The 144,179-nt window shown below is 32.5% G+C and overlaps 7 protein-coding genes and 1 long non-coding RNA gene across 12 annotated transcripts in view; 3 read left to right on the forward strand and 5 right to left on the reverse strand.

Annotated features, from left to right (window-relative positions):
• Window positions 1-1,739: 1,739 nt before the first annotated feature.
• On the reverse strand, window positions 1,740-13,422 carry LOC134724594 (uncharacterized). 2 transcript variants are annotated; one of them, XM_063587709.1, is made up of 6 exons: window positions 12,589-13,422; window positions 8,958-9,138; window positions 8,115-8,200; window positions 7,168-7,368; window positions 4,151-4,290; window positions 3,491-3,509 (listed from the first exon to the last, which is right to left on the reverse strand). In XM_063587709.1, exons 1-5 carry the CDS (start codon window positions 13,040-13,042, stop codon window positions 4,283-4,285), a joined length of 930 nt encoding a protein of 309 aa, XP_063443779.1. In that variant the 5' UTR covers window positions 13,043-13,422; the 3' UTR covers window positions 3,491-3,509; window positions 4,151-4,282. The 2 variants fall into 2 exon arrangements, with proteins under 2 accessions (XP_063443777.1, XP_063443779.1); XM_063587707.1 differs by lacking the exons at window positions 7,168-7,368; window positions 8,115-8,200; window positions 8,958-9,138; window positions 12,589-13,422 and adding an exon at window positions 1,740-2,763 and having other exon boundaries at window positions 3,319-3,509; window positions 4,151-5,447.
• A 3,525-nt stretch (window positions 13,423-16,947) lies between these two features.
• On the reverse strand, window positions 16,948-38,960 carry LOC134724595 (BTB/POZ domain-containing protein KCTD5-like). The gene is made up of 6 exons (XM_063587710.1): window positions 38,568-38,960; window positions 34,819-34,927; window positions 31,334-31,425; window positions 29,898-29,993; window positions 22,528-22,653; window positions 16,948-21,779 (listed from the first exon to the last, which is right to left on the reverse strand). The coding sequence occupies exons 1-6, from the start codon at window positions 38,760-38,762 to the stop codon at window positions 21,750-21,752; spliced, it is 648 nt and encodes a 215-aa protein (XP_063443780.1). The 5' UTR covers window positions 38,763-38,960; the 3' UTR covers window positions 16,948-21,749.
• Window positions 38,961-42,268: 3,308 nt separating this feature from the next.
• LOC134724596 (large ribosomal subunit protein eL38) lies at window positions 42,269-52,964 on the forward strand. The gene is made up of 5 exons (XM_063587711.1): window positions 42,269-42,320; window positions 44,093-44,121; window positions 50,818-50,878; window positions 52,394-52,516; window positions 52,914-52,964. The coding sequence occupies exons 1-5, from the start codon at window positions 42,284-42,286 to the stop codon at window positions 52,937-52,939; spliced, it is 276 nt and encodes a 91-aa protein (XP_063443781.1). The 5' UTR covers window positions 42,269-42,283; the 3' UTR covers window positions 52,940-52,964.
• A 5,748-nt stretch (window positions 52,965-58,712) lies between these two features.
• LOC134726809 (uncharacterized) lies at window positions 58,713-60,154 on the reverse strand. Its single transcript, XR_010108646.1, has 3 exons — window positions 60,063-60,154; window positions 59,606-59,724; window positions 58,713-59,090 (listed from the first exon to the last, which is right to left on the reverse strand). It is a non-coding gene; the product is annotated as an uncharacterized LOC134726809 (long non-coding RNA).
• A 4,282-nt stretch (window positions 60,155-64,436) lies between these two features.
• Window positions 64,437-66,346, forward strand: LOC134726810 (P2X purinoceptor 7-like). The gene is made up of 2 exons (XM_063591221.1): window positions 64,437-65,023; window positions 66,040-66,346. Exons 1-2 carry the CDS (start codon window positions 64,662-64,664, stop codon window positions 66,224-66,226), a joined length of 549 nt encoding a protein of 182 aa, XP_063447291.1. The 5' UTR covers window positions 64,437-64,661; the 3' UTR covers window positions 66,227-66,346.
• Window positions 66,347-68,087: 1,741 nt separating this feature from the next.
• On the reverse strand, window positions 68,088-75,298 carry LOC134724597 (uncharacterized). The gene is made up of 3 exons (XM_063587712.1): window positions 74,687-75,298; window positions 72,926-73,081; window positions 68,088-70,017 (listed from the first exon to the last, which is right to left on the reverse strand). The coding sequence occupies exons 1-3, from the start codon at window positions 75,059-75,061 to the stop codon at window positions 68,122-68,124; spliced, it is 2,427 nt and encodes an 808-aa protein (XP_063443782.1). The 5' UTR covers window positions 75,062-75,298; the 3' UTR covers window positions 68,088-68,121.
• Window positions 75,299-91,278: 15,980 nt separating this feature from the next.
• Window positions 91,279-136,081, reverse strand: LOC134724598 (folliculin-interacting protein 2-like). 4 transcript variants are annotated; one of them, XM_063587713.1, is made up of 19 exons: window positions 135,912-136,055; window positions 134,450-134,509; window positions 128,347-128,464; window positions 126,319-126,417; window positions 124,935-125,038; window positions 122,742-122,813; window positions 120,612-120,715; window positions 117,618-117,701; window positions 114,161-114,422; window positions 112,461-112,581; window positions 109,904-110,076; window positions 107,761-107,931; window positions 101,492-102,835; window positions 101,069-101,179; window positions 99,017-99,185; window positions 98,731-98,792; window positions 97,019-97,145; window positions 96,574-96,704; window positions 91,279-92,858 (listed from the first exon to the last, which is right to left on the reverse strand). In XM_063587713.1, exons 1-19 carry the CDS (start codon window positions 135,989-135,991, stop codon window positions 92,786-92,788), a joined length of 3,465 nt encoding a protein of 1,154 aa, XP_063443783.1. In that variant the 5' UTR covers window positions 135,992-136,055; the 3' UTR covers window positions 91,279-92,785. The 4 variants fall into 4 exon arrangements, with proteins under 4 accessions (XP_063443783.1, XP_063443784.1, XP_063443785.1 ...); XM_063587714.1 differs by lacking the exon at window positions 135,912-136,055 and adding an exon at window positions 135,396-135,581; XM_063587715.1 differs by lacking the exon at window positions 134,450-134,509 and having other exon boundaries at window positions 135,912-136,081.
• Window positions 136,082-140,702: 4,621 nt separating this feature from the next.
• Window positions 140,703-144,179, forward strand: part of LOC134724599 (UBA-like domain-containing protein 2-B) — a 5,885-nt gene continuing 2,408 nt past the window's right edge. The window contains exons 1-2 of the mRNA XM_063587718.1: window positions 140,703-140,940; window positions 141,094-141,180. Of these exons, the coding sequence (XP_063443788.1) occupies window positions 140,833-140,940; window positions 141,094-141,180 (195 nt within the window). The 5' untranslated portion in view covers window positions 140,703-140,832. The remainder of the gene's footprint in view (window positions 140,941-141,093; window positions 141,181-144,179) is intronic.

The following is a 144,179-nucleotide window of genomic DNA, read 5'->3' on the forward strand; positions in this document are numbered from 1 at the left end:
AAATTTATCAGTTGGTAGTAAAAAGTGAATATACATTGTATATTGTATATAACAAAGATTTAAGTTGATTCTGGACAAAGAAAGATAACTCCAATTAAAAAAAATTCTTGCAGATATTTCTTGCTTACTTTACTGGACAAAGAAAGATAACTCTTAATTAAAAAAAAATTTGCTATTTCACAATATCGTGAAATTAGATATTTCTTGCCATTGCACAATACTGTGCAATTGAAAAGACTTGCTATTGCACAATACTTAATATAATAATTTTAGATCCTGATTTGGACCAACTTGAAAACTGGGCCCATAATCAAAAATCTAAGTACATGTTTAGATTCAGCATATCAAAGAGGCCCAAGAATTTGATTTTTGTTAAAATCAAACTTAGTTTAATTTTGGACCCTTTGCACTTTAATTTAGACCAATTTTAAAACTGGACCAAAAATTAAGAATCTACATACACAGTTAGATTTGGCATATCAAAGAACCCCAATTATTCAATTTTTGATGAAATCAAACAATGTTTAATTTTGGACCTCGATTTGGGCCAACTTGAAAACTGGACCAATAATCAAAAATCTAAGTACATTTTTAGATTCAGCATATCAAAGAACCCCAAGGTTTCAATTTTTGTTAAAATCAAACTAAGTTTAATTTTGGACCCTTTGGACCTTAATGTAGACCAATTTGAAAACGGGACCAAAAATGAAGAATCTACATACACAGTTAGATTCGGCATATTAAAGAACCCCAATTATTCAATTTTGATGAAATCAAACAAAGTTTAATTTTGGAACCTTTGGGCCCCTTTTTCCTTAACTGTTGGGACCAAAACTCCCAAAATCAATACCAACCTTCCTTTTATAGTCATAAACCTTGTGTTTAAATTTCATAGATTTCTATTTACTTATACTAACGCTATGGTGCGAAAACCAAGAAAAATGCTTATTTGGGTCCCTTTTTTGGCCCCTAATTCCTAAACTGTTGGGACCGAAACTCCCAAAATCAATACCAACCTTCCTTTTGTGGTCATAAACATTGTGTTTAAATTTTATTGATTTCTATTTACTTTAACTAAAGTTATTGTGCGAAAACCAAGAATAATGCTTATTTGGGCCCTTTTTTGGCCCCTAATTCCTAAACTGTTGAAACCAAAACTCCCAAAATCAATCCCAACCTTTCTTTTGTGGTCATAAACCTTGTGTCAAAATTTCAAAGATTTCTATTAGCTTAAGGAGGTTCGCTACTGAAATTCAAAATAACAAGAAAGTTTTCCTGTTGTGTTTTTTTATAACTCCTTTCATATGGGAGTGGAAAAATGAAAAAAAAAATATAGGTCAATGCGCTATATTTTTCGTAAGGATGGCATTTATGGTCACTCATAATGTCAGTATTGAAAAATCCGTTATTTTCAAAGAATTGGAACATCTGCATTGAAGTTTCAATTATAACAACAATTCATACAAATATAAATATATTTTATTCTAATATCAATAAAAATATACCTTTATTTCAATTTCTACAAAAATTGTGCATTCAAGGCATATAGTCAATGTGTTTTTCCCGTAATAAAAAAATAAACAAAAAAGTACAGGAAAGAGAATGACATCAAAATGAAACCTTTGATTTAACCTTTATAAAATAACAAGAAATTTTCAAAACAATTCAGAAATAATTCACAAGACTTTATTTTAAGATATTATTAATAGAAAAGTATAGGTCAATTTGCAAAATTTTGAATTAGAGCTGAAAAAAAATCAAAATTCCATGAAAAACTACGGGAAATTTAAATTTAGACATTTTTCATAACATATATGTCAATTTATCAAATACTGTTATCTTTTTTAACCAAACAATTTGTTTTAAATCTAGATCACTGTATACTAGGTACAACAAAGACCTTTTTTCATAAAAAATATATAACTAAGGACTGAAAAACATTCAAAACAACATCAAAAAGTTCATGAAAATGACATCATTCTTTCAAAAAATCTGAAACCTGTCTTATGATCTTTTCTGATTTTGTGACACGTACACCTGAACCACTCTTTTCTGTGAAAAGATCTTTTATACCTTTACAACCATTCCTAGAAAAGGCCAACTTCAAGTGCTCTAAGCACAGTCCACTACTGGCAATAATACGTGCCATTCCTAATGAAAGTATCTTACGATCAATCAACAGCTTCAAAGAAGGCAAATTTTTATGCAATTCTTTCATAGAATTGAATTTGTCTGATATGACACATTCTGGTATATATACTTTTTCAAAATGAACATTTAACTCAATTTTCTTATTGACAAGTGTGCATAGTGCATCAACATCTTCATCAGCCCTGTGGGCTTCATATGATTTGCTCATAAATGTTTCAAACAAATTTGTCTGTGAATAAGAATTCAGACCTGGATGAGAAAGTTTAAATAATGGCAATGTGTCAATAAAGCCTATCACAGTTGACTTGAATTTATCAAGCAAATTACATTTTTGTAGTGAAGTGTACAATAACACACAGTCATATGTTTGAACATTATGGCCAATTAAAACATTGTTCTTAGTTTTTTCAAGAAAAGAAATAAAGTCATTGAGGCACTTTTTGATATGGACAGCAGGCAACACATTTCCATTTGATAATAACTGCCCATTCTCAAATGTCAATCCAGTAATCTCTGCCGCCTTTGGTGTTATTTGGTGCTGGGGTAGGACAAATCTGGAAAAAGATTCTGCTGCACTCTTTGCTGCTAATTGTGTGATATGGGATGATCTACCTAAAAAGCAATATAAATACAACTTATTCCAGTTCCTAGATGTTCACATAAGAATTACATGTATCAGTAGTTGTAAAGGTTCTGTATTAAAATAAGTTTACCAATTTCTCCACAAAATGTATAGCAATGAGTAGTGATAACATTTAGTTCATATAATGTACAAGTTTTTACACAAGAAATCCACATATTTCTTTTATTTCAAGGTACATGGCAGACTTTGTATTCATATATAGTGTAGATCTTGAAAGCTAAAAAAAATCAAGTTCCATAACTCTCTGAGGAGTTGGATTTAAAAAGTGTTAGTATAGTGTCGAATTGTCAAAAACATCAGCGTCTAATATCTCCAATAAGTTGTGTTAAATTATTATTATAAATGGCAGTTGTAAAAAGATCGAGTACATATGGTGACTAACTGCTTTGCAAGATTTGAATGACCTAATAAAGTAACTGACTGACCGACAAACAGACAAGGAGCATCACTTTAAAGGTCTCTCCATCACGTTGTGGCGTGGACAATAAATGTATTGAAAAAAATGTTTTTTTATTATAACATACTTAGTCCTGTAGCTTCTATGTCAAAGAAAATTTCTGTAACAGAATCATGCTTTGGTGAGGCTTCTATTCTTGAAGTTCTAGGAGGGGGTATTTCTGTTATGTTTTCAGGATCCAATCTAGATTCTTCCATATCTATGCCTGACTGGTAACTGATTCCTTCCCTCACTTCACAGCTTGATATATCTTGATTACTGAAAAAAACATTTTCAACAATGAATATGAAACTCTTCATTTTTCTCAATTATACATTGATCTTAAAGAATGCCAGGTTGTTTGGAAGTTTGATTTATTGCAATAAAATATGAGGATTTAATAAATAGGTAGTATAGGATGCGAGAAAATTTTCAGTCAGACTTAATTTAGATAGTCAACTTTCAAATTTGTTTACTATTTTTTTCAAATTAACTTGGATTTTCATAAAATTATACTGCTATTTCAGTTATATATGGATCTTACTGAATCCTAGCTTGTTATGAAGTTAAGACTATTGGCTGAGTATTGCTGTGAAGTTTAAGGATTTAATTAATCTATAGGTAAAAATTAAATAGAATGTGCAGTTCCCACAAAAGTCTTTAAAAAAATTATAACTATTTCAAAGCAACTAGGATTTTCATCAAATTTACAGATATCTTCATTATATAATTATCTTACAAAATACCCTTCTTGGGGGTAATTTGGTTTATTAAAGTTATCTATCTGATGGCTGATTTGCACTCCTTTTGTTTTTGGGATTTAGGTCTCATAAACATCTATATCAATATCTTTTTAAAATGAAACATTGAACAGGCTCTTTATATTTTAATCTATTATGTAAATGCATCTTTCAAATTACCGTTCTGTCTTCAACTCTAATCTTCTCAGTTTAGCCTTCTTTGTAATCGCTATTGCCTTTCTCTTTTTGTACTGGAGATCTCTCAGCGCGCTAACTTTGGATGTGTGAACACCAGGTGAAAGACCAGCTGTTCTATTTGCCTGTAATGTATTTATATATATAAATAAATATTTGTTCATTCATTAGTATGAGTAAGTAAATTCCTTCCAACTTTATATGAAAGGTGAAATATTTATATTTTTTGCTGAATTTAATATACTAAGTTAACCTGGCATGAAAAGAGTTATCACCCATTGATTTGTGAACTGAAAAACTATTTTATTCTAGTGTGAAAATATTGCTATCCATTACAAAGCAATATATATATACTGATTTTAATGACATTACAATTATTTTAATAAAAATATATGTTTTTCTGTTACGTGTTATGTAATTTATTCTCCATTGCCATTGGCCTGATATGAGTAATTTGAACTTATAGTAATCTAATATCATAAGAAATAACAAGAACAAAAGTATGAATATATAATCAAAAATGCAATGTGGCAATCAATATATAAATTGTCAATTTGTTTTATTTTGTCAAAGGAAAGGAATAAAAATTGGAGCAAAATGTAATTCCTTTTATCATGTTTATTTGGTTGGTAAACATTCTATCAAACTTTTAAATAAGTTATATAGTGTTCAAGACAATGTGCCAGCATTCATCAAATTCTTTAGAAAAACTAAAAGTAGAAAAAATATTGCTTTCCTATTTCTCTCTAACTTTCCTTTGACAGGTGAACAATTAATGAAAGAAAAAACATTAAATAATGTTAAAATGTCATAATCATAATAAACAGATTGGCCAGAAGCAAATATGGTACCCCATTATTCATGAAATGATTTATTTTTGTGGTTTTATAGGAGAAATTTTTGTTTCAGTTAGTATTAATTCTCATTCTAGTTCCAAAACAATTCTGCAATTCAAACTGAGTTTACAAAGACAGACAGAAATGTATACCATAGTATGTCCTGTCAAAAGTTAGGAAAATAAAGAGTCTCCCAAACAAACATGAATTGTGATGATTTTGTTTTCTATGTCAAACTTGAAGTAGCAGACCCATCTAAGAATCATGCAATTTGGAAAATAAGTTGTTTTATATACCCATTTATTCATACAGTATATAGATATGTTATAGCTCTATATATAGAATTAAACTAAAATAATTAAATGTAGTCTAAAGTGGCAGTTTTACTTGATTACAGGACATATATGACCTTTAAATGTGAACTATAAATATTCTGTTTGTACATTATTACAAATTTGAGAGTTATCTCCCTTTGTCCAAGTTATTGCGAACCCAATTGAACCTTTCTATAGATTCACCTGCAAGTTACCTGTCCATTTAAACTTTTGTAAGTTCTATTGTCCCATCTAACAAATACAACAGGTATTGTTCTCTGTTTAGTTTATTCACTCAGACCTTTAAATTTCTTCTAAGAGAAATCTATCACTCATTGATTAATCTACCAGAGTAAAAAATGTATCTGCTAAATTGATAGAAATAACACTTTTACTATGTATAAAAAACTGTGTATGAGTTTGAATGTATTATATTAACAATCTGTTGAATGTAAACACTAATTCAAACATTAATAAAAGTTGATTTCTGAAAAAAATCAACATTGTTCCTATTTCTAAAAAAAAAATTGATATAAAACCCCTAAAAATGTTGATGTTTATATATTAAGGCCTTCTTAAAAGTATTCTATAACTTAACAAAAACTGAAAGATGCAAATTTTCATAAGAACAATACTTTTTTTTTTAAAAACAAACTTTTTATGATTAAATTATTAAGTATTTTGAACAGATTGAAAAAAGTATTATAAAATAAACACAAAATCACAGGCATTTATTTTTATGTGAAACATGTAATTTCTATTAATTTAGCAGATAAACTTTTTACTCTGGTAGATTAATCAATGAGTGATAGATTTCTCTTAGAAGAAATTTAAAGGTCCTGGTGAATAAACTATACAGAGCACAATACCTGTTGTATTTGTTCAATGGGACAATAGAACTGCCAAAAGTTTAAATGGACAGGTAACTTGCAGGTGAATCTATAGAAAGGTTCAATTGGGTTCGCTATAATTGAAATTTTATGTAGACTATAAATCAATGTATCTCCTATTGCACAATTCTAAGCTGGAGAGATACTTAATTTTGTGTTCAATATTTAGACAAATTACTTTTCAAATATGAAAACTATTATTACTAAAAAGTTTGCTACAACTGGTTTATGTATAAATCTAGTTTCAGTGGATCCAAATGGCTACAATGTACATGTATTCATATGATTTTAGAAGAAACATATGAAATTCAGTGTTCAAGCTTGTTGAGGAGACTAACAATAATTCAAATATGCTTTCAATTTTGTGCTTACATCTACGAGGTACTTGTGACCTTTATTTTTTTGAATGACACTTGCAGCAACCCTATAGCCAAGACTTCCAGAACTACCATAATGTCTGTTTTTTGGTGCTTTTGAAGCCACTGTATTATTAAAGCTTTCATTGCCTTGTGTACTCTCAAGTTTAGCTAGCTTTTCAGACTGTGTTATGTAATTACTGAATAATGTGCTCAATGAGGCCTGCAGTTGCTTGTCTTTTAGAGGTTTACCATATGGTAAAGAGCGAAATTTCATACTAGAGTCTTCAAAAGACTGGCACCAACTGGGATCGCAACTGGTGTGGTCACCAAAGGGGTGTTTAGATAGTGCAGGTAAATTCTTTGATATTTCTTCTGGTCTTCCTCTAGCTTGTGCAACCAAGAAATTAAAACATTTCATAAAATAGTAAATGATCTTTGTAGTAAGGCGAGAATGTTTATTTCTCAGAGCAAAAAGACTCTTTCCTAGGGTTTTCTTGACATGATTACTATCCGAAAGCTATCTTATTGACTTGTCTACTTTATTTCTCAGTCTGGCTATGGTTGTAGCATCCTCATCTCCAACTATCGTCATAATGTTCGTACCTTTTATTCTTGCATCAGCTACCATTTGTACTACCATGTCAGCTTCCATTGCTTTGGAACTCCCACTATAATTCTTTCTGCAAGTATGTACTTTAGGTATCTTTTTCATCCTTCTAGCTGTCACACATACTCTGCATGTTCTTGATCTTAAACTATAATCTAATATCATGCCTGTTCTTGTTCCAATCATTGAGCAATGACCTGTACAATAATTCATACAATAAATCAATTCATTCAAATTGGAGAATACATTTACATTTTATAAAAATAAAAGAAGACTGTATCAAGGACATAAAGGCTCCTGTTTAAAAACCCTACAGGGTATCAGACTGAAAATCAAACTTAAAGTGTATGTATTATAATCATAATAATTGTTTTCAAATTTGAAAACATTTGATTTATATAAAAAAAGAAGATGTGGTATGATTGCCAATTACACAACTATCCACAAAAGACCAAAATGACAGAGACATTAACAACTATAGGTCACTGTACGGCCTTCAACAATGGGACCCATACCGCATAGTCAGCTATAAAAGGCCCTGATAAGACAATATAAAACGAATAAGTAAATATAAATAGACTGACAATGTAACAGACAGACTGATGTCTACAGTACAGCCGACTCTTACCAAAGGACAAGGATATACATGTATAACACTAAATACCCCCTAAGCTGTCAGACACCGGACATAACTATTTGTATGAAAATTTTCATGTGGAGTAGTATTAAGAAAAAATTCCCCGGTGTATGTTTAATTGGTTATATGTGTATCGCTTGAAAATCTATGTCTATATAAAAAGGAAGATGTGGTATGATTGCCAATGAGACAACTATCCACAAAAGACCAAAATGACATAAACATTAACAACTATAGGTCTAGTTTTCTTTTTGTAAAGTTTTGTCGTTCAAAGTAATAAAACACATAAAAATTTCTTTAACTTACCTGTGAGACTATCATACGATCTGCCACTACCTCTTTTTTGCCACCCTGCATCAACTGCTACGGTTATGTCGTCGTTTCCACTACATCTTTAAGTAAAAAAAATGGAAATTAGTAACACATGGATACCTGTATATCATTTTATAGCAGCTGGGATAAACTGTTAATACATGTAATACTTTTTAATAATTTCTAAACATTATGTTATTTTATTTGTACACCATTTTTAAAGTAATGTTAAAAAATGCCTTTTTATCAAATTCTAAATTGACTATAAACATTGATTTATACCTGAAATTTGGATGTATTGTAATTTGTATAACTTGCTCTTGTCCTGATTGAGCATGCAGGAAACAATTAAAATTGAGAATGGAAATGGGGAATGTGTCAAAGCGACATCAACCCTACTATAGAGCACACAACAGCCGAATTAAGGCCACCAATGGGTCTTCAATGAAGCGTGAAACCTGCATGAACGACAAGATATTAAGAACCACTAATCAATATGAATTTCAATCAATATTTATAAGAAGACTAAATAATTTCTTTCATTAAAATTGAAGTACTATAGCTATACTGCTATTTCTGAAATTATTGCATTAATTGTTTTTATTATTGCGAAAAAATTGCGACAGGTTTAGTAATACATGTATATGGCAATAATTCAAATTCACATTTTGAAGTTTATTATAATTTATTTCTATGTAAAAAGGATTTTTATCAACATTGCAAAAATTTAAATCACATTTTAGTTTAAAATAATGAAATCGCAATAATAGATAAATGCACTCAATAATTTCTAAATTTACTATTCCTCAAACTCCAAAATCATTTCTATTAACTTACTCTTTCGTCATACTCTTTTCTTTCTCTGTCCATTCATTCATCGATTTCTCTGCAATTTCTTCAAGAATTGTTCCAATTTCATTTTGTCGTTGGTCAAACATTCTGTGGCTAACTGGAGGTATATTTAATGTGGATAGAAAACCATTTACTTGCCTTTCACCAAGACCAGTATGAATTGATGCTAAAATAATAGAAAACAAAATTTATTAAATCTGGAGGTTGATTTTTGTTATAAATCTAGCCCCCTAAGGGATGACTAACCGCCTACCCTGAAGTTGGGCCTTAGTTTTACCCTATATAATCTTTTCACTTTTTCATATCTAACATGTCTAACCGCACCACATATTTTGTATGTACATGTAATAGTACATTTTTTACATGTATGTGCCTGTCCCAAGTAATTAGGAGCCTGTTATTCAGTGGTTGTCGTTTGTTGATATGTGCTTCATCATAAATTTGTTTTCCGTTCATTTTTTTCTGCATGAATTCGGACATTAGTTTCTCTTTGTAATTTCAGGGTCTGTTATAGTTTATAATGAGGTACCGGCTTTGCTTATTGTTGAAGGACGTACAGTGACCTGAAGTTGTTAATTTCTTTGTCATTTTGTCTCTTGTGGAGAGTTGTCCCATTTGCAATCATACCACTCATTACCCAATTTTTTTTTATATAAAAGGGGAAGGTTTAAATCTAACAGTTAAAACTCTGACCGCAATTATTTGTGTGTGTGACTTCAGTCAGAAGTGGTGTGGTTATAAGTGTCTTTGTATTATTAAACCTTTTAGATTTAAAATTAGATGTTTTTGGAAGGATGAAAATATCTGGAATTCCCAACAATGGTCCATCAGTGGAGTAGCTTGGTCATTTTTACGTGTACGCCCGAACCTTGGCGAGGGATATGAGGGGTGCTAACCGCTCAATGTTAAAGCACCTGCTGGTAGTGGTTTCGAAAGAGACGAAGCCCCCGAAAGATATCGTGAATGAGATACCTAAATGATTCCTGTCAGTAAAAAATCATTGATAGCAACATACTAGCTATGATACTTTTGAGTCTAAATGGTTTGTTTGTTTTGGTTGAATTTTCTAATATGTTAACTTATTCATCGTGTTAAACTGGAAGCTAGTATAATGGTCATTGGTTTTAGAGAAAACTTCCAAACCAATATTACTTTTAAATAAGATTAAAGGGTGCCGTGAGTGAGCATACAATCGACAAAAGCACCTTTTAATGAACACGGGGAAAAAATATTTCTAAGAGGTGTAATATAAAAAAAACTCAGGAACACCTAGGATTTCTTCCAACAAAAAGTGAATCAATTTATCATTCCTTTAAAGGGATTTAAAAAAAAAACTAAAATTTTCTTTAAATACTTTTTTCTTGATTTGGAATATTTCATGACAATCTATGAAGGTTTATAAATTGATCATGTAAAACAATTAATTGCGTCTATCTGTCTATCAGAAAAGAACAAAAAAAATGAACGAAAACAAATGCTTTTTAAATTTAAGCTATAGGCATTAGTCAACATTATTCAAAATTCGATGAAGGTTCGACAAGTAGTCAATGTAATTGAGAAATAACAAAATGTAAGCCCAAACTGCGACCACTCATTAAGTGAAAAATAATATACATTTTGTCCTCAAAATGCGGGAAAATCAAAGATATAATTGCATTAATACATTGCTCTGAATACTCTTTTGATCATAAACAGTCAAACTTTCGTAAAATTTCACGGTCATTCAAAAGATTAACCCACATTCGGAACCTAAATATTATCGCCCCTTTGTCTGGCTTTTGGGACATGAATCACAGGCTCGACAAAAATACAAACAGCATACCTAATCTGAGCAGATAGAAAATTGCTTTAAATTTAAAAAAAAAGTACGTAGAATTCATAGTATATTCAGACTTTTACAAAAAATTCAAACAAATATATATTAAATGATCTACATGTTGTATTTGATTAAATTTAGTCCCTTTTTATTAAAAATTACAATCTATTGAAAAAAGAAGCACAATGCTGGTGTGCTTTTGACCAGTTTTTTTTATTCTATGTCTATTATTTGTTTTATTTTCAAAATTCAAGTGTACGCCCGGGCGTTTTGACGTAAACGTAGCTACGCGCATGTCCATACATACATGTAGTTACTATTGCAATTAAAATTATGATTCATATAAATGTACATGTCACTTGTGCATGGACATTTATATAGAACTTATAAAGAGTTAGACAGAACCAATAGCAAATATGAAGCTTTCATAAATGGTTAACTTGCCTTCTTTTTACATCATATCTACATTTTGTACATGTACATGATTGTCTGACTAAACCCCCAAGGTTGGTCAACCGTTGTACTACATGTAGTAAATCTGCTTGCTTGATACTAAGTCTTATCAAGTAAATTTTAATCAAAATTTCAGCTAAATGTAGCAAAATTATAATCTGTTCTCTCAGAGACTGAAGGCCAATATTTATGTATGTATAAGTACATGTATAGATCTGAAGTCATTTTATTGTGTGAAATGTACTTATCCTTTAGACTAAAGTTTTAAATAATTAAAACTACTGTAAATTCAGAAATTACTTTGAAGTTTGAACATTCATTATTGCAATTTTGTTATTTTAGATTTTCAGTATTTAAATTTTCATGATTTTGAGAAAAATTCATGTAAAATATTCATGATATTTCAAAATTCAAGTTTAAATTATTTACAACTCAGTCACATTTTTTCACAATAATTTCTGAATTTACAGTATAAACTTTTCTAGGGAAGAAACCAATTTAATTCACTTCAAAGGGGGTTACATGGTTGTGGCTGTTTGTTCTAGTCAGATTTTTTTCCACACAATTTGTTAACATAATTTTTTATTTGTAAGTTTTTCATCAAATTATTTTTATCAAAGTTTAACACTTCACACTCACAGGCTCGGATCCAGGGGGGTTCTGGGGTTGGAACCCCCCTTTTTTGGATGATCAATGCATTGGAATGGGGACATGTACATGGGAACACACACCCCCTTTTTTCTCTTGGGTTAGGAACACCTCCTGTTTAAAATGGTTGGATTCGCCCCTGCTATATGTTACCTGTATAAGGTTTTAATATAGGGGAAAGCAAGATTCTGAATATTTTTTTTGTCATCTTCTTGACCACAATATTTTATTCATCAAATATGGCATGACTTTATGGGATCAAAATATTTTTTTAAGGAAGAAAAAAACATGATTGAGAAAATTAGGATGAGATATCAGATATGAAGTTTAACAGCCACTACATGCTTAGTGTAAAATATCCATAATATATTATATGTTTAATACACATATTTGAGAGATAAAAAATAGAGGATTGCACATGCATGTACATTATTGCTACAGGTGAACAAGAAAACCACATATTTTTTTTTTCAGCCTTATTATCAATTTATAGACTTGTTTGTTATTTAACTTATAAAGAATTTATAAAGTTAAGACATCTTTGAATGAATGCAGAGGCGGCTTTAGGGAAAAAATTTGGTTGCTTATATAGGGAAATACTGAAGCATGACTGGAGTGGGCCCCCTCTTATGTCAGTCAGTGGGCCACCATCTATGAAAAAATCTGGATCCGCCACTGGGATGCGATGATTACATTTACCTGTTGCTAACTTTGTATTTACATCCCATATTCTGTTGTGCTGTTTTCCTGTTGGTATGGCATTGATGTTTTTACAACTTTGGTTGACACATAAAACTTTCAAGACAGCAGCCAGGCCACATGTTGTTATGTTTAAACAGTTTTGTAAAGAGAGTGGAAGACCACATTGTTTGCACGCAGCGAGATGATCTGCCAAAACCCCAAGTTCTACGACCCTTCTTCCATTTCTCCAGCTGTCGTCTGATGTTATGTTAACATTGTTTTCATCTATGACTTCCTCATTTATAAAATTTGACAGGTCTGGTTGTTTATATGAAGACGATGGATATGAAGTTGTATATGCATGATCTAGTAATACTGTTCGAGCCGTTTGTCTGATGTTCTGACCCTTCCTAATTGACGCAATTTTCTGTTTTTGTTTACAAGACAAAAATCCGTGTCTAAACCTCCCCATTGAATAATGATCTTATAAAAATAGCATCGATGTATATTAAAAGTAAATAAGATATAAAAGTTTGATGTAAAATGGTTAAAAAATGTTCAAATATACTGGTAAACGATCTGTTGACGGGTCTTCTGATGTCGTCTGGTGTCAATGTAAACAATGCCGGAAATAGGCGAAATACCGCGTAAATATTATTGTCGTATATTCTGGATTAATTTGACATTTAAAATTGATTTAAAATCAAAATTTCACTAAAAATAAGGTAAGATATAATATTTGATAACTTTGAGTCAAATACATTGTTTTAAATTTATAAAAAATAAAAAATATATTACGGCATTCGTTCTCAACTACGGTGCGCAAACGGTGTCAAAATAATGAGTAGCGAACATCCTTAAACTAAAGTTATAGTGCGAAAACCAAGAAAATGCTTATTTGGGCCCTTTTTGGCCCCTAATTCCTAAAATATTGGGACCAAAACTCCCAAAATCAATCCCAGCCTTCCTTTTATGGTCATAAACCTTGTGTTAAAATTTCATAGATTTCTATTCACTTTTACTAAAGTTAGAGTGCGAAAACTAAAAGTATTCGGACGACGACGACGACGACGACGACGCCAACGTGATAGCAATATACGACGAAATTTTTTTCAAAATTTGCGGTCGTATAAAAACGTCACTTTTCAGATGGTTTTTGTCAAAAATGAAAGTGGCCGCATCCGGGTTCGTCAACAACCTTTATATATGTTATGTATTATTATAAAATACAACTTACATTTCAATATTAAGGATGAACACGAATGCGGCCACTTTCTTTTTACAAGGAAACCGTCTAAAATTTAACTAAAATCATGATAGAATTTTGAAGATTTCAGTAATTTATCAAGACTTAATGGTGCTACAACCCGATATAAGTGCATTGTATTGTCAAAAGCAGCCCATATTTATGTAGTAGAAGCATTCAACTGTCCAATAAATAACTAAAAGATTACATTTTTACAATTTTGTAAAACTGCCATATTTTGGGGCCAAAAAGTGGTCTTACCGGACCTACTCCTTTGATGTGCTGGAACTGTTGGTTTTTTTTTCTAGTATATCATGTCTCTCCGATTTATTAGTTGAATACAAAGTTAACATTTGTGCTATTTCCGAACACTGGTTACGTACATACTGGTCAGCTTCATGTACTTAACACTATAGATAATAACTTTGTCTCCATAGCAAAATGGTGTGGACATACATAATCCTGAATCAATGTCATGCAATAGTCGGTGTGGGGTAGCCTTCTTAGTGTCAAAAGACATTGTTTCATGTGTTACTGAAATAGACATTGACAGGTACAGAATCATAGGCATCCAAGTTAACTTACCTAATGTACAAACTTTTGTTATTCTATCAATTTATTTGCCAGCTACAACTCAACCTCATCAATTGTACCAGTATAATGTCGAACTTTTGCATGAAATTTGTTCTATATATAAAGATATGGGATCTGTCATACTAATGGGCGACTTCTGTTCAATACAATGATTCAAGGCCTGCGTTATAAATTTAATCCCGATGAAAGAAGTAGGCTTATGTATTCCTTGATACAAGAGTACGAATTGTTTTCCGTAAATACGCAGATGTTTTGCCATGGACCAGTAACAACGTTTCAACCATACGACAATGGTCCGTCTACTGGTATCGATCATATTCCTTTGCCACTATCAGAAATTCGAAAGGTATTAAATGCAAAAGTTATAGACAATCAACCTTTTTCAGTATCTGACCATCGACCAATATTATGTTTAATATCATTAGAAAACTCAGTTCTCACTTATACTGAAGGTAAACAATCAACTCGTTCCGTTTCGTGGGATCGTGCACGCAAGTATGGTTACATAAATGATTATTCGTTTGCATTATCACAACACTGGTGGACGGTCGAATTTCCAAGACACGAAATAAATCAACTAAACATTGAGGAGTACTACAACAAGATAGTGTCTGCAATTAAGCAAGCCGAACAAGAGACATTGCCGTACTCTATATTCAAACCTATTCAAAAGCCATATTGCAATATAAGTCTAACTCATTTGCGCGACATGATGCGTTGAAACAGAATCGAATGGTTAAACAACTGTATAACTGCCATGATATATAATGCGACGCGTTTAATCATTACAAGCAGGCGAAAAGGGCTTTTCGTGACGCTCAAAGATTCGCAATTGACGAATATGAAAGTGCTATTGCGCAGAAAATTGAAAATGGCATTGAAGTTGACCAAAAATCCGTATGGATCATTCTTAATAAGCGAAAACAGAAGCCACACACCTGTTCAGCCTTTAAGAAAGATGGCACTTTATTTACGGATAGTAACGATCTAATGAGTATATGGTATGACCATTTTCAAAACGTTTTTTCGCAATCAGTGTACAGTGAACCAGACCGTGAAACCTACATATCAGACCGCGTATCAACCATTCGTGAAATAATAGAACACTCAACGAGAAGGACGATGTACAATTTAGTTACTCTGTTGTCATTAACATTTGTTCGCATTTGAAAAACAACAAAGCATGTGGTCATGATCGTATCGCCGTACGAGCTGATCAAATATGGAGAAAAACTACTACTGAGACATTTACATCACTTGTCCAACATGATAATACAATGCGGATATATACCTGGTGAGTGCCGAAAAAGCATTATTTTCCTTCTTTTTAAAGGTGTGAAAAAAACCTCGCACTGATACAAATTCTTATCGTTATTTTGTGCATTTTTTCTTTGATCTTTTTTGTGATAATTTTCATATCATGCTTCTGGCTTGAGATAGAAAAAATATCACTAGAAACTAAGGAGGCCACGTGGCGTTGCTAACGAAATTGACATTGAAATTGACACCGTCGTCATAGGTAAAATAGCGATAAACAGATTATCATTGGTCAACTCAACTCGATTGCTTTTCTCACTTTCGGCTCAAGCGAGAAAATCAATCTCGTTGAGATAATCAACGATAATCTATAAATATCGTATGATATCTCTAGTGTGAAGTATTGCTAAAATATTTGAAAAAGTTAAACTGCTTGAGAACGAACTTACAAAATTGAGACCCGATTTTTCCGAATCACCAACAAGTTGCTTACCAAAAACAATTAAGTAGCATAAATGCTAAAAGCACAAATTATACGGATATGGCATTTGCTAAGGTGATTTTTTCTGACTGGACGAATCCCATCTTTTTAGCACTTCTATGCATTCAATATTGCCAACATTGTCACTTCTATGTATGCAGATGCAATAGTATTTGGTGGGAAACTTTTATGTGTGCAAAGGAGTTGAGTTGGGTACCGACCATTCAGATTCAAATATTGAACACACCTGCATGCCATTATGATTAACCACCTTGTTGTTTTAACTAACAACCAGTGCTATAAAAATAATGCATGATTTTAACCAATGTTTTCTTTTCAGTGTTTTTTTTTCTCCATTTATTATTTTTTTTGTGGCAGCTCGCAATAGGAGGCAACTGCCTACATGCCTCTATGCAATTTACGGCCCTGTTTACACATTGTGCTTGATATTACAATAAAACCTTATGGCATGCAGGACATCCATGACATTGGTGCCATCAATTTGATTTGTTTGTCTATTGCATTTATAATTGTTCAAGTCATAAAACAACTGAAATAATTCATGTCAAAGAAAATTCAAATACTCAAGACGTCAAGTAGTTTTGCTATTACTTAAATTTAATACAAGAAACTAATAAAATCTACATGTAATAAAATAAACATTTTTTTCACTATTTAAATATATGATAAATATGATGTGTTAAGGTACAATAAATGGGCTGTCACAGAATTCATTTAGTGATATTTCAGAAAATAAAAGAGATAAATGCATTATACTTTTTTTTTGGAATTTCAGTTAAAGTTCAATGAGTAAAAGTTGTATTCAATATTATACCAAGTTCTGTGATGTAGCTCATTTACTGTACCTACTTTAATATACAATTAATATATCATGAAAAATTGCACTAACCGATTTGTTGACATTAGAATATTTTTTTTCAATTATTGTATATCAAGCGATAAAAAGTTGATGAAATAATTGATGTTGACACAGAGATATGTCTTGTCTCTGTTATTTTGATAGAAAAATGCAAAAGTATAAATTCAAATACTTTTAATACTTTAACATGTAAAATTTATGCCAAATTTTCGCAAAGTCAATGAACCATGACTGAAGGTTATTTCCCTAGAAGAAAGTTATGTCAATGCTGATACAACTGCTGACACAGTTTCATTGACTTATCTTATTCTTCATTTTCTGACTAAATTACAAACATGTTAACTATGCAAAGTTTCTAAGTCAATAGACCACAAATGAGGGAGCAGGGCCAAATAATTTCCATGGAATGAGATGTGATAATATTTTAACACCTGAATACTAAAAAGACATTTAATAAGTGGTTTCCTTCAAACTGACCTAATAAAACTTGAATTTAATTAACAAGTAAACTATTTAAAATTTTAAAAGTCAATAGACCATGAATGAGGAGTTTGAGCTGCCTTATCTCCATGAGAATGAATCTGCGTTCCAAATATAGAATTATCATAATTCCCCTTAAAATAACTGGTATCCTAATCTGTAACAGGGTGTGATGGAAATCCCTTACAGCAATTAATGAAAAGTTTGCACCAGTGTGCATGTAACATCTGCATCTGAAGAATTATGCTCTGTGAGATTTCACTTCCCCCACTGTTATAAACTTTACATTAATTGCTACTTGGGATTTAGATCCCTCTGGGGATATTGTACAGGGATGCAGTGTGCTTAAATTACCATATAAAAATCTTACAAGATGTATACTATGTAAAAAATTTCAGTCAGATGTGCCAATACTAGACTAGTCTAATAAACTTAGCATCAGTGGCTCCTCTTACGGTAACTGATCTTATCACAAACTTTACCATGTAAACTTTGCAAAAGTTTTAAAGCCATGGAACTGAGATGTGCCATATATCATTGATTTACCTAAAGTGGTTCCCCATGAACTGACATAAGCAAATAAACTGCTGGGCCATGAGAAATAAAGTTCAATAACTTCTCAATGTCATATCAGAAATTCATGAAAAACTAAAGGGAGGTTATCTAAATAGTTATAAACCAGTCACAAAAGTTTCATGATAACTACTCTAAGCATTGACAGATAACTGAAAAATACCCCTTTTTATGAATACAATCACATAACTCTGAAACGTAAAATCTAAAATTGATCAAATGGAAAGGGAGCTTACACCAATTGATATAAACAATTCACCAAAGTTTCATGAAAACTGCTGAAATCAATCAAGTTATTGTCTGAAAACTGGAACACCCCCTTTTTTTAATGAATGAAACCCCATAACTCGGAAACATAAAATCTAAAACTTATAAAATATGAAAGGGAACTCACTTCAATAGGTATAAACAATTCACCAAAGTTTCATGAAAAACTGCTGAAATCACTCGAGTTTTTATCCAAAAACTAGACCCCCCTTTTTTAATAAATTAAACCCCATAACTCGAAAACATATAATCTAAAATTTATAAAATATGAAAGGGAGCTCAAGTCAATAGATATGAACAATTCACCAAAGTTTTATGCCAATTGGTTGAAATGTTTGTCAATGAGTTATTTGTTCCGACATGTTGATGACAGATGGACAGACGGATACCATAATATGTAAATGGTGTATGAAAATTTATCAAATTGTTGACACTGTCCCATTGAAACTGCATACCTTCATCTTGCATTTTGATTCAGTCTATGCAAGACAAAAATTGCAATAAAAAGTTCCTCATATATATGTGCTCGAAAAAAAAACCAAGATATTTTAGCTACTGGGATTTAGTTCATATTACCAAGATATCTTTAATTTTTAATTGATAACAAGATACCTCCATCATGTGGCCAGCAGCCAGGAATTTCAAAGATATGAGTGGGGCATGGAAACTGTCACTAAAAATCTGTACCGCTAAATGCAATCCATGATAAATTCTTCATTATGTCAATTGGTCAACAGTAAAGTTCCAACAACATATTGCATTTAATAGCATGTACTGGTTTTTAAGGGGATAAGGGTCATATGAAAACCTTGAACCCCATAGCTACAGCATAATTTTGAAAGGAAAAACAATATTACCTTCTCAATTTCACTGAATCAATTACATAGATATTGAAACTGAAGACTTTTTATGTTAATATAGAAAATGATGTGTTTTATCATATTTTTAAGGGCAGATAACTCATTATAATATATTAGGGGAGATAACTCAAGTAATTTTTATACTAGAATGTGTTGTGTATATACCTTTTTGAGAATAAAGATAAATTGCTTGGCTGAGCACAGCTTGATACGACCGCAGATGTCCAACCCTAAAAGTTGGGGCAAAAATGGACAAAATATTCACACTTGATACAGGTCTGAATTTGGATTGTAAATGAATTTTTGACACATAACAGGTTTCTGACACAACTTTAGTAAAGAACTTCAAATTAGTTATATGATTCGAATTTATATTTAAATTTTTGCTTTTGTGCAATCCACAATGCTGTTGCGAATTGATTTGGATCCTCTCCCTTACAATGCTTTTAAATTGTCTCAATTGTCCTTAAACCAGAAAAACCCTTTTTTTAATTTTTTGCCCCTAATTCCTAAATGGTTTGAGCCACAAACCCCGAAAGTCAATCCTAACCATTCCTTTGTAGTATGGAAACTTGTGGTATAATTTTAGAGATTCATATACAAGTTTTTGTCTGGAAATATAAAAATGCTTATTTGGGCCCCTTTTTTGGCCCCTAATTCCTAAACAGTTAGGACCATAACTCCCAAAATCAATCCCAAACCTTCCTTTAGTGGTTATAAACCTTGTGTTATTATTTTTTCGATTTCTATAACTTATTCTTACGCTATTATCCGAAAAAACATCTGTCTACAGAGTTCAGACCACGCTGACGACTTGATAGCAATATACAAACAAACAAAAAATAATTCTGAGACCCACACTTTTTAAATACTTATTATATTGTGGTAAATTTGGAATCTTAAGTGCAGAGATGTAACTTGTGATGTCACTATGACTGTTTTGAAATGGATATATTTGACCTAAAATGGCCACTTTGTACATAGTTTTGGAAAAAAAAGATATGAATGAAGGTCTTAATCAAAAAGATAATTCATACATGTTGACATCTTTTAATATATATTGTAGCAAAATATATATAATTTTTGGGTAAAACCTTGGCTCATTTCTAAATATTAAAGACTAACTCTGAAAATGAAGCGATTTTAGATTTTGCAGTTAAGCAAACAACTCAAGTACACTAAAGGATTGATTTAGATGAAACCTAAAAATATGAGTTCTTATATCTGACAGAATAATGTCTGATGAACAACTGATTATTTGATAGATTTATAATAAATGTTATCATTTGCATTAAGAAAAGGATTAATCTGTGAGCTATTGCTTACTCCCTACATAATTATTCTGTAAAGGAAAGTGATAAGAGATGGTCATAAAAATGCATCACAGTATAGCATGCTTCCATGAAGTTTGATACCATTAAATTTCAGAAGCTATGATATATATTTCCAGATAAAAACACAACTTGAATTTCAAACATAGCTATTGTTTGAATGAAAATATAAGTTTTTAAATAAGGCCAATTAAAATTAATTGATAGATTTTCATCCCCTCCTGCCCCTCTGAAATTGTCCCGCCCTGATTTTTTTTATTTAAATTTTTGTTCATGTCTATTACTGGTAACCATTTATAATTTCGTAAATACATGTATAACAGTGGTTGCCAATCAGAGATATTCATTCAAGTGTTTGAACAATTATGTACATGACATAACCTTATTTTACACTTGCCTATATGGCCTGTGGTATGAAGAACTTGAAACGAGTGTTATGTATGAAATAAAATTTAAAAATTAAAATCCTTCCACCCGCCCCAGTTTTTTTAAAAAATTGGATGAAAATCTACTAATTAATTTTAGTTGGCCTAAACATGAAATGAATGATGAAGGAATCTGAATATGCATCACACTGTAACGCATGCTTGAGTGAAGCTTGATAACCAAATTTCAGGAAGCTGATTTGTAGTTCCTGATAGAAAAGTGATCAAACTCTAATTGCATGGATTGACAGACATACAGACAGACATTAGTCAACCAGGATAACCCATGGGGGAGCTGGGTACCATTATTAATCAAAACACCTGTCCAGTTTCAAACTTTTAAGCAAAATGGGTTTTTTAATGTTATTTGGTTATTTGGAGAAAAACATATATTACTGGGTTTTAATTTCTAAAAGTCAGTGAATGGAAAAGTTCAAAAAGGATTTAAGAATCATTGTTAACCTATAGAAAATTAGTATAATTGAAATAATGAAAATCTCTTAGTTTTATAATGAACATGATTAAAGCACCAACATTTATTAGAAAAAAAGGGCTTGCTTACAAAACATTGACAGACATAAATAAACTAAATCATTTCTAAAATGTCTAACATTTACAAGAATGACGTATTTAATTAAAAGAAAAGCTTCTTTTTTTTTACAGTACATACACTAAAATGACAATTAATAGTTAACAATAAAATCAATATCAAAATATCAGTCTTTAGCCTAAAAAATTCTAGTCACAAAAAGGTGTGGTCATTATATTATAAACAATGGCATTCTTCACATTCTTGATCCTTTCTGCTGCAAGACCTGGAAAAAACAAGATAACTTTTAAAAGCAGGAGGTTAATTATTTGTGGTATGGGTCAACTGTAACAGATCGAAGTGAGTCAAAACTTTAATTTGGCATTAAAACTAGAAAGATCATATCATAGGGAACATGTGTACTAAGTTTCAAGTTAATTGGACTTCAACTTTATTTAAAACTACCTTGACCAAAAACTTTAACCTGGAGCGGGAAAGACAGACAGACGAAGGAAGGGACACAAAGACCAAAAAAATAATGCCCCTCTACTAGAGCTATTGTAGGTGGGGCATAAAAATATTGCAGATTCCCATTAAACCTGGGACCAATGGATAAAGAGACATGGAACTAAATTGATGCCACCAAAATTCAAACTTAATCTGTGTTTTGTAGTAATAAGCATTGTGTATAAGTTTCATAACATTTGATTGAAACAAACTATAGTTAGAGAACTGAAACCAACTTTGGGACATATAGACTGATGTACATACAGACAGACAAAGGTAAAATTTAATGCCCCCTCTGATGTGGCGGGGGCTTCCTCTGATGTGGCAGGGGCTTTCAAAAGAATGAGATCATCACAAACTTTAAATCATACATCAGGACCACCACTGCACTTGAAATTGGTTGACCTGTCTGGAAGGATCACCAGATTCCGAGATAACTGGCTCTTTGGAAACATTTGACTATTTGTAAATAATTGGACCAATAATGCCACAATTTACAGTAATCAGAAAAGCCCTTTATATCTCACCTTAACCTTATCTGTAGACTCAGACTCTGTTCCATTTATGTTATTAGGACATTCTTTTGACACAACACATAAAAATTCTGCATGATCTTCACTGCCATAGTTATATTGTGATCCTATATTAACCAGCTACAAAACATTAAAAAAAGTCATTAAAAAATATATATACAGTCAAACCTGATTAGGTTTCCTGTCAATTCCAGCAGAAACTAAAAGTCCTGTTTTTTCCCTTCAAAGTCTTTGTTAAAATACCCTTTGTATACCAGACCCTGTGTATTCCAAATTCTGGTCTTATGATGCAGTCCCAATACTCTTAATTACATCAATTATTACCTGTCAAAATCGGTTTGTCAAATTAATTGTTAATGATAACAGTATTGATCGATATTCAATCAAAACATATTTGTTGATACAAGATGGCTTTTCAGAATAATCAATTAGCCAGGTGTTAAACCGTGAACTTACCATGGTACAATAGTGGGCTATATTATAACCAGATGCTTCGCAGGGCGTAGCTTTATACGACCGCAGAGGTTGAACCCTGAACGGTTGGGGCAAGTATGGACACAACATTCAAGCTGGATTCAGCTCTAAATTTGGATTGTGATTAAATAGTTGACACAGCATAGGTTTCTGACACAGAATGCATGTGTTCTAATGAACTTAAAATTTTGTTTTCTCTTAGAGCAATTCACTATGCTGTTCAATATTAATCCTTTCAAAAAAATGTTTGAAGAAATTTTCTTTTTATTTATGAAATTTCAAAGTATAAAAATTGAACCCAATGTTTTAATCACATCCCCCTTTCCCTTATTCCAAAACTAATCTCAATTAAAATATTCTAATGGAGTTTGCAACAATAACTACTCATTTAAATACATCATAAAATATTAAGATGTAAAAAAACTGCTTGTTATCACTGAATGGTAAAGATTATTTAAATTTATCAGTTGGTAGTAAAAAGTGAATATACATTGTATATTGTATATAACAAAGATTTAGGTTGATTCTGGACAAAGAAAGATAACTCCAATTAAAAAAAATTCTTGCAATAAGATATTTCTTGCTTACTATTTTGGACAAAGAAAGATAACTCTAATTAAAAAAAAAATTGCTATTTCACAATATTGTGAAATTAGATATTTCTTGCCATTGCACAATACTGTGCAATTGAAAAGACTTGCTATTCCACAATACTTAATATAATAATTTAAGATCCTGATTTGGACCAACTTGAAAACTGGACCCATAATCAACCAGATGCTCCGCAGGGCGTAGCTTTATACGACCGCAGAGGTTGAACCCTGAACAGTTGGGGCAAGTATGGACATAACATTCAAGCTGGATTCAGCTCTAATTTTGGATTGTGATTAAATAGTTGACACAGCATAGGTTTCTGACACAGAACGAATGTGTTCTAATGAAATTATTTTTTTTGTTTTCTCTTAAAGCAATTCACTATGCTGTTGAATATTATTCCTCTCAAAAAAATGTTTGAAGAAATTTTCTTTTTATTTATGAAATTTCAAATGAGAAAATTGAACCCATTTTTTTTAATCACATCCCCCTTTCCCTTATTCCAAAACTAATCTCAATTAAAATTTCTAATGGAGTTTGCAACAATTACTACTCATTTAAATACATCATAAAATATTAAGATGTAAAAAAACTGCTTGTTATCACTGAATGGTAAAGATTATTTTAATTTATCAGTTGGTAGTAAAAAGTGAATATACATTGTATATTGTATATATAACAAAGATTTAAGTTGATTTTGGACAAAGAAAGATAACTCCAAATAAAAATAATTCTTACAATTAGATATTTCTTGCTTACTATTCTGGACAAAGAAAGATAACTCTAATTAAAAACAAAATTGCTATTTCACAATATTTTGCAATAAGATATTTCTTGCCATTGCGCAATACTGTGCAATTGAAAAGACTTGCTATTGCACAAAACTTAATATAATAATTTTAGATCCTGATTTGGACCAACTTGAAAACTGGGCCCATAATCAAAAATCTAAGTACATGTTTGGATTCAGCATATCAAAGAACCCCAAGATTTCAATTTTTGTTAAAATCAAACTAAGTTTAATTTTGGACCCTTTGGACTTTAATGTAGACCAATTTGAAAGCAAGTCCAAAAATGAGGAATCTACATACACAGTTAGATTTGGCATATCAAAGAACCCCATTTATTCAATTTTTGATGAAATCAAACAAAGTTTAATTTTGGACCCCGATTTGGACCAACTTGAAAACTGGGCCGATAATCAAGAATCTAAGTACATTTTTAGATTGAGCATATCAAAGAACCCAACCGATTAACTTTTTGTCAAAATCAAACGAAGTTTAATTTTGGACCCTTTGGACCTTAATGAAGACCAATTTGAAAACGGGACCAAAAGTTAAAAATCTACATACACAGTTAGATTCGGCATATCATAGAACCCCAATTATTCAATTTTGATGAAATCAAACAAAGTTTAATTTTGGACCGTTTGGGCCCCTTATTCCTAAACTGTTGGGACCAAAACTCCCAAAATCATTACCAACCTTCCTTTTATGGTCATAAACCTTGTGTTTAAATTTCATAGATTTCTATTTACTTATACTAAAGTTATTGTGCGAAAACCAAGAAAATGTTTATTTGGGTCCCTTTTTGGCCCCTAATTCCTAAACTGTTGGGACCTAAACTCCCAAAATCAATACCAACCTTCTTTTGGTGGTCATAAACATTGTGTTTAAATTTCATTATTTTCTATTTACTTAAACTAAAGTTATTGTGCGAAAACCAAGAATAATGCTTATTTGGGACCTTTTTTGGCCCCTAATTCCTACACTGTTGAAACCCAAAACTTCCAAAATCAATCCCAACCTTTCTTTTGTAGTCATAAACCTTGTGTTAAAATTTCATAGATTTCTATTAACTTAAACTAAAGTTATAGTGCGAAAACCAAGAAAATGCTTATTTGGGCCCTTTTTGGCCCCTAATTCCTAAAATGTTGGGACCAAAACTCCCAAAATCAATACCAACCTTCCTTTTGTGGTCATAAACCTTGTGATAAAATTTTATAGATTTATATTCACTTTTACTAAAGTTAGAGTGCGAAAACTAAAAGTATTCGGACGACGACGACGACGACGACGACGACGACGACGACGCCAACGTGATAGCAATATACGACGAAAATTTTTTCAAAATTTGCGGTCGTATAAAAATCTAAGTACATGTTTAGATTCAGCATATCAAAGAGGCCCAAGAATTTAATTTTTGTTAAAATCAAACTTAGTCTAATTTTGGACTCTTTGGACCTTAATGTAGGCCAATTTGAAAACGGGACCAAAAATGAAGAATCTACATACACAGATAGATTTGGCATATCAAAGAACCCCATTTATTCAATTTTTGATGAAATCAAAAAAGTTTAATTTTGGACCCCGATTTGGGCCAACTTGAAAATTGGGCCAATAATAAAAAATCTAAGTTCATTTTTAGATTCAGCATATCAAAGAGGCCCAAGAATTCAATTTTTGTTAAAATCAAACTAAGTTTAATTTTGGACCCTTTGGACCTTAATGTAGACCAATTTGAAAATGGGACCAAAAGTTAAGAATCTACATACACAGTTAGATTCGGCATATCAAAGAACCCCAATTGTTCAATTTTGATGAAATCAAACAAAGTTTAATTTTGGACCCTTTGGGCCCCTTTTTCCTAAACTGTTGGGACCAAAACTCCCCAAATCAATACCAACTTTCCTTTTATGGTCATTAACCTTGTGTTTAAATTTCATAGATTTCTATTTACTTATACTAACGTTATGGTGTGAAAACCAAGAAAAATGCTTATTTGGGTCCCTTTTTGGCCCCTAATTCCTAAACTGTTGGGACCTAAACTCCCAAAATCAATACCAATCTTCCTTTTGTGGTCATACACATTATGTTTAAATTTCATTGATTTCTATTTACTTAAACTAAAGTTATTGTGCGAAAACCCAGAATAATGCTTATTTGGGCCCTTTTTTGGCCCCTAATTCCTAAACTGTTGAAACCAAAACTCCCAAAATCAATCCCAACCTTTCTTTTGTGGTCATCAACCTTGTGTCAAAATTTCATAGATTTCTATTAACTTAAACTAAAGTTATAGTGCGAAAACCAAGAAAATGCTTATTTGGGCCCTTTTTGGCCCCTAATTCCTAAAATGTTGGGACCAAAACTCCCAAAATCAATACCAACCTTCCTTTTATGGTCATAAACCTTGTGTTTAAATTTCATAGATTTCTATTCACTTTTACTAAAGTTAGAGTGCGAAAACTAAAAGTATTCGGACGACGACGACGACGACGACGCCAACGTGATAGCAATATACGACGAAATTTTTTCAAAATTTGCGGTCGTATAAAAACACTATAAAAGTGTAAAAAGTAAAATCACAAAAATAATGAACTATGAGGAAAATTAAAAACGGAAAGTCCCTAATCAAATGGCAAAACCAAAAGCTCAAACGCATCAAATGAATGGATAACAACTGTCATACTCATGACTTGGTACAGGCATTTTCTTATATAGAAAATGGTGGATTAAACCTGGTTTTAAAGCGCTAAACCTCTCACTAGTATGACAGTCCTAAATTAAACAAAAAGACACACCAAATATATCTCGGATAGACCTTAGTTTTTAACTTGGATAAAAAATTTTAATCTCAGAATCGTGTTTTTCGAAATCCTATTGTGAACCCCTTTAAACAATGACCCTGATAATGAGTAACACTCGGATGACAACAATCAATGAGTATCATAAACTGTACGACAATGTGTCGATCATAATTAAATTTCTTTGATAAAATTCTGCTTTATTTATACGCTATACCAACAACGGAAATAAACAATGGAAGTAAAACAAAACCTTGTGTTACAATTCAAACAACCCAAGGATAAACAATTAACACAAAGTGAAAGTGAAAGTGAAACTGACAAGTCAGACCAAATGTAAGATAAGTTTTAAAAAGTTACTGGGAAGGAAGTTAATGAGTAATGGAACAGAAAATGCACGATGAAAAAAATTGTGGAAAACACTTGAACATTAGATATGATTAATAGTTCTCTTAAATTACATATAATATAATACAATGTATATCTATTTTCAAATTATAAACAAATATGATTAAAAGTTCCAAATATTTTTTCAAAACTCATAAATCTAAAATAAACTGACAACGCCATGGCTAAAAATGAAAAAGACAAAAATTAGTACACATGATATAACATAGAAAACTAAAGAATAAACAACCAAAAACTAGGGGTGATCTCAGGTGTTCCGGAAGGGTAAGCAGATCCTGCTCCACATGCGGCACCCGTCGTGTTGCTTATGTGATAACAAATCGGGTAAATAGTCTAACTCGGTAGATCACATTCATGAAAGGGAAGGGGATTGTAGTTACGACGTTAGGAACATATCTGATATCATTTGTGAAAAGGTTATTCTGTAATTGTCAACCAACTGGTGATGGCATCCGTAAAATTTACGAAGGGATGATTTCAACTTCACCATTTGGAACTCTTGGTTTAATAGCTTCCTTGTGAGCAGCAACCCTCTATCAAGCAATTCATGATAGGAAATGCAAGCACGGGAATATCGTATCAATTGGGAGATATATACCCCGTATGCAAGTCATGCTGGAATGTTGCTACTTAGAAATGGAAAGTTCACAATTGGAAAGCTGAAATCATCTCTTTTGTCCTAAAGTTTTGTTTTCAACCAACCCTCATTGTCAATTTCTAGATGTGAGTCAAGATATGAGGCCGACTCAACTGTATCTGTAGTATCCTTTATCTCTAGTTCGATGGGATAGATGCGTTCCACATAGTCACCAAATTTTGAATTATTTAGTGAAAGAACATAATCTATATAGCGGAAAGTAGAGTTAAAGGATATTGCTAACTTCTTATCTTTCTTCCTAAGAAGTTCCTGCCAAAACTTAACCTTGTTCACTGATCCATGAAATGAGGTCTAGGTCAAGTGAAAACTGTCTGACGGGCATGAGGACCTTGCAAGGTGCACACATACAAAATATGGTTATCCTACATCTTATAATAAGAGAGAATTTAACATTACAAAACATATGGAGGGTTGAGATCTCACAAACATGTTTAACCCCGCCGCATTTTTGAGCCTGTCCCAAGTCAGGAGCCTCTGGCCTTTGTTAGTCTTGTATTATTTTAATTTTAGTTTCTTGTGTACAATTTGGAAATTAGTATGGCAGTCATTATCACTGAACTAGTATATATTTGTTTAGGGGCCAGCTGAAGGACACCTCCGGGTGCGGGAATTTCTCGCTACATTGAAGACCTGTTGGTGACCTTCTGCTGTTGTTGTTTTTTTTTTGTTTTTTTTTATTTAGTCGGGTTGTTGTCTCTTTTACACATTCCTTATTTCCATTCTCAATTTTATCTTAACTTTTTTTTCAAGTAGTCACTGAACCATGAAAATGAGGTCAAGGACATTGCACATGTGACTGACGGAAACTTCATAACATAAGGCATCTAAATACAAATATCACTATCCCTATGTCCAGCTTTCTGCAACAAAAGTTGCAGACTCGACAAAAATAGATTAGTATCTAATTAAAGGATTTCACTTATTTTTATTTTTTTTATATATATGTATATATATTGCATTCAGAAAATTAGTCTTTACAAAATAACAAAAAAAAACTGCAACAAACTTCTTCAAACAATTTACCAGAATATCTTTTAAAAATGAGTTATCTCCCTTTGTACAGAAATATGGTTTAACATAGTACTCTTATATTATATATATGGTGTTTTTTATGGACCATATCTCTGGACTAAATCATTAGACTGGAACAAAATTCGAACTTGATCTTAACTTGTCATGATAAAACTATATACCAAATAAAAAATCAGTATCTTCAAGAACAAAGAAAAAAAGTGTGGAAAACTTATTTGCCAGACTGATGGGTGGACAGACAGACAGACAGATGGACAGAGTGCAAACCTAAAGTCCTCTTTGACTTCTTCAGTAAGGAACTAAATAAGTTAAAGGTGACGTTATCAAACCATATTTAGCAACATAAATATCAAATTAGTTCTAAATATAGAAACAATATTAATAGTCCTTTGAAATAATTGAATTTACTTTGCTATAAACATGTTTATGTAAAAATGTATGATGTCAAATACTATTTTCAAAATGAGCTGAAAGGAAGTTAATTGGTAAGTCAAAACCATACAGCTAGATCAAGAAAACCCAAAGATTGTTTAATTACTTACCTGTTCAAATTTCCACCCATCTGACATGGCAGACACAAGATCAAGAAGACCCAAAGATTGTTTAATTACTAACCTGTTCAAATTTCCACCCATCTGACATGGCAGACACAATCTGTGTTAATTCTTCTTCCGAACATTGAAGTACTCTATATACACTTTTCGTAAAATTCTACAAAAGGCAAAACATTTATACTGGATATCCTGTTTGACATTTGAAATTCTATTATGTTAGATATTCATGTTTACTGTTTAAAAATTCAAAAACATTTTTTGGCAGGCCTGTTAAAACTTTTAAACTATAGGCTCTGAATAGCTTGTATCATTAAAGTCATTATGCTCTTCCAAATCTTGAACCAATGCATACAAACATCATAAACTTAGTCTTCTGTGCACGAATTTATCATTTTTCGTGTAAATTTCGTATAATCGTCAATTTTTTTTTCAATCAGTCAGTGTTGTTGTGAAAATATGGCAGGTAATTAAAGTTCGTGTTTTGAAGCCGAAGTTTAACGATGGTCACCTGTTTGTCAACAATCGACAAAAAAATAAACAAAAAAGCATGGAAAGAGAGCACGTGTTTAACATGTAAATTCAGATAATAGTTTATTTTAAGGACATCCATGCGTATTGCGATTTTTACGAGATGGGTCACACTGAGGTCACTTTGCATACAGAAAATATGTCGGGAGAATTGGTTGCTGGAAGCAAGCAATTAAAATAAAGTAAACTTCTTCTAAATATGAATAAATTAAAGAATTTTCTTTAGAAAAAAGTATATGTACATAAATTTTATAATGAAAACTATCCATTAAGTTATAAAAAACATATGCATTATTTTTTTTGATTTGAGGTTTCTTATGACTTTAAATAACAACCCTGGCATAGCAAAAGTAACCACTTAAGGAACAAGTGAAACTGCTAGCTACCGCTCACTGATGATACCCCCGCCCACATACTTGACGGTTAACAGGAAGTTGTTGAGTGAGGAATCTGAAAACACATCACAAGGTATAGCTTACTCATGTAAACCTTGACACTAAATTTCAGAAATCCTTGTAATGTAAGTCCTAAGAAAGATGCGACGAAAAATATTCAGGGGACGGACAGATATGGACTGACTGAGGGATCGATGAAGGAAGGATGGACAGACAGAGGTAAAACATTATACCCCTCTTTAAAAGCGGGGTATAATTATATAGTATTAAATATTTACCAAAAATTGACTCACTGTTGTCCTTAATAATATAGTTAGTATCCTTATAACTAAGATACAAAATATTGATAATGATTTTTGAGATTTTAAGGGTTTATATAATCTGCTTCAACCTTGAAACTATTTTCTACCTAAAAAGAGGCATCCAAGCTGTTACAATATATATCATTAAAGCAGTTTTGAGCACTGGTATTAAACATGTTCATTTCTGTTTTCTCATATCAATAAAAGGAAATGTGGCATATATGGTCAATGAGATGATAACCGAAAAAAAAACAGCAATATATCATATTTACCTGGTTTTGCTTTGCATCTCTCTCTTTTAACTTTTCCTTGACTAGTTTTATCAGCTCTGTTATATTGTAGAATTCTGCTTCTTCCAGCACACCTATAAAGAATCAACTCATTTACTCAAATCATCTGCCAATACACATTTTTTTATTTTCATCAGGGTTCTCACTAGGAATTTTTACTTTTCAATTTGATAAATGGGTCATGATCGTTCATTGGCTTGTTCAACCATGCAGACAATGTAAATTATAAATCTATCAGCTGTCAAAGATATTGATCTACGCATCACATAGATTTTTTGACATCGACTTCCGGTTTAGTTTCTTGTAAAAACAACCCCTCAAAACAATGTTGAATCATAAATCTTCTAGGCAAAACGATGTATTTGGGACTCAGGGGTTACAATCAGGACGCGTCCTAGGTACTCAAAAAATGATGTGTCCAGCTCGATCTTCATGCGTCCAGGACGTGTATACATTTCTTAACAAGAACCCTGTTTCATTTATATTAGTGCCCTCTTTTAACCTTTAAGTTATCAGTTCTTAAAAGTTTCTTTCTGTTCCTCAAAATATTGTGAATTAAGAAATCTGATGTTATTCAATTGTGCGAATGTTGAATGTAGCAATATTCAAAACTTTCAATTCTGGTTTTTGCTATCAATAATATACATTGTACTTTGAAAGGTATAGGAGATGCTACGCCATCATTCAATATTGCGTAGTCAATTGTCATGGTTAGCAATACATAAAAGGGGAATGTGTCCATATGGACACAGATGATGGCCCCCCTAGCATATAACATTATAAAGGGACATAACTTAAAAACTCTAAAAGTGAAGCTGCCAAAATTTGAACTGATTTTAGTGGTAATAAGCATTATCATGATTATATATACATTGCATTAAATTTTGTTGTGACAAACTTAAATTAGGTGAACAGAAACAAAAAGTTCATCAATTTTTCCACTTGTGAAGGGGCATAATCATGAAATAGTAATCAAAGTGCTTGAAAGCACTGAATGGTAAAGATTGCTTTAATTTATCAGTTGGTAGTAAAGTTGAATATTACATTGCATAAAGCATTGGTTTTAGTTGATTCAACTACTATTCTGGACAAAGAAAGATAACTCCAATTTTCAAAGAAGATTTTTTAAAAACTACACTCAGGGACAAAGGAAGATAACTCCAATTTAAAAAAAATACTTGATTGATATTTTTGAAATTTTTCAGCAATTTTTTAATTTGTAAGTAAAGAGCATATCTCTAAAACAGTTAAAGTGATGGCAACAAAATTCAAACTTGATCTGACTATTGTAGTAATAAGCATTGTGTTATAGTTTCATAACATTTGGTTGAGGCAAACTGAAGTTAGAGAACCGAAATAAAAAAAATAGCTTTTTTTTTGTTTGTAAAGGGGCATAACTCTAGAACAGTAAAAGTGACGCCACCAAAATTCAAGCCTGATCTGTATTTAGTGATAATAAGCATTATGTATAAGTTTCATAACATTTGGTTGAGGCAAACTAAAGTTAGAGAACAGAAACCAACTTTGGGATGTACATAAGTACGTACAGACAGACAAGGGTAAAACTTAATGCCCCCTCCATTACGGTTGGGGCATAAAAATACACACATTTAATGATAAAATAACAGGAAGGACTCCAAAAAAGAAGTTGCATGGGTTATTGTGATAAGCATAGCCCATCTATGAAAATAGGTAATAGATGTTATTTTTGACATAATATCGGTTTCTTACACAAAATAAATGTGATGATCTTAAAAATTTGAAATGGGTTGAAATATTTGTATTAATTACTGCGAAATACTGTGCAATTGAAGATTTCTGGTCATTGAGTAATTGATGATTTCTTGCTATTGCGCAATATTTTATAGAACTGAATATTTCTTGCTATTGCGCAATACTGTGCAATTGAAGATTTCTTGCAATTGTGCAATACTGTAAATTGAAGATTTCTTGCTATTGCAAGATACAATATATTAATATATTAGTATTAATGCAACTGAAGATTTCTCGATATTGGTCGGTATTGTGCTATTGCGCAGTACTGTACCATGCAATATTTCTTGCTTTTGCGCAATACTGTGCAGTAGCAGATTTCTTGCTAAAAAGCAACTATTGCGCAAAACTGTGCATTTGACGATCTCTTGCTATTGCACATTCCTTGCTATTGTGTAATACTGTGCAATTGAAGATTTCTAGATATTGCCCAATACTGTGCAATAGAAGATTTCTTGCTATTGCACAATATTTTGCAATTGCAGATTTTTGCTATTGGGCAATACCATGCTGTCACTCAATACTTAGTAAATCTGTTATATATAATCATTTACACATCCTGTTTGATGAGTTTCTCTTGCCATATAAGTATTTGTTGCTTTTGTATTAAATTCAGAAATAATCAATGGAAAAATGGGAAAAAATTATGAAAAACAAGAATGTGTCCATAGTACACGGATGCCCCATCATTTTCATTTTCTATCCTTTTCAATGTTTAGTGGACCCTGAATGGGGTAAAAACTCTAATTTGGCATTAAAATTAGAAAGATCATATCAGAGGGAACGTGTGTACTAAGTTTCAAGATGATTGGACTTCAACTTCATCAATAAAGGGCTGTGCTTTAGCGCATAATACGCCCGTTGCTCTTTTAACTTGTCTTTTATGCTTTAAATGAATTTATATGATCAACAAGAAATAGTGTCAGCTCTGTCAAATACCCCCCCCCCCCCCCCAATAATAAATAAAAATGCACAAAAAAATTGGCACTATTAAGGTGGTTCCATAACACCCAAAATCAATCCCAACCTTCCTTTTAGTGGTATTCAACTATTGAACCTTGACAAAAATTTCATAGAGATCCATTCACTCAAACTTAAGACATTGTCAAGAAATGCGTCTTTGGACAAAGCTGACGATGACATCATATATAGCATTATATAAACGGACAAAATATTCGCGGTCTTATAAAAATTTAACAACAACAATGAGGGATGACGACGCCAAGTGATGAAGAAAAATTAATTTTGCCTTTTAGGCCGGGCCAGCTTAAAAAGGGTTAATGCTGATTGTCTAACTTGTCCAAGACATTACTGATATATAACTACATGTATAAGTAACTTTTTTTTTGTTCATTATTTTTTTAAATATCTTAAAGAAATAATGAAGGCTTGAGAGCAAATGCAATGCAATTTTCAATATAATTAATTTTTCCGTGGGGCTTTACTCTTATAAAAATAATTTATGGGCACTGGTTTTCAAACTTGTCAAGAGACACTGATGAGTGAGTGATTGTTGATGTAAACCAATCATTACCAATAAATTAAGTTTTATAAAAAATCTAGCAAAAAATGTACAAGTGCGAGTCATAACACATCAATGCTTGTTGTATTATGCCTTTATTCTGCCTGGACATTGAATCCAAATAAACTTAAAAATTTGTAAACAGGAAACATTCAAAGGCTTACTAACTTACCCTCTTCTGCTAAGTCTTTGTTTATCACCAACTTTCCATGTCGTAAATAATTTAAAACAGGTCCAAAGTAAGTGGGATCTCTGTCTATCAAAAAGGCTCCATTTTCATCCTACAAAATATGAACTAAGTTAATTTCAATTAACATTGTCTTATTTGAGACATACTATTAGGCCATAATAAATAATAGGTTTGTTTGCCCAAAGCTACCTACCCAGAAAAAAGCTGCCTACTCAAATTCTTTTATTGTCCTGATTTGAAGAAGTTTTTTTTTTAATTTAAATCAAATAGGCATGATCATGAAGACTAATACGCACCTGATACCTTAATTTCTTTTTAAAAAAAATAAAGAAAATGCCTACCTACCTACCTACATGTACCCACTGTCTCAAACCAAAATATTTTTAAGTGTGGCCTTACCGATTAGACTTATATCCTAAATGTGTTATAAGATCTGCATTTTTCATAAATATATGCCATGTGTCAAATGCGGATTCATAATTATTGATATTAACCCAAACAAATATCTCTCTCATTTGAAGGGTAGTTCATTTGTCTGCAAACTATTCAATGCTGGTTTAACATTCTTCTTCTTCTACTTCTTCCAAATATATATACTGCCCACATTGATGAATATTTTGGCAAGTTGCGCATGATTAAATAACAGGTTAAGAACAATTGTTTTGCTGATTTAGTTTGAGATTTTGGTTACTTTAGACTGGAATATCTCAAGAGACTTAAGCTGTGTGAATTTGGTGTGTTTCTTTATTCTTCATTGGCTAGAGGTATACAGTAGAGGGAGGGTTGATGTTGTCAAAACATTTTTAACACTGCCACATTATTGCACCATTTATTATCCCTAGTCAGGAGCCCCTGGCCTTTGTTAATCTTGTATGTTTTCTTAATTTTAGTTCATTTATAAACATGTTAAAGGGGCACTAGCTGTCTAATTCATGGTCACCGATTTGACTTAAATTCTCATATTTGATTTATAACCATGTAAAATATTCATCCACGCTATTAAAAGTCTAAAATAAACAGTTTACAGAGCATGGGGTAGATAAAATATAGGTTCGTTTCGTATGTATTTTAGTCCAGGCGCCATCTAATTAACTATCTATTTGACCTCAGATGACCATATAAGCGATGTAAACATAAATAAAGATATGAATAGATGAAACCAACAAGTGCAATTGGATTTTTATAGGTCTGTTTGATTTTATTTTATAGATTAAACATAGATAATTCTCATTGCTTTTAACCGTATAAGAATGATTTTATGTGCATCCAATTAGTAATCAAATGATTTTACGTAGTTTAACTTTCATTGTTGACATTCTTTTTCTTTAAATAACCAGTTTAGGTACAATGCATGCGTTGTCAATCTCTAGCTAGGAGTTAAATTGAACTTCACATGAATACGGATTTAAAGAGGTTGACTCATTCACTTGCAAGTGAAAAACTAATTATCAATGTTTCTTAGCGTAAGGCCTAAATTAAAATATTGTTTGTTTCCCCAATCCCGACCCTGCCAAGCCAGGTGTGGGTAGGTAGGTAGGGAAATAATTTAATTTTTCCAAAAAAACTTGAACATTATCGCACGATCCTGCAAGCCTGAAATTCAAAATGAATAAAATAATATTCGACTTAGTTTTGACAACAAACCATATTTTATATTAGGCCTAATTTGACAAAATTGAATCTTTTTTGCTGCAAAAAGTGAATTGTTATTTCACTATTTCATGTTCATTATTGATTGAACAAAAAAAAATCAAATCTTAGATTTTTTATACATCTTGTAGCTAGTGCCCCTTTAAGAAGTTTAGTATGTCTATTTTTACTGGACTAATACACATTTTATTTAAGGGGCCAGCTTGATAACTTAAGGTGAGCAAGTTCTTCTTCTTCTTCTGATCATGGATATACAGTTTCAGCTTCATTTATATTGAAGATTACGAAATGTTGCATGTGCATTAAAATTATAATTGATCAAAAATTTATTTTTAAATTTGTAGAATACTTGAATATTTTGAATGGTGATATTTACATAAAGAAAGACAACAATTGATTAAAAAATAAGTACATTGGTATACATACATTTATATAAATTTAATCTATGTTGTGGAGAACAGTTGGTGTGAAATGATCTCTAAATGTCTGATATGCTACCAGGCGCGTAGCAACCCGTACGCAAAAACGCAGTTGCGTACACATCGAAAATTTCACAAAAATAAAAATATGGTAAATCTAGTAAGAATAAAACTAAAGTAATGAAGTTAATAAAAAATATATATACAAATATGTTAATGATCACTTTGTAGCTATATTCCGTTCCAAAAACAGTCTTCCCTTTCATTTACGAAACCAGCATTGTGATTCTGTTTCTGATGTTAACAAGTTAAAGTGGCTGAGTCCTCCGGGTGTCAAAACCCAATTGTCACGTCTTCTATGCCTCCTTAACCCTGACATCTTTTCTGAAGATGCCTAAATAACTGATGAAATAAAATTTATACCCGGGAATCTTTCAGATATTTAATGTATTTGCATGTATGCCGGTCTCGACGGCAACGGCAGAGCGGTCTCTTAATATCACGAGAAGAGTGAAGACCTACTTGAGAAATACATGTACAATTAAAACGAATCGTTTATCTGGACTCGGTCTTTTACACATATACCGAGAAAAAATTAAAGCAGACACGGTTTTGGATATCTTTAGTAGAAAGAAAAGAAAGAATTTGGGATTAATATTTCAGAATTAACTTTGAGAGAGAGAAAAAAAAAGCTGAAAAACACTGCTTGTTCAATCATACAATAAAAGATAAAGATATTCGATTTTTAATTTTTTTATTTATGTATTTTCTCAATAAAAAAATACCATTTAAGTTACACAGTGTTGGCTTAGAAATTGGTTTGTTTTCTAATGTAAAGTGGGTTCAGCATGATTAGGTAAAAATAGAATATACCTAATCAAGCCATTTTAACTCACTACACATAAGAAAAGAAAAAAAATAAGCCAACGGTACGGGTTACTTTGTTCATTTATTTCCAAGTTTGACTTGTTTCTCCTGAAAGTGAGATTTCTGTGGGGTAATTTTAAGTCCTCGGTTATTTCGAGAATGCAAGATTTTGCACCATTTACCCGCAGAGCTTCTGGGGGCCTTCAGCGGACCCCAAACCCCCTGTCGTTTGACTTCCTTCTCCGGCATTGCGTACACATCAAAATTGCCTTGCTACGCCCCTGGCTACCACTGCTACCACAAATTGTGGTAACATGTTACATTGATTTAATGTTTGTGTAAACAATGACCGTTTGTATCTGTCTTAGAGATGGATATTTGCCGGAATGATTGGGTATGTACTTTTCTTATTCCATTATTGTAGAATAATCAATCTGGTTTTGAGGCAGCGCACAACAAGCGAGGGCCATCAATGGCATGATTGGAGATAATTTAACATGGATGTTACACTACTGGTGTTGTGGTAGTTGTTACATACATTTACATAACAAGCCACATGCCTCTGTACCATTTCTAGTTAATGTTTAGTTGATAAAAAATAAATTCAAAGACATTTTTTGTTGTTGGGGTAAGTTTGTCAGGGGGTAAATTGTTTTTGGCAGAGATGTCATGGATTCAAATGCACTAACTTGGAATAAATAAATTTAAAATTCTTGATTGTCTAGAACCGTCTACTGTGGCAATGGGTTTATTTAGAAGTCCCCCCCCCCCCACTCTTTTCAATGCAATATAAACCTTGTCCGTATTTAAATCTGGTTCCTCCTGTACAAGTCTATACAGGAATGACTTAGGGTCTCTACACAATGTCGTTCTCGTTGACATAAAAGTTGTACCGCCAACGTTTAACTTCACCCATTCGCTAATTCTGCCTTGGCCTGATCCAGAATTTTGTGGTACGGTGCTGCATGATTGAGGCCCATTTTCGGCCATGGTCCATCAATTAATTATTTCATCGATATGCAACCCCAATGAACCCCAATAAGTACTATTGTTTGATTTTTTTTAGCTTGTACTAGATTTGTTTGGTGCTATATTTGACACGAACAGAATGAAACAGTTTCCATATTTTCATTATAATAAAATCTCGTCAAATTCGCGTGCATCATTGTTAAACTGGTGCTTGATTTACCTGCCTGTACACAGCGGAATCAAGACAACTCGTCCCACAACCAAATTGCGACACTATCCACCAACTCGCCCCACTTTCTACTAACTTGCCCCACTCTTGTTAAAAACTCGCCCTTATTATGAAATAAGATAAAATCTCATTCAAATCAGTCATAGCAACTTGCCCCATTTATGAAAAAGGATAAAATCTTAATGAATATAGGCATTTCAACTCAACTGACAGAGACATAGCGGTTCAAAGTAGTCCAAGTATGAGAAACGTCACCTGGTCCGACACAGTACCCAAATTGCACCGTGTACCCATCTTTTAAAAATGAGCAAATTAAATATGTTGCAAGCATCCATTTCTAGAAAAATCAATAGTACTGAAGCATGGACTAATGTCAAGTTGTTCTAGATATTTAAACAAATGGAACAAAACATATTTTTTTCAAGTTTTAAGGATGTGAATATTGAAGCATAGATATGCAATTTGGGTACTTCTCATTACGTAATACTGGAGGTCAGTTTAAATCCATTTTTCTATGACTTAATCATATATCATGCTTAGATTCAAAATTAAATTTGTGTATTAAACCAGTTTATAGTAAATAAGACTGGATACATCTTCAAAATAAACACAGAATGGAAACTTTTCTAGTGTCAGGATCATAAAAAATCGTAGAGGAAAAAACTGTCAAAATAGGTGTAATTTGGGTTCTCTCACGCAGAGACATATACACATACATATGTCTCTGGGGTCCGTGTATCACGTATCAATTCAAAGTTTTAAAAAGTTTTCAAATTTTATTTTTTTTGGAATTTTGGGCAAAGTTTTAAAATATCAAAATTCCAAATTGTGTAAAAGTTTTGAAATTTTGAAATTTTAACCAAATAATTAAAATATTAAAATTCTAAATATCGTTTATAAATTTGATAGTTTAGAAATTTGATCAAACTTTAAAAATACTAAACCTTACGTGCAATTTTGATTATTTCACTTTTTGTGAAAGTTTTTATTTTTTATTTTTTATTAAGATATCAAAACTAGAAAAGGGGCGAAAAGAGGGGTACCTGTAACACGGCTCTGATCATAATCATTCTTAGTTAGCAATAAATAGCACGGAATATATCGAATCATTTTTAATTACAAAATGAATTATTAAAAGAAGAAGTCAAAACATATTAGACATCACATGGGATAACAGTATCCTGAAATTAAGGTTGTGCATTAATCTAATTAGATTGGGTTGTGCATCTATCAAACAATATTTAAACCTATTTAAACCGGCATCAAATAAGTTGATTTAAATCTCTTATATAAGGCTATCGTTTGAGATATATAATTCAGAGCTATTTGGTGCTCAACATTTAGAAGTAAAAGTGAAAACTTACCAATTCGCAGTAGGCCAAATGTGTATTATTCGCCTTTTTGACGTTCCTGGTGAAGGTAGATCCGGAAAAAGCGTAAATAAATGTCAATAACTCGACAAAAATGCAAACCACATTTCGAATCTCAGCACATAATGAATTGCTTAAAAAAATAAGGAAAGTGAGAATATAGAATTCACTGTAGATTTAGACTTTGACAGAAAATGAACAAATATATAATATGATACTAATTTTCGTCACTTTTATTTGCAATTACCAATCCATTCGGAAGAAAGACTTAGAAGATTGATGTACTGTTAACCAATTCTTTCATTTTTATTTAGAAGAAAATATATTTCTACCCAATTCAAGTGTACGCTCGGGCGTTTTGACGTAAACGTAGCTACGCGCATGCCCACTCTATTTCCACAGGCACTTGTCTCAGAAACAAAAATCCTATAAACCTTTAATATTCTTCAGCGGTTTGCAAAATTATAACGATTGACATACTTTGGTAGGATTGCTACGGATGATTCCGACAATAAATGTAAGCATGTTATACACCATTGTAAAGAAAAATCAATTTAGATTTACGTTAAAACAAGCTTTAGTGGGATTAACAGCCTATAAAGCGGCATATAACGGAACTTCATCACCAACCAACATTTTTCTAAAATGCAAGTTAAGTACCTTGTGTTATAATAAGGTATATAGGAATTTTTTTTCTGAGACCGTTGAAGTGCCTGTGTCTATTTCCAAGAAATGGTCACTTACTCGCATTTTACATAATAATTTTCAACTTTCAAAACTATTTTAAAAAATGTATTTGTCTATTTCATATTTTGTCTTTATTTTACTGTACAAGAACATTTTACTGGATCCATAAGTTAATTTTATTTTTTCAAATAAACTATTTTCACTTGAAAGCTATCTTTTAGTTCTTTTTTAATATTTTTTTAGAACTAACTCTTCTCTTGTTTAAAGTTTATATCCTGTAGTTTATGTATGTCTAATTTATTTGTATGGGCTATAATTTCTACATATGAGAACCAAGAAAATGTACCGTTTGTTCTAAGCCATTTAGATAAACAAAGATCAACAAACATATGATAAAAGGTTATTTTCATCACTGTAAATTATTGCTAAGTACTTCAATGATTGTACTTTAATAAAGACATCTATAAATGTTCATGTATGGGATACTGAGCTAGTTCTGCTCTTGTAGCTATATTGACAGATTATTTACTGAATAATGAAAAGATTTTTTATAAAAAAATGTATTCCGAGTCTTGGAACAGATCGTAACTTTAATATCTATGAATTTATGCAATTTTATACAGAATGAACATAATATCAATTTTTGATTTTTTTGCGAAGTTTCCCTTTAATATTTAGCAACTTTGTTTTTTGTGCAATAATTTTCAGTATATTTTTGTACATACATGAGAACAATTGATTATTAGACTAAATCATAAATAATAAGTCTTGTGTAAGTCAGGGCATTGGTCACGATACTAGTGTGACCCTTTTCCATGATGCAAGAATTGTCTCCCTTTATCAACCTTTTCCACTTCCCGTCCAAATGTAAGGCATACGAAAAACAAATTTCTTCTTAAAATCTATGTCAATCTGCTATTTTTTGTGATCATGATGTGTGTTAAACCTAAGTTAATTGTATAAAGACTGACTAACTATCAAGTAGATGTATACATATGAATTCACAAGGATTTTAATAAACTTGTGTCTTGAAGTTGTGAGAGGCAAATGTCAAACGCTGAGATATATTTGGTAACCGTGAAGGGTTATGCTGAAAAATGATTGGGTTTCCAGTTTTATAAGTCATTTTCCCTCTGTGACTGATGGCTTCTCTTAATATATATAGTAGATACTTTACCAGCCGTAAGTTACGAAGTGGTTGAGCTCTCGGAAGTATTGCTCCCAATTCTGGGGTTGTATCAGCACCGTCACTCGTTATGTGTCAAAGCAGAACTAAATTCTTACAATTCACCGGTAAGGGATATCCAATTTGCAGGTATACTATCCCGATTAATTTCGAGCTGGTTTCCATTCCTTTTAAATATACACAACCCAGTCTTCTTTGTTTTTATAGACTTACAGTGGAGTACCCGGTGTCCGCGCGGCCGTTGATACCGCGCATTAGCTGATTTCGTCATATCAAAACAGTAGCACTAATAAAATCGTTCTTGTTATGGTTTTAGCCTTCCGAAGGGATGAATAAGAATAAAATTGATAAGTTCAAGAGTTCAATAATAACTGTAATCCCGTGATTTACAATATTTGGCCAATTTCCATTAAAAAAATTACATCATCAGATAAAATTAGTTTTATTTTAGTCAAATTTAAATCAGATTGAAATATTTTTTGCTCTGCATCCTTGGCAGTGTGCTTGGTTCAAATTCAGCTTTATTTCGTAGTAAAAAATCTTTCCATTATTCATAATAAGCTATTTTTGGAAGGCATGCGCGAAATCACCGGACATTGGAGGAACTCTCAGAACAGGGGTTTCCCTAATTTTGGAAACACATTACACAAAATCTTGAGAGTGAAAGCATACAAACGGAAGATTTTATGAAATAAAAGTATGTTATGAATGTGTTAACACAATATTATCCAATTGTTTGTTATATCAGTTGAATGAAGTGAAGTGATATGTCTTAGGTGCGCGGATACACCGGACTGCACCGTACATTTACACGAAGTACTTTGTGATGTGTGTTTTTGAATAAACGTGCTGTCTAGTTGTACGTATATCCTATAATTTGAAAAAAAAAATGGGACCATTTTTTGCAGAAACTGATAATTTTTCAACATTTTCCCTTGTATGCATGTGTACTATGTTAGTCCAAGATTACTCTGACGTCCGACAGCTGTTTTGCCAGACAAGCTGGGGCAGTGGGACGTCAGAGCTTGTCCCATATCAAAAAGTGGATATTTGCCCATCCAAAATAGATGCGCTGCATCCTCGCTTCTGGAGCCGACTGAGGCCCTTGAAATTATATAAATCAGCCTTTGAAAATCTCGGATGACGGAAGCGACTGAAAGCGAGTATCCTAAACAACAGGGCGACTTGTTTTCGCTTTTGGGGGTCCGTGAAAGCGAAGTGGCGATCGGAAAAGTTACTTCTTCGCCCAAGTCGCCTGGTAGCCTGAGCCCTGTTGTACCTTCGATATTTATTCACTTACATTGTAGATACATGAAATTAACTGAAATCAATACATTTTCTTTAGAAACAATAGCTTGTGCTGCATTACAACTTGCATTATTTGTTCATACCAATTTCAAATAAATTAAGTCGTCTAGCAGGCCTGAAAATTTTATGAAAACTTCACCCCAAGGCCAAGAACTGGTTTGGCCAGAACTTAACAATTTCAAGTTTATTTACAACAGACTTAAATTTTGTACACAGTATGTTTATATATGTTAAGTATGTTTATATGAACATATGTTCCCATAGTTCGGGACAATATTTATTTTAGGTTGAAAATACATCTTCGAATTTCAAATGTTTGCTTTGAGCGTTCCTGATGAAGGTAAATGCAGAAAAGCGCTTCCAATGCAATAAAATATTAAACATGTTGCCAGACAAGCTGGGGCTGTGGGACTTAGAAGTTACAAGTCTATGAAAACTTTGAAAAATTGACAATTTTTCAAGGCCACTTTCAGTGTAAAAACCCATATTAAAAATAAGATTCTGAAGAGTAAGTTGATTTATAATATGAAGTAATCTTCTTAAACATCTCTCTCAACTTTGTATTTTGTAGAGATCAGAAAGGGGAAGATCATCAAAATGGTAAGTATCTAATACTTAAAGGCATTGTCTATTGTCATGAGCTCCCTTTTGATTTTAAAATTTAAGATTTTACTTTTCCAAGTTGAATTTTTATGCTCCCGCCATAGCAGAGGGGGCATGAAGTTTTACTCTTGTCCGTCTGTACGTCCCAAAGTTGGTTTCTGTTCTCTAACTTTAGTTTGCCTCACCAAATGTTATGCAACTACTACACAATGCTCATTATCACTAAATACAGGTTATGTTTGAATTTATGTGTAGTCACTTTTACTGTTTTAGAGTTATGTCCCTTTACAAATTGAAAAATTAAGCGTTTCTGTTCTTTAACTAAAGTTTCCCTCAACCAAATGTTATGAAACTTGTACACAATGTGTATTAATACAATATACAGATTAAGTTTGAATTTTGGTGCTGTCACTTGTACTGTTTTAGAGTTATATAAAAAAGATGTGGTATGACTGCCAATGAGACAACAGTCCACAAGAGATCAAAATGACAGACATTAACAATTATAGGTCACCGTACAGCCTTCAACAAAGTGCAAAGCCCATACTGCATAGTCAGCTATAAAAGGCCCCGATATGACAATATAAAACAATTCAAACGAGAAAACTAACGGCCTTACTTATTAAACAAACGACAACCACTGAATTACAGGCTCCTGACTTGGGACAGGCACATACATAGATAATGTGGCAGGGTTAAACATGTTAGCGGGATCCAAACCCTCCCCCTAACCCGAGACAGTGGTATAACAGTACAACATAAGAATGAACTATAAAAATCAGTTAAAAATTAACTCATCAGATGGACAAAAATACAAGTGGACATGGCTGGGTACTTGTACATCCCGACAACAAAAAGACACAATGAACAGATCTGAGAGTACTCACAGTTATCTGACAGCTAGTTCAAAGCCACTAACAACTCATTAAAAAATCATGCATCTAAGACTAAATTATGTCCTTTTCAAATGAAAAAATTTCAAACACATGTATCAATCAAGAATAAAGAAAAAAATTGGAGTTATCTTCCTTTGTCCATTATTATAGTTGATTCAACTGCAATCAATACTTTTTAGCTCTTTGCAATTGGGGCCAAGTGAGCTTTTCTCATCACTTGGCGTCCATCATCATTAACTTTGAGAAAAATCTTCTCCTGAAACTACTGGGCCAAATTAATCCAAACTTGGCCACAATTATCATTGGGGTATATTGTTTAAAAAATGTGTCCGGTGACCCGGCCATCCAACCGAGATGGCCGCAATGGCTAAAAATAGAACATAGGGGTAAAATGCAGTTTTTGGCTTAAAACTCAAAATCAAAGTATTCAGAGCAAATCTGTTTATCAGATCAAGATCTATCTGCCCTGAAATTTTCAGATGAATCGAACAACCCATTGTTAGGTTGCTGCCCCTGAATTGGTAATTTTACGGAAATTTTTCAGTTTTTGGTTATTATCTTGAATATTATTATAGATAGAGAATAGATAAACTGTCAAAAGCAATTATGAACAGTAAAGTAAGACCTTAAAATCAGTCAAACATGACCAAAATGGTCAATTTTCCAATGAAACTACTGGGCCAAGTTAATTATAGATAGAGATAATTGTAAGCAGCAAGAATGTTTAGTAAAGTAAGATGTACAAACACATCACCATCACCATAACACAATTTTGTCATGAATCCATCTGCTTCCAAATGTTTAATATTCACATAGACCAAGGTGAGCGACACAGGCTCTAAAGAGCCTCTAATCTAAGTTTCTGAACAATTACTTATGTTTAACTGTATGGATCTCTCTGACATTTTACCATAAGGTTTCATAATGAAGGGAAGGCTTGGTGTTAGTTTGGGGTTAATATCCCTGAACATTTAGGAAAAAATGCCAAAAAGAAGCTTTTTGTAGTTTTCAGTCAATAACTTGTGTTTAAGTGTATAATTCTCTGAAATTATACCACAAGTTTCCTTACTACCAAGGGATGGTTATAGGGGGTAATGGATCAAATCATTAAGCAATTAGGGGCAAACAAGGAGTTTTCTGGTTACAGAACAATTTAAAAGCAGTGCAAGGGAGGTAATCCAATTCCAATTAAAATTTGAAGAATACTGTTATATAATTCGTCGCTGTTATGCAAAAACCTCGTATCTCAATTTTTTGCGGAAATCTTTTTATCGATTATTTAGGATTAAATATGTATGATCCACTGTATGCGAAAATATCTGATCTTCTAACCAATCATTAACTTGAGTTCTGACATGTGACGAAAAAGTGAAGTCGGATTGGTGAGACATTTTCTTGTGCGAAAATATCGTATCTCAAAAGAAAAACACATGGCACGGCAGCTGACATTATAACAGGTACAATTTTAGGTTCTCAAAGCTAATATAGCTTTGAAATAATGAAAAGCTTTGAAAAAACAACATAGGTGCAGAAATATTTGCTTGTCTTGGTAATTGATTGGTTAGAAGATCAGTTATTGTCGCATACAGTGGAACATACATATTTAATTCTAAAAAATCGATTAAAAGATTTCAGTTTTTACTGCCTGGTGTAAAATTATCAAAACCTTAGATACGAGGTTTTTGCATAACAGCGACGATATGTTTGATTACCTGATTACCTCTCCCTTACCTGCTTGAAAATTATGTTAAAGGAAGTGATAATTGTCTTGAGATGTGTAGCTGGAAATTTATTTTTTGAAGCTACAATTAATTAATATTAATTTTAACCATGAGGCCATCAAAAAGAAAAGGTTTGTTCGCCGGAACCCTACCTACCCAGAAAATAGCTGCCTACTCAAAATCTTTTATGGCTTTGATTAGGCCACTTTTTTTTTATTAGTTGGTTTACGGGGATTCTTCTTAAGGCCACTTTTTTTTTATTAGTTGGTTTACGGATCCGCCGACCCTGTTTTTCATGATATTGAAATAAAAATAAAAACGATTTTGAAGATTTTTTTTAATTCCGCCGACCTTTTTCTGTTTGAAGAAGTACAAATAAAAATAAAAACATGATTAAAAAAAATCAGTCTTTCTTCTTCCAGTCGGAATACCCTCGGAAATCCTGTGCGGTTCCCTGTTCAGTGAACGTTTCATGATGATCTAATGTGGTGAAAAGGAACCAGTTGAAAGGCGGTTCCCTGTTCAGTCAACGTTTCATCATGATTTAATGCGGTGAAAAGGAACCAGTTGAAAATGGAGGCAACTTCCAAGCAAGGACCAAAGCTCATAAACTCGGCAATCAATGTTACACGCAGGACTTCGGGAAAGTTCGGATAGCCAACAACCTTGCTTCAGAAGTTGAAATGGAGGACCAGATACGATTTTAATATTGTTGCCTTGGAGATTTTCGGTGTAAATCTTAACGGTTGAACAAAATAAACATCGCAGTCATGAATAATAAAAATGAAAATTATTTTTGAGATGGTTTGGGAAGTTTGGTTTAAAAGGTCAAACAACCGCTAATTTGAAACCCTGTTTTAGACTGTCAGTGAGGTTGACGGCGGGTCAACTGGTTTAAGTGTTGATCAGAAAGTCTGAAACCCGTCGAAAGGGGTTGTTTTAGTTTCTTGAGGATTGAGCTGCATTTGTCATTACATATATGAGGTACAAATAATTATGACGTCTGGCAAGGCTTTCTGGCATCCAAGATTTGTTTTAAATAGCCTTGCCAGACGTCACTTAATTAAGGGAAGAATCTTTTAACTTGCTGCCAGGGATGGGTGTCTGATTAATTGGCCTTATTATATAAATACCTAAATACCATCCCACCGTACCCATTAAGATTTAATGGAACAGAGATGGGAAATGGTGGACAAGATCCCAACACAAAATCAGAAGATGTATTACTGTAATAGAATGCCTGACAATTAAAATCACTTCAACATTTATAAAAAGGGACAATCCCAGAACACTTCGAGATATAAGTTTATACTTTATAAATAGCAGTGTAAAATAGCATAAAAAACCTAAGAAGGACATGTTTTAATGTACCACATATGAAGGTATATGACATGCAGAGCGCATATGGTATTTCCTCAATAAGATTGTATTTTGTTATGAGGAATTTTGTCACTCCCTGATCTAAATTTGATAAATAAATACACAGAACAAAGAGAAATGCAATTGGTAGAGACACTTCCCTTTCATCAGGGACATGGTTTCATCAATCTACATTGACATTGGACTCCTTGTAACACATTAAATTTAAATTGAAACAGCAAGAATCAATACCAAATTATGAAACGATCTGCATACATGTTAAGTACAAAATGCATAATACTATCATATCTATCTATCGAGTGGACTCATTTTTGAGTGTATATACTCCAGCGATTATATTACTATTATATAGAGTAATGTCATTGTTTGTTTCTCTCCATTTTTGGTTAAAAAAAACAGTATTAATTCCAATTTTTATTTTTATTTATTTTTCGACCTCCTACCCTACATTTTTTCATTGTTTTTATTTTATTTATTTTTTTCGACCTCCTACCCTTCCTTTTTTAAGAAGAATCCTGTAAACCAACTAATAAAAAAAAAGTGGCCTAAAAAAGGAAGGGTAGGAGGTCGGAAAAAAAAATAAAATAAAAACAAATACCATGTCATATACCTTCATATGTGGTACATTAAAACATGTCCTTCTTAGGCTTTTTATGCTATTTTACACTGCTATTTATAAAGTATAAGCTTATATCTCGAAGTGTTCTGGGATTGTCCCTTTTTATAAATGTTGAAGTGATTTTAATTGTCAGGCATTCTATTACAGTAATACATCTTCTGATTTTGTGTTGGGATCTTGTCCACCATTTCCCATCTCTGTTCCATTAAATCTTAATGGGTACGGTGGAATGGTATTTAGGTATTTATATATTAAGGCCAATTAATCAGACACCCATCCATGGCAGCAAGTTAAAAGATTCTTCCCTTAATAAAGTGACGTCTGGCAAGGCTATTTAAAACAAATCTTGGATGCCAGAAAGCCTTGCCAGACGTCATAATTATTTGTACCTCATATATGTAATGACAAATGCAGCTCAATCCTCAAGAAACTAAAACAACCCCTTTCGACGGGTTTCAGACTTTCTGATCAACACTTAACCAAGGTTGACCCGCCGTCAACCTCACTGACAGTCTAAAACAGGGTTTCAAATTAGCGGTTGTTCGACTTTTTAAACCAAACTTCCCAAACCATCTCAAAAATAATTTTCATTTTTATTATTCATGACTGCGATGTTTATTTTGTTCAACCGTTAAGATTTACACCGAAAATCTCCAAGGCAACAATATTAAAATCGTATCTGGTCCTCCATTTCAACTTCTGAAGCAAGGTTGTCGGCTATCCGAACTTTCCTGAAGTCCTGCGTGTAACATTGATTGCCGAGTTTATGAGCTTCGGTCCTTGCTTGGAAGTTGCCTCCATTTTCAACTGGTTCCTTTTCACCGCATTAAATCATGATGAAACGTTGACTGAACAGGGAACCGCCTTTCAACTGGTTCCTTTTCACCACATTAGATCATCATGAAACGTTCACTGAACAGGTAACCGCACGGGATTTCCGAGGGTATTCCGACTGGAAGAAGAAAGACCGATCTTTTTTAATCATGTTTTTATTTTTATTTGTACTTCTTCAAACAGAAAAAGGTCGGCGGAATTAAAAAAAATCTTCAAAATCGTTTTATTTTTATTTCAATATCGTGAAAAACAGGGTCGGCGGATCCGTAAACCAACTAATAAAAAAAAAGTGGCCTTAGAAAACTTTTTTTTTTAATCAGATCTGCATGACAAAAAATAACATCCAACACTTCCATTTCTCTTTTTCCAAATAAAAAAAAAGAAATTGCCTACCTACCTACCCACTCTCTATGCCTTTGGGTAGGGTTTGGGGAAACCAAAATATTTTTAATTGTGGCCTGACTATGTCATTTTATATTTTAATATTTTATGATGAATTTAAATGAGTGGTCATTGTTGCAAACTCCATTAGAAATTTGAATTGAGATTAATTTTGAAATAAGGGAAAGGGGTAGATGAAAAAAAGGGGGGTAAAATTGTTCTCATTTCAGATTTTAGAAAATTTCTTCAAATATTTGTTTTGAGGCGACTAATATTCGACAGCATAGTGTATTGCTCAAAAGCAAAAAAAGATGTTAAGCTTATTAGACCACATTCATTGTGTGTCAGAAACCTATGCTGTGTCAACTATTTAACCACAATCCAACTTCAGATCTATATCAAGCTTGAATGTACGTAGTGTCCATACTTGCCCAAATGGAGGTTTGACCTCTGCAGCCGTATAAAGCTGCGCCCTGCAGAGCATCTAGTTCTTCGTCTGTAATCACACTGATGCAGCCTACATTTTTTAATGCATAATCGAGAAATCTTTAGTATCTTAAACTACTGGATTCTGAATATTTTTTTTAATTATCTGTATGACCAGAATATTTTTTAAATCAAATTGGGGATCTTTTTTTGATCAATCAACTAAAGACTTATAAATATCATAAACAGTTTGAACCATTTGTTTAACTTAAATCAACAAGAGTAACATTCATAGTCTGTGGAGGAAAATATAAAACTGTTGCAAATTGATCATTAGATCAAAGGAATCCAGAACAAGATGTTTCCTATGATCAGTGAACCATAACAGAAAGCAATAAAGGTTTTACTCTGTTTAAAGATTTAATTTTATTTGTAGCCTAAGCAGATTATGGAAATCAAAGACTTCCTGCTAACAGCCAGGAGAAAGGATGCTAAATGTAAGTTAATCGGGGTTGTTATAGAAGTGGAAGATTAAACATTAGCAAAGCTAGTTTCTATTCTGTACACAGGTGGTTTTGGCACTTACCGGTAAATCATTTTGGGGCCCTTTATAGCTTGCTGGTCACTGAGCCAATGCTTTGTGTTTAAGGCTTAACCTGCCTTTAACATTTAGATTTTCACACATTGTGATGTGGATGTAGAGTTGTCTCATTGGCCCGCATACCACATCTTATTTATTTAAACAAATTTATTGGATTATTCGCCAGAGGGTTGCTTATTTTTAATCAGATTTTGATTTAGGTATGAACAGTAGCACACAAGTTGAATATCAGTGTGGCAATGGGGTCCGTTATTGCTTGCAATGGCAAATCTAGTTATTCTTTTTATAACATTGTCAAATGGCTGTTGTTGTCAATTTGTCATCATCCGAAGACATTTAGTTTCCAGACAATAATATGGTATAAGTAAATAGAAACTCGAGGATTTTGACCACAAATGGAAGGTTTGGATTACTTTTGGCGGTTATGGTCCCAACAGTTTAGGAATAAGGGCCCTAAATAAGCAAGTTTTTAGTTGCCTGACAATAACTTGTGGAATGGTGTAAGGATCTCTCTGAAATTATACCACAAAGGTTGGATAGAATTGGCTTTATACTACAAGGTTCCATACTACTAAGGAAAGGCTGGGATAGAGTATGGAGGTAATTGCTTAAAGGTGGCAAATAGAAACTTAGGGGGTTCCAATTTTTTTAAGGAGTTCAAATTTTTGAAAAGTTACAAGAAAAAAATCTTTAATTGCACAGTATTACGCAATAGATTTGTAAGATCTTGACATTTGTTTTGTGTCAAAAACCTATACTATGTCAAAAACTTGATCACAATCCAAATTCAGACAGTGTCAAGCTTGAATATTGTGTCCAAATTTGCTTAAACTGTACATGTTCCGGTATCTACCTCTGGTCGTATCAGGCTGTGCTCAGCGAAGCATTTTATTCATTGTTAAGTTTGTTTCTTAGCACCTATAAGTAATAGGTCAACTATATTTAGTGTATTGAATGATTATAAGGTGTACATGTATTTCTGGCATGGTTCATCTGACCATGACCTCATTTTGTATGGATCATGTTGAGTTTATGTGATAGTTGTAGTAAAGCTTTATATTTAGGACTTTCAACATAATATCAATGCTAAGTAATTTCAGCATGTCCACTTTTGTTTGCTTTTGCCAAAAGTTGTAGAAGATGGAAATGAGCCAATCTTGATCATGAACATTGCCAAAGCTCAGCCATATATCTTCCTGTAAGGCCATAATAAATAATAGGTTTGTTTGCCCAAATGCTACCTACATTTTTGTACATCTGATACTTCAATTTCTTTTTTTTGAAGAAAAAAAAAAGAAAATGCCTACATTGTACCTACAATTTTTTTATTCTTGCAATTTCTAACCAAGTATCAGAATACATGTAGATGCACATTGCAACTCTATTATACTGTCAGGTTTACATTTTTCAGCTGTTAAAATCAAGAAGAACAAGGAGAATGTAAAATTCAAGGTCAGATGTAGCCGATATTTGTATACACTTGTCATCCAGGATAGAGAAAAGGCAGAAAAATTGAGACAGTCTTTACCTCCAGGTAATAAGGCATTTTACTATATAGAAACAGAATAGGCATAAGTATCCTGTATCCTAGTTCTATTGGATGTGAACAGATACACTTGAATAATTGTTTATGTTGCAGTTAACTTTGCAGTTCCGTTAAAGTATTTTTGATTTTATTGAAAAGTAGCAGAAAACTTTTTTTGGGTTTCAGTTCTCTTACTTTAGTTTGCCTCAACCAAATGATATAAAACTTATACACAATGCTAATAGATCAAGTTTGCAATACTGTTAAAATCAGGATAGCTGGCAGGTATGTTTTAAAGTGTATTAACAGCTTTGTGAAATTAGCAAGTATTTAATTCAACAGATATTTTCAAGCTGCATTTCTCCATATTTTATAAATAATATTTGATTTTCTATTTCTATTGTAGGTTTGGCTGTAAAAGATTTAAAGTGATTCAATAAAGGCGATGAAAAAAAGATGTCTTGTGCAAATTGTTTCATAATTTTCTAGAAAATGAACTCTATAATAATTTAGATAATTGCATCCAAACGGCAAATTCTGCTTTTGGGACAAATGCAACTTCTTTCCCAAATTTGGTATGATAATGGTATAAGTATGAAGAAGACTTCTATTGATCTTTAGGTCACTTTGTCAAAGTTAAGATCACAGCAGCTATTAAAATTTGTCAAATTTTGGTTTCAGATGCCATATCTTCACTAAACTTGAGTTTGAAAAATATTGGGTTAGTAGGTTAAAATTCAAGGTCACAGTGCCAATATGAAGTTTGAAGGACCGCAAAAAAAATAGGGTCGTATATGGCTATCACATTGTGGTCTGAATACTGGTTTCTGGACAATAACTTAAGTTTAAGTGTATGGATCTCAATGAAATTTAGACTAAAGGGCCAATACCACAAAAGGAAGGTTCAGATTGTTTTTTAGGGGTAATGATTACTTGTATAGGAATATGGAGCCAAAGGGGCCCATAGCAAGCATTTTTTCTAGTTTCAGGACAATAAATTGCTCAATCCATTCAGAAGGTAATACACATTGCTGATTACTAAAATAAAATTGAGAATGGAAATGGGGAATGTGTCAAAGAGACAACCCAAATAAAAAAAAAAACAGCAGAAGGTCACCAACAGGTCTTCGATGTAGCTAGAAATTCCCACACCCGGAGGCGTCCTTCAGCTGGCCCCTAAACAAATATATACTAGTTCAGTGATAATGAACGCCATACTAATTTCCAAATTGTACACAAGAAACTAAAATTAAAATAATACAAGACTAACACAGGACAGAGGCTCTCGACTTGGGACAGGCGCAAAAATGCGGCAGGGTTAAACATGTTTGTGAGATCTCAACCCTCCCCCTATACATCTAACCAATGTAGAAAAGTAAACACATAACAATACGCAGATAAAAATTCAGTTCAAGAGTAGTCCGAGTCTGATGTCAGAAGATGTAACCAAAGAAAATAAACAAAATGACAATAATACATAAATAACAACAGACTACTAGCAGTTAACTGACATGCCAGCTCCAGACTTCAATTAAACTGACTGAAAGATTATTATTTCATCATATGAATATCGGGCACAATCCTTCCCCTTAGGGGTTTAGTATCATAACATATATGAGAAGAACATAACCCGTGTCATGCCAACAACTGTTTTTTTAATAAATGGGTTTAGTTCCGATGCAAAGACCTTATCAGTGAATCAATATTAACGCAAAATATGCAATCTTTAATGACCTGACAACAGTATCATAACTATATCCCTTCTTAATAAGTCTATTCAAAGGTTTTGTTAGTTTCTGAGGTGAATACTGACACCTTTGTGCTTTATAAAGAATATTTCCATAAAAAATTGGATGTGAAATACCTGAACGTATAAGAAGTCTGCATGTTGAGCTATATTTACGAATGATGTCTTTATACTGATGATAAAATTTAGTAAATGTTTTGACTAGTTTGTGATATTGAAAACCCTGGTGTAATAATTTTTCAGTAATACATAAATTTCTCTCGTTAAAATCTAAAACATTGTTACATACACGAGCGAATCCTACAAGTTGAGATATATATACACCGTAAGATGGTGACAAGGGAACGTCACCATCTAAAAACGGATACTAAGTAATTAATGATAGGAAATGAAAAATCATCCCTTTTATCATAAATCTTAATATTCAGCTTTCCTTTAGTGATATAGATATCAAGATTGAGGAAAGGGCAGTGGTCATTGTTGGTATTAGCTTTATTTAAAGTAAGTTCAGCAGGATAAATTTCATTAATATACATACTGAAGTCGTCTTATTGAGAGCCAAAATATCGAACAAATATCTAAAAGTATTATTAAATTTGTTTATCAGATGTTGTTTTGATGGGTCTTTGCTTATTTTTGTCATAAATTGTAACTCATAACAATACAAGAGGTCCGCAATAAGTGGTACAGAATCCCCAAAGCGAACAATAGTGTTATCTAGTAAAAATTCAAGGGCATATATAGTATCAAAGCATGTGCAATTAACATAGTTTTTTAGTTTAATTGCTACTAAAAAATGACCTAAAAGAGTTTGAACATATATATTCACATTCTGATTTTTTGAATGCACATTTAATTAGGTGTGTGATTTTTTTCTTAATGAGAATGTGAGGCAATGTGGTATACAGGGTAGAAAAATCAAAACTTTGAACAGATTCAAAATCACCAATATAAGCATGCAATTTATCAAGTACTTCCAACGAGTTCTTGACACTCCAAAAGTAATTTATTCCACTATTTTTGAAGGCCTTATTTGAACAATTTATTATAAGGTTTTTAATTGTACCAAGTGTGCTGGTAAGAAGAATAGACAATTTAGTAGTTGAACAATGGCTTGAAGACGAAATAAATCTATATTTGTAAGGTGTTTTGTGTAGCTTCGGAAGCCAATACATAGTTGGGACTTTCATTGTATTTGACTCTGCTTGTAAAGCGGTGGCTAAAAGTTTGTTCGCCACAGATTTCGTTTTTGTCGAGCCTGCAACTTTTGTTGCAGAAAGCTCAACATAGGGATAGTGATCCGGCGGCGGTGTTAGCTCACTTCTTAAAAGCTTTATATTTTAGAAGGTAGAAGACCTGGATGCTTCATACTTTGTATATAGATGCCTCATGTTACGAACTTTCCGTCAGTCACATGTCCAATGTTCTTGACCTCATTTTCATGGTTCAGTGACTACTTGAAAAAAAAGTTAAGATGTTTTGTGATTATAAATTCTATCTTATTATAAGTAATTAGATAACTATATTTGGTATGCGCGTACCTTGCAAGGTCCTCATGCCTGTCTGACAGTTTTCACTTGACCTCGACCTCATTTCATGGATCTGAACAAGGTTAAGTTTTGGTGGTCAAGTCCATATTTCTGATACAATAAGTAATAGGTCTAGTATATTCGGTGTATGGAAGGACTGAGGTATACATGTCCAACTGACAGGTGTCATCTGACCTTGACCTCATTTTCATGGTTCAGTGGTTATAGTTAAGATTTTGTGTTTTGGTCTGTTTTTCTTATACTATACGCAATAGGTCTACTATAATTGGTGTATGGAATGATTGTAAGGTGTTCATGTCTAGCTGACAGGTGTCCTCTGACCTTGACCTCATTTCCATGGTTCAGTGGTCAAAGTTAAGTTTTTTGGTTTTGGTTTATTTTTCTAATACTTTATGCATTAGATCAACTTTATTTGGTGTATGGAAATATTTTATTATCAATTTGTCCGTTACGCAGGTTTTATTTGACCTTGACCACATTTTCACGGTCCATTGCTAAGTTTTTAAAAGTGTTTGTGTTTTGGTCTGTTTTTCTTTTTTTATAAGCAATAAGTCAACTATATTTGTTGTATTGAAGAATTGTTAGCTGTACATGTCTGCCTTGCATGGTTCATCTGACCTTGACCTCATTTTCATGGTTCATTGATCAATGTTTCATTTTCTTGGTTAATGTTGAGTTTATGTGACAGTTGTAATAAAGCTTTATATTTAGGTCTATCAATGATTAGTAAAGAAGGCGAGACATTTCAGTGTGTGCACTCTTGTCTGAAAATGGAGTCGGTTGGAATGTTGATGAATTGGTGATTTCCTTTTTCAGAACCTCAATGTAAAATTTACGTCAAACAATAATAATATTAGCAGCTTTATCGGCCGGGACAAAAACAAATTCCTTGGCTAGTTCTTTTAGTTTATATTTGATACGAGAAATAGGTTTATTGTGGTTATTGTTAATAGTAAAATGTTCTTTAAAATGTTGAATACGTATATCAACTATCTCCATTACTGAATTAAAAAAAAAGAGTCCAAAGATTTTTTGTCAGCTTTTTCCCGTTTTATCCATTTCATACAGTAAGTATGGAGTGAGTCGTGGATGATATTACGACACTCATTCCAATTAATAATTGACGGGGGACGATATTTAGGTCCTTTACTGAGGAATGATTTTAACTCTAGGTCTTGAACGATGTTAAGATCTCCTGTTATAACATGGGAAATTGGTCCATAAATATATTCGGAATTACTGCAATTACATGAAGTAGGTGTATTTTCACTGATATCAACATCTTTACCTATTGACTATAATTAAACACAAATTTCCGGGTAGATTTCTTGTAAATATAACAAATAAGAGGTAGCTCAGTATTGTCAAAATATCCAGGAATTTGTTCTTTAACAGAATGGTCGAAATATTCCGGCAATATTTACAAAATCAAAGCCTTTATTGACATACTTAATTTTAATAAAATGTTTTTTATGATCTTCAGGGCGATCAATTTTGGGAAATAAAAAACACAGACCTAGTTTGAAATGTGGCATCACTTTTGCCGTTCTAGAGTTATGACCCTTTACAAATTAAAAAAATGCTGATTTTTTTCTGTTTCCTTTCTTCAGTTTGCCTCAACCAAATGTTATGAAACTTGTACAGTTTCAGGACAATAAATTGCTCAATCCATTCAGAAGTTTATACAAATTGCTGATTACTAAAAACACAGACCTACTTTGAAATGTGGCATTACTTTTGCCGTTTTAGAGTTATAACCCTTTACAAATTAAAAAAAAATGCGGATTTTTTTTTCTGTTTCCTTTCTTTAGTTTGCCTCAACCAAATGTTATGAAACTTATACACACTATTTATTTCAACGAAACAGAGATCAAGGTGGCGTCACTTTTACGGTTCTTGTGTAATGTCCCTTTATAACATAATATGCAAGCAGTGACATCATGTGTCCCATGAACACATTCTGCATTTATTATAAACCAGATTATCAAACAAAAGCATCTGGTGACCTTCTGCTCTTGTCTGTTCTATGGTAGAGTTTTTGGAAGTGACTTTACAGTCAGGAGTCTACTTCGTCAAAATTATCTCCCCATTACGCCAGTTCATTTTCACAATCGTAAAAATGAAATCCATTGTAGGGATGACGCGCTTCCAATTTTGCTGTTGGAAACCGATGAATTTATCCACATTGCACCATTATGATCCTTATACACTGTAAATAAAAGTGTTAAGAATCTGAACACTTTTTGAACACCCTTTTGTAACACTTCTGGAACGCGTAACAGTGTTCTAAATATTAACATTGGTGTTCCAGTTTTTAATAGTATGTGTGCATCTTTCGAACGCTATGTGTGTTATTCTTGAACGGATAGTGTGTACTCCTTGATCGTCGAGTGTTTGAATCCGGAACGCGTAACAGTGTTCTAAATATTAACTTTGGTGTTCCAGTTTTTAACATCATGTGTGCATCCTTCGAACGCTATGTGTGTTATTCTTGATCGGATAGTGTGTACTCCTTGAACGCCTAGTGTTTGAATCTGGAACATGACCTTGTGAGCAAATTTGTATGCCGTTACGCGTTCCAAGCCTTGTAACACTTCTGGAACGCTCGGACTGTGTTCCAGAAGTATGTGTTAATATCCGAACACATAGTGTATATTAGTGGAACACAATTTTACATGTTCCAGAAAAAAGTGTTCTATTATCTGAAACATTATTGTGGTCTTGTAAAACAAATAATTAAATTGATTAAAAACATCTTTAATTGATTAAAAGAGGCAAAATTTAAAAAAAAAAAAGTACAATACAATGTGAAATATTGAAGCAACTTTAAAATGACAAGTTAGACAAGTTAAAAATATAACATTTGTAATTTGCAAAAATTAATGTGTCCAAATCTTTAACCATAAACAAAATGTTCGTCATATTTAAAATTAGTATGTAACAACAAAGTTTAGTGACTTATGAACACAGTTTAACTCATTGTTTGCAACTTCTCAAGTCAAGCACTGTCCTGAATTACAAAATACTTATGTCAATGACTCGTTTATCACCAATATTTTCGATGATCCACAGCTTTCATAGCACTCAGATAGTCAATATCAAACATAAAATACCCTGGGTATATGCTGCTACTAGTCGAGTCGGTTTTCATGTAACACTGCTACCTTAGGTACTTTTTAACATGATTTAAGTCGTCTACAACTGATTTTGAGCTGCCATTTTTTAGAACATTCGTCTCCTTGGGTTATAACTACTCTTTAACCTTGTTATCCATCAACTGTGAGTTCTAAAATATAAAATATAAAGTGTATGAGTAAACAAATTATGGATCATGTCGATATTCCTTAAGAATTAGAATTAAACTCTTATTTCGATTTTGCAATTCCATTATACTTGTCAGCATTATTAGATAAGATACATTTGTTAAAGAGTGGTATACATGTATTTTCAAGTATATGGGCTCTCGTGTTCTATAGCTTTTAAAAAAAGATGGTAGGAAGTGTCCAGCAAATGCTCATAGGTGTTTTAGGTAAAACTTTGTCGTTAGACTTGTCACTAAACTAACTGCTCACATTTCTAGAAACTACCTTTTGCCTCTTTTTTTTTTGAAGATATGTAGTAATTTCACTTATGATCTGTATACGATAATTCCAATTTAAATTGATGTTATTATATTGAACTTAGCTTAAATAGTTTTCGGATTATAATGTACTCCAGTGAATGGTGCACATTTTATTGATAAATCTGCAATAACAAAACTTGTAAGAAGTCAATGGGCACTCCTAAAATTCTTAAACTTACATAAAGTACTTTTATGGTGCAGGATAAGTAGTCATCTCTTGAACTGCGAAATTTTCTTTGCATTCTCGGCGAGGTATGCACGAACAATTACCGCTCAGTACTGTAGTTGTGTTTGTACCCTATAAAAGTAACATAAGAATACATAACAATACATGTATGAACGGTGGACATTTGCTAAAATGAAATACTAAGATTTAAGTATTTAAGAATGAGAAAGCTATTAATATAACATATACATAAGAAATTTAAAATTAGTGTTGCAGTATGCCTTTTTACAAACTTCTGTCTTGACATTGGAACACATGGTGTTCAGAGAAAACGATTAGCTGGAACGTTTCATGTTCGAGACTAGAACACATTTACAATAGCAACGATATCATTAAACATTTACGTATAAATTTACATTGGTTATTTTTTTTTTGTAGCATAATCATCTAAATATATTCTCTCAACGAACCTCCTACTTTTTAAATCGAATTATGGCATAACAGCACCGTTATGTGTTGACACAAAATGTTCTACTTCCATTTATACTTCAGTGTGTCCTGACTCCTGTGAAAGTAGAAATTTGTTGATTTGATACTAAAAAAAAATGTGTGATAAATATAGATAATTAAACATACCTATTAAATCAAGTTTTGCTGTAATTTTCTTCAGTGAAGCTTCTTCAATCACGATCAAAAACCAAACTTCCGGTACATTAAATACGTCACGCGCTGTTATGTACGCGGGCATGTTTGGAACACATGGCGTTCGGGGGGAAATGGTAAATTTGAACGCATCATGTTCGACGCCAGAACGCTTTTACAATAGCAACGTTTTCATGAGCATTTACACATTTACATTGTAAAAAAATATACCCAAAGAACTTAAATCCTTTAGAAAGAAGATTTATACTAAAAATCAATCATTTGCACGCTTATATAAATACGCTCTTTCATTTTTTTTTACCAAACTATAATTTGCTTATGTTGATACAGCTAAAATACATTTATCGTCAAATTATAGTGCGAATCAACCTTATTCATCGTCTGTTTGACTCTGAAGCGATGAAATATTTTTTCACTCCCCATTACAATATTAGAACATTTCTAGTGTTCAATTTAGAACACTTGTCTTGAACATGTGCGTTCAAAGACTGAACACAATGTGTTATATTCTTTAACGCTGGCGTTCAATGTGGAACACGAATGTTAATAACTGAACATATTGTGTTTAAAAATGGAACGCGTCTAGACGCGTCAGGCGTCCGCAATATTTGCAGTGTATGTCAGTTATATTTTAAAAGACAAATGTATCAAGTCAGTTAATGATCTTGTCTGCATTTATTCAACTTAAAACCATTGTCTGATCGGGTGTCAGGTGGAATTTTCGAAAATTCAAACATTTAAAAAAAAATCTAATTAAATATTTCGTGGAAGGGCAGACTAGATTTTTTAGTGTATGAAGACTATAAACCCTAGTTATCACACACACACAAAATAGAATTTTTCGAAGATATGCATTTTCATCATCCAACTTGTAAGACTGTCGTCAAGTACTTTCAGTAAAAAAAATAGCTATTCGAACACACCTTCTCTGTTTTTATGGCTCATTAGATAGGTATTTCACTTGACCCATATATTTCATCTTTTAGTACTGTTATTTTTTTGTGTTATAAAGTCAACCTGTAGCTTTAATATATAAAAATTTGTAAGGGTTCCGCGGAACCCAGTGTCTCGCCTATTTTTGCTGTAAATCGCAGGCTCAACAATAATGAGGAAAAAAATCAATAAAAATATTCCTCTTGTTACTATTTTATGATTGTAAGAAAATCTAAGTCCATTTAAAAGTAAATTACAGAAAAAACAGAGTAATCTTTTAACAAACTTTACTTCTGGATACAATCTTATGATCATAAATAAGCTTCTGTCCAAGTTTGGTACAAACCCAGGATAGTTTAAGAAAGTTATTAAAATTTTAAAAACTTTAACCACAGAGTGAATGTAATGTTTCCCCGCAGAAAAACTAAGTCCATTTATAAGTAAAATATGGAAAATATGGATTTATTTATTTACAAAATTTACTTCTGGATACTATCTTATGATCATAAACAAGCTTCTGTCCAAGTTTGGTACAAACCCAGGATAGTTTAAGAAAGTTATTAAAATTCTAAATACTTTAACCACAGAGTGAATGTAATGTTTCCCCACAGAAAAAAACTAAGTCCATTTGTAAGTAAAATACGGAAAAAATGGAATTTTAATTTTACAAAATTTACTTCTGGATATTATCTTATGATCATAAACAAGCTTCTGTCCAAGTTTGGTACAAACCCAGGATAGTTGGCGAAAGTTATTAAGATTCTAAAAACTTTAACCACAGAGTGAATGTTTTGTTTCCCCGCAGAAAAAACTATAAAGTCCATTTATAGTAAAATATGGAAAAAATGGAATTTTATTTTTACAAAATTTACTTCTGGATACTATCTTATTATCATAAACAAGCTTCTGTCAAAGTTTGGTAGAAATCCAGTATAGTTTAAGAAAGTTATTAAAATTTCAAAAACTTTAACCACAGAGTGAATATTTGTTGACGCCGCCGACGACGCCGACGACGACGGAATGTAGGATCGTTTAGTCTCGCTTTTTCGACTAAAGTCGAAGGCTCGACAAAAATTATAGAATCTGAAGCGAGACGATGTATGAAATATTCTTACTTTGTACGATATCAAGACAAAATACTCAACTCAAACACACCCTAACATAAAAAGGTGCACTCTTTTTTCTTTTTCGATACAATTGTTACCTATTTTTTGGAAAGATTAGAACTTGTTTTAAATCTTTACTTAGGCACCACCCTCCCTAACATAAGGACAGGTTAACTACTGTTACTAAATGTATTCACACTCAAAATATAGTTCCCTATAGTTCTCATGTATGTGCACATAATACACAAATAAACTGAAAAAAACTGGGTATATTATTGGAGCAGTTCATTCTAGAATTATGTCATTAATGTGTGTTGATGTGCAAACATTTTGATTAGGTAAGTGGGTATTGATTCAACTAGTATGATTGACAACTGTCATTATCACTAAACAATCAGAGACCAGGTGGACCTTTAATTACAATGCCCCACCTCCTAAACTGCCAATCAAATTGACCACATTACCTGTCTACATCAGTCTTACATAATTGTACAAACCACTGCAATATGCATCTAATTCTTAATACACAAGTATTTGACCTCATAATTGATTACACAAATGTGTGAATTATTTGTTTGATAGTTATAAGTATGATAGATTTATTTATTGCCAATTACTTTTGATCTACATTACATAAAGTAATTCTGTAAATTATATCTGAAAGATAAATGATTAATGGATTAGCAAGATCTTAAAAAAATGAAATATGAATATAAATATGAATATATAAAAGGTATTCAAGTATGGCCTATTATTTACTTGATAAATTTCCAATAATCATCTGTAATTAATCAACAATTTAGATTAGTTCACTTTTTATCAGGAATTGGCTTGAAACAGTTTTTAAATTTATAAACTTTTAATTATAAAAAATCATTGTTTATTAGTTTATTTCCCATCAATCATTATGTCTATTTTAGTGATTTGAACTTTTATTAGAAGTAAATATATATTTTTGCAATCAAGAAAGAATCCACATTTCAATAACATTAGTTTTTTAATTAGTTTACGTTAAAAAATAAAATTGAAAATGCTCTGTGTTGAAAAATACATTAAAATTTGATCAAAAGGCACTCTAAAACTTTTAATTTTCAATGCCATTTAACCTCTGTTTCAACTTACAAAATGCCCCAAAACAACATTTTTAGATTATTTTTGTTGGCACTTTAAAGCTTTTAGCTGTTGGTCTAAATGTATGTCTTACAAGGATATTTGGTAACATTTACCAGAAGAATTTTTGCATATTTTTTTTTGAAACATGTTCAGTACCGGCTACATAATTTCGATTAGATATAAACTGCAGTTTAAATAAAATTGTGCAAATTTAGAGACCCATATTAATTTGAGCACCTTTATCCTCATACTGGAAAAGCATGTTTCCTTCTTAAGACCTGCTGTAAATGCAATTTTCCGCACTAGTGCTTTATAAATGTTCATTTTTCCCCACCATACCTTAATATGAAAAAATTCAAACTACTGTTCTAATCTTTCCATGAGTGACATCCATCACTTTGATTTCTTCAATCACATAATGGAAGGGCAGACACGAAAATTACTGAACTAATAGATTGATATGTTTTCCGTTCGTTGTATTTTTTTCAAAAAAATCGGAGGTTATGCATGATTTTCGTCATCCAACTTGAAAGATACTCATGTCGTCGACTTGATATATAATTGTTCTGCTTAACTATGTACTAGATAAATTGAAAACTTATGCAAATGGTGTTTTTGAAATAAAACACTCGTTATTGAGAAGACAATTGCAATTTTGTTTTTTTCTATTAACTTTTGAAAAAAATTGTCACTATAATAAACAATACAGTAAACATTTATCGCCTTCTCTAAAAAAGAGCTTTGATTCTTTTGTTCTATTTCAAGCTGGTTTCCGACTGACTTTAGGTTTGCACTGTCTGTCCATCCCTCAGTTTGGCGAATCAGTTTTCCACACTTTTTTTCATCATTCTTGAAGATATTGATTTAATATTTGTTATATACTTTTATCATGACAAGTTATTGATCAAGTTCAAATTTTATTCAGGTCTGATGATTTAGTCCAGAGATTATTGTTCCATAAAAAAAAATCCACATCTAATGTTAAAGAACTGTTAAAGGAGAAGGAAACCAAAAAAAAAAATTTGGATAAATTAATAGAAAATTATTATATAAATATATTTTTAACAACGTTTGTATTAAAAAAGTGTACCGTTATGAAATAAATCAATATTTTACAATTATCAATTTTGAAATTCCCGCCTCCATGTAGGCAGCCATTATTGTTTTAGCCCTGACGTCACTCCTACGGTTCCGGTTTACCTGTTCCAGCATCTGAAACTTTGCAAAACTAATTCTATTTACACACGTACCGCGATGGAAAACGGAAATATCCAAAATCAGATGGGTCTTGTTGCTTACAACTTCGAACCTGAGCTCACTGTTCAAGAACTTGAAGATCGAAATAGAGCTGCATTAGCATCTTCTGAAGCTGTAGTTCAGACATTGGATGAATGGTGCGAGTGTGGGAACTGTCAGGAAATGCCGTCCCTTGAAGAAAATGTTTGTTGTAGGGTATCAGATTTGGTGCTACCGAACTTGGAAGACCACAACTGCATTACCATGCACCATAGTTATGACACCTTAATTTTAAATTCCGATGTATTAGCACTGGCTTACATTCAGATGATGATGTACAAGGGACAGCAAGGCCGAGCGCCGGAAGAATTGAGCAACAGGTGAATTTTTGGACATTTTAAAAGTTTTATTAACCAGAATTAAATAAAAAGGTTTCCTTTCAAACTAACTTATATCTGGTTGTCTGCACAAATAATAGACACAGAGACAATTTATTTAAAAAAATATTGGGGGGGGGGGGGGGTAGGGTGAGGTGGTCCTTCAAAAATTTTAATATTGTCATTTCCCATTAAGTACACGTCGATTAATAATGAGTTTGAACACTGCCTACTATAAATTGAAATTGTTCTCTCACTATGAGACAAAAAAAAAAGTGAATTACAAAAAAATCTATTTTTTTTTCATTTTTTTTTCAAAGTTTTCACCAACAAATGCAAACTTTAACAGGAACCATGAGTCAGAGTGGGTCAACTGAACTTGGAACTGTATACACCGAATGTGACTATTATTAATGTCAGCATAACTTTCATTCTATTGAAAAGAAAATATAATATTTGCTCCGATTTTTCGAGTGTCTTTAAGTGGAATGATACTATATAAAAAAGATGCTGTATGACTGCCATGAGACAACTCTCCACAAGAGACCAAAATGACACAGAAATTAATAAAATGTATTTTTGAATGTCATAACCACAATCCCTTTCTATTCTTCTTTGAATATGACTTCCTGAAATCAACAAATTTGTACTAATATATAAGACATATATCAAGCACCACCTCTTGAGCAGAATCAGCCTGCCTTTCCCCGAGTTAAGTGGTTTCTGGTTGCAGTCTTGTTTTCAATGTTTTATTTTGAGGACTGCTGTTTGCCTAGTCGTCAAATGCTCAATGTTGGGAGACTTTTTCATAATTAATGCCCAATGTCTTTTGGACAGATAGAATGACAGATGGAGTAAAGTGGTTACTATATATATCTTTTCTCATCTTTGGTGACTATGTGAAATAAATTAAACTACATGCATTATTGTCAGTTCTGTTGAAATTTGGATAAATCCATTTTTTCCAAAATCTATCATATATTTGATGCTTTCATTTTCATTTGTATATTTTATTACAGACAATCCCGTCTTGTTGCTTACAGACAATTCATTTGTTGGATGCTTAAAGGAGAAAAACTTGGAAAAGGAAGAAGGGTGGTAATTCCTTCTTGTGTTGTCAAAGACATTAGAGATTCCTTCCCAGAGAACAACAATGATTATACAGGATTTCAAGCTGCTATAGATGTGAGAGAACTGTTTTGTTGAAATGTTTTAAAATCATAATGACAAAGGATTTGCAAAGAAACACAAAAATTATACATGAATGTGATAGTTTTGTATGAAGCTAATAATATATTGTTAATTATATAAACTTGTATAAACTGTTGCCTTTGAATAATTATTAAAAACTACTGCATTTATATATGCACCTGTCCGGAGCCTGTTGTTTAGTGGTAGTCTTTTGTTGGTGTAGTTCATATGTGTTTTTTTACTTTTAGTGGTCTAAAACCAATGTCTCTATTCATACAAGAGTGCACACGCTGAAATGTCTCGCCTTCTTTACTTATCATTGATATTATGTTGAGTCCTAAAGATAAAGCTTTATTACTCTGAGCAATGACAATGAGGTCAAGGTCAAATAAAACCTGCATGACTGACATATAGATCATAAAATATTTCCATACACCGAATATAGTTGACCTATTGCATATAGTATTAGAAAAAAAGACCAAAAACTCAAAAACTTAACTTTGACCCCTGAACCATAAAAATGAGGTCAAGGTCAGATGACACCTGTCAGCTAGACATGTACACCTTACAATCATTCCATTCACCAAATATAGTAGACCTATTGCATATAGTACAAATGTAGTATAAGAAAAACCGACCAAAACACAAAAACTTAACTATAACCACTGAACCATGAAAATGAGGTCAAGGTCAGATGACACCTGCCAGTTGGACATGTACACCTCACAGTCCTTCCATACACCGAATATACTAGACCTACTGCTTACAGTATCTGAAATATGGACTTGACCACCAAAACTTAACCTTGTTCACTGATCCATGAAATGAGGTCGAGGTCCAGTGAAAACTGTCTGACAGGCATGAGGACCTTGCAAGGTACGCACATACCAAATATAGTTATCCTATTACTTATAATAAGAGAGAATTTAACATTACAAAAAATCTTAACTTTTTTTTCAAGTAGTCACTGAACCATGAAAATGAGGTCAAGGACATTGGACATGTGACTGACAGAAAGTTCGTAACATGAGGCATCTATATACAAAGTATGAAGTCTTCCGCCTTCTAAAATATAAAGCTTTTAAGAAGTTAGCTAATGCCGCCGCCGGATCACTATGTACACCAAACAATCATCATAATCATTACATAAACAAAATGTAGTTATCCTTTAAGCTGTGTAGAGATTGAAGAAAACAACTGAATATACTAATGATATAATTCACCAAAAAACATACATACAATCAAACTCCCCCCCCCCCCCCCCCTTTTCACCTAACAACCAAACTATATGCAAGATATGATTTGCAGCAGGCCAAGTTTACGAGCATATTACATCCACGCCAGGGACTTACAACCTTACGACTTTTCAAGGTGCGCCAGAGGGTTGCATCCTGTACTGCAAATCATGTTCTGCTTAAATTATATGCAAGTATTTGATAAAGCCAAAATGAAATAGAAAATATGGAAATTCGTAAGTACAAAATGTATGTATGTCATTTGGGAAGGCATAAATTTATTTTTTTAAAGAAAAACATGTGTATAATGATCATTGTAATCACATTAACATACATCATGTACATGAACAGTATATATCTATTATCAAATTACTTTAACCAAACCCTCTGGTATGAAACTCGAGGTCAAGTTAATCCTTATATTCATAATAAAACTGAAATATTCATTATTCATTGTTGAAAGTGACATTAAACACCAAAAATTAAATCAATCATTCCAAAAAAAAAACCCTCACCAGAACATTATATGATTTCATACCATGCTGCATGTATGAACTGAATGACAAATTTATCATGTTTGTACAAATGTACAGTGCTGGGAAAAAAGATGCTTGCATGATACAAAAAAATACCCCCAGTAAAATGGTTGTTTCATATTTATATCAAGAAAAATATTCAACTGGATTTTTCAAATCGAGAAAAATGTTTCTGAATCAATGCAGATTTTGAGGGAACAGGCAAAGGAGCAATATTTCCTTCCTGTGCCCTTTCCTTTACTGGCAGTGTCATTGTTTCTTTTTGAACCAACACGTTTTCGATCATAGCAAATACCCACTGATAATTTTTGTTATTAAACACTGGCTTTGCCACCCATTGCCCAGTTGCCTTTGGACAAACCAATTTGTATGCTTTTTCACCATCTTTGTTGACCTTTTGACCACGATTTTGGTTAAGATTATGATCAATTACCGCCAAAGCAGTACGTGTCCACATTTGATCATTATCGAATTCCTGGCGTTTTGGTGTATATTTCAGCAACAGACTGTGAAAAACTTCTAAATTTCCTGTATGACAAAATTCATTTAGCTGACGAATGTCCTTTCTCAAACGCTTGTCCAACACTACTTCCTTTAATGCCTTATGGGCTTTTGAATCTTTTACAAGCCATTTTTTAGTGTCAGACACTTCAGGTTCAATTGGTGTGTGAGCACATTGCTTGAAGAATTTACCCTCAAAAGAGTGTATATCAACAGTATGATTTACAATGGAAATCCAGCTTTCTTCCAAAATGTCCTTATCTCCACCACAATTACTGGCACACCACCACAAATGATTACAAATAGATTTCATCCAATGGTTTAAATCTTCGCAACCTTTCCCTTTAGCCTTCAATGTTAGCTTTTTTTTAATCGATTTGCACAAGTGCCAAACATCAAACTGATGTTGCACTTCCGGAAATTCCTTCTTCATGATGCTTCTTATCTGAACATGCCGATCCGTAGCTAACACCTCAATCCTGAACCCCATGTCAAGCAGAAGAGTCATGCATCTTCGAAAACCTTCAACTTCCATTTTTGAAGATGACCCAGTTTCAGTAACCTTGACAACAACAAATGTAATAATGCGTTGGGTTTCAATATCAAGTAGAGAATAAGTGCAATACTTTGCACTAAAACCTGGTGAATCACACCTTCCATCACCTGCTAGCCGTATCTGGCGATTTTGTTCTTTGATTTTCTTTAACTCTACTTCTTGCAGTAAGGACCACGTGTGTTGAACAACAGGCATTAAATATTGTCTTTGAATTTTGTTGTAGGTGGTGTGTGAAATATATTGTAAGTTACAAAATTCTGCAAACTGTGATATGTGGCTGTATGTTTGACCACAGAATAATGTTGCAGCACTAACTAATAAATTTCCAACTGGCATCTTGCCAAGGAATGGTTGTGAACTCCATTTTACAACTATGTGTCCACTGGTACAATTGGCAGTGATGGTTATTACAGTTCCATTGGACAAGTCTTTAACAATGTCATCTGGATCAACCGGACATTCACAAATGTTGCATTTTAATTTGTTGATTAAAGTGTCAATTGCACTTTCAAATACAATAAATTTGTTTTCTTTAATTAACTTCTGCTCTTCGGTGTAGCATGTTGAAATGTCATTTTCAAAATTGTCTGAATCAGACTCTACCTGGTCAACACTTAGACTGTAATCAACATCTTCTGGATCATCCTCTTGTGTCAAACTTACAAATGACTCATCCAAAATATGTACAGGAGTAAAAATTGGTTCTACTGCACATTTTTGAAAATCAGTTTTTAAAGGAGTAGAAGAAATGAAGATTGGTTTGTCTTTTTTAGCAGGTGTTTCACTAGAACTGGCATGTTGAATTTCTGAAGACGTATCTACCTCTGCTTTAGATTTTGAGTAGCTATGATCAAAAACCAATACATTTTCATCTCCTTTAATTTTTCTGCATACTTCACATGGATGTCCACAAGGAAGAATTTCTGGTATGGTCAATAAAGGTAATTTATCATGTTGTTCAGCATGAACAGGAACATTCTACAATAAATAAAATAAAATCATGTTATTTTTTTTAATCAGCATACATTTAATGCCCCTACAGAAAAACTAGAGTTGACACACTTTTTACACGAGTTCAATGTGAGATAAACTCTTTCAGACAGACATGTACGTGGTTGTCGTTTGTTTATGTGTTACATATTTGTTTTTCTTTCCTTTTTTTATATAAATAAGGCCGTTAGTTTTCTTGTTTGAATTGTTTTACATTGTCATTTCAGGGCCTTTTATAGCTGACTATGCGGTATGAGCTGTGCTCATGGTTGAAGGCTTTACGGTGACCTATGGTTGTTAATTTCTGTGTCATTTTGGTCTCTTGTGGAGAGTTGTCTCATTGGCAATCATACCATATCTTCTTTTTTATATGTAGGCCATACAATCATTCCATACACCAAATTTAGTTAACCTATTGCTAAAAGTATCTCAGAAACAGACCTCATAAAGAAATTGAAATTTGACCAATGAACCATGAAAGTTCAACTGACACCTACCAGACAGACATACACACCATACAATATTCCATACACCACAAATAGTACAAATCAGAGAAATTAAGCATTGACCAATTGCAATGAACCATGACAATAAGTTCAAGGCCAGATGACACATGTCAGTTGGACATGTACACCTTACAATCATTCCATACACCAAACATGCCAAATATAAAAGACCTATTGCTTATAGTATCTGAGATAGACTTGACCTAGAAAACTTCACCTTGTTCACTGACCCATGAAATGAGTTTGAGGTCAATATGAAAACTGACAGAAATGAGAACCTTGCAAGGATTCAGATAGAAAAATATGCAATGGGGGACCAAACAACACATGAATTCACTAATGGCTATAGTGCATGAGTAAATTATCAGTGTTTTTCAGTTATGTATTGAATATTTTATCATATTTTAATTCTTGGATTTTATGGAATCTGAACTATAATGATTAAATTACAGGTTTTTTATGGCATAATTCTGGTAGGAATCTTGATAATAATGGAAATGGGATTTTCCCAGATTATGACGATGTAAAAAAGTTTTTTAAAATAAAAATTATTTTCAGCATGTAATAGGAAACATACATATTATATTAATATTTGGCCAAATTGCAATATTGACATACATAGAATAAAGGATGGAAACAGAGAATGTGTCAAAGAGACAACAACCCGACCAAAATTTACATAACAACTCAATGCCACCAATGGGTCTTCAACGTGAGAAATCCAGCATCCAGAGGCAGGCTTCAGCAGACCACGAAACATTAATTTATACTATGTACTGATTAAAATTTTCTTAGCCATGATTACCTGAAGAAGACTTTAACTGTTAAAAAATACATGTATATGTCATATATTACATGTATCTTCATTGTAAGAAGTTACAGTAGATACATTTAATCACTAAAGCTACCTTACCCTTAAATTTAATATATATTATAAACCTATATTACCCTACAATCTTAGGCTATTTGAATGGTTTGAATTAATTGCTGTTTGTGATTTGTTGTATCAAAGGCATAATTCACAGAGTTACATATAATGCAATGTTACTCATATAAATGTAGCAAATATTTTATTGTCTTTTTTATTTATCAGTACTTATAGCAATTATAGGCCCAAATCATAATCATTGTGAGACAAGACAGAATACAATTGCTGTTACATGTATACTGTCATATATGATTAAATATATGCCATATAACATGATTAAAAGAAATGATATTTGACCCAGAAAATATATACAAGTACAAATGTATATGACTACATGTTCATGTTACCACAAGAAGTTATGATAATTCATTAACCTCCTCTCACAAAAAATACTGTTGTTTTTGAGTCGATATTATATTTTAATTATTTAGTCATATAGGTGACTCTACAATTATTGAAATCAGTTTGTGAACATAAATCTCCTTTATCATGAAGGGAGACAGGAGCTCTTGGTTGATATATTTAGATGTCCAGGGCCTACTTTGATTCGCCCAACTCAGGTAGCAAAGTGTTAATGCGCATGTGCGTACCTCTACCGAATCGAAGTGAAAACTTTCATCGAGTTAACTCTAAAAATGGACGCTAAATAATAATTTTCGTTGTATTAACGACTATGTACATATATAATTATAACATAACTCAGGAACTAATTAGAATTTACCCTTCTTAAATTGTTCCTGCATTAAATTTCACAGAAACTCAGTGAACCGGTCTGTAGTTTATCGATTTTTATCAAGCGTTTAATTTAAATTAGCAACATATTTCATGTACGGTAGTAATAAATTCACGAAAAGCCTATCCATTACTGCATTAGTTGTCGTATATATGACATTTCGTAATAAATTTTCATTTCATTCTTAGAAAACTAAACGAAGTAACCAAATTTAGTTTTTTTTTATATTATTAAACAAAGTCATTACTGACAGTCTTTACACATGAAAAATGTCTATAAATGACAAAATACAGTTGAAAAATAAATTTCTTTTACTAACCGTTTTTTTATGCTGCATTTAAAAACAAAGTCTGTCATTGTAGCATAATCTTCTTTATTTTTATTTTTGACACCCTTTTGAAACTCTACTAATCCTACCACAGGGGCGGATGCAGGAATTTTTGAAAGGGGGGGTGCTAACCCAGGGCAAAGGGGGGGGGTGCAAAACATATGTCCCGATACAAATGCATTGATCGACAAAAATAAAGGGGGGGTGCGCACCTCCGGAACCCCCCTGGATCCGCCACTGTACCACAACCCAGGGTTGATGTCGAATTAACTCGGGTAGGTTCAAAAGGTAAAACTCGAGGGGTTCGATTGTCAGTCGAGTAAACTCAACAGACTATACTAACCCCAGTTGGACGATAAGTAGGCCGCGATGAAAATATTAATAAAATATACACAAATTACCTCAAATGAAATATCATCTGACTGTTGAGGATGAACTGCAGTTGAACTTTTGAACTTCTTTGGTTTTGTTGCTTTACTGTCTGTACTTTCTGACAATGTCCTTTTGTTGGAACTTTTTTCCTTGGTGTTTACAAAGGCAGTTACACTACTTCTGAGCTGAAATAATCAAAAAGCTTTTTTTTTTACAAAAATAAAGAAAAAGTGTTCCTGTACTTAACACTTCATGCAGTGTACACTTACGACTTTATGTACAGTACATGAAACAACTTTTTTTAACATATATATACAAAACATGATAGAAATCAATAAAAGCTAATTAGATGCATCACATGTATTTCACAAATTATTTTTTTTCACCAAGATACATTGTACCTGATTTACAATGTGTTTCAATGCTTCACATAGCATTGAGTAGATATTGTGAGCCCCAAAACATGTTGTGTTTACTGCATTTTACAGTGAAACCTGTCTTAACTACAAAATGTAGCTAGTTTTAACCGAATCATAAATAAACAAAGAATGTAAACATATAGTCAGCATCACATTTTTCTGTGTTTAACCCTCTTTTTGCCAGATTCAAATTTCAAACAACGTTACGTACGCCACAATACATGTAGTTTAGGACGTTCACAGTATTTTGTTTCATTTTCAAAATTCAAAATGCACAATGTGACGTCTTTAAAATTACAATTCAGACAATTTGATTTGTTTTAAAAAAGTACACAAATTAAGAAATTGCTACATTACATATTCAAATTTTACTTTATATCATTTATGAGGAAGTTTATTTCAGAAACAGCTTTGTAATCATAAAAATTAAAACCAGTGATTTTGTCATTGAAAAGGACATATGTGATCGTGTGGCAAGCTATCAGTGATGGACACATATGTCCGTGTGGCAGCAAGAGGGTTAAGAAATCTTTGTAACTGTGTCACCAACGGGGAAAGCAGGTCTATAACCGCTCCACTCTGTCCGTCAAAGACAGTGGCGGATCCAGGGGGGGGGGGGGGGGTTCCGGGGGTGCGCACCCCCCCTTTGCCCTGGGTGCCCTGGGTTAGCACCCCCCTTTCGAAAATTCCTGCATCCGCCCCTGAAAGAGACGCTAAATAATGTGTTGTGTGTGACACAGGATTTTATGAAAATTTTAAGTGTGAACTTCGATGGCGGATCCAGGGGGGGGGGGGGAGTCCGGGGGTTCGAACCCCCCTTTTTTCAGGATGATCAATGAATTTGAATGGGGACATGTAGTTGGAACCGCCCCTTTGTCTGGGGTTAGGAACCCTCTTTTTAAAATGGCTGGATCCGCCCCTGCCCTTTCACGAGATCACCCCCACTTTTTGGTGGGATTCGTTTAGTTTTCTATGTTGTGTTTAGTGTACTCTTTGTCTGTTTCCTTTTTAGGCATGGCTTTGTCAGTTTATTTTTACTTATGAGTTTGAATGTCCCTTTGGTATCTTTCGCCCCTCTTTAACTTTCAGGTGACATCATTGGGTCATAAAAAATAATTCATAATTGGTGTATATATATATATGTACAGTTACAAAGTTATGTGATATGCTTACAAATATCCCCTAAAGTACAACATCCCGAGTGTAGAAATTCAGTACTCAGCCTCCCCCTTTTTTGTATCCTCCACATATGTGTTCATGTGTCCTGTGTGCACTATAGTCTTTCCCCTATAATGCTATATTTTATCTGTAGGACCATAAGCATGTGAAGAAACAAGACTGACAGAAAAACAAGTAAATTCTCATAATTACCTGTGCCTTCCGTCTCTTCTCCTGAAATATTTTGGTAGAAGTCCTTTCCTTTTGACGATCAGCTACACCAGGGCCAGGTTTTACTAAGGTTGGAACTGCTCCAGGCTTCAGTGTGAGTCTTCCAGATTTAAACCCCAGGGATTCAGCCATCAGATTCCTTTCAAAACAATCTTGTTCAAAATGTTCCTCACAAACAACTCTGCCTTTACTCCACACAAAAGTTTCGATTTTCAGTTTATCATTGCGCAAATGATCTATCCAAAGTTTGCAGAGTTTACGTTTCTCGCTAGATTTTAACGGATCTGGTATTTCAAAAAAGCTCTTCCCACACTTTCCTCTTTCATTTACACAATTGATAGCTTGACAAGACGGCATAATATCGTATTGTTGAAAGAAAAATTTGATGAATATGGTTGCTTCTGGTTAGACCGGAACAGTAGGGATGACGTGGCAAATTTCAACTTCTGTACTCTCCAATACAGAAGAGCTCCTCAAAATGTCGATCTCCAGTAATTGGCGGGAAATTTAAAATTTTTATATTTAAACTAACGGGTTTGACATTTCTGAGCATAATTTTGAATAACTTTAAACAGTAAACCTTATTATTAACAATAATTCTTTCAACTGAGCTAAAAAAAAAATTTGGGTTTCCTTCTCCTTTAAACCATATTTCAAAACAAAGAGAGATAACTCACTTTTTAGCAGAAATTCGTCAGTAAATTGTTTGAAAAATTTGTGCCAGTTTTTGTTTTTGTTTTTGTAGAAACTAATTTTCTGAATGCTTTATATATTTAAAACAATACTTTTCTAATATTTTGTATACATTGCTTATTTCTTGACTAATTTCAATGGGGTTTTATTCTTGAATTTCTTGGGTTCTTAAAATATGCTGAACCTAACTGTATATTAAGTTTTTGGGATTTGGTCCTCGTATTTAAATTGGTCCACATGAGGTCTAAAGGGTCCAAAATTAAAATTTGTTTGATTTTAACAAAAATGAGTTCTTGGGTTTCATTGATCTGCTGATTCTAAACATGTTTTTACATTTTTGATTATGGGCCCAGTTTCCAAGTTGGTCCAAATTTGGGTTCAAACTTTAAATGTGTTTGATTTCAACAAAAAATGAATGTGTACATACTTGCCCCAACTGTTCAGGGTTCGACCTCTGTGGTCGTACAAAGCTGCACTCTGCGGAGCATCTGTTTTTTATGATAAGGTCGATGTTCTGTGTGTTGATGCTTATGTGCCAACTTTGTATGCCGTTGCTCTTTACAGCGGATGACCATAAGGTCAATCCGGTGTATTGCTATCGCCTTAATTTCCATTATGTAAATTAGTTTTAGGTTTTTAACCGATCTATAAACATGATAAATAGACCGACATCATCCATTGCAAAATAACATTCCTTATCGCTTTTTACATATTCATTTCTTCAATGAATACTCATAAAAAAAAAATTTAGAACATAATTTATAAAATTAAAATGTTTTATATAGATATAGGAAGATGTGGTACGAGTGCCAATGAGACAATTCTCCATCCAAATAACAATTTATAAAAGTAAACCATTATAGGTCAAGGTATGGCCTTCAACACGGAGCCTTGGCTCACACCGAACAACAAGCTGTAAAGGACCCCATAATTACTAGTGTAAAACCTTTCAAACGGGGAAAACCAACGGTTTAATCTATATAAAAAAAGAGAAACATGTATACATTATATAAACAAATTACAACTACTGTACATCAGATTCCTGACTTAAAACATTTGCAGCGGGATTAAACGTTTTAATGGTACCAAACCTTCTCCCTTTTTCTGAAACAATAGTATAACATCAACACATAGAAAAACACGATAAAATATCAATTGGAAGGCTTAACTCAATAAAAAAAAACGTAAAAAATTAACACACTATGAACGAATAAATTTGATCTGCGATACCAGTATATGCAAGTAAAAATTATTAATATATATGCAGACGTACAGAAAAATTGTGTTAACTCATTCGAAAAATATCTCGAGAACGCAATCTCCTATAAAGGAAATAAAGATTATAAACAGATACACGCAGAGTTATTGGTCCTTGCTCTTTCGACGCGTTTTGCGGGGAAATATGAATGCCTACTCAAATCAGTGCACTTTTAATAATTAGTAGAATAGAAGGATATTAATATAATATAAACAAGAGTATATTGATTTGGTTATTCCCAATTGTCCCACTTTTAAAAATTTTAGAGATCTTATTGTCCCACATCTACAGTAACTGTATTAACCGAAAGTAAAGATGTTCTTTACGGAAATCCTAGCCAGGACAACAATATCAACGGCTAATAAACATGAATGGCAGACTTCCTTCCATTGAAACGGGAATGACACAAGTCACCCAAATAACCTTAGCTATAAAAAATCGCGAGATTTCAAAAACAAAAGTTAACGAAGTTGAATCAAAAGTTCAAAAAATAAATCCGAAATATCACAAATGAAAACCTGCATTTCTTTTTAGCTGTAATCTCTGTCCTGCCTTTTTATTTTTCACTCTGTTCGGTCCTGCTTTTTTTTTTAGTTTATTCTGACTTTTTTTTACCTACATTGTCGTCCTGACTTTTTTTTTTGCAAGTGTCTCATCCTGGTTTTTTTTTCTACTCAAAACTCCTGTCCTGCCTATTTTTTTTCAAATTTCACCCTAGCCCCCCTCCACCCCCTAAAAATCAAATGGTAGCTCCCTAAATGACATGAACCTCAGAAGTCTTATATACATGTATTGTCCTTTTATATAAGACCGGAGGTTCATATCATGTACATTCAACATTTTTTATCGAACTTTTGTTTACTTTCAATGTTGAACGGTTGAACGGTTCAACATTGGTAGTTAAAAAAAAATCCGATACAAATTAATGGTACAACATTGATGGTAAAAAAAAATCCGATAAACATGTTGAATGTAAATGATATGAAACTCTGAAGCCTTACATTATTGGACTATCGTTTATTAGTTCCTTATCCTAACCAAATGTTGTTGTTTTTTGCGGTGTATATTACAAAACAAGTGAAACTGCGAGCTACTGCTTACTGATGATACCCCCGCAACAAGTGGATAATATTAATAGTGTAAAAATATGCAAGTGTTCGGTAACCACAAAGTTGTCGAGTGATGAATCTGAAAACGCATCACACGGTATAGCTGACTTAGATAAAACCTGAAAAATAAATTCATTGTTAATATTCATCACAAAATTAATCTAGAATCAACCAACTACATAAAAAAATCAAATGAAACTTGCAAATTGAATAAATGTACGTCAAAAGTTTCAGAAAACTCTCTTTAACGTCGTGGTGGTGTAACGTCGTGTTGTAGGAACATCGTGCTCAACGTTTACAAGTACGATCTAGAGAAGTGCTGTCAGATGCGTTTGACAATTTTCTTGGTGTGAAACAAGGGGAACCTTCATCGCCTTTGCTGTTTTTGTTTTTTATAAACGACATTATTCAAGATATTTCCGTTGAAACAGATATAGACATCGTGTCTATAAATGGATTTTTAATATATTTCATCTTATTTGCTGATGATACTGTACTTTTTGGAAAATCAACGAATGTGTTGCAGCATTTACTGAACAAATTACTACTATATTGTAATAAATGGAACATAGAAGTAAACACGGAGAAGAAAACAGTTGTCGTTTTTCGAAATGGATGGAGGCCTGTGGTAAACCGTTTTTATTACAACGACAGAGAATTAGAAATCGTGAACTCCTATGTATATACCTCGGTGTATTGCTCCACTATAATGGAAAATTTTTACAAACTCAAAAGCGTTTATCTCAACAAGGATCAAGAGCTTTATCTTCACTAATAAATTCATTGAAACAAATATATGTGACTACTGAACAACAATTTTTTCTATTTGATAGTATGGTAGGATCCGTTTTAAGTTATGGGTCTGAAATATGGGGTTTTCATCGTGCTGGTGATATAGAGCTTATATATAATAGATTTTGTAGATTTATTTTGAAACTTGGTAAAAAAGTCCCTCCAATTTTTTTATATGGTGAACTTGGGCACTTGCCATTGCATATTTTGAATCCTGAAATATTGGATTCATATTGTAACTAATAAACCTCATATTGTATATGAAGTTAATAACCTTTTGTACAAAGATGCAAATTATGGTAAAATTAATTGGGCGTCTAACGTAAAAAAAATGTTATGTAACCTTGGATTTTATGATGTATGGATTTCACAAGATACTAGTAAATTATCATTTGATTGTATAAAAACACGTATTAAAGATCAATTTTTACAAAGCTGGAATACAGCTTTAGAAGAATGTAATAAACTTTGTATTTATAAACGATATAAACTAGAATTTGGTTTTGAAAAATACTCAGATTTTCATTGTAATGTATCTATATTAACACGAAACTACGTAGCGGCACACTTAGATTGAATGTTGAAGTTGGTCGTTATCTAAATACTCAAAGAGAAAATAGAATTTGTATGTGTTGTAATATGAATGTTTAAGAGGACGAGTATCATTTTGCTTTATCATGTCCAGCGTATAGATCTGTGCGTATAGAATGTTTACCTTTATTCTACTGTTCTTGGCCAAATCGGCACAAGTAAAATAATTTATTACAAGCTCATTCTAAATCTCTGACAGTAAAACTATGTATTTATATTTAAATGCAGCTTGGAAAATTAGATCACATATATTGTCATAATATTATTGTATACTCTGTAACTACTGTTCTCTGCTGTCTTTTGTTTGTCATATATTATATATATTTTCGTTTGCCATAGCATTAGCATGTATATGCTTCTTGCAAATTAAGTATTTATTCATTCATTCATTCATTCATTTTGTTCTATTTAAACCGCATATCGGACTGTAGTGCTATATGGGCTAAGATATTTGCTGATTTCCTACAGACTGATGAAGACTTGGTGATTAGAAACGTGTAAATCCATCCTGAAAATTTGCTGTACAAAATAACCGATGCATTAAACGAACTAGAACAAGAGTTGTTGAAGCTTTCTGTTAAATATAAATATATGATGCTTTTCGGAGATTTTAATAGCAGAACTGCTTCCGATATCGATTTTTCAAATATTGTGAATAGCAAAAATGATATAGTTAGTGATTCAGATTTATGCTATGATTACTCAAATACTTTACAAGAGTTAAATATCAGTGTATATAAAGTGCGAATCCAGTTTGTTCATTTTCACTGATATATGCGAGTATGTCTATTGTAGAATAAAGGATGACGGGGAAAATTGCGTTTGTTTACTTTTTGAAAGTACGAAATAATTAATTTAAAGGTATATTTTAACACAATTAAATAAGAGTATTACTAGTCCAGTCAAACTAAGATTTAACCTCAAACTAATTGCAACAGAAAATGTTTTAGTTCTAATCTATAGTATTATGCCTTTTATATACACAGAAAAAGTCCCATAAAATCTAACGTGAGGAAAACTCAAAATTAGCATTTTAAATTTCCTATGGAAATTAACATTGGGAGGGGAGATGACTCTTGCAAAAATTAGTCTTTTTGGGTCAGTTTTTGGTTGTTTTTCTTGAAATTTATGTATAATATGATACTTTGATGGGGTTATAAGTTTGTATTTGACTAAATTGTATAATCTTCTGCTCATGAAATGTACAAAACCGAAATGTTATGGGTAGTTTAATTTTTTTTCGGGAGTTTTTCATTAAAGAAATTGCAAATTTGAAGCTTTGTAACCATTTTGAAAAAATAATGTGAAAATTTGGTATTGTTCATATCTGTATATTATATATTTTCAGCAACTTACTTATCTAAAGAAACTTTAAACCACAAAAAGAAGAATACATGCTTAATTATTTTTATTAAATTTGAGATTCTTTACCTTGACATGTTAAAAATTTCAATAAATGGTCAACTAATAAATTACGAAAGCTAGAGTATAGCTTGATAAAATATATGAAAACACCTTTAGAGTTGTTTGTTTTACTCCAAAGATTGCTAAACAAATCAAGAATCAATACATTCTGATGAATAGAAGCGGTAAAGTTATAATTTTGTATCAATTTTTATTGATATTTCTGCCTTTTTTGCAAGAGTTATTTCCCTTTTCAATTCAAATCTCCATAGGAATTTTAAATGGTGATTTTTTTAGTTTTCCTCAAGTTATATTTTATGGGACTTTTTTCTGTGTATATTTGGGGTATAATGCTAAAGATTAAAACTTTAAAATCTTCTGTTGCAATTACTTTCAGGTTAGGGTCAAATTTATGCTAGATTGACTGGACTATACTTTCTAATGTATAATCACAAGATTAAAGTCCAAAAAAGTGTAATTAGAGCATCTAAATCTATAATATTGTTGACTGGATGCTATTCATTTTAACTATACAGTAGATGCGATGAATTATCACTGAAAATCATTTCTGATCGGGAATTTTTGGAGGTGCGATGAATTTCATTATTGTTTTATATGATAAATCGACATGCAACAACTGAAAAGTCTAAAAAATTACTTTAATGCAAAATGGTCGATTGTTCAACTGGTTTAGGAAATGTACCCCAAGTTTCAGTGCCCTGATTTATCCACTTAAATTGATAGACAGAAAAATCAACGTTTTGAATAGAAAGCTGAGCAAAGAATGACATTAAGGGCATACGATACAGTCTTGATCCTGTATTTACAAGTTCATGAAAATTTACACATAGGCTATTTTTTACCTGATTAAATCGAATATGTAATAAAAAAGATACCTTCATGTGCTACTTTTTGACTGTAAAATGAGGTCGAAATTTTGTATATTTGCTCAAAATTCAGATTTGTGGCCGTAATTTCTTTTTTGAAAGAAAGACATAACTTTTTTGTTATAAAAGATAAACACAAATTGTTTTTGTTAAATAATCGTTAATTTCTGTATTTTATAAGTATGCTTATATGCATTTTTTAATTCAGAAATAACTCATATTTATCAAATGTTTATAAATTGAGGAAAAACGTTTTTTGTTTATCAAAATTAAAAAAAATCCTCTATTTACAGTTTTATAAAATTTGTGTCACATAATCTCCCTGCAAAATGAAACAAATTGCCGTTTTGAAAAATAGGGGTCCATGAATTTGTTTTCAAATTAAATCAATTTGAATGATAAAAATCAGTCGAAAATGCATCTTTTCCCGATAAGTCACAGTTTGACGTCGCGAAAATAACATTTGACGTTAGCAACGTCATTACCTCCCCTGTAACTGTATCGTATGCCCTTAACCTTTTCTCTGCCATAGGGCCTATCCAGCCTACTCAAAAACACTACCGTTGAGTGCCACGCTGAGGCCCAAAGGCCAACGGAATTTTGAAGTTACGTAATAATAAGCATTACGTCATAGTGCCAGAGTGCTTGATTTTGAAAACCCGTCTAGCTAACTCTGAAATTTTAAGTTTTCAGTCTTCAAAGTTTGACCTACCTTTTCGATTGGCAGTAGACACCTCTTCCCGATGCATTGGATATATATATGCTTTATTTAAGGGGTCGAATATGACCACCAGCCACTTCAACCTCTTTTTCAGCCTGAAAAAATTTAAAGGGGCCATATATGTAAGATGGCTTGCCGTTCTACAACAATTTTTATTTGTAATTGAGTACAAGTCTGCTGAGCAGATGCAAGTTGCGGACGCTTTGTCTCGATGTGAAAACCCACATAGTTTAAAAGCTGAAAGTCCAACGGGAGAAGATCCTTCTCGTATGTAACTGATGAATCCTGAAATTGAATTACCAGGGGGTCAAAACTCTGCGTAATTGTTTAAACATCAGAAATCTACGTCTAATGATATGTACGAAAAAGATATTGTACAGTATAAAAATGAAATTCCGAAAGTAAAATTTTGCGACAGAAATCAGAACCCATATGATGCCAACACTGATGAGCCTACAGCCATGGAAAACAAAAAGAACGTTACCAGGAAACGCAATATCAACTAGAGGCTCTAAAGAGCCTGTGTCGCTCACCTTGGTCTTTATGAATATTAAACAAAGGAAGAGGATGGATTCATGACAAAATTGTGTTTTGGTGATGGTGATGTGTTTGTACATCTTACTTTACTGATCATCCTTGCTGCTTAAAATTATCTCTATCTATAATGAACTTGGCCCAATAGTTTCAGTGAAAAATGTTAGAAAAAATTTACAAATTTTATGAAAATTGTAAAAAATTGACTATAAAGGACAATAACTCCATAGGGGTCAATTGAAAATTTCAGTCATGTTGACTGATTTGTAAATCTTACTTTGCTGAACATTATTGCTGTTTACAGTTTATCTCTATCTATAAAAGTATTCAAGATAATAACCAAATACAGCAAAATTTCCTTAAAACTAACAATTCAGAATCAGCAACCCAACAACGGGTTGTCCGAACATCCGAAAATTTCAGAGCAGATAAATCTTGACCTGATAAACATCTTTACTCCAGATTTGCTCTAAATGCTTTGGTTTTTATGTTTTAAGCCAAAAACTGCATTTTACCCCTATGTTCTATTTTTAGCGATGGTGGCCATTTTGGTTGGATGGCCGGGTCACCGCACACATTTTTGAAACTACATACCCCAAAGATGGTTGTGGCCAAGTTTGGATTGATTTGGCCAAGAAGTTTCAGAGGAGAAGATTTTTGTAAAAAAATTACTACGATTTACGAAAAAATGGTTAAAAATTTACTATAAAGGGCAATAACTCCTAAACGGGTCAACTGACCATTTCGGTCGTGTTGACTTATTTGTAAATCTTATTTTGCTAAACATTATTGCTGTGTACAGTTTATCTCTATCTATAATTATATTCAAGATAATAACCAAAAACAGCAAAATTTCGTTAAAATACTAATTCTGGGGCGGCATCCCAAAACTGGGATTCATCAGAAAATTTCAGGGCAGGTAGATCTTGACCTGATAAACAATTTTACCCCTGTCAGATTTACTATAAATGCTTTGGTTTTTGAGTTGTAAGCCGAAAACTGCATTTTACCCAATATTCTATTCTTAGCCATGGCAGCCATATTGATTGGATGGCCGGGTCACCGCACACATTTTTGAAACTACATACCCCAAAGATGGTTGTGGCCAAGTTTGGATTGATTTGGCCAAGTAGTTTCAGAGGAGAAGATTTTTGTAAAAGATAACTAAGATTTACGAAAAATGGTTAAAAATTGACTATAAAGGGCAATAACTCCTAAAGGGGTCAACTGATCATTTCGGTCATGTTGACTTATTTGTAAATCTTACTTTGCTAAACATTATTGCTGTTTACAGTTTATCTTTATCTATAATAATATTCAAGATAATAACCAAAAACAGCAAAATTTCCTTAAAATTACTAATTCAGGGGCAGAAACCCAACAACAGGTTATCCGATTTATCTGAAAATTTCAGGGCAGATAGATTTTGACCTGTTTAACAATTTTACCCCATGTCAGATTTGCTCTAAATGCTTTGATTTTTGAGTTATAAGCCAAAAACTGCATTTTACCCCTATGTTCTATTTTTAGCCATGGCGGCCATCTTGGATGGTTGGCCAGGTCACCGAACACATTTTTTAAACTAGATACCCCAATGATGGTTATGGCCCAGTTTGGTGTAATTTGGCCCAGTAGTTTCAGAGGAGAAGATTTTTGTAAAAGTTAACGACGCCAGACGACGACGGACGACAGACGACGGACGACGGACGCCAAGTGATGGGAAAAGCTCACTTGGCCCTTTGGGCCAGGTTAATATAAGTTGCAAAACTTGTTTCCCAATCCACTATAAATAAATATGTTTAAACTAACTAAATATAGTTGACCTATTGCTTATAGTTCCTAAGAAAACTAAACATTGACTAATGAACCATGAAAATGAGGTCAAAGTCAGATGAACCATGCCAGGCAGACATGTAGAGCTTACAATCCTTCCATACCATAAATATAGTTGACCTATTGCTTATTGTTGAAGAAAAACAGACCAAAAAAAAAAACACTTAACTCTGAGTAATGTCAAATAAAAGCTGTTTGACTGACATGTACATCATAAAATATTTCCATACACAAAATATAGTTGACCTATTGCATATAGTATAAGAAAAAGATCAAAACTCAAAAACTTAACTTTGAACTCAAAACAATGAAAATGAGGTCTAGGTCAGACGACACCTACCAGTCGAACATGTACCTCTTACAATCCTTCCATACACCAAATATAGTAGACCTATAGAATACAGTACAAGAAAAACAGACTAAAACACAAAAACTTTACTTTAATCGCTGAACCATGAAAATGAGGTCACGGTCAGATGACACCTGGCAGTTGGACATGTACACTTTACAATCCTTCCATACACCAATTATACTAGACATATTGCTTATAGTATCTGAGATATGGACTTAACCACCAAAACTCAACCTTGTTCACTGATCCATGAAATTATGTCAAGGTCAAGTGTCTGATGGGCATGAGGACCTTGCAAGGTATGCACATACCAAATATAGTTATCCTGTTACTAGTACATTTTGTACAAATGTATTCATAAGAGAGAAATTAACATTACAATTTTTTAAATTTTTTTTCGAGTAGTCATTGAACCATGAAAATGAGGTCAAGGACATGTGACAGACGGAAGCTTCATAACATAAGGCATCTATATATAAAATATGAAGCATCAAAGTCTTCCACCTTCTAAAATATAAAGCTTTTAAGAAGCTAGTTGACGTTGCTGCTGCCACCGCTGGATCACTATCTATAATGAACTTGTCCCAGTAGTTTCAGTGGAAAATTTTAATAAAAATTTACAAATTTTATGAAAATTGTTAAAAATTGACTATAAAGGACAATAACTCCTTAGGGGGTCAATTGACCATTTCGGTCATGTTGACTTATTTGTAAATCTTACTTTGCTGAACATAATTGCTGTTTACAGTTTATCTCTATCTATAATAATATTCAAGATAATAACCAAAAACAGCAAAATTTCCTTAAAATTACCGATTCAGGGGCAGCAACTCAACAATGGGTTGTCACATTCATCTGAAAATTACAGGGCAGATAGATCTTGATCTAATAAACAATTAAACCCCATGTCAAATTAGCTCTAAATGCTTTGATTTTTGAGTTATAAGCCAAAAACTGTATTTTACCCCTATGTTCTACTTTTGGCCGTGGCAGCCATCTTGGTTGATGGACAGGGTCACCAGACACATTTTTAAAACTAGATACCCTAATAATAATTGTGGCCAAGTTTGATTGAATTTGGCCCAGTAGGAGAAGATTTTTGTAAAAGATAACTAAGATTTACAAAAAATGGTTAAAAATTGACTATAAAGGGCAATAACTCCTAAAGAGGTCAACTGACCATTTCGGTCATGTTGACTTATTTGTAAATCTTACTTTGCTGAACATAATTGCTGTTTACAGTTTATCTCTATCTATAATAATATTCAAGATAATAACCAAAAACAGCAAAATTTCCTCAAAATTACAAATTCAGGGGCAGCAACCCAACAACCGGTTGTCCGATTTGTCTGAAAATTTCAGGGCAGATAGATTTTGACCTGAAAATAAATAAACCCTATGTCAGATTTGCTCTAATTGCTTTGGGTTTGGAGTTATAAGCCAAAAACTGCATTTTACCCCCATGTTCTATTTTAAGCGGTGGCGGCCATCTTGGTTGGTTGACCGGGTCACGCCACACATTTTTTAAACAAGATACCCCAAAGATGATTGTGGCCAAGTTTGGATTAATTTGGCCCAGTAGTTTCAGAGGAGAAGATTTTTGTAAAAGTTAACTAAGATTTACGAAAAATGGTTAAAAATTGACTATAAAGGACAATAACTCCTTAACGGGTCAACTGACCATTTTGGTCATGTTGATTTATTTGTAAATCTAACTTTGCTAAACATTATTGCTGTTTACAGTTTATCTCTATCTATAATAATATTCATGATAATAACCAAAAACAGCAAAATTTCCTCAAAATTACCAATTCAGGGCCAGCAACCCAACAACGAGTTGACCGATTCATCTGAAAATTTTAGAGCAGATAGATCTTGACCTGATAAACATTTTTACCCCATGTCAGATTTCCTCTAAATGCTTTGGTTTTTGAGTTATAAGCCAAAAACTGCATTTTACCCCTATGTTCTATTTTTAGCCGTGGCGGCCATCTTGGTTGGTTGACCGGGTCACGCCACACATTTTTTAAACTAGATACCCCAATGATGATTGTGGCCAAGTTTGGTACAATTTGGCCCAGTTGTTTCAGAGGAGAAGATTTTTGTAAAAGTTAACGACGACGGACGACGGACGCCGGACGACGACGGACGCAAAGTGATGGGAAAAGCTCACTTGGCCCTTCGGGCCAGGTGAGCTAAAAATAGCTTAGTCTTTTATCTAAAATTTAGTTTAAATGTTCATGACTGTTATGAATCAAAAGCAATGTAAGGGAGGTAATCTTAACATATTATGTTTGGTATTACCTTCCTTTCACTGCTTTAAAATTGTTTTACCTGTACATTAACCAGGAAACCCTTGTTTCCCCCCTTTTTTATCCCCAATTCCCAAACGGTTTGAGCCAAACCCCCCAAAGCCAATCCTAACCATCTCTTTGTGGTATGGAAACTTGTGGTATAATTTCAGAGAGATGCATACACTTAAACACAAGTTATATTATATATTGTCTGGAAACTAGAAAAAAGGCTTATTTGGGCCTCTTTTTTGGCCCCTAATTCCTAAACTGTGAGGACCATATCCCCAAAAATAAATCCCTACCTTCCTTTTGTGGTTATAAACCTAAGTGTTCAAATTTTATAGATTTCGTTTTACTTATACTTATTGTTATTGTCTGGAAACCAACTGTATTCAGACAACGAGGGCAACGACGACATGATACCAATATACGTATAACCAGATGCTCCACAGGGCCCAGCTTTATACAACCACAGAGGTTGAACCCTGAACGGTTGGGGCAAGTATGGACACAACATTCAAGCTGGATTCAGCTCTAAATTTGAATTGTGATTAAATAGTTGATACAGCATAGGTTTCTGACACAGAATGAATTGAGCAATATTAATCCTCTCAAAAAAATGGTTGAAGAAATTTTCTTTTTATTTATGAAATCTGAAATGAGGAAAATTGACCCCCCCCCCCCAAATTTTTTTTTCACATCCCCCTTTCCCTTATTCCAAAACTGATATCAATTCAAATTTCTAATGGGGTTTGCAGCAATAACTACTTATTTAAATACATCATAAAATATTAAAATGTAAAAAAGTGCTTGTTATCGCTGAATGGTCAAGATTGTTTTAATTTATCAATTGGTTGTAAAAGTGAAAATACATTGTATAAAACAATGATTTAAGTTGATTCAACTACTATTCTGGACAAAGAAAGATAACTCCAATTGAAAATTTCTTGCTATTGCACAATATTGTGGAATTAGATATTTCTTGATTTTGCGCAAAACTGTGCAATTGAAAATACTTGCTATTGCACAATACTGTGCAATTGAAGATTTCTTGCTATTGCGCAATACTTTGCAATTGAAAATTTCTTGCTATTGCACAATACTTTATATAATAATTTTGGATCCTGATTTGGACCAACTTGAAAACTGGGTCCATAATCAAAAATCTAAATACATGTTTAGATTCAGCATATCAAAGAAGCCCCAGAATTGAATTTTTGTTAAAATCAAACTTAGTTAAATTTTGGACCCTTTGGACTTAAATGTAGACCAATTTGAAAACGGGACCAAAAATTAAGAATCTACATACGCAGTTAGATTTGGCATATCAAAGAACCCCAATTTTTCAATTTTTGATAAAATCAAACAAAGTTTAATTTTGGACCAACTTGAAAACTGGGCCAAAAATAAAAAATCTAACACATTTAAATTTTGGACCCTTTGGGCCCCTTATTCCTAAACTTGTGGGACCAAAACTCCCAAAATCAATCCCAACCTTCCTTTTGTGGTCATAAACCTTGTGTTTAAATTTCGTAGATTTCTATTTACTTAAACTTAAGTTTTAGTGCGAAAACCAAGAAAATGCTTATTTGGGCCCTTTTTGGCCCCTAATTCCTAAACTGTTGGGACCAAAACTCCCAAAATCAATCCCAACCTTCCTTTTGTGGTCATAAACCTTGTGTTAAAATTTCATAGATTTCTTCTATTTACTTAAACTAAAGTTATAGTGTGAAAACCAAATGTCATCTTCTGACAATGAAGAAGACGCCAACGTGATACCAATATACGACCAAAAAATTTTCAATTTTTGAGGTTGTATAATAAAACGCACAAATATTTGCTTGACATATTTAATTCAATGAAAAGTAAATTTAAGTTTAACCTCTGACATGTGTCATTGCACATTAATGGTACAAATCCTCTGTAGCCAAGCCTTACTCATTAGCACATTTAATGCACGAAAAGTATAATACTAGTATGTTAATTCGAAAAAGGTATATAACTCATCAAAAACGTAAGGGACAGTAAGACAAGGATCGTTTATTTTTTATACACTCACCATAGATACAAGGATTGAAACTTTGTATTTGTGCCAGATGCATGTTTCGTCTACAAAAGACTCATGAATGATGCAGTTCCATGTATAACATTATCCATATTTTTGCATATGTATGGAAAATTGATACACAACTATCACTAACAACTGTTCTACATCCTTAATAGCACCCCGTCAGGAATAAAATTAAGGAATTATGTGAAACCTTCTCTCCATACCCGTCAACTTTTCAAAATGCCCATGGGGGTTTTGCATGCAAGATGGCTCTTATAGTCCTAAGAAACCTTCAAGGGGCCTTCAAATGTATTTTTATGTTGTTTGATGGCTTCTTTAAACTTTTAAAAGTCTATATAGTCATTGTAAAATTTACTGTTTTGTTTAAAATTGTAGACAAAATTGCTCTTTTAAAATTTCTATTTGGGAATCTATACTATTAAACGAGAAGACCTCATTTTAGGTGTCGCTTCTCTTCCTTCCACAATAAATCAATCATCATGCCTTTGTGTCCTATAGGTAACATGCATATTCGTATTTGTCATCCAGTCTTATGATTATTCAGATTGAGTTATTTTGGGAGAAAAACGACAAAAAAAGAGTCCGGATATGATTCCGTCATCAGAGCGTTCTCCATAAAATGATGTTTAGATCGCAAGAACCACAATTATTTTACCTCCTTAGAGAGGACAATTATTTTTCGCGTTTATCTACATGTAAACTATGATTACACTACTATAATATATAGAGACTCTCTGTGTTCTGTCTACTTTTTTATTTAAAATGTTTACTATTTAAGGGGTCATACCAGTTGCATATATATTAAAATAAGTAAAACATGTGACACAAGTACGTACAACCAATCGTTGAGCGTTCTCCATATCGTGGTGTTTAGATCGCAAGAATCACAACTATTATACCTCTGTAGAGGTGACAACTATTTTTCGCGTTTATCTACATGTAAACTACGATTATACTACTTTAATATATAGAGACTCTCTGTATTCTGTCAGGGAATTTCTATGTTAGTATAGAAAGTCCCTGATTTTGTTTACAGTTTTCTTTGAAGTGTTTACCATTTAAGGGGTTATACCACTTGCATATATATTAAAATAAGCAAAACATGCTCAACTGCATCTAAAACTACCTCGATCAAAACTTTCAGTACCTGAAGTGGAACAGATAGAAGAGACGAATGGACGTACGACCGGACGAACAAACGAACGGATGCAAAGACTAGAAAACATTATGCCCATAATTGGAGCATAAAAAATAATTGTTTTAAGGGAAAATATTGATTTGGCAAAAATGAAAATAAGGTAGAGATTAGAGGGAGGCAGGACCATTTTCAGGGCGTCGGGATCGGGTGTTTTTCAGCTAGGAATTTGAGGATTGATCCTTACGGGATCCGGGAATATATTTTTCGATTTCGGGATATGAATTTCTAATTCTGCATCTCGGGATTTCAGGATCAGGACCCCTCCGACAACCTTTCATATTAGCCTTAGTCAGTATTAGTCATTTATGTATACATGATTCAAATCCTACCATTGTCATGTTAATAATGGCTCCAAGAAAAGCAGTCAGTAGGATTGTCATAGAAGCATATTTTTTAGACTATAATAATGGTCTATATATAAGCAGTTACATTTATTTTATGTTCGAAATGGTGCAAATTTTTAATTTGATTTGAAAAGAAGCATTGTAGCAAAGGAGAAAAATAATTCTGGTCGTAGGCCAGAATCACGAATATAATTGAATTTAACAGAAATGAAACAATTGAAATATCAGACTTTGGAAAGAGAGAGAGGGCTTTTGATACCTTTTATGTTATTCTCCATACATAATACCTTTTACAAAAAATCATCCTACAACAGTTCACAAGCTGTATATGCCCGCGATTTCGCGGGTGTCTTCTAGTTATATTTATGTTTATAGAGTTCTCTGCCTTCTCAAGTTGATTTCATTATCTGTTTGTTCTGTTCTAACAATCCAGATTTATATGTATTCCACATTATGATTACAATGTTTTAGTCAAATACAACTATAACTAAGGTTAATATATTTAGCTCTTTTAATAAATTTGCTGCTTTAAATAAATTCAATTATGCTGCATTTAGCATTCATACCAGTATATAAGCCCTCAGTTTGACAAGTTGATATGCAATATAAATACATAACACAATTATAACTACATACAAAGGCTTAAGGAAACATATTATCACATTCTGATAATGCAAATGAAAATAAAAACATTTAAGTAATTTGGAAAATATAATATAAAACAATTGTTTTCTGTTATTTTTTATGAAAATAAATGAATTCTTTCAATTTGTAGTCGTGCTTGTATATATGTTTATGTTAAATCCATCAACATCACACAAAACTGCCATATTTTATCATAGAATCTTGACTATAAGATTTTTTTTTATAAATCTCCCCCCACCCCTTCTCTTTTTATTTAATAGGCCCAAAATAGATGTACACTACCATAACATACAAAACTTTTCTGCAATTTCAACTGATTACACTTCACAGAATAAAAATGTCTTTAAAAATGGGACAATTACCCCAAAAACATAATCCCAGCCTTTCCTTTGTGATATGGAACATTGTGGTACAATTTCAGAGAGATCCATACACTAACACACAAGTTATTGTGCAGTAACTAAAAAATGCTTGTATTTGGTCCCTTATTTTTAAACTGTTGGTACCATAACCCCCAAAATAAATCCTGACCTTCCTTTTATCCTAATGGACCTTCTTGTAAAATTTTATATATATCCAATTGTCTAAATTGTTATTGTCTGGAAACCCAAAAATGTCTGTGGACTTATAAAAATAAAATTAATTATAACAGGATTCAATAATGCAAAACAAAGGTCTTTTAAAATGAAGACGATATTTTCTAATACATTTTTAAGAATACAATTTATCTTCATGCTACACAACTGAGAGGAAAACAAGTTCAAAAGTGCGAATGACAAAAAAACAGTAAAACCAGTTTGGTGTTGCCTTTAGGGAGCTACCATTTGATTTTTATGGGGGGCTAGGATGAAAAATTTTGTCCTGCCCTTTTTTTTATCTGTAATCTCTGTCCTGCCTTTTTATTTTTCACTCTGTTCGGTCCTGCCTTTTTTTTTTTAGTTTATCCTGACTTTTTTTACCTAAATAGTCGTCCTGACTATTTTTTTTTTGCAAGTGTCTCATCTTGCCATTTTTTTTTACTCAAAACTCCTGTTCTGCCTATTTTTTTCAAATTTCATCCTAGCCCCCCATAAAAATCAAATGGTAGCTCCCTTACTATGAAGCATCAGTACATAACCAAAAGATTTAATAAACTCAACATTATTCCGTATTTGATAAAAACAATCATACACCATTCATCCTACCCTGCATGTTTAATTCCAAAACTTATTAAATATTGATATACCTACAATAATGCAGATTCAAAATATTATCAAATATAAAAAAATAATTTCAGTTGACATTTCAAACAGTAAATGTAATGTTGCAATCGTTCATAGATTTCATTATTCATTAAAGATTCAAATAAGCTGATACTATAGGCATACTGGGAGAAGAGAATGTGTTCCTGCTATTGCCATCAGTAAAGGAAGGTCTCCTCTTTCAAACCTGAAATAGATACATTACTTATATTATACAAAAAATAAACTATTTTGGAAACTCGATATGAATAATTTTTGAATAAAATGCTCGAGGTCAATCATAAACAGTTTGGGCAAGTAAAGACACAACATAAATGCGCCTCAGGGTGTATTTAAATACTACAGAGTGTGAAAATATACGTAGATACTATCCTCATTCTTAGTCCAAATCTGGCCAATTAAAGAGAAATTTTGACACAAAGTGTAACGTGAAAGCAATGCTATTTTTTTTTTTATTCAATCATTAAATGAATTTTTTAAATTTGACATATTTTTAACAGGGTGTGGGGTACAACCTCTGGTAGAACCCTACAGGTAGTTAAATATAAGATATTTTAGTCCAGAGACAGAGAAATTGGAAAGGGTAGAATTTGACACTCATTGTTGTGAGAGTTACATCATAGACGGTGTGACGTCAACAGGGGTCTATTGCCTAGGTCAGTAGTCCTATTCTTTGACAATTTACCAGCAAAGTGACACATTTTTCTAAAATGAGTGCAAATCATTGACATGATAAGATGAAATCCTTAGTTGTTTAAATGTTTAATTACAGACATCATGGATTATCTACAGAATTAGACATTTCACAAGGAACAATCATGGAGCTAAGATAAACATGCATGAAGTTCCCCAGGGTAGCAAAATCCAGGTATATGGGTTTGCAACAACTTGGGGCTATGGGTTTTGTAACGACGTGCATTAACCAATCAAAATCAAAGAATTATACTAAGTTTAGGTTAATATAAGTTATCTACCTTTATATCCATGTCTACGGATATGAACGTAGATAACAAATTTATCCCCAGTCTTAGTCTAAATCTGGCGATTTTTTGAGAAATTCGACCCCAAAGTTTAACATGAAAGTAACGTTGTTTTCATTTTTTAAATATCTTTTATGAAATTTGGGATTTTGACATATTTTTGACAGGGTGTAGGGTTTAACCTTTGATAGAACCCGTCAGGAGCCTCTGACCTTTGTTAGTCTTGTATTGTTTTCAATTTTAGTTTCTTGTGTACAATTTGCAGTTTAGTATGGCGTACATTATCCCTGAACTAGTATATATATTTGTTTAGGGACCAGATGAAGGACACCTCCGTGTGCGGGAATTTCTCGCTGCATTGGAGACCTGTTGGTGACCTTCTGCTGTTGTCAGTTCTATGGTCGGGTTGTTGTCTCTTTGACACATTCCCCATTTCCATTCTCAATTTTAAATATAAGACGTTTTTAATCTAAAGACAGAGAAAGTGAAATTTGTCGGATTTGGCGCTCAAAGTTGTGAGAGTTACATCATAGACGGTGTGACGTCAACGTGGGTCATTTGCATAGCTAGGTCAGTAGTCCCATTCATTGACAATGTGGCAGAAAAGTGATGTATTTACTAAAATGAGTGCAAATAATCGACATAATAAGAAAAAATCGTTAGTATATTAAGTATCTTATTATACAGACATCATAGATAATATACAGGATTCCATATTTCATAAGGAACAACCATGGAACTAAGGAAAACGCGCGTGAATTTCCCCGATGTAATGGGTAGCAACGTCCGGGGATATGGGTTAGCAACACTCAGGGGCTATGGGTTTTGTAACGACGTGTGTTAATCAATCAAAATCCCAGAAATATCTTAAGCCAGGGATAAATATATTTAAAATGTCATGACAACAACAAATAAACAGCTGCGCTATATGCCCGCCACTTTTTCAAAGCATAAAATTCAATAACTTCTCAATATCAGAAATTCATGTAAAACAAAAGGGAGCTTATTTTATAGATATGAACAATTCATCAAAGTTTCATGAAAACTGCTGAAAACATGGTACTAAAAACTGGAATATCCACCTTTTTTTAATGAATAAAACCCCAGAACTCTACAATCTAAAATTTATAAAAATCAAAAGGGAGCTTGTACAATGTTGTAGATATATACAATTCACCAAAGTTTCATGCAAATTGGTTAAAGCGTTTTTGAGTTACTGTCCATGGATCCGGAAATTTTTTCACCTAATTTCGGTCATTTTCATACAACTTAAAAGTTGATGCCCCTTTTCAAAAAATGATTGTCAAAATCACATTACTGCATGAGACTCATTATGAGTATGCTCATGCTCATACTCGATTGTCATGTTCGAAGCATCACATTACTGCATGAGACTCATTATGAGTATGCTCATGCTCATACTCGATTGTCATGTTCGAAGCATCAACAAACTTGTTTCACTATTGCATCGCATTTACTTCATGATTTGTTCTAACAGTTTAAAAATAAAATGATTTTAATGACTCAAAACAATAATATTCTCAGTTATCGTTTACGTTTCCTTTGATTCTGAAGTCAAAATTCAAAATGGATGTACTGCGACAATACTAAAATGAACAATTCCTGACTCATTTCCGGGATTAGTTTTGTGTATCCAAATCACAGGAAATCATCGGCTTTTTAATATTTTACCTTTAAAAGTGTAAGAATATTAATTAAAATAGTTGCACTAGCTTTATTTAGGATGAATTTATTTTAAATTTACAATTGTCTAAATCTGTGGAAGAGAATTTTCAAGCATGCGTATTACATAGTAAACAAAGCACGTGTGTTAGAATTAAAAAAAAAAATTTTTCTACGTAAATTAAACTAAGTTTTAATTTAATTTAAAATCATAATTGACAATTGTCTGACCTGTTGAGTAATTAAATAACGAAGCCAGTTGGTATGGAATTTTTATTTCTTTATAATATAATAATAGCTTGTGATTATTTGCCAGGTGTGAATTAAAAACACAGGTAAAGAGATTAGCAATCATTAACCAATAGCTCCCCGAGGCATTAATATAGTTATCAGGATTTTTACACTTAATTGAAGTGGCAGTTTAATTACAGGAAGTCGATAACAAAACAAAAATATGTTCAAAATGGCAATTTTGAAAGTCGATTTCAACGAAATGACCGAAATTATTACGGTTGAAAAATAAAATTTGACCTAAATCCCAATTAAAAGTTTAGGACATTATAGTTTCAGTTTAGGACATGACTGGCAAATATGACCGTTTCCGAACCCTTGTTACTGAAGAACATGCTGACAATGGACAGCAGACAACTGCATACAATAATACGTCCGTTAACAGGCGTATAAAAATGCTTATTTGGGCCCCTTGTTTGGCCCCTAATTTCTAAACTGTTTGGACCATAACCCCTAAAATCAATCCCAACCTTCCTTTTGTTGTCATTGACCTTATGTTTAAATTTCATAGACTTCTATTTACTTATACTAAACTTATTGTGCTAAAACCAAATGTCTATGGACAACGACAGCGACGACGACAATTTGATAACAATATATGACCGCAAATTTTTTTGTGGTTGTATAAATCTTCAAAATTTCCTTAAAATTACCAATTCAGGAACAGCACCCAAACAATGGGTTGTTTGATTCATGTGAAAATTTCAGGGCAGATAGATCTTAACCTGATGAACATTTTATTTCCATGCCAAATTTGTTCTAAATGCTTTTGCTTCAGAGATATAAGCTGGTTGACAGGCAGGGTCATTCAACACATCTTTTAAACTAGATACCCTAGTGATGATTGTGGCCAAGTTTGGTTAAATTTGGCTTAGTAGTTTAAGAGGAGGAGATTTTTGTAAAAATTAACGACGGGCCAGTTGAGCTAAAAACAGAACAGAATCTTACCCCAACACATGTGTTAAATCATGAACACTGCATTTTTTAGAACCATCTGTAGTTATATCCTTTAGATATTCTGCTAACATTTTACTTTTAAAGTAAATTTCCTGCAGTCTATCTTCTAAATGCATCAGACACTGCAAATGAAAGTACTTATTTATTAAACACAAAATCTTTGGTCAATATCTATAGCTAATGTTTGGGGCCATAATAACAACAGATTTTAATTGTTCATGATATTTTATGTAAAAGTGAAATGAAGGTATATTTATCAACACTTACATCAACATAAAATATGCTTTTGGCCAAGGATATTTTTAAGACTGCTTGATACACTTTCCTTTTAAAGATTAAATTTATCCATATAAATTCTTCTTACTTTTAATCAAAACCATTTTAAACCTCATATCTTAATTAATTTTCAAAAAAAATTAATCTTTATTTAACTTACAAATTCTGGACTCATTTTAAGTTTCCATAATTGTAGGACGGCTTCTATTAAGTTACAGACTAGTTGTGATGCTACAACTGGCTGAGGTGATTTCTCTGGGAATAAACTACTATTTATTTCTACAGTCCTGTTAAAAAGAAAGTCTTAAAATAGAAAATGACATACATAATCATGGCTAAAATTAATATTCCTTAGTCAACATTTTTTAAAATAGTAACTTCTAAAAATAAATTGACAGCTAATAACCTGAAGACAATACATTTCTTAAACATAATTTAAAAGCAGTGTAAGGGAGGTAATTCACACATATAATTTGTACTATTTTTTAATTTTCTATTAACCCTAGTTTTCCCCTAATTCCTTTACAGTGTGAGCCATAACCCCCCAAAGCCAATCCTAACCACCCTTTGTGGAATGGAAACTTGTGGTATAATTTTAGAGAGATCAATACACTTAACACAAGTTATTGTCTGGAAACTAGAAAAATGCCTTTTTTGGGCCTCTTTTTTACCCCTTATTCCAAAGCCGTTAGGACCATAACCCCTGAAATCAATCCCAGCCTTCCTTTTGTGGTTATTAACCGTGTGTATAAATTTCATAGATTTCTATTTACTTAAACTCAAGTTTCTGTCCGGAAACCAACTGTCTTTGGACGAGGACGACAATGTTATTCCAATATACTACCACAATTTTTTTTGCGGTCGTGTAAAAAAAAGAGCTATTTCTCTTTGAACAGAAATCTAGTAAATTATAAGAATTTCATCAAAAATCAAATTCTAGGGAAATGGCTTTAACTGAACAAGGAGAAAAGCTGAAATCGTGAGAATCAAACTGGACCTGTAATTTGTCAGGATAAAACAATTCCCTATATATCAAATCAATATATTCAAGCATGAAGAAAAAAAGTCTAGAAAACTGATTTGCTGGACTGACAAATGGATACACAGACAGACAGAGGGACAGAGTGCAAACCCATATTCCCCTTTGACTTCATCCGTAGGGGACTAAATATGGAATCTGAAGCAAGATGATGTATCAAATAGTTTTGCTCTTTGTTTTTTCAACTCAGACATACCTGATTGTCAAATGTTGTTAACTTTTGCTATTGACTATTTGTAGGATTTTTTCCAAAAATTGTTTTGTCAGGGGAACAATTGCTACGTTTTTGCTTTGAAAATATCAATATCTTATCTTTTGTGGATTTTTTTTAGGAATATATGCTTGTACACAAAAAAGACCCAAAGGTATTTGCACCTACCACAATCAACTGTTTTATGAATATTGTCCTCAAGCTTACAAATATCCCCAAGCTCCTTACTATAATTTGAGTATTAACAAGTATTAAATTAGTTACCACAAATACAAATTATAGACCCATTGTAAACTTTTAAAGGCCATAGCAAACAGATGTAAACAATTCAAATATAAATCTTCTCCCTTCTCTAATAAAGAGTTTAATCTAACTGGCTATCATCCTGCTATTACACATATCTTCTCCCTTCTCTAATAAAGAGTTTAATTTAACTGGCTATCAGCCTGCTATTACACATATCTTCTCCCTTCTCTAATAAAGAGTTTAATTTAACTGGCTATCATCCTGCTATTACACATATCTTCTCCCTTCTCTAATAAAGAGTTTAATCTAACTGGCTATCAGCCTGCTATTACACCATAAAGAAAGTAATTGCTATTTGTTTTTCAATGGCACTTACCATTTATCTGTATCAGCAACTATACCAACAGCTTCAGATATTGTTTCATCTAACACAGAATGCTAAAAAGTGGAAAAAAATGTCATGAACCATATTTATTTCATTGAAATCACATATTCTGACTGATAATAAATAATTTTTATAAAGACATTTATAACTTTTTATCCTACTTTTCTTATGTTTCAAAATAGAGTTGTGTTTCTTGAATTAGTACAATTTTGTTTAAAAATATCGGATATCATATCCAAAAATACGAAAAAACCAAACGTATTTTTTTCCAACTGACCTGAACAGATAGCTGTAAATCCTTCATCATTTTACCATTAAAACCAGATTCAGATGTACCATGTAATACAAAGTCAGACAGGTAATGATTAGAATAACCGGCTAAAAGTGACCTGCCAAAATTCCTGTCAAATAAGTTAATACTTCTGCCTGACATCTCATCACATATGCTGGAAATATAAAATGTGTATAACAATACTATTCAGTTCGATTTAATAAACGAATGAGTTTCAAAAATATTTAAACATTAATTTAACCAGGTGCTCCGCAGGGCGCAGCTTTATACCACAGCAGTGGTCAAACCCTGAACAGTTGGGGCAAATTTGGTCACAATATTCAAGCTTGATACTAAGTGGACTATTTAATTTAGCATCACAATTTTTTTTCAGATTTTTCCTGTAAACACTAAAGTTGGGACCTGAAGACACTGTTTCCAATCTATTTTAGATAGAGGATGATATGATAATTTCAATAAAATTTCATGTCAACAACGAAGTGTTGACTACTGCATTGGTGATAACATTTTGAGGGAAACCTCCATTAGCAGTGGCATCGAAGCAGTGGTCGTAAACAAACTCATCATAGATACAATGGAGTTGCATTTCAGGAGAGCGACCTTAGTAGATTGAATGAAATCGAGCATCAAATAAAAGAGCATTCATGTGGTTTGCTTTTTGTAACTTTTCTTTTCATTTTAAGTACATTAAATATATATATATATATAAATTATCTATGGTTTAAAAAACACCAAAACTTCAAAATTGGTTGATTTTTTTTTTATAAGGTCCCCTTTAATTTGAAAATCTCTATTTTCAGGCACAGGCTCATATAAATTTAACTTTTGAATAATTGTAATTAATCTGATAAATCAAATGAGTGTTTGGTTGATTTTAATACTTAATATATCATATTTAAGGGACGACATCAAAAGTTCAATGTAGGATAAAAAACTTAATTCACATAGTTTTTTCACTGACCCCCACACCCCCCCTCTTAACTTAATTTGGGAAAAATTGATTTACCAATAGGGATATATATTAAAATCGATTTTAGATATACAAAACTTGCAGAATTTTAACCCCCCCCACCCCCAAACTATTTGATTTAAGTTTTTTATCCTACATCGATCTTATGATGTCGTCCCTAAGGGCATTTCAATAGCAAATTTTTGCAGTATTTAATTTTTTTAGGGCCAAATCTAGATAATTCAAATTATTTGATTTAAACATCAAAATTCAACATCCAAATTACAATATTAAAATAGCTCTAGTTTCTTTAATATATCTCCTATGGCCAACTTTCTTAAAATTTCCTAAGCTTTGGTCAAGCCTTATATTCTATTAGGTCCAAGGACACAGTTATCGTCCTTGGGTTTTCGTTGTCTTCGAATATAGTTCCTAGTGCAAACAGAGTATATATTCCCTAGTGTATAAAACAGAGTATAACTTGCAAATTTGTTCATGCAGTTTTTACCAATTTATTTCGTAAAAAAAAAGAAAGTAAAGTAACATACAGATCTAGATTAATTGTTGATTTTGAACATACAGCTAGTGGCAATAAATCGGTTATATCTTATATGTTACATGTGTTATAAAATTGTCATGTAAAAAGAACAGTTATTGTTTTTGGTTTGCCTGTTATATATCCCAATTTGTTAATTATGCCTGTCCCAGATTTAGGAAAGCTATGGCAACTTCAAACATGTTTAACTCAGTCACATTCTTTTTGTGTCTGTTCTTAGTCAGGAGCCTGTAGTTCAGTTGTTGATGTTGGTTCATGTCTGTCATATTTGTTTTTTTCTAAATTGTTTGGTTATAAACTTATAATTTTCTCAATTAAATTGTTTCCTATTTTTCATGTCAGGGCCTTTTATAGCCCCCTATACAATACGGGTTTTTTCCTCATAGCTGAAGGTTATTCTGTTACCTATAACTGCTTACATCAACTTCAGTTGAACTTTGGTGGAAAGTTGTCTCATTTGCAACCATACCACATCTCCTTATTTCAATATTACAATGTCACATGATGAATATTAATTAATGAGAGTTATTACCTTGGAATATCTATTTCTTTCAAATGCTGAATAGGGTCAGACCAATCAATATCAAAACTACCTGTTGATGATAGATGGCGCCTCCTTCCAAGCTCTGTAGGAGTAACTGACCTTTTAACACATAAAAAAGCAACATCAATTAAAAACCAATAATCATAAGTATGTAAAGTTCAAATTGATTTTACTTTAAAAACAAATTCTCTTCCAAAAAATGAAATTAGATATATTCTTGTACACCTAAGTTTCAAAATTCTTGACAATAATAAGTGACTAAATAAAATACAGTTAATTTTGAGTATATTGCAGCCGCTATTTCTGCCTTGGTTTTTAATTTATCTCAATTTCAACTTATCAGCAAAACATTGTTATGTCCAAGAGAATAGTAATCAAAGTAGTAGGTTAGAAATGGCACATATAACATACCTGCATCTACCAGGTGCCAATGAGCTAGGTCTGTTTGCTTTGTGACTTTTATCTGAACTAATCTGCCTTGTAAATGATGAAATTCGTGGACGGACTCCATTTCCAATTGAATTCAACCTAGTGGCATGAATGAATTCCAACTCAGACTGACTTCCATACAAATCTTCCTTTTTGTTGGTGTCAGCAATATTTCCAGATGACTTAGAGTGCCCACAAGCCAATGGATGCTGTACCACTCGGTCTTTGACATCAACCTCATCTATCGTCTTTGTATGGATATTATCATCATCAAAATATTCATTGAATAGGCTGTTACTGCCACCCTTCAGAAAATTATTTCTGATTTGTGCTGTGGTTAATTTTGGTTTATTAGTATTTTTTTCCGAAATTTGTGAAGTAGCTTTATTATTTTCGTTAGACAATGTTTCTGACAGTAATGATTTCTTTCTTGTAACCTTGATTTCTTCTTCACTTTTTGTAGAGTTAATATTTTCACTATTACTATCACACCAATCTTTACAAGGCAAAGTCAGAAAAGAATGCTTCCGTGTATCTACTACAGCTCTAGACACTAACTGAACATTTTCAACAGGAACGTTTTCTTTAATCTCAGAACCAGATAGCCTACAAGGCTTATAACATAAAGTTTCTTCAAAATTTCCACTGCTTAAAATAGAATCATAACCCTCATCTTCTGTTTGATGACCAACAGAGTCCAAACTGTCCAGCATGCTTGATATTCTCTTATTTTCGGCATGATAAAATTGACTAGAGCCCACTTTCATTTCATTTGAGCAATTTGATGACCTATCTTTTATCTTTTTATTTTTATCTAACTGACAAGAATCTACTTTATTTCCAGTTTCATTATGAGACGAACTATTTTCATGTAAAAGATGATCATTTTCCACATAAAAAACACTATTTCCAGTTACTGTTATAGGAAATGGTATATCAGATTCTACTGACTCCATTGATTTATTTTTTGTATTTTTATGATCTAAACTAACAGAGTGTCTTAGCTCATCTTTATTTCCTGATTCTTGGGTTCTATTTGTAATATCATTGGAACAAACGCTACAAGCATCTTCATTACCAAAAGGAAAAGAACAATTTGAATTGCAGTCTTCTTTAATTGGGGTGATGTCTTGTTTTTCACTATCATCTAAATTCATATCTTCCATACACTTCATCATGGATGAAAGATCTGTGTTTTCTTGGACATCACTGCACCTTATGAAGTATGTTAGGATGTACAAAAGCTTTTTCACAAGATCTGCCTTTTTGCCTACTATCACTGTCCTAGCTAATTTTAGGGGATATCCTATTGCACCATATAAATCTCTGAAATAAAAATTCAAAAAATTGTCTTATTTTAAGTCTACATTAGTTTTGAGCAAGGTTAGATTTCCTTGTTGCAGATCTTAATAGTTAAATTTGGTTGTGACAATAACTTACTGTTTATATTATAAACCAGATGCTCCGCAGGGCACAGCTTTTTACGACCGCAGAGGTTGAACCCTGAACGGATGGGGCAAGTATGGGCACAACATTCAAGCTGGATTCAGCTCTTTCCCTCCAAAAAAGAAACAGATAGAGGTACTTAAAAAAAAGGCATCAATATCTTTTTGAAGGCTTGCCTGTTAAAAAAAACAACCCAACATATGCATGCCATTTAAAATAATATTAAAGGCATTTTGTTTCAGCAACATATCCACTGTAGTGCTTTCAACAGTGATGATGAAGTTGACCTCTACTTCACAAACAAAGACATTGTATCAAAATCTTATAAACTGTTTGAAGAATTAATGAAAACTTAAAACATTGACTGATTTTTATCCTTTTTTTTTCTAAATAATTCTGGAATAAAAGGTCAAATAACTCCTCCTAACAAGGCCTTAGAAATTGTCTCAGATTAGAATGCAGGATTTTGCATCTCATTTTTCAAAATTTTCTGGCTGGAATAAAATTGATTTACTGAATGTTAACTTTAATTCATCAGAAAACCAGATGCTCCGCAGGGCTTAGCTTTATACGACCGCAGAGATTGAACCCTGAACGGTTGGGGCAAGTATGGACACAACATTCAAGCTGGATTCAGCTCTAAATTTGGATTGTGATTAAATAGTTGACACAGCATAGGTTTCTGACACAGAATGAATGTGTTCTAATGAACTTAATTTTTTTGTTTTCTCTTAGAGCAATTCACTATGCTGTTGAATATTAATCCTCTCAAAAAAATGTTTGAAGAAATTTTCTTTTTATTTATGAAATTTCAAATAAGAAAAATTGAACCCAATTTTTTTAATCACATCCCCCTTTCCCTTATTCCAAAACTAATCTCAATTAAAATTTCTAATGTAGTTTGCAACAATAACTTCTCATTTAAATACATCATAAAATATTAAGATGTAAAAAAACTGCTTGTTATCACTGAATGGAAAAGATTATTTTAATTTATCAGTTGGTAGTAAAAAGTGAACATACATTGTATATTGTATATAACAAAGATTTAAGTTGATTCTGGACAAAGAAAGATAACTCCAATTAAAAAAAAAATCTTGCTTTTGCACAATATTGTGCAATTAGATATTTCTTGCTTACTATTCTGGACAAAGAAAGATAACTCTAATTAAAAAAATTATTGCTATTTCACAATATTGTGATTTGATATTTCTTGCCATTGTGCAATACTTTGCAATTGAAAAGACTTGCTATTGCACAATACTTAATATAATAATTTTAGATCCTGATTTGGACCAACTTGAAAACTGGGCCCATAACCAAAAATCTAAGTACATGTTTGGATTCAGCATATCAAAGAACCCCAAGATTTCAATTTTTGTTAAAATCAAACTAAGTTTTATTTTGGACCCTTTGGACTTTAATGTAGACCAATTTGAAAACAGGACCAAAAATCAAGAATCTACATACACAGTTAGATTTGGCATATCAAAGAACCCCATTTATTCAATTTTTGATGAATTGAAACAAAATTTAATTTTGGACCCCAATTTGGACCAACTTGAAAACTGGGCCAATAATCAAGAATCTAAGTACATTTTCAGATTCAGCATATCAAAGAACCCAACCAATTCATTTTTGTCAAAATCAAACTAAGTTTAATTTTGGACCCTTTGGACCTTAATGTAGACCAATATGAAAAAGGGACCAAAATTTAAGAATCTACATACACAGTTAGATTCGGAATATCAAAGAACTCCAATTATTCAATTTTGATGAAATCAAACAAAGTTTAATTTTGGACCCTTTGGGCCCCTTATTCCTAAACTGTTGGGACCAAAACTCCCAAAATCAATATCAACCTTCCTTTTATGATCATAAACCTTGTGTTTAAATTTCATATATTTCTATTTACTTTTACTAACGTTATGGTGCGAAAACCAAGAAAAATGCTTATTTGGGTCCCTTTTTGGCCCCTAATTCCTAAACTGTTGGCACCTAAACTCCCAAAATCAATACCAACCTTCCTTTTGTGGTCATAAACCTTGTGTTAAAATTTCATAGATTTCTTTTCACTTTTACTAAAGTTAGAGTGCGAAAACTAAAAGTATTCGGACGACGACGACGACAACGACGCAAACGACGACGCCAACGTGATAGCAATATACGACGAAATTTTTTTCAAATTTTGCGGCCGTATAAAAATCCAAAACATTTTCAAAACTCAATTGAACATTTGTGTGCCTTTGAGGTGCTCAGATGACAGGAAATTGTATCTTATTTTGAAAAAAAATCATGGGGGGGGGGGGCATGCCCCCAAACCCCCTAGCTAATTCAGGCTGCTTCGCAGCTCTCACCAGTGATACAGGTGGACCACCAGTACTACCCCAAACATTTTCTTTGTAGTCCATTGGACTACTTAGCCTCTAATGTCAAACCCTGCAAACTCAACCTTTTTTTTTGTGGTCATAAACCTTGTGTCAAAATTTCATAGATTTCTATTTACTTTAAATATAGTTATAGTGCGAAAACCAAGAAAATGCTTATTTGGGCCTTTTTTGGCACCTTATTCCTAAAATGTTGGGACCAAAACTCCCAAAATCAATCCCAACCGTCCTTTTGTAGTCATAAACCTTGTGTTAAAATTTCAAAGATTTCACTTTTACTAAAGTTAGAGTGCGTAAAGTAAAAGTATTCGGACGACGACATCGACGACTACGATGACCCAACATGATACCAATATACGACCGAAAATTTTTCATTTTTTGCGGTCGTATAAAAATTGAAAACAAGAGGCTGTCACAATGACAGCACACTGGATTTGTTAGCATTTATTTGTGTCCTGGCAATATCACAAGAACCATTACTAATGATTGGTGAAAGTGAAAATCGTCAATATCAAATTTGACCTCTATTTTGTCATCAGTATCAACATATTAAAATTTGAAAAGCTTAGATTGAATGGTTCGTGAGTAAATGCAACAACGTGAATGGAAATGCCATTTTACGATCTTTCAAGAACCATAACTCCTGAACGGTAAAAGTCAAAATCATCATTATTGAACTTGACCTCTATTTTGTCATCAGTAACAACATATTAAAATTTGAAAAGCTTTGGTTGAATAGTTCATGAGAAAATGCATGGACACTACTGGAAACAAATTAATTGTTTATGTATATAAACATTGCCATCTGTTCTTGTACATGTGCCGTTTTCAAATCGATTCTATCTCTAATAGTTTTTGAGAAAAATGCAAAGGAAAGAAATTGCTCCAAGGAAATATAACTCTCATAGCGGATGATGAAATCCTATGCAGCCTCATATGGTAATACATCATGATTAGATATACCTATTGTCCAAATAAAGTCATGATATCTTTAAAAACAACGAGGGGGGGGGGGGGCAATCTTGAAAAAAATCAATAAAAGGGAGATAAGTTCTCAAGGGGATGATGAAATCCTACACAAGTTCATCTGGTAAAACTTTATGATGAGGTCTATCGATGGTTCAAATTTGGTATTGATAACTGCAATATAAGCGGTAGGAGGGCTTGCCAAAAAATGCTGGAAGAAAAAAAAAAAGAAAAAAAAAACATTAGAAAAACAATGAGGTCTTTCCTCAAGTCATGCAAGTGGGGGAAAGACCTTAATAATCTTCTGACAGTTTTGATGTGAATGGATAATTGGAAGATTTCATCCTCATGAACATTCTGAACAATTTTACACTTTTCATATTTCCCCTACCGGTATTTATAACGGTTATAAATCAGAATAAAAGACATAAGAGTGCACACACTGAAATGTCTCGCCTTGTTTTCTTATCATTGATATTATGTTGATAGTCCTAAATATAAAGCTTTATTATAACTGTATAATAAACTGAACATTAATCAAGAAAACTAAACATTGATTAATGAACCATGAAAATGAGATCAAGGTCAGATGGACCATACCAGGCAGACATGTACAGCTAACAATGCTTCCATACCTTGCAAGGTACACACATACCAAATATAGTTATCCTTTTACTTAAAGTAAGAGAGAATTCAACATTACAAACAATCTGATTTTTTTTTCTCAAGTGGTCACTGAACCATGAAAATGAGGTCAAAAACAATGGACATGTGACTGACGGAAACTGCTTAACATGAGGCATCTATATACAAAATATGAAGCATCCAGGTCTTCCACCTTCTAAAATATATATAGCTTTTAAGAAGTTAGCTAACACCGCAGCCACACTATCCCTATGTCAAGTTTTTTGCAACAAAAAACAACAGACTCGACAAAAACTGCATTGAACCCCATATGTTCTATTTTTGCAATGTCAGCAATCTTTGTTGGCAGGCGGATTCATCAAACACATTTTAAAACTTAAATACCCTAATGGTGATTGGGCCAAGTTTAATTCTATTTAGCTCAATAGTTTCAGGGGAAAAGATTTTGGTAAAAGATTACAAATACTATGAAAAGTTGTTAAAAATTTACTATAAAGGGCAATTACTCCTTAAGCGTTTAAGGGGTCAATTGACCATATTGTTCATTTTGACATATTTGTAGAAAGTAGATCTCATTTTGCTGAACATTACTGCTGTCTACAATTTATCTATAGCTATAATAATATCAAAGATAATAACCAACAAGAGGTTGTCACGGGACAGCAATTAAAATTTTCCTGCAGAGGTGGAACTCTGAACAATTGAGCAAGTATGGACACAACATTTAAAAATAGGACAGAATCTGGCATTCATTGTCCCTTTTCTTTTGTTTGGATTAGCACAAAATGTAGCATTTATATTACTTACCCTAACTGAGCCCACATAGGATTGTAAGGATGTGACTTAGCAAGTGCATCTACCCATTTGGCGGAATGATTGTGAAGATATGTTTTAGATGTTGTAGCACCTGCAGGTGTAACCGTGGCAACCCAGGCTAAATGATGTGTTAGCACTGCTGTGACAAGAGTACTTATAAAACTGAAATAAACATCAAATACAATTCATACATCATAACATTTGTCAACAAAATAGTATAAAATATTTTTTCTGTCAAATTGCACACTAACCTAATTTGACTAACAAACTTTTTGTGCAAGTTATTGTCTGGAAACTAGAAAAAATGCTTGTTTTTGGCCCCTAATTCCTGAACGTTTGGAGCACTTACCCTCCAACTCCTTTCCAGCCTTAGTTGGTCCTATTATTTAGTGGTCAACACACTTTAAGGACCCTTTTAAACAGGGAAATGTAAAGCCATTATATGACTTCACAGATTTCAGGGAAAAAATTCAGGTTCCTTATATTGCTTTTGATGTGATAAAATATACAATCTTATTATCTAAATGTTTAAAGGAGCTTTCTTTCATGACAAATTTAGATTTAATTCAAATAGGCTTGTGGAAAACCAATTAGTACTTAAAAATAACATTATAAATGTGCATATCTTGATAACAGTGAACGTCTTTTAAATGCATTGTCACTTGTTTCCAATGTTAAGCGAGTGGTTGAAAAAATATTATGAGGCTTAAATCAAAATATTGGTCGGTAAAGGGCAAACAAACAATATTTTAATTTAAGCATTATGGACTCTACCATACTACAGACTCACCAGGCGTTGGTTCACTTTCGTTTGTAATTTATCTATTATAGTCCAAAATCTAAATACATGGTTAGATTCAGCATATCAAAGAACCGTGATAAATCAATTTTTGATGAAATCAAACAAAGAGTTTAATTTTGGACCCTTTTGACCTAAATGTGGACCAATTTGATAAAGGGGTCAAAATTCAAATTCTAAATACATGGTTAGATTCAGCACATCAAAGATCCCCATACATTTTTTTTTTAGAAATCAAACAAAGTTTAATTTTGGACCCTTTGAACCATAATATAGACCAATTTGAAACAGGGATCAAAAATCAAAAATCTAAATACACAGCTAGATTAGGCATATCAAAGAACACACAAAAATTAAATTTTTGATGAAATCAAACAAAGTTTAATTTTGGACCCTGTGGACCTCAATGTGGACCAATTTAAAAACAGGGCCCAAAATCAGAAAACTTATTACACTGTTAGATTCAGCATATTAAAGAATTCGAGGAAATCAAGAATAAAACCCCATTGAAATTAGTCAAGAAATAAGCAATAGAGAAAAGTATTATTTTTGGCCCCTAATTCCTAAATAGTGAGTCATTACCCCCAAAATCTATTCCAACATTCCTTTTTTGGTATAGAACCTTATGGTACAATTTCAGAGAGATCCATTGACTTACACAGAAGTTATTGTCTGGAAACTAGAAAAATGCTTATTTGGGCCCCTTTTTGGCCCCTAATTCCTAAACGGTAGGGACCATAACCCCCAAAATCAATACCAACCTTTGACCTTTAGTGGTTATAAACCTTGTGTTAATTTTATTGATTTCTATTCACTTTTACTAAAGTTATTATCCGGAAACCATCTCTTTTCTTACTTTAACCCCACCCCCACTATTTAAAAAAAAGTAATTTCCCCAACCCCACTCTTTTCTTACTTTAACCCCACCCCCACTATTTAAAAAAAAGTAATTTCCCCAACCCCACTCTTTTTTAAAAAAAAAAGTAATTTTTGTTCATTTCAACCCCCCCCCCCCCCCCCCCTTCCTTTTTTTCCAAAAAAAAAAAGATTTTGAAGAACATGTTCTTCTTGTAATACATGATACAATTTAAGAGAAATCATTACACAAGTTATTGTCTGAAACTGGAAATAGCTTGTTTCAGACCCTTTTTTGGCACCTTATTCCTGAGTGATTTGGCAATTACCCCCAAATTGATTCTCAACCTTCTTGTTTGTAGTCGTATAAAAATGCAAGCTGTACATCCCAAAATTAAATACAGATTTTTCCTTTCAAAATCTGGTTAATGACATAACTATATAACAATACATTTACTGTTATAAGAAAATAATACTTACAAATTGTTATTTTTATTTTCATGCTTTGTTACTAATGACATGAAATCCTTCATAAAACCTTCACACAAGGGATAACGATAACTTGCATGTGACATCATATTTAACCAGACTGGTTCAGATAATCTTGGTGTAGTGTAGAGATCTATGACATCATCTCTGAATATTTCTAATGCCTAAAATATTTGAAAGACATTTAAATTATTTTCCTTAATTATTAAACCATTGCCACTAAACATATTAAATTTAAACAAATTTGTATAAACAGGTTTTTTGTAGATTTTTTAAGTAACACGACAGGAAAGACTTATTCAAATTTAATTTAAATGTTAAGGAAATTATTTAATCAATGCATGCATATATGGAAATGATTTAATCAAAGCATGCATAAATGGAAATGATTAAATCAATGCATGCATATATATATAATAATAAAGAACTTTATGCTCCCTTTTTACAATTATTACGAATCTAGACCTTCTAATTGACAAAGGGTATTTTGATTTTGTTTATATATATATGTTCCTGACAATATTATCATGACCATATAAGAATACTCGTCTGTTATTTATTAACTGTTCAGACCATATGAGTATTTAGACCATATTGTATAAAATTGAGAATGACAAGAGGCTTTCACAACGACAGCAAACCGGATTTATTAACATTTATGTGTGTCTTGCCAATATCACAAGAACCATAACTTATGAACGGTGAAAGTGAAAATTGTCAATATCAAATTTGACCTCAATTTTGTCTTCAGTATCAACATATTAAAATTTGAAATTCTTAGGTTGAATGGTTCATGAGTAAATGCAACAACATGAATGGAAACACCATTTTTCAATCTTCCAAGAACCATAACTCTTGAACGGTAAAAGTCAAAATCAACACTATTGAACTTAACCTCCATTTTGTCATCAGTAACAACATGTTAAAATTTGAAAATCTTAGATTGAACAGTTCATGAGTAAATGCACGGACACGACTGGAATAGTCATTTTTCAATCTTTCAAGAACCATAACTCCTGAACGGTAAAAGTCAAAATCGTCATTATTGAACTTGACTTCCATTTTGTCATCAATAACAACATATTAAAATTTTGGAAGCTTTGGTTGAACAGTTCATGTGTATATGCACAGACACGACTGGAAATGCCATTTTTCAATCTTCCAAGAACCATAACTAATGAACTGTAAAAGTCAAAATCGTCAGTAACAACATATCAAAATTTTGAGTAAATGCACGGACAACATTTGGTTGCCGCCCGCCCAACTTCCTGCTCGCCCGCAGTACATCCCCAAATCAATAACCGACATTTTTGTCACAAAAATCCGTTTAAAAATGGGCAATTTATAAAAGACACAACAACCCAAAAAAGAGCAGAAAACAGCTGAAAGCCATCAAAGGGTCTTTAACACAGCTACAAACTAAAGACACTAGAGGGTCTACAGAGCCTGTGTTGCTCACCTTGGTCTATTTGCATATTCAACATTGGACACTCCAACATTGTAGACGAGAATAGAATTCATGACAAAAATATGTAGATCCTTCATTCTGATTAGTTTCACTCTATCTCCTGTAGTTTTTGCTCAGAACACAAAAAAGGGTAAACAAAAATGTCCTCATTTAAAGACAAACATTCCTATAAAGATTCACTTGGATGGAGAGTTGTCTCATTGACACTCATACCACATCTTCTTACATCTACATGTAATGACAGTCTACTAACAATATTGACAAAATTTGACTTGTTAGTAGATCATGCCTTGCTTTATAATTTTTGAGATTAAATGTGTCTAAATATCTTTTATAACTGTTCTCATATAAAATGCCAAAAAAAATGGTTATATAATGCTTTGCTGAGCTAAGCCTGATACATGTACAACCACAGAGGTCAAACCCTGAACAGTTGAGGCAAGTTTGGACCTAAAAATGAAACTCTCATAAAAAAAAGTTCCACATTAATATTATTTACCTACTAAATTATATTAATCCCCAAACGCCCATGCCTATTTTAAAATAACATAGCTCAATAATTATCCTCAGTCAGTATAGGCTCTGGATAGATTTAAAGTGCAAGGTATTCAAACCATTTTTTGGAGGAGGCAGTCTGAGAAATTCTGAGAGAACAAATCTTACTCAATTTTTGCCTTAAACTAAAATTCTGACCGTATTTGGATTGTCCACTTTTTGGCTATTAGAAACGAAAAATTCCAACAGAATAATATGGCATTAAATGAACATGAAGCTACACAAAACACCTTACAAATATAGATTTATTTCGTCTTCAAGTCATTGTTCCACTCCTAAATTGTCTATTCTTCTTAGCAGCACACTTGGTAAAACCTGATAATAAATTGTTCAAATAAGGCCTTCAAAAATAGTGGAATTAATTACTTTTGGAGTGTTAAGAACTCCTTGGAATTACTTGATAAATTGCATGCTTATATTGGTGATTTTGAATCTGTTCAAAGTTTTGATTTTTCTACCCTGTATACCACATTGCCTCACATTCTCATTAAAAAAAATATTCAGTTACTATGTCAACAAACTTACCTCAGTTACTATGTCAACAAATTTTCCTCTGTTATAATGAGCCTTTTCAATGGCTAACTTTAACTTTTCTAAATGTGATTCCAGCAGGGTAATGTGGGAAAAGAAAAAGTTCTCAAACATTCTGTAAAAAGAAAAAAGAAAGAATAAAGAAATCTGATTAATTTATATACATGAAGATACATTCTAACTGTGTTTCAAGCTTATATGACTTTATGGTTTACTGCATTGATCAAAATTATTTACCTCTAAATGAACTGGATTCGCAATATCAATATTCCATGGTCATCGAACTCTGAAATCAGGATAAACCAGATGCACGGCAAGGCACAGCTTTATACCACTGCACAGTTGGGGCAAGTATGGACACAACATTCAAGCTTGATACAGCTCTGAATTTGAATTGTGATTAAATAGTTGACACAGCATAGGTTTCTGACACAGCTTAGCTTTTGAGCAATTCACTATGCTGTTGAAAATAAATCCCTTTACAAAAATATTTGAAAAAAAAAATCTTATTTTTACTTTTTGGATTACCTCCCTTACACCGCTTTTATATAGTTTAAATTGTCTTTAACCAGAAAATTTAAGAAAGACTAATAGGGGAAAATCAATGGTGGTATTACACCTAAAATGGGAAGCTGCACAAGCACCTTTGACCTTGTGAGTACTCTCATATATTAAAATTTCATGTTATTCAACTGAATATGTGAAAATATAACAAATAAATGGGAAATCAAACCATGGGACACATATGATTCCCCCTGACAAAACTGAAGAACATTAATCAAAGTGCTTGTAAGCACTACAGTGTGAAGATTGTTTTAATTTTTTCAGTGAAGATTGCATTGTCACTGGTGTTAAACTTACCACCATAACTGCAGTTATGGTGATCCCAACATGGCAGAGTCAAAAACAGGTGAAATCGTATTTTTGAAATTTCTCTGTGTATAAGCATTGTTTTAAAGATTTACACAGCTCTAGGTTGATATGTATGGTAATATTGTATGTATGATTTCTTAATATCATATGTGACCTTGTTACCGAAATAATAGCCATTGAAAATTTATGTGATATCATTGTATGACCAAGAATGTTGTTTGTTATGAAATTGGTAACTTGATTAATAGATAGTTGTAACTTTCTAGATATGCTGATGGGCGACTATATATAATTTATAAACTGTGTTTAAATGTTTGATAACTAGTGAATAATTTACTTTTTGCTTTGTAGGTATAGTCTTTAAATTTTACAAGTCATAATTTACAGAAAATGTTCATCATGAACAAGGAGAGGCAAACATTTTCCATGTTCACACATTATTGATGGAAACTATTATGTTTAAATTACGTTCGTTTTATAGTAAAGATTTGCTTCAGGTTACGGTATCTTATTTTCCTGTGAATCTTGTTCCCTTTTCAAACACTTTTTCGTAATCGAAATGGTGTAAAGGGGTATATCTCTAGAACAGTAAAAGTGACACCACAAAATGTGGTAATAAGTATTGTGTATAAGTTTCATAACATTTGGTCGAGGCAAAAGTTAGAGAACAGACCTATTTTTGGACAGACAAGGGTAAAACTTAATGCCCCCTCCACTATGGCAGAGGGATAAAATGTTGATCTGGATACTTTCGTGACAATTATTAAATGTCAAAAACTGGACAAAGAGCAACAGACTGACTTCACTAAACTTTCACTCACTTATTCTGTTCTGTATTCTTGTCATTGTCATTCAGTTCAAACAGTATCCCCATGGCAATTTTACTTCTACGTCTCCTAGCCGGAAGGATCACATCTTGTCGATCTTGGGCTACCAGATTGTCTTGAGAATTTCTCTTTCTCATAGTAAATCCCTCAAGTGACATTGATTGACTTCTCATCCACCGTCGATGCAAACTTGTATAACTATTAGGATTACTACCAGGGGACGGGAATGAAGCATGAAAACTGCCACTCGAAGTCACTAAAATGTAAGAAGTAAGTCCATTTATTTATCATTTTCTGGAAATTGAATCATATTGAACATGTTGAAATATTTTTCATTCCCATGGTCTTACAGTTATTCATAAAAAAAAAAAGAAATTGTGTTGAGAATACATAAAATATCTTTTATCTTTATTTGAATGTACAGAAACAAAAATAATTGTTCTGACGAAAATAATACTGTTTTTATAGTACTTTGTTTTGCAATCCATTTATATTTACTTATTGCAGGCTTGTCTTATTATCAGGGATTCTTTTTCACATGAAATTAAATCCAACCATTCAACTGAAAACTTATTGTTCAACTACGCATGTAATTTAACCTTGCATCAACGCCTGTAAGTTGGCAGGTATATGAATATTTTTTATCTTTATTTGAATGTACTGAAACAAAAATAATTGTTCTGACAAAAAACTAGAGGCTCTAAAGAGCCTGTGTCGCTCACCTTGGTCTATGTGAATATTAAACAAAGGAAGCAGATTGAAATTTGACTACAAAGTTCAATAACTCCTACAGGGGTCAATTGACCATTTCGTTCATGTTGACTTATTTGAAGATCTTACTTTGCTGAACATTATTGCTGTTTACAGTTTACCTATATCTATAATAATATTCAATATAATAACCAAAAACAGCAAAATTTCCTTAAAATTACCAATTCAGGGGCAGCAACCCAAAAACAGGTTGTCCAATTCATCTGAAAATTTCAGGGCAGATAGATCTTGACCTGATTAACAATTTTACTTCATGTCAGATTTTCTCTAAATTATTTGGTTTTTGAGTTATAAGCCAAAAACTGCATTTTACCCCTATGTTCTATTTTTAGCCGTGGCGGCCATCTTAGTTTGATGGCCAGGTCACCGGATACAATTTTTAAACTAGATACCCCAATGATGATTGTGGCCAAGTTTCAAATAATTTGGCCCAGCAGTTTCAGGGGAGAAGATTTTTCTAAAAGATTACTAAGATTTACGAAAAATGGTTTAAAATTGACTATAAAGGGCAATAACTCCATAAGTGGTCAACTGATCATTTTGGTCATGTTGACTTTTTTGTAGATCTTACTTTGCTGAACATTATTGCTTTTTACAGTTTATCTCTATCTAAAATAATATTCAAGATAATAACCAAAAACAACAAAATTTCCTTTAAATTACCAATTCAGGGGCAGCAACCTAACAACGGAATGTCAGATTCATCTGAAAATTTCAGGGCAGATAGATCTTAACCTGATTAACAATATTACCACATGTCAGATTTGCCCTAAATGCTTTGGTTTTTGAGTTATAAGCCAAAAACTGCATTTTTCCCCTATGTTCTATTTATAGCCATGGCGGCCATCTTGGTTAGTTGGACGGGTCACCGGACACAATTTTTAAACTAGATACCCCAATGATGATTGTGGCCAAGTTTGGTTAAATTTAGCCTAGTAGTTTCAGAGGAGAAGATTTTTGTAAAAGTTAACGCAGGACGACGACAACGGACGACGACGGACGCCAAGTGATGAGAAAAGCTCACTTGGCCCTTTGGGCCAGGTGAGCTAAAAAGTGACAAAATTAATACTGTTATAGTAATAATATTGAACTAGAGGCTCTCAAGAGCCTGTGTCGCTCACCTGCTACTGTATTTACTGATGTCAGTCATCTTGGTTGGTAGGTGGGGTCATTAGACACTTTTTTTAAATAGATACCATAGTAATGATTGTGGCCACATTTAGTTTAATATGGCCCATAGTTTTAGAGAAGAAGATTTTTGTACAAGTTACAAAAATGACGAAAAGTTGTTCAAAAATTGACTATAAAGGGCAATAACTCCTTAAGGGGTACTCTTACAATTTTTATCATGTTGACTTATTTGTAGATCCTACTTTGCTGAACAAAATTGCAGTTTACAGTTTATCTATATCTATAATAGTATTCAAGATAATAACCAAAAACTGCAAAATTTCCTTAAAATTACCAATTTTAGGGCAGCAACCCAACAACAAGTTGTCAGATTCATCTGAAAATTAGCGAGGGGATAGATCTTATTCTGATGGACATTTAAATCTTGAAAGATTTGCCATAAATGTCTTAGTTTTAAAGATATAAATCAAAAACTGCATTTAACCACTATGTTCTTATTTTAGCCATGTCGGCCATTTTGTTCGGAAGGCGGTGTTGTCGGACACATTTTTTAAACTATATACCACAATGATAATTATGGCCAAGTTTGGTTTAATTTGGCCATGCAGTTTCAGAGAAGAAGATTTTTGTACAAGTTACAAAAACTGACGAAAATTGGTTAAAAATTGACTATAAAGGGCAATAACTCCTTAAGGGGTTGACTGACAATTTTGGTCATGTTGACTTATTTGTAGGTTTTACTTTGCTGAACATTATTGCTGTTAACAGTTTATCTTTATCTATAATAGTATTCAAGATAATAACCAAAAACTGCAAAATTTCCTTAAAATAACCAATTCAGGGGCAGCAACCTAACAACGGGTTGTCCGATTCATCTGAAAATTTCAGGGCAGATAGATCTTGACCTGATCAACAATTTTATCCCCTGTCAGATTTGCTCTAAATGTTTTGGTTTCAAAGATATAAGCCAAAATATACATTTTACCCCTGTGTTCTATTTTTAGCCATGGCGGCCATCTTGGTTGGATAGCCAGGTCACCGGACACATTTTTCAAACTAGATACCCCAAGGATGATTGTGGCCAAGTTTGGTTAAATTTGGCCCAGTAGTTACAGAGGAGAAGATTTTTGTAAAAGTTTACGGACGACGGACGACGGACGACAGACGCAGGACGACGGACGACGGACGCCAAGTGATGAGAAAAGCTCACTTGACCTTTCAGGTCAGGTGAGCTAAAAAGGAAATGGGGAAAGGTGTCAAAGAGACAACAACTGGACCATAGAGCAGAGAACAGCTGAAGGCAACCAATGGGTCTTTAATGCCGCGAAAACTCCTGCAAACAGAGGCATCCTTCATCTGGCCCCTAAACATTATTTAAATATAACAGTTAAGACTTTTATTTTTTTGAAAATAATCGCTACAAAAAAATAAACCTGCTCTTGTGTGAAATACACAAATCGCATAAACAAGTATCGGTACACTTACAGTATTATTTTCTTCACAATAAAGAACAACACAAACCATACACTACCATAAAGAAACTACTCACAAGATAATCCACTATCCTCCTCAAATAAATCAAAACTGTGTCTCTTTGGACTCATGGATGGTACATCTACAGGTATACTTTGTGCTGAAAAATAGTAAAGGCATATATATGTGTTCTTCCATGCACATATGTAGTGTTGTAAACATCTTGCATTTAATTTCACTCAGACTTGTGCTCAAGGCCCTCATCCATCTTACAGTGAGATTTTACTTCCTGCTGATGGACTTACTTTGGATTTCAAAGTTCATTATAAATAAATGTAAAACTCTTATCCACCTTGTGCTATAATAAACAGGTGTGATGAAAAAATTAATGTCCCCCACCTTGCACATATTTTATCTGTTCGATAAAATAAATGGACAAAAAAAAACATTTTTTTTGTCTTTTTTTAAAACTTTTTAAAAATATCAAAAAAGGGCACTAGCTGTAAAATTCATGTACACCAATTTGACTCTGTTTTTCATATTTGATTGATAAAAAGGTAAATCATTTATCCAAATTATAGAAAGTCTATAATAAACAATTTACAGGGCATGGGCTCAAGAATATGTAGCTTTGTTTTGTGTATTTTAGTCGTCACCATCTCATTAACTATCAAGTTGACATCTGAAGACCTCCGATGGTGATATAAGTGATAACCAGATGGAGCTTTATACGACCGCAGAGGTCGAACCCTGAACACTTGGGGCAAGTATGGACACAACATTCAAGCTGGATACAGCTCTGAATTTGGATTGTGATTAAATAGCTGACACAGCATAGGTTTCTGACACAGAATAAATGTGGTCTCATGAACTTAAAAAAATAATATTTGCTTTTGAGCAATTCACTATGCTGTCTGGATGTTGAATTATATCCTTTAAAAAAACAAAAATATTTGAAGAAATTAATTTTCTTTTTAATTTCTGAAATCTGAAATGAGAAAAATTGAATAACCATTCTGGATAAAAAAAAAGATAACTCCAATTTAACATTTAATATTGGCAAATTTCAAATGAAGTTCATTAAACTTGAGTTATTGGCAAATTTCAAATGGATTTTTTTCTAATCTACATAATCTAAAAGCTGTTTAGGTGAGATATTCAAATGAGTTTCAATTATCAACCTTACACTGCTTTTAAATTATGTTTTGTACTTCAGTAATTAGTCCATTAACCTGGAAACCCTTTTCCCCCCTTTTTTGCATCTTCTTCCTTAACGGTTTGAACCAGAACTCCCAAAGAAAATTCTATTATCATCCCTTTGTGGTACATGTATTCCAATATAAAAAATCTAAATACATGGGTAGATTCACCATATCAAAGAACCCCAAGAATTCAATTCTTGATGAAATCAAAAAGTTCAATTTGGACCCTTAAGACCTCATTGTGAACCAATTTGATAACCAGGCCCAAATATCATAAATCTAAATACATGTTTAGATTCAGCATATCAAACCCCATATATTCAATTTTTGTTGAAACCAAACAAAAGTTTAATTTTGGATCCCGATTTAGACCAATTGAAAACTGGGCCCATAATAAAAAAAACAAAGTACATGTTTAGAATCAGCATATCAAAGAACCCCAAGAATTCAATTTTTGTTCAAATCAAGCTAAGTTTAATTTTGGACCCTTTAGACCTTAATGAAGACAAATTTAAAAAAGGGACCAAAAAATAAGAATCTGAATTCACAGTTAGATTTGGCATATCAGAAAACCCAAATAATTCATTTTTAGATTAAATCAAGCAGAATTTAATTTTGGACCCTTTGGGCCCCTAATTCGTTGAAGCCAAAACTCCCAAAATCAATCCAAACCTTCCTTTTATGGTCATAAACCTTGTGTTAAAATTTCATAGACTTCTATTTACTTATACTAAAGTTATGGTGCGAAAACCAAGAAAAATGTTTATTTGGGCCCCTTTTTGGCCCTTAATTCCTAAACTGTTAGGATCTCAACTCCCAAAATCAAACCCAACCTTCCTTTTGTATTCGTTGATCTTGTATTTAAATTTCATTGATTTCTATTCACTTATACTAAAGTTATTGTGCAAAAACCAAGAATAATGCTTATTTGGGCCCTTTTTTGGCCCCTAATTCCTAATCAGTTAACACCAAAACTCCCAAAATCAATCCCAACTTGCCTTTTGTGGTCATAAATCTTGTGTCAAAATTTCATTGATTTCTATTTACTTTAACTAAAGTTATAGTGCGAAATCCAAGAAAATTATTTTGGGCCCTTTTTGCCCCCTTATAACCTAAACTGTTGAAACCAAAACTTACCAAATTAATCCCAACCTTCCTTTCATAGTCATAAACCTTGTGTTTAAATTTCATAGATTTCTATTTACTTAAACTAAAGTTATAGTGTGAAGACCAAAAAGTATTTGGACGACGACAACGACGCCAACGTGATACCAATATACAACCAAAATTAAAATGTTTGCGGTCGTACAAAAAGTTTACGCAGACGACGATGGACACCAAGTGATGAGAAAAGCTCACTTGGCTGAGCTAAAAAAAAAGATGAGGTGGTATGATTACCAATAAGACAACTTTCCTCTTGACCAAATGATACAGAAATTTACAAATATAGGTCACTGTACAGCCTTCAACAATGAGCCAAGCTGATACCATACCATACAAGTCAGTTATAAAAGGTCAAGAAATGACAAATGAAAAACAATTCAAGAGAGAAAACTAACGGCATAATTTTTCAACTTATTTTGGGTTGAAAAGTCTCTAAAGTCACATAACATAAAAACCTTACAAAACAGACCAAAATTCATCTTTTATTTTAAATTTGAATGTTCCAAAATCATAAGTCTTATACATGTACATGTATATATGCATTTGAATGAGTTCAATTTCTATTCGATGCAGCTCAAATGAATCACTTTTGCAATCTTCTTTGAAGGCTACTAAAAAATGCCCTCATGTTTAAAGCAGATTGAATAACTTACTGAAATGTCTATTTTAATTCTAGCTACATAATGTACAAATGATGTACTTACCAATATTGGAGCCATGTCTGTTGTGTTGAGATATCTGTTTTGGGTCACTTATTGACAGGTCCTGATTACTATGTATACTTAATGAGTCAATAGAATCTATATCACTGAGAAATAAAAATGTTAGTTATAACCTTTTATCAACATTCTTACATTTGTGAAATTTTATATACCTGAAATTTTCACTTAAAATTTTTTAACACTTTTTTATTTCTTTAAGGTGGTACCAAACACTGTCACTAAAATTAATTTGTCTTGTTTAATTTTCATAAAATTTTGACAAAGTATTTACTTTGACCCTTTAACAAAAATTTAAAAATTTAAAAAATTTTGACCCAAGCATTTTGTCAGAAAAAATACACTGGTTATATAGCAGTTTGACAAACATCAATTTTGATCATTGAGAAGCTTAACATTCCCTTTACAACACAATGTAATTAAAACGTTACTGAAGGTTGTCACCTGTTAAAACATTTAAACATGTCATATTTTTAGGCACATGTTCTGATGTTCAGTGGTTGTCGGTTGTTGATGTGGTTCATAGATATTTTTTCATTTCTTGTTTTTTATATACATTTTGTAGATTAGACCATTAGTTTTCCTCTTTGAATTGTTTTACACTAGTCATTTTGGGGTCCTTTATAGCTTGCTATTTGGTGTGAGCCGAAGATCTGTGTTGAAGGCCATACTTTGATCCATAATTGTTTAACTTTTATACAATGTACTTAGAGGGAGAGTTGTCTCAGTGGCAATCATGCCACATCTTCTTTTTAATATATACCCTATATCTCATTTTCTCTAATTGGTAAATATGCCATGTCTTCTTTTATTTGAATTGACATACCTTATATATCCTTTTATCTGAATTAACATATGCCCATATCTACTTTTATTTGAATTAGCATATACCCCATATCTCCTTTTATTTGAATTGACATATACCCCATGTCTCCTTTTATTTGAATTGACATATACCCATATCTACTTTTATTTGAATTGACATATACCCCATATCTCCTTTTATTTGAAATGACATATACCCCATATCTCCTTTTATTTGAATTGACATATACCCCATATCTCCTTTTATTTGAATTGACATATACCCCATGTCTCCTTTTATTTGAATTGACATATACCCATATCTCCTTTTATTTGAATTGACGTATACCCCATATCTCCTTTTAATTGAATTGACGTATATCCTTATCTTCTTTTATTTGAATTGACATAAAACCCCATATCTTCTTTTATTTGAATTGACATATACCCATATCTCCTTTTATTTGAATTGACATATACCCCATATCTCCTTTTATTTGAATTGACATATACCCATATCTCCTTTTATTTGAATTGACATAAACCCCATGTCTCCTTTTATTTGAATTGACATATACCCCATGTTTCTTTTATTTGAATTGACGTATACCCATATCTTCTTTTATTTGAATTGACATAAACCCCATGTCTCCTTTTATTTGAATTGACATATACCCATATCTCCTTCTATTTGAATTGACATATACCCATATCTCCTTTTATTTGAATTGACATATACCCCATGTCTCCTTTTATTTGAATAGACATAAAACCCCATATCTCCTTTTATTTGAATTGACATATACCCATATCTCCTTTTATTTGAATTGACATATACCCCATGTCTCCTTTTATTTGAATTGACATATACCCCATATCTCCTTTTATTTGAATTGACATATACCCCATGTCTCCTTTTATTTGAATTGACATATACCCATGTCTCCTTTTATTTGAATTGACATATACCCATATCTTCTTTTATTTGAATTGACATATACCCCATATCTCCTTTTATTTGAATTGACATATACCCCATATCTCCTTTTATTTGAATTGACATATACCCCATATCTCTTTTATTTGAATTGACATAAAACCCCCATATCTCCTTTCATTTGAATTGACATATACCCATATCTCCTTTTATTTGAATTGACGTATACCCCATATCTCCTTTTATTTGAATTGACATATACCCCATATCTCCTTTTATTTGAATTGACATATACCCCATGTCTTCTTTTATTTGAATTGACATATACCATATATCTCCTTCTATTCATATACAAAATCTATATATTGACAAACCTGTAAATAGATTCTCTTGTCTGATGGTTTTCTGGTATGAATACTTTTGTTAACATCATTTGTGATGGATTTCTGAGAATAAAAAAGTGCTATTATTGTGCAATCAATTAAACTTTCTGAGATTGTTTTAACCTTTTTTAAGTCAATACCAATTTTGTTGGAATAAAATCAACTTTAATATATGAATCAGTTATAAATATTACATAGTGTTGTCAATTTTGGATATGTTTGTGATTTTGTTTCTAGGAGCATTGAAGCAAGATAAAATGAATCGCCTATTGTCATTATCATAGGTTTTTTGCTAGTCTTGTTTCAAATGTTATATTCAAAGTTTTCAAATTTTTAAATAATGTTGTGTGAAATCACAATTTTTTTTTCAGTTCATTTTTGTCAGAATTCTGAAAAGCAATGTCATATTTACTTTTTATAAGTTTTAAGGCAAAAAACAAATGACTAGAATGCATTGAGCGTTTTTTTAGTACAATTGTATACTCTTTATGAGCCTCAGTCACAATGTTCTAAATATGTTAACAGAGAGTTTGTATCTGATTGTCCTGGTGTAGAGGTTTCACTTTTGGCTTTATATGCTAAAGGTATCAAAGTCCATTCCTAGTATAGTCACTGGATTTTTTTTCTACACAAATATTGATAGCTGGGTTTTTCCTTAGGCAGCAACCATTTAATTTTCTGGGGGGGCTATGGATTTTTTTGGAAAAAAAAGTTTTGTTTCCAGTTTTTGAAGAAAAAAATAATTTGTTTTTGATTCTGAAAAAAATAAATTGCTTGTTTCAATCTCAGCTGCCACTATATGTAATGTTAAAATGGAAAGGAAAAAATTGTTTTCGACTTGTTGCCAAAAAAAAATTTGTCTAGAAAAAAATTCATAGCCCCCCCCTCTCCCGAAGAATCAAATGGTTGCTGCCTTATAGATATTTCTAAGTTTAAATGTCGATTTGTCATTCCTGTCAAAATGTTACTGAACAAAGGAAAGCATGCAGAATAAAGAAACTCAAAGGAGCTTGGAAGTTATATCACATCTGATTTCCCATGTGCTTAATTCTACTAATTCTACTCTTTCCTTTGCTATTTACTTCAATCAGGACAATTTGAAGGCATAGAAGAATCAGCATATTTCAATTATATTACACAATTTAAGTTATTTAAGTTTTGTATGAAATATGCACAAGCATGTGAAGGTGTAATGTTCACAAATCATTTTAAAACAACATATGATCTTAGATTCTGAAGGCTTCAAAGTTTTCACTTGATTTTTGTTCTGCAAAAAACTATTGAAAATCAACAAATTAAAAAACCCTTTAACATGTAACTTTTGATCAAACCATGAAAAGTGATAACCATGACTATGATGACTAAAAGTACTTTCACTGTTCTAGAAAGGTATTGTTTTACCCCTTCTTCTTAAACAGTAATGGCCATAACCCTTAAAATCAATCCCAACCTTCCTTTTTTTAGTATGGAACCTTTTGGTACAATTTCAAAGAGATCCATAGACATACATTCAGTACTCAAGTTATAGTTTGGAAACTAAGAAAAAAGGCTTGCTTTTGTCCCCTTATTCCTATTTCATGTATATAGTTTGGACAAAAACAACTAAAATCAATCCCCAACCTCTTTCTGTGGTATGGGATGTTGTGGTATATTTTCATAAATATCCACACATTGATACTGTAGTTTTTGTTAGATAACCAAATGATTCGAGAAGACAGCGACAACAATAAACATGTACTGGTAACATTCTAAGTGCATCATGACTCATCAAGTTTATTTTGATTGAATAACCTCACTTATTTTCATGGCATCAATTCACAATTGATACTATGAAATATATTCGCAAGCGCATATGACATATGACATATGAGAGATTTTAAATTAATGATTTGACGTTGTTTTCTGTCAGTTTCACTAGAATGGAGATAGCAATATTGTTTTTTAAGCTCTGACAGCACCAATTGGTGATTTGATGGTCACAAATTAAGTTTGGCAAATCTGGAATCCAAATCAAATGAATAAACAACAGCTTGGGAAACTAAAACTAAAACCAGCAGAACTGAACATAACTAATTATTATTTTCATTAAAACTGTATTGAATTATTTAAGTTATGTTGCAAATCAGTTTTTATGTATAGGTACATTTTCTATAAAAAGAAATACTTATTCACAATGATGTTTACCTGAGAAAGTGTACTTTGAATGAAGGGCCTTTGTAGGCCATTCCAACAGACCCAAACATTAGTTCCTCCAATACTTTTACATCTGATCCCATTTTTCTGGTGAGCTGAAATTCATAAATTAAGCTTCTTTATATAAATATTATTAATAAAATACTATCAGTAAAGCCATTTTAAAATTAACATTACCATTCCAGACAAAAAGTCTGTCTTGATCAAAAATGTTTCCCCACAACAAAAAATAACCAGATGCTCCACAGGGCTCAGCTTTATACGACCGCAGAGGTCGAACCCTAAACGGCTGGGACTAGTATGGACACAACATTCAAATTGGAAACAGCTCTGAATATGGATTGTGATTAAATAGTTGACACAGCATTTTTGATGAAGTTAGTTGGGACCAAAACTCCAAAAACCAATCCCAACATTCCTCTTATGGTCATAAACCTTGTGTTTGAATTTCATAGATTTCTATTTACTTATATTAAAGTTATAGTGAGAAAACCAAGAAAAATGCTTATTTGGGCCCCTTTTTAGCCCCTTATTCCTAAACTGTTAGGACTTCAACTCCCAAAATCAATCCCAACCTTCCTTTTGTGTTCATAAACCTTGTGTCAAAATTTCTTTGATTTTAATTGACTTCTACTCAAGTTTTTATGCAAAAACCAAAAATAATGCTTATTTGGGCCCTTTTTTGGCCCCTAATTCCTAAAATGTTGGGACCAAAACTCCCAAAATCAATCAAAACCTTCCTTTTGAGGTCATAAACCTTGAGTTTAAATTTCATAGATTTCTATTCACTTTTACTAAAGTTAAGAGTGAGAAAACTAAAAGTTGACACATACGCCAACGTGATACCAATACATGCAATATACGACCAAAAATTTTTGCAGTCGTATAAAAACCAAAAGTCTTCGGACGACGACGCCAACATCATACCAATATACGACCAAAATTTTTTCAATTTTTGTGATCGTATAAAAAATGTGCATTTTTGAAAGGAAGGGGATTCTTAATATGTTCTATGGACAATATTGTGTAAGAGCAATGAAAGAGATTGGACAGAGATTGTATATATGTATTTGAAAGGACCATCATCCTTTTTATGAACAGTAATGTGCAAAAGCAATTTCAGACGTTGTATGTTTTTTTAAAGGACTGGCCTCTTTTTTATGAATATAGTATTGTACAAAAGCAATGAAAGAAATTGTGTTTTTTTTTAAAGTTTCTTTGCCTCTTTTTGTAAATAGCATTGTGCTAAAGCAATGAAGGATATTGTGCACTTTTTTGAAAGGACTGGCTTCCTACTAATGGACAATATCTTGACATGTTTTACATCTTTAATCACACATTGAAAGATGAAATTTTTAAAACTTTTTTTAATTACCATATACTTTGATGGTACATGTTTCTTGTTCATTGATAAATCTCCATCAGAACATATCAATCTGTTCTGTATACATCCTTTCTTCCTTAAATGACAACCCTGAAATTATAAACAATACCAATTGGTACACTAGTACTATACATGGTAAACAGTTGTCATAATAGTATTAGCTCAAAAGCCAAAGATAATTATAAAAAAAAAAAACTTTGCTAAGCCCAGCCTGATACGACCAAAAAGGTTGAACCCTGAACAGCTGGGGCAAATTTGGACACAATATTCAAGCTTGATACTGTGTGTCTGAATTTGAAATTGTGATCAAAATTTGACATAATATACATATGTAGCCTTCTGACAAAAGATATATGGTCTAACTCAAAATCTCACGCAAAGAAATCCTAAGAATTCAATAAAAGAAGATAGGATGGCTTTTTTACGGACTGACGGACAGACAGAGGTAAAACAGTATACCCCCCTTTTTTAAAGCGGGGGTATAAAAAACAGTATACCCCCCCTTTTTTAAAGCGGGGGTATAAAAAGTTTATACACACTTGATTCATAGAGGTGCTTAAAACCTTAACACATTTTAGTTGCTGTTGTGATATTAAGCTTTGTCTCATGAGTCAATAACATTTGAACATTTTTGTTGTAAGCCATTCGTTTGATATATTACGGTAATCATTGCCTCTGTGTTTGAATGACAAAGCAATTAAATTTCTATTTATATAGGGCATGCTATGCCTTAAAACTTTTCCATATGCACAGGTTTGTCTGTAATCTATCTAAATTTTGAGGTGAAAATGCAGCCATTTTAGCTAAAGGGTACACATCATGAACCTTAATCATTTCTACAACACTTGTCTTCATACCCTGAGCTATGATATTCTAAGAAGTAGATGCTGACTCGGATGCTTTTAACATGGATGCTATATGATACGAATTTGCGATAATACACCAGAGGTGGTATGATGTTAATTATTGGAAGAAGACGAAGAAGAATTGACGTTGGGTCAATGTTTTTCTGCTGTCAGTTTGATCCACTTGAGCATGCTGAACAAGTGAAGGTCCTTATATCCACATTGGAATGTGAAACAATTAGTATTAAAATAACAGAATTAAAAGTTTTCAAATGATTGTTGGCACCAAAACCTTCCGATTGATGTTTAGACAAAAACAATGCATTTTTTTATTTTCATTTTTTTATCAAAGCCAGTATTTACCTTTACTCGTCCTTGGCGTGAGACATTAGAAGTATAATTATTGAGTATTTTATATTCTATCACCTGTGTTTTGTTATAAAAAACCATTATCATTTGTCAATAATTATCCGATGGTTTGGTCAAAATGTCAACTTATTCTCGCATTTTAATCAGTTATTCCCGATACTTTCGATACACTCGGGCTTTTACCACATTTGCGTACGTACATATAGTAAACAGGTAAAAGTAGAGCGGAAAATGGTCATTCATGAAAATTATGAAAAAGCAATCTCGCGTAGATTTCTTTTGATTTTCTCTTCAGCGCATGGCAGATAAATCCGTGAAGCAGTGTTTGTGATACTCATTTTCAAAATGAAGTTAAATTCATCTGAATCGTCGGTGAACATTCATTTCTTTTTTATTCAAGCTGTAATCTTTTCAGTCAAAAGAGTAGTTACTCAAAATTTTAAAAGAATCTTTCAAGAATCAGAATTCAAACACTAGTAGAAGAACTAAATTATCTCAGAGCAGAATAAATTGCGATAATCTGTCACCATAAGTTTGAGGCCGACGCAAGCTATATCAAACTTTCAAAAAAATGAACAGAACCCCCCCAAAACAATTTCTCCCAAATTCGATCCCAGCCTTACCTTTCTGGTAAGGAAACTTGTAGTACAACTTATGAGAGATCCATACAGTATGGAATGGTCTGGAAACTTGAAAATGCTTGTTTTTTTACCCTTTTTTGCCCAAAATTCCTGGGACTCTGCAGCCGACAACAACTAAAGAATTAGCAACTTTAAGCAATCTTAAATCAATAAATAAAATTTACCTGCAATTCTTCTGTTTTCCTTAAAGATGTAGAATCATATAAAATATTTCTATCTCGTTCATTATCATGGTATAACACCAACCTTATCTTAGTACGCTCTAATTTTGGTGGTTTCCATCTAAAACAATAAACATTTTATATTGTAATAATTTGAAAAAAATCCATCATTTTCATTGAACCGTATCTTTGATTTTACTTTTTGTGGGTTTTTTTAAATCCATCGTTAATATTTATTCCTAGACTGATTATAAAAAAAAAGAGATGTACATGTACCATGAGCGAGAGATAAATATATTTTTTTTCTGAGACAAGTGCCTGTGCCCTACCACTTAAAAATCTCTTTTTGTATGTAGCCCTTAAAATTGATAGACAGACTTATAAGAAATAAATAGATGTACATGTACCATGACCACATGCATAGAGAGACTATTTAATATAAGAAATAAAGAGATGTACATTTAACATGAGCAAGAGACTTATAAGAAATAAAAAGATGTACATTTAACATTAGTGAGAGACTTATAAGAAATAAAAGATGTACATTTAACATGAGTGAGAGACTTATAACATGTATAAGAAATAAAGAGATGAACATGTATCATGAGCAGGAGACTTATAATAAGTTAAGAGATGTACAGGTACCATGAGCAGGAGACTTATAAGAAATAAAGAGATGTACATTTACCATGAGAGAGACTTATAATAAGTAAACAGATGTACAGGTACCATGAGCAGGAAACTTATAATAAGTTAAGAGATGTACAGGTACCATGAGCAGGAGACTTATAAGAAATAAAGAGATGTACATTTACCATGAGAGAGACTTATAATAAGTAAACAGATGTACAGGTACCATGAGCAGGAAACTTATAATAAGTTAAGAGATGTACAGGTACCATGAGTGGGAGACTTATAAGAAATAAAGAGATGTACATGTACATGTACCATGAGCTGAGACTTATGATAAGTAAACAGATGTATATATGTACCATGAGCAGGAGACTTATAAGAAATAAAGAGATGTACAGGTACCATGAGCTGAGACTTATAAGAAGTTAAGAGATGTACATGTACCATGAGTGGCCGGGAGACTTATAAGAAATAAAGAGATGTACATTTAACATGAGCGAGAGACTTATAAAAAGTAAATAGATGTACATGTTCCATCACCGCATGCATAGAGAGACTATTTAATACATGTATAAGAAATAAAGAGATGTACAAGTACAAGTACCATGAGCAGGAGACTTATAAGAAATAAAGAGATGTACAAGTACATGTACCATGAGTGGGAGACATATAAGAAGTAAAGAGATGTATATATGTACCATGAGCGAGAGACTTATAAGAAATAAAGAAATGTACATGTACCATGAGCGGGAGACTAATAAGAAATAAAGAGATTTACTTTTAACATGAGCGAGAGACTTATAAAAAGTAAATAGATGTACATGTTCCATCACCGCATGCATAGAGACTATTTAATACATGTATAAGAAATAAAGAGATGTACAAGTACAAGTACCATGAGCAGGAGACTTATAAGAAATAAAGAGATGTATATGTACCATGAGCGAGAGACTTATAAGAAATAAAGAGATGTATATGTACCATGACTGAGAGACTTATAAGAAATAAAGAGATGTACATGTACCATGACTGAGAGACTTGGTCTATGTGAATATTAAACAAAGGAAGCAGATTGAAAATTGACTATAAAGGGCAATAACTCCTTAAGGGGTCAACTGACTATTTTGGTCATGTAGACTTATTTGTAAATCTTACTTTGCTGAACATTATTGCTGTTTACAGTTTACCTCTATCTATAATAATATTCAAGATAATAACCATGATAACCAAAAACAGCAAAATTTCCTTAAAAATTACAAATTCAGGAGCAGCAACCCAACATCAGGTTGTCCAATTCATCTGAAAATTTCAGGGCAGATAGATCTTGACCTGTTAAACAATTTTACCACATGTCAGATTTGATCTAAATGTTTTGGTTTTTGATTTATAATGCAAAAACTGCATTTTACCCTATGTTCTATTCTTAGCCATGGTGGCCATCTTGGTTAGATGGCTGGGTCACCAGACACATTTATTAAACTAGATACCCCAAAGATGATTGTGGCCAAGTTTGGATTAATTTAGCAAATTAAAAGATTACAAAACTTGTTAAAAAATTGAAAAAAAAATTGACTATAAAGGGCAATAAAGAGATGTACAAGTACATGTACCATGAGCGAGAGACTTAAAGAAAAAAGAGATGTACATGTACCATGAGCGGGAGACATATAATAAGTAAAGAGATGTACATGTACCATGAGCGAGATACTTAAAGAAAAAAGAGATGTACATGTACCATGAGCGAGATACTTAAAGAAAAAAGAGATGTACATGTACCATGAGCGAGATACTTAAAGAAAAAAGAGATGTACATGTACCATGAGCGAGATACTTAAAGAAAAAAGAGATGTACATGTACCCTGAGCGAGATACTTAAAGAAAAAAGAGATGTACATGTACCATGAGCGAGATACTTAAAGAAAAAAGAGATGTACATGTACCATGAGCAGGAGACTTTTAAGAAATAAAGAGATGTACATGTACCATGGGCGAGATACTTAAAGAAAAAAGAGATGTACATGTACCATGAGCGAGATACTTAAAGAAAAAAGAGATGTACATGTACCATGAGCGAGATACTTAAAGAAAAAAGAGATGTACATGTACCATGAGCGAGATACTTAAAGAAAAAAGAGATGTACAGTACATGTACCATGAGCGAGAGACTTTTAAGAAATAAAGAGATGTACATTGTACATGTACCATGAGCACATGATGCACTTGTTGCAATTTCAAGGCATAAAGTTCCATAACTCCTCAATGTCAATTAATATAAAAAAAAAAGCACACAAAAAAGAGTCATTTAATAAACCAGTCACCAAAGTTTCATGTTTTTTATTTAGTTAATGTCTGACATGGTGATGACAGACAACATTATTATGGGAAGAATCAATTTGCGCCAATTGCAGAGTTTTGAAAAGATTAATTGCGCCACTCTCTTTTATTTTGATGGTATTAATTATGCCAACAACTGAAATGAAATTACGCCTGTTAATATTTTTTACCTATATCATACCTGTACATGTTTTACCTATATCAAGACAAGACAAATACTTTATGAAAGTCTCACCACTTGTTACATATTAAATATACAGCTTAAATTTAAAACACAAATAACAACTCTATAAAGAGTTTTGAAAGACTATAAAACAATTTTTCTTAAAATTATAATACAAATACAAGTCAACTATCACGAGTATAAAATACATTTTCGCTTTATGAAAATTTCACAGCAGATTCTGGCAGTATACAATACCACATTTTCATTAGTAAAAAGAGATTTAATTATTTCATGATCCGTCTCCAGAAATAAGGGCTTCAAATTTTGAGATCTGCGAGCATAAGAAAAGCAACCAATATGTTTTCAAAGGGACCTTCAAAAATATTAAATTCAGAGATCTTCAAAATTGAAGAAGAAAGATTTAAAATGTGTGCGTCAGTCTATGCATAGAGAGAGAAGAAAACTGCATCCAGCTTAACCTAAAAATCAAGCAGAATTTCAGAATATTGGATGATATTGGTGTTGTTACAAACAAAGATGATAACTTTGTATTGTGTAACGATCCACAAAGCAGGATTTTATTAGGATGCGAGGCTATTTTCTGTGTACAATGTCAGAGGAATTTTTTGCTGATGGTACCTAGTCAATCCTTTAGTTGTTATATAAAAATAAATAAAATTGACACAATTAGAGGATTATTTTATTGGCGCAAATGATACCTATAGTTTTGAAAATTAGGTGGCGCAAAAGAAGTATTGGTGCAATTAAGTTGTGGCACAAATGAGTTACTTTTTGGCGCAAAAAAGATATCGCCCATTATAATACCATATCAGGTCCTGTAAACATAATAACTAGAGTTAAACTATAAACATATTTGTAATTATATGAATGACTTATATATAATTATCTCTTAAAAACATGTCTTTAATATATAGGTACCATAAAAATACTATGAATTTGAAAATGGCTTAAAACCTCATACATCATGTACATTGTGCAGCCAAAGTAAAAAATAAAAAAAATATGATCATGCATGTTTTTGTAACTTGAAGTATAGTAATCCATATTGCATAAACGTAAAAACTTAGTTTAAGTTGATAATGCAATGGTGAAGTAGGATAGTTTTCACTGACAAATATGACAAAGTATCATCAAGTATTTACACCAACATATTTAAAATTATAGGAATGACTAATCTCTTAACATGTCTTTAATAGGTACAATAATATGAGGCAGGCATTACCTGTTAATGGGGAGGAAGTCTGTATGAATTATTTTTTTCAATTCAAACATGTTTAAAATAAAAGAAACCGAAATACCGTAAAGTTTCCAATTTTGGTTCTGATGTTAGGGATTTAGTTGTGACTTTATTTAAGTTATGACGTCATATTCAAATGTAAACAAAGAAATGCTGTCATGAGGAAACGTTTTTTTCATATCAAACAATCATCAAAAATGAATTGGTATTTAGTTCCTTCCTTATATTTTAGTAAACTGATAAATATATATATATTATTCAAAGTCTTGTGCCAAAAAGACCAAAAAAGGAAGTAGATTTATGCGCAGATGCAGTGATTTAAAAAAGTCTTGACAAATAGTTAATGATTTTGAGTTCATTAGTGGAATGAAAATTTCCAGAAATTTTCACGATTTTTTTCAATTTTTTTAATTATTTTTCTACCATAATTGGGGACTTCCTCCCCGTATTAAAGATCCTATGAATTTGAAATAGTAAGTATGACCCTTACTTCAAATGGCTTAACACCTCACCCATTGTACATTAAGTAGTAACCAGCCAAAGATAAAAATATGATCAATTGTTCATGCATTTTTTTGTATCTTGAAGTGGAGTAATCTTTAAACATTAAAACTTAATTTAAGTTGATAATGGTGCAGTAGGATAGTTTTCACTAACAAATATGACAAAGCATCATCAAGTATTTACCTGCTTTTGGCTTCGGGTAAAGTGAAAGACATACACTGTATCAGCAAACATTGTACATTCTACTATTATGGGTGTCATTAAAAGAATTATAAGGCAGTTAAAAAGTGTGTGAATGCAGGTGAATTGAAATAATCAGGTCATTTTGAACAGTGAATGCTTAAGGAAATTGTATGGCACATAAAGTGTACACAATACATGATAATAACATCACCTTTAAAATACCATTCATAGTTCACATTTATCACGAGAGTCTTACTTCTTTTCATGAAAAGATTGAAACAGTTTCTGTATTCTGGTTGACAGATCACTTTAAACCTGATGATCATAAAATAAGCAGTGTAAAAACTTGTAACATTTTTGAATTTAATTAGACAATTAGTTAATTTTTTTTTTTGCCTGAAACTGATATGTATATATTTTAAAATTACTTGTACAGTATAAATCCTTATATATACTAATTACTATAGTAAATTCCTTCTTTAAAAAGCCAAAAGGAAAGTCAGTAACTAAAAGTGTTATAAGAAAATTAACTTTGAATGGCATTTTATGGGCATACATGTACTACAAAATGTACATGTATACAGTTTTGATCCCACGGTGAATTTTTTGTGAAAGTTTGCGCACAAGCAATGACAAGTATGTTTATCTAATTTAGAAAAAAACATGTTAAACAAGCCAAATTCCATTTCTAAAAGGAGTGGTCAATGAACCTGTTTTTAAGTTAAATCAGTTTGACTGATAAAGCTGTTAAACTGGATCTTTTCGGATATGTCCGATTGCTGATGTGAAAAATTACATTTGAGGTTGGCAACATCATTACCTCCCCTGTAACTGTATGCCCTTAAGATCAGGACGGTACAATGCATATGCAGATAAATTAACTTTTATTTTTACCAATTCCTAAAATGAATTGAGATGTACTGTATGTGTAAATAGGTTTCTGGTATTGACAGGAAGTGAGAGATATATAAAACCCTTACACAGCTTTCTGGTATTGACAGGAAGTGAGAGATATATAAAACCCTTACACAGCTTTCTTAATTTCTGTGTCATTTATACCATTTTCAACCCACTGTTTACAGGTAGTTCTGAAAGGCAAACATACTTGAACATGAAAATGCTAATTTCAATATAAAGTCATTTTCATTTTACTGAGACAGCTTTCTTGCAATTTGTAAATTTTTCTCAATTTAAAGGTAATGTATATAATATTACATGTATGAGTTAACAAGTACACATGTACCGGTAATTGAATATAAGAGAAATTCATAATATACATGTATGAAATGCCTAACAACAGTTGTACACATGAGGATGGTGCAAAATTCCATGTAATTAATATTTTCAGGAGACATAGCATAAACATATGACTTATTTTTTTAACTTGTCAATGACATTGCTGACAAGAATTGTTCATGTAGAGTCCTTACAAGGCCCAATATATAGCTAGATAGCCTGGCATCCGGCCCAATCTGGCTGCGCGTCGCAAGGGCCAGGTGGGGAACAAATACCACGTGATCAATTCAGTGCCAGTTGACTCTGAATCTAAAATGAGGCAATCATGGCGGGATCGTTGTAGAATTCAATTTAGATCGAGGTAAGAGTGATGTGATTGTGGTATAGTGTGACTGGCCTGGAGTATTAGGCTATATAAAACATCAAGTTCTTAGTTCTGAAGGTTCAGATTTTAAATTTCCTTCAACTCGATACAAGTTAGGCAGTATTGCAAAGAAATTCCGTAACAATTACAAATACATTTGTAAATTAAAAATCAGGTAAATGTACATGTACACCATGTTTACTAGTACCAAGATTTGAATGACTTTTATAATTGAATATTCAATAATTATCAATTATACATATACCATGTTACATTGTACATGGACAAATGTTTGTAACAAGTAACTTCCTGATTCTGAAACAAACTTAAGAAAAAGTGTTTGAAACACAATCATTCTAAAAAGGGTGTCAAACCTGTCATTTGCTTTCACACTGGAACTCAAAAAGGCTAAGGAAAACATTCTGGTTCTCTGTTTGAATCTGCATTATTAACAGGTTTTATTCTTTCATATCACTACGACTGGACCATGAATAAATTATTCACAGATAATTATAAACGTAAGAAATAAGTAACTACAATTAATGATATCGGATGTGCATGACCTGGATGGTCATGTGCTTGTCACAAGTTTGTTTACATTTGTATGAACACGTACATGTAGATATCAAAAGTTTATATATAAGAATTGAATCGATTGTCCAGCTTATATCATTATCAGACAAACATGCGCTTCGGTTATTGTTATTTTCTTTTAAGACGAATAAAAAACCAGACCCAGTTATAAGACAGAAGTAAATTGATGTTGACTGGAGGACTAGGAGATTCCATGACCAAATTCGCAAAGCAATGTATCTCGAGTTTTTGACGGTTTATTTTAAACGTAATTGTTAGAACCATATTTTTTTTAAACACATAACACTGGTACTTACTCGGACTTAGAATCTGTACGCCATTTATCACCACTACTCCGAGAATTCGGGAATAACTTCTTCAGAAATTGTTGTGCCATATTGATTTTCCATTGAAATTGCCTCACATGACCCACTCTATTTAGGCCGATGAGGTCAAAGTAAAGCCTGCTTTGATTGGCTAAAATCGGAATACCCCCTGTTAATCAATACCATGTGACAAACATTACCTTACCTTACCGCTGAATCTTCTTCCGTCCTCCAGGATAACCTCCATAGGAGTAGTAAGCAATCTCCACCATCAAGACACAAGAAAACAGTTGTATGTACACAATATATATGATATATTTATGTTGTGTACAAATTATAATTTGAATTTTGACTTTGTACAAATTATAATTTGAATTTTGACTTTGTACAAATTGTAATTTGTACAAAAAGTGCTTGTACAAATTACAATTTGTACAAAAATGGACAAAAATTCACTTATAACTTGTACAATAATTTATCATATGGATTTTGGTGAGAAAAGCATTGATACACATTATTGAATTGCTATTAAATGACCACACAGTACACCCAAGTTACAAAATTCAAAAGTGGTTTGAGCATGTGATCTAGTGATTTGTGGAATCAGGTATTGCAAACCATCTTTTGACTCTCAAATTGACAACGACCTGTTATACGTGCATTTTAACTGCTTCACAAAGCGAACGTTGAAGCTCAGGACTGTTGCTGGATCTTTGGTTTATAAATATCTATGACTGTGCATAAAACTTAACGAAAATCAGTTTTGAGAATATCTAAACTTTAAAAACAACTTTAAACTTTTGCAGAACAAATCAGAAGGACTTTTAAAAGAAAACTAGTTGGTGTAGTATTATAAAATCATCAAACCCAATTGGCATTGAACCATCTTTTCACTAACAAAAGTGAACCAGAAGAAGTCATGTAAATCTAATCTTTTGATGTACCACTTACAAATATATAAATTATCACTTGTTTAAAGAAAGATTTGATTGCTTTCGTGGACTTTTTGAAATAATGAATAAGTGGCAACAAATCTTTCGAGATCCTTTTCGCGATCATCAAAATGCTGTACACGATCTTTCACCATACAAAATATGAGGGTTTGGATGGGGGTTAAATGATTAAAGAATAATGCCCTTAAAAATAGAAGATTATAGAATAACGGGCCAAAAAATAGAAGATAAGAGAATAAAAGGGTTAATTTTTGGAAGATTAGAGAAAAAAGGGGTTATTTTTTTAAAGATTAGAGAAAAATGGGGTGAAAATTAAATGTTTACAGAATAACAGACCCCCCCCCATCCAGACCCTCAAATATCAAATTTTACAAATTAAATCGTTTTTGCAAAGTTTCTGAATATTAAAATCCACCTCAAAATAACGATAAGAACTAATCAAGCAATACTATTGAATGCTATTTTTTTTAAGAAAAAGTGGTTTATGCATTAAAAATTTGAAAAAAATCTTATTTGTTTACTTTTTTTTTCTCTTAAAAATTAGGAAGATAAATCTTTTGTAGTTGTGTAAAAACGGTGTATTTGTTAATTAGATTTAGTGTGTGGACTGTTAAATACAATTCTATCGTGTGAATCAATGCATTTTTTTTTACCAAAATTTATATTTAAAACTGTTGTACAAGTTAAAGTGATTTTTGGTCAAACTTTGTACAAAGCCAAAATACAAATTATAATTTGTACAAAATGATAACTTGTACACAACATATATATACATTTTTTTTTGTACACAGTGGTCTATGGTCTATGGATTTTTTTTAGAAAAAAAAGTTTGTTTCCAGTTTTTTGAGAAAAAAATATTGTTTTTGACCCTGCGAAAAAAAAAAATTTCACCCTCAGCTGCCACTACATTTAATGCTAAAATTGAAAGAAAAAAATTGTTTTCGACTTGTCGCCAAAAAAATTGATTGTCTTTCGCCGAAGGATTATGGTATACTGTTGTCCGTCTGTTGTCAACATGTCAGACATCAACTCAAAAACTCTTTAACCAATTTGCGTTAAACTTTGGGAAATTGTTTATATATATATTGACGTGAGTTGGTTTTTTTAATATAAATTTTATATTTTAAAAGTTATTGGGTATTATGGGTTTTTATTCAATAAAATTGGTGGTTTTTTTTTCCAGTTTTCTGATAATATCTCAAAAATGCTATCACAAAGCAAGGAATTTTGGTGAATTGTTTATATCTATTAACATGCGGTCACTTTCAATTTTTATAAATTTTTAGATTTTAGATTTCCGAGTTAACGGGTTTTAATTAAAAAGGAGGGATTTTCCAGTTTTCAGACATGAAACTTTGCTGAAATGTTTATATCTATTGTTGTTAACTCCCTTTCGATTTTTATTAATTTTAGATTTAGTTATTGAGTTAAGGGATTTTATTCATTAGAAAAAGGTGGCATTTTTTTAGTTGTCAAAAATAACTCAATATAATGCTTTCAGCAGTTCTCATGAAACGTTGGTTGTTTATATATATTGACTGAAGCTCTCTTTGTTGCTAATAAAAAAAATGACCTAAAAGAGTTTGAATATTATGACTTTTTTTAAATGACTATTTAGTGAGGTGTGTGATTTTTTTTTAATAAGACTATGAGGCAAAGTGGTATATAGGGTAGAAAAATCAAAAGCAACAATTATAAGCATGTAATTTATCAAGTACTTCGAACGAATTTTGACACTCTAAAAGCAATTTATTCCACTATTTTCAAAGGACTTATTTGAACAATTTTTTATCAGCTGAGGTTTTTGATGGTACCAAGGATTTGTATAGTTAGAAATACAAATCCTTGTTGTACCAAGTGTACTAGTAAGTAGAATACGGCATAGTTTAGTAGGTAAACAATGGCTTGAAACGAAATAAATCTTTGTTTGTAATGAGTTATGTGCAGCTTTGGACCCAAGTACATGGTTGGAATTTTCATTGTACAATGCATTTGGTTCTGCTTTGAAAAGAATCACAGAGCTGAGTATATGTACCATATTATATAAAAGGTTAAGTGGTTGTTTAATAGGACCTAGTCCTTAATTGAGATCCTTGTCAGATATTCCTGGCCATATGTTTTCCTTTTTGTCATATTAAGAATTGTTTTAATTTAATATGTTCGTACGGAAAACAAGGAACATTATTCTCATACAAATATTAAGATAATTCTAAATACACATTCTTTAAAAAAAAAATGGAATTTATTACAAAGGATAATCATGAGACATACTTGAATTGTCCTGGACCTCACTTCTGTGATGGGTATATGTTAAAGAAATCCTTCTCTGAATACGGGACAAACATATTAGTAGTGGTAGACCCCAATGTCTAATGATTGTCCTTGGTGGCTCCTACATTTGGATAACTACATATTAATCTTATTTATGTGCCTCAGCCAATAGGAGGACTATATAAAATAGTTATTCTTTTTTAAGTATTAGTTTATGCATGTGTCGTAAAATGTTTAAAATTTTCAGATTTCTGTGATGAGGCTTGAGTGTCCTTTAAGCACCTGTCCTTAGTGACTCCTGCATATGAACAACAATACTATTTGCTAATATGCATCAGCTACGAGGAAGGACTTAAATCAAAGTGTTTTTTTTTTTATAATTGATGTGATGCTGCTTCTGGTGTATGGTCAATAATCACTAAACATATAGTTTTTGATATGTGACTACATGTATTATTAACTCAATTTATATTTCATGTTTTTTCATGTTCTTGTCAAACGTATTTCTATTTTTTGTTTTGTTTATTGTCTAATGCAATTGTGTGATAAAAAAATCAATGTACTGATCATGCCCGTAATGGGTCCACGATTGCCATTGGAAATAAAATACATCTAATCCTCTTTATCTTATACCGAATATTGACTGTAACAAAAAAAATGTTTATATTCCAATTTTCAACAACAGTTAACAGCTAATTCATTATCACAACACAATAACAGATAACAAAAAAATATTGAACGCCATGACTGCCTTATGTTAATGATAAGCATTATATGCAGTGATCACTACATTATATGCAGTGCTCACAACATAATATGCAGTGCTCACAACATTATATGCAGTTAGTCATAAATTATTTATTATATAAGGGAGCTATAATTTGATTTTTATGGGAGGGCTAGGATGAAATTTGAAAAAAATAGGCAGGACAGGAGTTTTGAGTAAAAAAAGGATTAACATGATTAACTAAAAGAACTAAAAAAAAATAATAAATATGCAAACGTTCGAAAACGTGACAAGTAGATATACATGTATAAGTCGTGTTTACTCAATAAAAGTGCAATTTTCTTCAGGAAATCGAAAAGCATTTCCGTTTACGGAGTCCAGGAACATATATGTTAGATATACTGTTCCCAGCGGAGTCGAAGCAAGAAAATCCATTGGAAATTTTAAAAAGTTACTGGAGATATTGAAATAAGAGTCAAAGTCTACTTGCAGGTTTTTAGTGAAACCTGATATCTAAAAAATAAAAAAATGTATGCAAACTGTATCACTGTCCAAGCCTTTTGTTTCAAAATTAGGAACCAGTTTGTCTAAGTTTTAGTTTAAAATAATAAATATGCCGTTAAAAATACTTTAGTGCTTCATGATAAAAGATAAGCATGAATGTTAAGAGAAAAACATGTCTTAAATCATTATTTTATTCTAGTTTTCTTTTTTTTAAACACTGAACCATAATATTGTGTTCGATACCCCTCGGATACGATCATTAACGAAATGAAAAGTCCCGAAGGCTTAATTTTCCGATTAGTGTTGCCATTATAAAGATACGCCCATTTTCATCTCAGTAAGCCAGTCAAATGTTTAGTTTTTGCTGACGTTCACGTCAATTTCAGTCATTACCCACACTCCTCTGTCATAACATCAACACAAACAACGATAGAATCAAAACAAGTTGAAATTGATCATGGATAACTTAAGAGAACATGTCATGGTGAATCATTTTGTCTCAGCTACGGGTTGTCACGCAGAACAAGCTAAGCAATGTCTGGCAGCATCCAATTGGCAGTTTCAGGTACTTGTTATTGAAAAAAAGTAAATTTATCAACATGGCGCATGTGTTTACTTTTCTGTTACCGGTGTGGTACAGTTCTTGTTTCGGTTTGTGAAATCACTGACTGGAAGACTTTCTAATTAAGATGTTAAAACATATGCATTTCTTTTTCAGACTGCCTTAAGTTTATTTTTTCAAGAATCATCAATACCAACATGTCGAACGTGCAATGGAAATCACACACAGAACGCCAACTATCCAGTAAGTTATCAGACCACCATTTTGATGACATCATTACCCATTTCTGATGTTTACAAAAATCAAAACAAAATTTTTTACGCGTTATATGGTAAACAAAATGTATATTCTGTCTATAATATGGAAAGTTTCTCTTTTATTTTCCTGTTTGATTTAACGTGAAAAATTAAACAATAATGCATATTTTTTGTTATTGATTCTCGGGTCATTCTGTTCTTCAGTGATTGACCTAGATTCAGGAAATGGAAACTCTACTAAAACAACAGTTTTTCCTATGACAACCAATAACTTTCATGTTGTGATAAATATTCGAAATAAATATTTTTTTCAATTTAATGTTGTTTAGAAAAGTTGAACATTGAAAGTTGGGTAACATGATTTTTTTTATTTGTAAACAAATATTACATAATAGTGTTTACCTGAGCACACACCTACATGTACTCAGTTTTTAAAATTAGCAATTTTAACAAACAAAAAAATATATTTGATAATTAAAGATTTTGTTCAGTAGATATGAATTTACCACACCATTCATACTGTTGGGTATTTCTCAACATATAGTGTTACTGTATGTACATATAGCTGCAATGGAATGTTTATTGTTTGTAATTTATTTATTTGAGGAAAAAACTCAAATCTGTAAGTTCAAATATAATAAATGTTTTATGAAACAGGTCCTTTATGTTAGAGTAAGTGACATTTAATTTAAATAAAAAAAAACATCTACAAGTAAATGTTTTATGCATTTATAAGGATCCACAAAAATCAGTTCTAATGATCTAGGATACGCCGATATGGAAGTATTATTGTCATTTGAAAGGAACAACAATGATTCTTTTAGCACTGACATAACCAAGACAAGGACAGGCCTAATTTCCTTTTGTGACTATCAGAGATGGTTTAATCTGTTTTTTTTCCAGACTTCACATCAGCTAACCTTTATTTACAAACTTATTTAAACAAATCCAGTGATGCATACAAAATAAAAATCTGACCAGAATTATTTAAACTACAGTCTTTTTTTTTACAAATAGTAAGTGACATTTTTTTAATTATGCCCCGCTGTAGCTGTTTTACCCTTTTACATCTTTAGTCCCATTATTGGTTTCCGTTCTCTAATTTTAGTTAGTCTTTATTAAATGTTTACACAATGCTTATTACCACAAGACACAGATCAAGAGTTAATTTTGGTGGTGTCACTTTAAGTGTTCTAGAGTTCTGTCCCTTTACAAATGGAAAAATTGCTGAATTTTCGTTTCTGTTCTCCAACTTTTGTTTGTCACAACTAAATGTTATGAAACCTATACAATGCTTATTAGGGACGAAAGTTCAATGTAGAATAAACAAATTAATTCACATAGTTTTATCACTTACCCCCCACTCCCTTCTTAACTTAATTTAGGAACAATTGATTGACCAATATGGATTTCGGTTAACAAAATATGCAGCAATGTTACCAGTGGTGAAGCTAGACTATTTTTAAGTGTATGCCCTAACCTCGGCAAGTAGGTTGAAGGCCTTAATCTGATTCAGATTATACCACCTACTAGTAGTGGGTTCGAGATATGGGGGGGGGGGGGGGGGGGGGCTCATTTCAGTCATTAAAAATTGGTCAATAGCAAGTTGAACATAGACACTATGTTTTTATTTTTATGTTTAAAATACCGTGGGGTTAAGTTATTACTTACCCAAAACCCCTTTTAAGGTAATATGTCATTAATGGATATGAAATGATTAATTTGCATAGATGGTCCAGGAACACATTTATCGTCCTTTGAATATAGACCATAGTGAGAAAAATGTGTTACCTGGTTGGGCCACACCAATTTGAGTCCCTGTTCGACAGACCAGCCCGCACCTTTCTTTTTCAAAACAGATTTTTTTTATTTTTTTTAAATTCCAACTTCCCGCATCCGGAAATGTAATCATAAAACTGAGAATGGAAATGGGGAATGTGTCAAAGAAACAACAACCTGACCATAGAAAAAAACAATAGCAGAAGGTCACCAACATGTCCATTTCCATTTCCCACACTTTTTTAGGTCACCTGGCCCACAGGGCCAAGTAAGCTTTTCCCATCTCTTTGCATCCGTCGTCGTTGTTAACTTTTTACAAAATTTTCTCCTCTGAAACTACTGGGCCAAACTAAACCAAACTTGGCCACAACCATCATTGGGGTATCTTGTTCAAAAAAATGTGTCCAGTGACCTGGCCAACCAACCAAGATGGCCGCCATGGCTAAAAATAGAACATAGGGGTAAAATGCAGTTTTTGGCTTATAACTCAAAAACCAAAGAATTTAGAGCAAATCTGACAAGGAAAAAAGTGTTTATCAGGTCAAGATCTATCTGCCCTGAAACTTTCAGATGAATTGGACATTCCGTTGTTGGGTTGCTGCCCCTGAATTGGTAATTTTAAGGAAATTTTGCTGTTTTTATAAGACCACAAAATTTAAAAAAAATTCGTCGTATATTGCAATCACAGTGGCATCGTCGTCGTCAGCGTTGTCGTCGTCCGAATACTTTTAGTTTTCGCACTCTAACTTTAGTAAAAGTGAATAGAAATCTATGAAATTTTAACACAAGGTTTATGACCACAAAAGGAAGGTTTGGATTGATTTTGGGAGTTTTGGTCCCAACATTTTAGGAATAAGGGGCCAAAAAGGGCCCAAATAAGCATTTTCTTGGTTTTCGCACTATAACTTAAGTTTAAGTGAATAGAAATCTATGAAATTTTGACACAAGGTTTATGACCTCAAAAGAAAGGTTGGGATTGATTTTGGGAGTTTTGATTTCAACAGTTTAGGAATTAGGGGCCAAAAAAGGGCCCATATAAGCATTATTCTTGGTTTTCACACAATAACTTTAGTTTAAGTACATAGAAATCAATGAAATTTAAACACAATGATTATGCCCACAAAAGGAAGGTTGGTATTGATTTTGGGAGTTAAGGTCCCAACAGTTTAGGAATTAGGGGCCAAAAAGGGACCCAAATAAGCATTT

Source organism: Mytilus trossulus, chromosome 7 (assembly GCF_036588685.1).
Source record: "Mytilus trossulus isolate FHL-02 chromosome 7, PNRI_Mtr1.1.1.hap1, whole genome shotgun sequence".
Lineage (NCBI taxonomy): Eukaryota > Metazoa > Mollusca > Bivalvia > Mytilida > Mytilidae > Mytilus > Mytilus trossulus.

Bases quoted from the DNA above. Each gene is read 5' to 3' on its own strand.
- LOC134724596 (XM_063587711.1), top strand. From the start codon at position 42,284: ATGTGTCAAAGCAGAACTAAATTCTTACAATTCACCG. The intron at 50,879-52,393 runs GTAAGTTAATCG...TACATTTTTCAG, and splicing joins CAGGAGAAAGGATGCTAAAT to CTGTTAAAATCAAGAAGAAC. The intron at 52,517-52,913 runs GTAATAAGGCAT...TTTCTATTGTAG, and splicing joins GAGACAGTCTTTACCTCCAG to GTTTGGCTGTAAAAGATTTA.
- LOC134726810 (XM_063591221.1), top strand. From the start codon at position 64,662: ATGGAAAACGGAAATATCCAAAATCAGATGGGTCTTGTTGCTTACAAC. The intron at 65,024-66,039 runs GTGAATTTTTGG...ATTTTATTACAG, and splicing joins CCGGAAGAATTGAGCAACAG to ACAATCCCGTCTTGTTGCTT.
- LOC134724597 (XM_063587712.1), bottom strand. From the start codon at position 75,061: ATGCCGTCTTGTCAAGCTATCAATTGTGTAAATGAAAGAGGAAAGTGT. The intron at 73,082-74,686 runs GTAATTATGAGA...TGATTATTTCAG, and splicing joins AGAAGAGACGGAAGGCACAG to CTCAGAAGTAGTGTAACTGC. The intron at 70,018-72,925 runs GTAATTTGTGTA...TATTTATTGTAG, and splicing joins CAGATGATATTTCATTTGAG to AATGTTCCTGTTCATGCTGA.
- LOC134724598 (XM_063587713.1), bottom strand. From the start codon at position 135,991: ATGGCACAACAATTTCTGAAGAAGTTATTCCCGAATTCTCGGAGTAGT. The intron at 128,465-134,449 runs GTAAGGGTTTTA...TTATTGTTTTAG, and splicing joins ACAGAAATTAAGAAAGCTGT to ATGGAAACCACCAAAATTAG. The intron at 120,716-122,741 runs GTTTGTCAATAT...TTTATTTCTCAG, and splicing joins ACAAGAGAATCTATTTACAG to TGATATAGATTCTATTGACT.
- LOC134724594 (XM_063587707.1), bottom strand. From the start codon at position 4,329: ATGAACAAATATTTATTTATATATATAAATACATTACAGGCAAATAGA. The intron at 3,510-4,150 runs GTAATTTGAAAG...TGTTTTTTTCAG, and splicing joins TTAGAGTTGAAGACAGAACG to TAATCAAGATATATCAAGCT. The intron at 2,764-3,318 runs GTATGTTATAAT...ATTGCTTTTTAG, and splicing joins CATAGAAGCTACAGGACTAA to GTAGATCATCCCATATCACA.
- LOC134724595 (XM_063587710.1), bottom strand. From the start codon at position 38,762: ATGGCCGAAAATGGGCCTCAATCATGCAGCACCGTACCACAAAATTCT. The intron at 34,928-38,567 runs GTTTATATTGCA...CATATTTTGTAG, and splicing joins CAGATTTAAATACGGACAAG to GATGAAAATGGAGCCTTTTT. The intron at 31,426-34,818 runs GTAAGTTAGTAA...GATTCTTTATAG, and splicing joins CAAAGACTTAGCAGAAGAGG to GTGTGCTGGAAGAAGCAGAA.